General features: G+C 37.9%; 4 protein-coding genes across 5 annotated transcripts; 2 read left to right on the top strand and 2 right to left on the bottom strand.

Annotated features, from left to right (window-relative positions):
• Positions 1-3,217: 3,217 nt before the first annotated feature.
• Positions 3,218-11,813, bottom strand: CFAP410 (cilia and flagella associated protein 410). The gene is made up of 7 exons (XM_032225988.1): positions 11,600-11,813; positions 10,195-10,213; positions 8,806-8,852; positions 6,966-7,195; positions 5,779-5,953; positions 5,406-5,493; positions 3,218-3,927 (listed from the first exon to the last, which is right to left on the bottom strand). Exons 1-7 carry the CDS (start codon positions 11,782-11,784, stop codon positions 3,799-3,801), a joined length of 873 nt encoding a protein of 290 aa, XP_032081879.1. The 5' UTR covers positions 11,785-11,813; the 3' UTR covers positions 3,218-3,798.
• Positions 11,814-23,575: 11,762 nt separating this feature from the next.
• LOC116514283 (transient receptor potential cation channel subfamily M member 2-like) lies at positions 23,576-60,971 on the top strand. 2 transcript variants are annotated; one of them, XM_032225802.1, is made up of 31 exons: positions 23,576-23,773; positions 24,730-24,898; positions 26,179-26,359; positions 26,707-26,870; positions 28,909-29,089; positions 30,276-30,337; positions 31,838-32,038; positions 33,056-33,158; positions 34,283-34,404; positions 36,399-36,743; positions 38,014-38,151; positions 38,536-38,665; positions 39,513-39,658; positions 41,238-41,350; positions 42,607-42,820; positions 43,512-43,630; positions 44,269-44,401; positions 44,529-44,700; positions 45,448-45,631; positions 46,511-46,692; positions 48,973-49,105; positions 49,808-49,895; positions 50,464-50,551; positions 51,380-51,531; positions 54,036-54,112; positions 54,326-54,427; positions 55,318-55,404; positions 56,019-56,124; positions 57,951-58,052; positions 59,168-59,284; positions 60,512-60,971. In XM_032225802.1, the coding sequence occupies exons 2-31, from the start codon at positions 24,794-24,796 to the stop codon at positions 60,635-60,637; spliced, it is 4,173 nt and encodes a 1,390-aa protein (XP_032081693.1). In that variant the 5' UTR covers positions 23,576-23,773; positions 24,730-24,793; the 3' UTR covers positions 60,638-60,971. The 2 variants fall into 2 exon arrangements, with proteins under 2 accessions (XP_032081693.1, XP_032081694.1); XM_032225803.1 differs by lacking the exons at positions 23,576-23,773; positions 24,730-24,898; positions 26,179-26,359; ... (15 more) ...; positions 45,448-45,631; positions 46,511-46,692 and adding an exon at positions 46,710-46,811.
• A 13,782-nt stretch (positions 60,972-74,753) lies between these two features.
• On the top strand, positions 74,754-75,578 carry LRRC3 (leucine rich repeat containing 3). Its single transcript, XM_032224811.1, has one exon. It carries the CDS (start codon positions 74,793-74,795, stop codon positions 75,576-75,578), a length of 786 nt encoding a protein of 261 aa, XP_032080702.1. The 5' UTR covers positions 74,754-74,792.
• Positions 75,579-82,607: 7,029 nt separating this feature from the next.
• On the bottom strand, positions 82,608-111,366 carry TSPEAR (thrombospondin type laminin G domain and EAR repeats). The gene is made up of 12 exons (XM_032225653.1): positions 111,333-111,366; positions 109,420-109,640; positions 104,471-104,709; positions 103,363-103,453; positions 98,528-98,684; positions 95,574-95,705; positions 93,647-93,879; positions 90,371-90,557; positions 87,845-88,074; positions 85,116-85,303; positions 84,696-84,797; positions 82,608-82,761 (listed from the first exon to the last, which is right to left on the bottom strand). Exons 1-12 carry the CDS (start codon positions 111,364-111,366, stop codon positions 82,608-82,610), a joined length of 1,968 nt encoding a protein of 655 aa, XP_032081544.1.
• Positions 111,367-116,562: the final 5,196 nt, after the last annotated feature.

Here is a 116,562-nt window from a genome sequence, read left to right as displayed (position 1 = left end):
TTGTGTAAGAATAAGTAGCTCAAGACAAGGAAAGAATGTGCTGTGATAAAACAGCAAAACATCATAAATTTACCATAATTCCTAGATGATTAAACACTTTGGCAAAAACACTCTTAGCAGCTTTAGGACACAATGTGTGGAATACAAACTTCTCATGTTCTGAAACAACCTGAGTTTTCTACTGTCATCTAGATAGTTAACTACACCATTTCTGTCATATACCCTATTGCTATTACATTTTATTAGGATATGTTCCCAATATAGTCTGTTCTCATTGTTATCTTCAGAACACTACCATAAAATATGTCAAGGTGTGTTTTAGCCTAAAAGGTGGCAACTGGACTATGTTCACCCACCCACTGAATACTAACTGCAGCCTGGTCTTCCCCACTGGATATTTCAATCTAAATATGTCAGTCACACTGGTGCCTACATAGTTATTATTTTCTTAAGTGTCTGTGTATTGGGGCAATGTCTTTTTGAAAATGATAAAATCCTTTTAGACATGAATCATTCTATATTAAAAACTGCTCTTATTACTGATTTCCATGCTCTAACAGCTTTTCTAAAAGACAAGCTGCAGGTGTACAAGCTAAAGCCTTGTTAAGAATTTTGGCCTAATGAAGTTAAACATAAAAGATTAAAATAAGGAAAATATTGAAATTTTGTGATTTGAGAAACAATTGTGAATATTAAACTGTTTTCTTTATTGATGTGTGGCATATTTCATGTTTTTCCTTATTTCAATCTTTTATGTTTGACTTCATTAAACTTTTTTCACTGGAATATAATACCTTTGAGAATATAAGTTTCACCAACTATGTCTTAAATATAGGTAGATGACATATTGCCAAAAGTATTCACTCACCCATCCAAATAATCAGAATCAGGTGTTCCAATCACTTCCATGCCCACAGGTGTATAAAATCAAGTACCTAGGAATGTAGACTTTTTACAATCATTTGTGAAAGAATGGGTTGCTCTCAGGAGCTTAGTGAATTCCAGTGTGGAACTGTGATTAGATGCCACCTGTGCAACAAATCCAGTCGTGAAATTTCCTTGCTCCTAAATATTCCACAGACAAATGTCAGCTGTTTTATGAGAATGTGGAAGCGTTTGGGAACGACAGCAACTTAGCCACGAAGTGGTAGGCCATGTAAACTCGTCCCAACATCAGTGTGTGACCTCACGAATGCGCTTCTGGAAGAATGATCAAAAATTCCCATAAACACACTCCTAAACCTTGTGGACAGCCTTCCCAAAAGATTTGAAGCTGTTATAGCTGCAAAGGGTGGATCGACGTCATATTGAACCCTATGGATTAGGAATGGGATGTTGCTTACATTAAGTTCATATGCGAGTAAAGGCAGGTGAGCGAATACTTTTGGCAATATAGTGTATTTGGTGTCCACACGTCTTTGACAGTAAAATATTCTATGGTAGATATTGCAATATAACCAATTTTTACAAAATTATATGCTGTTTTCGCTTTATAGTTCAGTTCTCAAATGAAAGCAATTCCACTTTTCTGAAAAACATTGCAGTTGGTTGGTATCTGCCCAGTTTTTTCTACTAAACAATTCCTTGCTATCTATATGAGAATATTCAAATATAACAGATGTCTTTTTATTTAATACTTTTACAAATGCTATCTTCTCCACAACCTCTGAATTACTATTATTTTGATGAGCCATAGTTATTTACCACAGTTTGAGCAAAAATTCTGATTCCTATGTAAGTTTGAATAGAGATATTGCAATATAACCAATTTTTACAAGATTATATGCTTCCAGAACAAAGTGATGCACAGCGGTACTGGTCAGAGATAACTTTACAATAGTGGTGTCAAACTGGTGACCCATGGGCTAGATGCGGCACGCACAGGCCACACCCACCCAGGTCTGCGAATGGGGAAAACGTCAAGAAATGTGACATGACAGCAACGTGTCACCAGTTTGATACCCGTGGTTTACAATATGCAAGTGTTCATCCTAAAGTCCTGATCATAGGAAGCACTGGCTTTAAAGCATGTGCTAGAGAGGACATATACACACATTTAGTCATAACAAAACCAAAGGACTTAGCTTTTTTTTTTGCATACTTAAAACACTGGATGCCCAATTACTATTGAGGATTGAAACATCAGAATCTGAAAAACTGAACTTTTAGGTGTTACTAGAACATGGTATTTCCTATACATCACTCGGTCACTTAGCTTACAAATATTTTTGCCAGCAGTTTTAATCAAATAGGTGAAGCTGCTCAAAAAAACCCTGGGCACCATTTTCCCACCAACTTAATATTTTTAGACTGAAAAGTAAAATTTATTTTCATGTGTTGTAACATCACCCCATAAATGTTTTAACAGAAGCAAGAAATCCCAAGTTACAAATGGAACCTGTTGCAAACCAAGTTTTAGTAAGGGCCAGATAATCCTATACATCCTGAGATAAACACTGATCTGGATCAGTGTTCTATAAATAATCAGCAAAAAAGTACATAATTTTAAGCACAGTCAATAATCAAAACTATGTTCATATTATAGAAGGAATTTTTACTTATTTCATGGCATAGTGGGTCTCCTGCACTAGACATATTTTGACAGACTAGGGTGGCTAAAGGACCCACTATCTCAAATAATACTGAATTTTGCTCAGCAGAGTTTAATGCTGACAGTGGTGGTGTATCCTCTTCCCCTCCATGAAGCCTTTATTTTTTAGAAGGCTTTAGAAGACTTCATAGACTGAAACCTTCAAATTTATAAGATGTAAATGGAATGTAGGGACACAGTGGCTAAGACGCTGAGGTTGTCGATCAGAAAGGTTGGCAGTTCGGCGGTTCGAATCCCTAATGCCATGTAATGGAGTGAGCTCCCGTTACTTGTCCCAGCTTCCGCCAACCTAGCAGGTTGAAAGCATGTAAAAATGCAATTAGAAAAAATAGGAACCACCTTTGGTGGGAAGGTAAGAGTGATCCATGTGCCTTTGGTGTTTAGTCATGCCGGCCACATGTCCAGAGAGACTTCTTCAGACAGTGCTTTGTAACGAGATAAGCATCGCCCCCTAGAGTCAGGAACAGCTAACACTAATGTGCAAGGGGTACCTTTACCTTACCTTTAAGTGGAATGTAAGTGAAACTGAGTTGCAAGGGATATCCCCCCCCCCCCCCCAATAAATTTCAAGTTACTTAACGGAGGAGAAATGATGACAGCAAAGACTTGGCTTCTAGCTTTTAATTTAAACATTCAATGATTTTCTTTTTATGAATTTTAACTTATGAAATTCTGGTTTTGAGACCAGGATTGTCAAACACTATTTAATGGAGGAGGAAAAGGAAGAGTCATGAAGCTTAGACTTGCTCCAATATTGGGATATTAGGGAAGGCCACCAGGTCTAACCAAGTCAGATATATCACAGGTTTGGTCTTACAAAGGCATGGGTAAACACGTCTAGGCATGATTCTTCCAGCAGGAAGGTACTAGCAAGACATGAAGTACATCCTCTTCCAAATGATAAGTCCTTTTTTTGTCTACAAATAGACATAATCTATACTTGCTTATTTGGAATCTCTGCTGCCAATCATTGTGGAAGGTGGAATAATAGTTGTAAAATGCAGGCACATAAATTGTAGGTGAAAAAATTACTGTCAAACATGGTTCTAAGCACATGCAACACAAGATGTGCTTGTTTTGTTTTTCTGTACAAAATCATCCATTCTCATGGGAAGTCCAACAATATACAAAGGATCCTAGTAGAGCTAGTGAAATTTTGCTGATCCAGAAACAGTTCCTTGGATGTGCTATCGGTCCTCATGGAGTTCCTTTTTCTGCAAGGCTTGGAGTTTGTTTCCAACTGTTTGATGGATGACTTCTAAACCCTCTGAATCCAGCTCTTCTAGAAGTAACATGATGGCATTGAGGATATTATTCTGTTAATCAAGGCGACAAAAAACAAAATCAGAGCAGATCATAGAATTACTGTGCAGATGCTACCTAGTCCTCTTATTATTACTATGAGTAGTCTTTGACTTATGACCACAATTGAGCCCAACATGTCTGTTTCTAAAAGACAATTAAGTGAGTTTTGCTCCATTTTATGACCTTTCTTGCCATAGTTGTTAAGTGAATCACTGCACTTGTTAAGTTAGTAACATGGTTGCTAAGTCACTATGGCTTCCCAATTGACTTTGCTTATCAAAAGGTCAGAAAAGGACTCTGCAACCCATCATAAATATGAACCAGAGGCCAAGTAACCAAATGTTGATCACATGACCAGGGACGCTGGAACAGTCATGTGAAAAGCAGTTCATAAATCACTTTTTTCAGTACTGTTCTAATTTTAAATGGTCATTAAATGAATGCTTTTAAGTCGACGACTACCTGCACCTTACCGTTTTCCTCCAATCTGTTCTCACATATTCAAACAAATTATTCTAGGAATACAACTGAATTTCACAGAAGATAGATTTATCAATGGCACCATATAATTGGAACAAGTATGGCAAAAGAAAGCAAACTAGGTACCAACAGTAATAGAGTGCAATTCCAAAAAAAAATATTGAGTACCACTTGAACACCGTTATTGACATCATTACCATCAGTCAATTGCAAATGGCAAGTTTACTTGAAATGGCTTACATCCTGCCATAGTAACTTTTAACTCCATCAAACAACAACATCTCTATCCCATGTCTTTGGGAAGGACATGAAGGTGGATAAAAATACCCAAACCAGTCTAAACATCTGTCTGACTGTGCAATCAACCGTAATGAAGATTTTGTCCATTCCAATGGTATTCGTATGGTGCTCCAGATGCTTTGGGATTGTACCCAAGGCGCTCTATTACAACAGATACTATCTTTGCTTTCTTTTGTCACAATCACTCTACCTGTATTTGCAGATCCTTATATTTTGCTATTTTGTTCAGTTTTTTTCTCTTCTATTTGGCTGTCTCCAAGTACTGCTAGTTCACTGTCCGGATTTTTTTGACTTACTTATTGACAATTGTTAAATCTGGGATGTTATGTGGCAGGTACTTGTCTGTCCCAGAGCACTTCAGTTTCTTTGTTTTCTATGACTTCTTCTTTACTTCTATTACACCAGTTCTTGCTTGTAGGCAAGTGGTATTTCTTGCAGATATTCCATTGCACTACTGTTGTTACTTTGTCATGCCATTGGGTTTATAACGAGTTGTCTTGCAACAGCTAACTAGGTGGTCACTGTTTCTTCAGCCTCTTTGCAGAGACAGCATTAATTTTCTGTTGCTGTCTTCTCAATTCTTTCACTGTAACAATGCAGCTGAGCTAAGCTGATTATTACTTGAGTTTTTTATATGTTTAGTGCAAGACAAATACATCATATGATTCAAAATACAGATTTTTGGGACGGTGAAGACTCTTCTACTCACCCATCTTGGGCGGGTACCATCTACTTCTTTGGGTGAAAATGTATCTTTCGGAACAACAGGCTTCATACCAAGCTGCTTACGGATTTTACTGCACAGAAAGAATATAAGTAAAAGAATGACTTCATGCAAAGTTCTATTAACATGTAAGATGCAACGAACTATATTTAAAGAGGAACACATAGATGCTGCACAAAAAAATTACATGTTTCTGCATACTTAAAAATCATGGAATCCCTTCTCATATTTCAATTTATTGATTTACAAAAGTGAGTGTATTTTTCACTCCTGATTGAATCACATGTTGGACAAAGTATTCTTCATAAATTAAGTCCAGAAAATAAATGCTAACAACACATAACAGAACTCTCCTCACTTTGTCTCCTCAAGTTCAGTGCTGATGTTCATGAGTTCATTTTCTGTCGTACACTCTGTCGTGCTGGACTCAGTGTTAGAGTATTGGCAGCAGCTGTCTACATCTGTTGTAACTGGGGGTGCTGTTATCTCTTCTCCTTGTACTAGTGCATGTGACAGTTCTTCCTCTGTCACCACTATACAAATCAAACAAAAGCCAAAGAGGGAGCAGTATTACTTATTTGTTCTTACACTGTTCATAATCCATCCCACCCGAGAGAACTCTCAACAGTTTACAGCAATTTAAAAAAAAAAAAAGTATTCCAAGCAGATTCATCATAGCAATAGCACTTATATAGCACCTCATAGTGCTTTACAGCACTCTCTTGAGCCCCATCAGGGTCAAACTCCTGGCTGTAGGCAGAGTTAGCCTGCATTACTGCACTTTAACCACTGCATCCTCAGGGCTCTTCATATTAAATTGAAACTTATAGCATGTTTGATATAGTCCTATATATTATACTTGATGTATTTATTAGTACAAGAAGAAAGGCTCCTTTGATTATAAAACCTTTAGCTATATACCATTCTTCCAACATAATTAATTTTGTGAATTGATAACTATAGAAATTAACTGCTTTTTCATATTTGAAACTAAGAATATATTAAGAATGAATTTATCAAAAATACTTTTCCATTAATAAACGGGTCCCAAATTTTATAAAACTAGAGAAGTAATAAAGTATGAGGAGCCAGAATTTGTTGCCACTTTTTTTTAATTTTCTGAAGTTTAAATATGCATTTCAACAGCAAATATTTATTTACACAAAGCAAGAATAGAATGGACTTAATTATAAGTTAACTGAAAGAACATTAATATTCTTTTGAGCTGCATATAATGCAAGCTCCGTGGCGTTCATTTTGTCCTGCTCCAAAACTTCCCCACAGGAGACTGAAAAAAATTCATTTTCTCTGAGGGTTATAGACGGTAAGCTGGGGAGGGCTGCATACTGCTCAATGGTTGCCCATCAGGATATTAAAGGGATATCTAATTGTTCTTGGCAAGGAGTTGTTTTCATATGAAACAATAAATTAATACCCTCCCATCATTAGTTCAAAGAAATATTAATTCAAAGTTAAATCTCATTTTGACACACAATTCTTAAGTGTTTCACACACTACCACCAAGAAATGTGCTGCTATACACACTCTTATTGTCAAGCTTCTGGAGACTAGGAAGATTACGCAGAACTGTCATTCTGTAGCGATGGTGGTCAGAGCCACAGCAGGGATTCTCAGACATCCAGAGGATTCTCAGGCGGGGCAGTTTTTTCAAGTGGAACAGCTCATGGAGGTTTGAAATACAGTTTCTCCTGAGGTAAAGCTCAGTTAGCTTCTCACACTGGTTAAAAGGTTCCAGACTGTAGATATTATTTGCACTAGAGAAGAAAACAAGAGCAGCATTAACGACTACAATTCTTTGTACAACACCAAAATCTTGGGCAGGTGGATAAATGTGTGTTTGTGCCCTTTCTTATGGTTCCATATAACATCTGAAACCATGAACAAGAAGAGGACAAAGAAAAATAGCCAGATTATTACATTTACATTGTCTGTTACATTTTCAACATTTTGAAACCAGAATTATAGCATCAGACTGTACACACTGATATTCAAAATTGCTCATTTCCTAAGAGAATACAAGTCTTGAGTGCTATTATTACTGAACCTAGGAGTAGAGATTGGGTCAGTAACTAAAAATGCATTGAAAAAAGAAAAGTGAAAGAAGATAAATCTGGGATACAAAGTACAGAGCTATGATAATGTGCACTTATAGAGAGAGATCAGAGAGGGGTCAAAAATAAATTCCTGAAATGATATGTACATACACACATAGACAGCAAATATATATATATATATATATATATATATATATATATATATATATATATATATATATATATATATATATATATATATATATATATATATATATATATATATTTGTATCTGTGTTTTGTATTTTTGCTGATAAATAAATAAAGGGAGACTAGTATAGATCTATTTCAAGCTATTTAGCTCTCATCAGCTAGCCATACCCTTACTGGGATTTATTTATCAGCAAAAATACAACACAAATGTACAAAAGGCAACAGTAAAAATATTGGGTTTCTGTCGTGATGGACTCTTGTGACGAGCCGATTGACAGATATGGAAGCAGTTAGCTTCCTCCCATTTATAATAGATAAACAGGTAGGGTGTTCAAGAATGATTTGAATGATGGATTGTCAATTTGTACAGTTAATGAAATGAAAAATGAAGATCTGTAATTTCCTTCCTTGTGATCTGGTGTTATTAAATAAAAATAACAATAATTTGTTTGTTTGTTTGTTTGATTTATATGCCGCCCTTCTCCCAAAGGACTCAGGGTGGCGTACAACATTTAAAAAAAACACATATTACAAAAGTTAAAAAAAATAGATAGAATATCCAAAAAATAAACCCAAGTAAGATTAACAAAAACATTTAAAAATTCAATTAAAATTAACAATAATGAATCATTTATTTTATTTTGTTCGGGCCAGGCCGGCTTGCTGGAAAAGCCAACTTTTTAGGGTGCATTGTAAGGACCGGAGGTCGGGGATTATACAAAGCTCTGGGGCAGCTCATTCCAGAGGGAAGGTGCTCCCACAGAGAAGGCTCTCCCCCTGGGGGTCGCTTAAATTTAAAGCATAGAAAAGAGAGTATAGTATAGCTGGAGCGGTAGGTTAGGCACATAATGTAGAAACATGAGACTATACATGCATGATCCAAAAATGAAATAATACCACTGTATTAATTTTTACTGAACAATTATGTATAGATATTGCTAAAGAAGTTTGAAATTTTTGCTAAGCTTAAAAATGATACATAAAGGCACAATGATTTAAAAAGCACATTGCCTGAATGCTTAAGAGATAGTAAGGACTTCTTTTCAGGTTCCACGTTGAAAGAAAGACCACTGATTTTCCTTGGCTTTCATTTAGTCAGCCACCATTCTAATACACACCTGAATGTGACCACTTCAACATTAGGAAGCTGATGGCAGATTGATATCTAGATGATTAAAAAGAAAAGAAAACAAAATATTAGCAAAACTTCAGTCTTGCAAGGAGAAGGAACAAATATATGTAATTAATTGATTGATTAGAAATACTGTATTTAAGCATCTGTAACAAAAGCTCCATATTACAACATTCTTATGTCAATTGAGCCCAAAATGCACTGAATCTAAATATCTACAGAGATCAGTTGAATTTATAGTTTTTCTATTTCAAAGAAACCTACATTATTACTGAGTGCTATTTTCAAGAATTTCAAGAATAGTTATTCCTTAGAACAATGTTTCTCAACCTTGGTACCTTTAAGATGTGTGGACTTTAACTCCTAGAATTCCCCAATCAGCTGGGGACGGCTAAGGCCTTCTGGGAATTGAAGTCTATGCATCTTAAAGATGGTAATGTTAAGAAACTGCTCTCAAATATAAAAGCAGATTAAAAAAAAATCCTTGATATGCTAGGGCTTGAACCTGTTCCAAACAAACATACATTATGACTTGTGCTTTCCTGAATGACAGTTCAGATATATAGTGCAACTGAGAGTCCATTGAAACTCTCTGTCAATCAAGCAAGATAAATCACAGTGATATAACATCTCCAAATGATGAGTCAACCCCCTATATCTCTTCTCACAGGCAGTTTCAGCGTGAGGTATGTGTGGCTAAAGCTCAAAATTACACCACTGCCAGCTCCTCAGCCCTCTAATATCTACTTTTCCAAAGAGAAAGAGGCAAAGTACCAACCAATGAGTCTTTGCTTCTTCCCTGGATTTAGTCGTGGCACGACAAAACCGCGGTCCACTAAAGCGCGCCCGATTAAAACGCGTCGCTGACATCATCAACAGCGCAACAACAGCGACCGCAGAGAAAAAAGGGCGCTTTAAAAAGCACTTTGAAAGCAAGCCGATTCACGTTAAGGTAAGGGTTAGGGTTAGGTTAAGGGTTAGGGTTAGGTTTAGGGTTAGGTTAAGCGTTAGGGTTAGGTTTAGGGTTAGGTTAAGGGTTAGGATTAGGTTTAGCGTTAGGTTAAGGGTTAGGTTTAGGGTTAGGTTAAGGGTTAGGGTTAGGTTTCGGGGGGTTAGGTTTAGGTGTTAATTTTAGCTTTAGCGCTCACAGCGTGCTTTTTTCGTCGCGCTGTGATGACGTTAGGTACGCGGTTTCGTCGCGCGCGCTTTAGTCGACCGCAGTTTTGTGGTGGAACCGATTTAGTATCTTTTGATTTCAGTCAAGTCAGAAAATAGCTGACAACCATTTACAATCCCCTGCTGGGAACAGATTATGAGAGACAACCAACAATTATTTCCATTTCTTACATATTAGAAACTTAGAAATGGTACTTACATCTGAGATACGGGTTCCCCTGAAAAAGAAGAACACATTTAAAAGGCATGTATAAAATAGTATATTAACTACAGCAATATTCACACTATGCAAAGCCATATAGGAAAGAACAATTTGAGCCCTCTACAAATGCCCTTTGTGCTTTTAGTAAGCCTGTGAAAGGCAGCGTGGCCTACTTATGACCTGCTGTATACATTTTGTTGATTTCTCTTCAATATGCCTGTGCTCGTACGTGTACATATACTATTCCATGCAACTGGAAAGCCTTTGAAATTTATCTATTCTGTAAAAGAGTTTCTATCTATGTGCAAGTCAAACTATTTGTAACCACACTGTAGCTAAGCCAACAAGTGTGTGCATGATAATGGGAAAGAGCTATTACCCCACATTTATGGAAAGATGTTAAACAGAAACAGGATCTACAGACAACAGCTGTAACCACAGCAGAGCAGCCACTCTAGTCCTTATCCCCAGGAAACACATAATTTGAATGAATGAAAGCAGAAGTCTCTATTCTGACTGATTTTACAATGTCTTATGTAACAATTCGGAATCTACGATATTTCAGACAGAGGAAAACAAAACCGACAGGTGGGGATAAGTGAAGGATATTTCTGAATGATAACTTCAGAATATTTTTGAAAGGAAGTGAAAGAACTACTATTGTTGAGAAAAAGGAGGAAAAGAAAAATAAGAGATATAGTAATAAGCATGTATGTTATCTAATAAAAAAAAGTATTTGTTAGGGTGTTTGCAGCATGAATACTATTAGGAGACAACCCAGGAGCAAAACACAGCAGAGACTTATTTTGGGGGGCCAAAACTTTTCCTTGGATGGACCAAAGTCAAGTTTTACTATCTTTTTTTATGCCACACACTTGATCAGTGGATGCAAGGGAAAGAGAAGTGGTGAAGTGAAGGCTAGGAACTAAAAAGTAGTAAAGAGTAATGAAAAAAAAATGAATAAACAGATAATTAATTGTGATTTTTAATCCTGCAAAACACAAAATAAAAATACTGAATTGGGATATAATACCCATTTCAATTAATGTTTACACAGTGGCTTTAATCGTTACTGGGGCGGAACTCTTTCCCTTTTCAACCACTCTGGATTTAGAAATCAGAAGAGAGACTACAACGATCTCAGGAATTCACTTCTCGCTGGGCAAAGCCTTTATCATAATTCTGCAAGCTACACGTTTCTCATCACTAGACCTCTCGGTCGACTATCTCGACCTTTCGGTGGCCATTGCAAGACAACGAAGCAAACAAAAGCGAGGAGCAGAAGCTTTCCAAGTCCTCGCTGAAACTACAGCGACCAGCATCCCAGCCGCCACGGCCAATGGCGAGGAACGCCGAAAACTGCAGTTAATATAAAAGGCCGCCACCTCCTCCTCCTGCTCACCAGCAATTGAGCTTGCGGACCCCTGCAAGGCTCGTAGCTTTCGCTCGAGACAGAACCGCTTTACGAGTCAATTTCATGGTCTCCGCACAACCATCGGACTTCTCAGGTCTCTTGGCTAAGGTTGGCTTGGGAACTTCCGACGCGTTTCCCACAACGACTCCAGGCGCAGGCGCCATCATCTCCATCCCACTCCCCGCGGAGAGCGGCAGCCAGAGGCGGGACTTAACCATCTAACTCCCTCCCACTCGTCGTGGCCACGCCCTTTAACGACGGCGCACAAGCCTGAGCAATCACTGCAGGGGAAGGGTTAGTTGTAAGCGGTCTCCGGAGATGAAGCAGGCAGGCAGGGAGGGCTTATCCGCTGAACTGTTGCCCGTGATAGTTTCCCTACCTTACTTGGGCGTTATTTGCGTTTCACAATAATTGCACCGCCTGTACGTTAACCATGTTTGTCTCCTGCCCTTCGGGTTGGTGGATGGAACTCGCCCTTTTTCATTACTTAAAATACTTGCTCCCCCCCCCCTTACTTCTATTCAGCGTTTTTTCCCCTACATTTAAAAGTAGCATATCTGATTTCTCCCATTTGTACTTCATCTCCTTAACACTTCTGTCGTAGTCTGGGCCAAACAAATAAGAGGAAAGCCTGCTTGCAACAGTTAACTATGAATTGATGGAAGCATAAGTAGCAAAAAATGCTAAGCCTCATGCATAAATAAGATAAGTAAGAGTCTTTGAAGAATGACACAGGGATGAACTGCTCAACATCTAATTGATTATACATCATCAAATTATTTCTGATCCTTAGGAGCCTCGTGGATTTTTTCAAGACTCTCCATAATACCCCTAATCTGTTCTTTCATATTTCCTGATAGTGCTGAGTTGGGCTGTAACAACTCAGCACTATTTGCTGGCTATCCTCTTCTTTTCTTTCCTTCTACTTGTAGGAAGTTATCACCCAGCCCTCTCCCAGAAAAATAAAATATCCTAGGAAATATTGAAAAGGCAGAATATTTCTCTGGATGTGAAAAGAAAGAAACATGTTTTAAAAGACAGAATAGCTGCCTGCAGCTTCCTGCCCATCCCCCTTTGTCAATGAACCATTAAACCCTGAGCCAGTCCACTTTACATAATAAAGAGTTCTCTCCTTCAACTCCAGAGTGATGGGATTAAGGCATGATGATATTGACCCTTTTATAAAACCAGTTTGAGCATCTGTCATCTCTTCTGCCATCTAGGGCCCTAATCTTAGTTGTCTGATAGTAAGCATTATTTTGCTACCATGTGAAATTAAGACTATTGTACAATAGTTTACACATCCTGCTGAGACTCCTTTTTTCCATTGGAATGTATATTGACCTCTTCCAATTGATTGGCCACTATACTGTTCCCCAGATTATCTTGGTTAGAATCTTGTGTGGTTTTTCTTCTGTTGCTTACAATATTTTAACTAACTATCCCATCAATTCCTGTTGCTTTCCGACTTGGTAATAACCGGAGTACTGATCAAACACCACCTTGTAGTACTAGAGATTCTTGTAAGTAAACAATATCTTGTAAAGTATCTTAGATACTTAGATATGTTGATATATTTATTATATAGTTTCAACATACTAGTTCCATCTTCCTTTGATCTCTTTTAAAGCAGTTACTGTTAGCTGACATCCTTTAGCAAACGAATTTGAGGTTGGAATCCTCTGAGTTCAAAGATATTTTGAAAGACTGGACTTGTTTTTCCATGTTTCTTTATTTTTATTTTCAGTGTCTTTATACAGATGTTGTAATACTGGTTCTTGTCTCTTCTGTTAGTTCTTTGAAACTCTTTGTTAAGTTCCTAAGATTTTTGTCTTTCTTGGCTTTGACTTCTCTTTTTGGCAATTTTAATGGTTTGTTCTGACATCCAGTTTGCTTTCTTCTCTTTTTTCATTTTAGGCAGTCTTTTTATATTCATCTTTAACTCATTCTTTAAGTTCCTTCCATAATTCCTTTGATTCTCTGTCAATGAGGTTCAGAACTTCAAAGTGAGTCTTGATGTTCTCCTTGAGCATGTGTTCAGTAAGTGAAAACTTACTGGCTTTCTTATTCTTCTTAGCTTAACTTGGAGCTTGAACTCAGCAGTTACTGATCTGCTCCACAATCAGCACCTGGCCATGTCTTTGATGCTATCATTGAGCTCCACATCCTTTTATCAATAATATAGTCAGTTTGATTTTACATATGCTCCATCTGGTAATATCTATGAATAGAGACATCATTTTGATTGTTTGGATGCATTGTTAGCTGTGAAAAAATTGGAGTGACAGAAATTGATAAATTGTTCTCCTGTTCCCTTTTGCTTTCCTAAACCATACAATCCAACCTCTTTCCTTTTTCATGTTTTTAACTTTGAAAGTGGGGTATAGGGAAGGAGTTTCTTCCTCTGCTGCATGTCTCTACCCCTTTCTTCTTGCTTCCCTTACTTCCACACATACTAGAGAACATTGGCCCCAAGAGCACCCCATCACTGTCACAAGCATGGGTCCCTCTGAAGGTTGGCTACATACAGTTGTTGCTCTCTGGGAGGTCAAGAGAGAAAAATAGAGAAGGTGAAAGATCTGGACTTGCATAGGGAGTGTGGAGAGGTAGGCAGTAGAGCATGAATAGCTTGTCCATAGGCCAAGAATTGTATTTTTAGAATTAAAATAAGAAACAAGATGTGCTGTACAGCTCAGGATTGATCTTCACTAGCTGCTGGATCTTTACCCAAATTCCTTTTCCTTTGTCTTATCAGTCAGAGACAAGCAGTGAAAGTTTAAAAGTGAAAGGTAATAAAACCTCCCTAGAAAATCCAAAGGAGCCAGGAGCTGGTTGCACTTACAACAGGAATAGATAAGAAACCGATAAGAAATTGAACTGTCTCAACTGCAGTAACTATGAGAAAGGGGTCCTAGTAAACAACCACTTAAGTATGAGCAAGGACTGTCCTCCAGCTGCAATTGCCAAAAAAGCCAATGCAGTTCTAGGCTGCATCAACAGTATCAAGATTCATACTACACTGGTAAGCACGTTTGGAATACTGCGTTTAGTTTTGGTTATCACATGTTGAGACTCTAGAAAGAGTGCAGAGAAGAGGAACAAAGATTATTAGGAAACGGAAGGCGAAAGCATATAGCACTAGCACTTGGACATATACCGCTCCACAGTGCTAGATCCAGTGTTTTCTGGACAAAATGGCAGCCTTTAAGAACCTTGTTTTTCAAAGATGGGCAACTTTGTGTACTCAGCAAAAAATGGTTTTTATTTCGAAAGTTGTTCCTCAGTTGTTCCATGAGGTCAAAATATGAAAGGAAAATTGGACTACTTGAAAACAATGCAATGTGTAGAAGAACCCCCCAGAATATTCTTCCAAGTAATTTGCTGAGAATGCGAGGTGATTTGCTTTCTGTCACCATCAGGATGAAAAGCTCTCTGTTCTTTAAAGTGAAAGTCAACATGCCAGACTCTTGTTTGCCCAAAAGGTGCTTGTGGGAATAATGGAAAATGATAGGTTGCACTCAATCCTGTTTGCAGCTTTTAGTTTATATTTCATTCTTTGGATTATGTGCATATTCTAAGTTTTAAGGTTAAATTAAAGATTAGTTTTTACCAGTGGATAATATTCAGTATAGGTGTGCAATTTTTAGTTTAAGTCTTCCAAACAGTTTCAGCTGATTAAGTGGAATATCAGGTTACATCCTGACCTTAATATGTTAACCTTTGTGGCAAAGTTTTATAGAATTGAGCACATGGATAGGAAATACAGAAGAATACTAGACTCAAAATAATAATAGCACTTATATTGCTTTACAGCCCTCTCTAAGCAGTTTACATATGAGTCATCATATTGCCTCCAACAATCTGTGTCCTCATTTTACCAATCTCAAAAGGATGGAAGGCTGAGTCAACCTTGAGCCAGTGAGAAGCAAACTCCTGGAGTGAGCAGTGAGTTAGTTTGCAGAACTATATTCTAACCACTGCACTACCACAAAATGCTTGTGAAGTTAGCAGATAGAATAACTAATCCATATTTTGATGAGCAAACCAGACTTGGAAATTAGAAGTAGTGCTATGTAATACAACAAAACTGGAGCTTGTAAAAGGTTAGGGTTTTGGTGAATATCCTGAAAGTTTGGAAATCCAGAACATTCAGTTATCAGAAAATTTATAAATTCTATTAAGTGGAGAAGTGACACACATATACCACCTATAGTATGTATGTATAGGATGAATGCATATTTGCCTCTCTTTAATGTATTTAATATTTATGTGTAATGCTGGCCATATTTTCCTATACATAGCCATGGCTCCTCTGAAAGTCTGTATATATTCATATGATATATTCTATGTTTCCATTTTTCACAAAAGCAAGAATATTCATGTAATTGTATCCTCCACATTTTGCGCAAGATGCAGATTGCCAAATTAATACAGTACCATGAAGGAAGAGAAGATAATAATGCAATAATATTTTTCATTCTATTTCTTATTCTATTTTGTCACTGATTTGTTTAAAGATTACATTGTTAAAATGTGTATGCTATTGTAGTTATTCATATAGATGTTTCTTAACGTCATATTCTTAATGCATAATGTTGTAATGTCAATCTGGATCTTAAAAGAACTTGGTCACTCTTATCCCTCCCTTTTAATGAATCATTAATAAATAGTTTTAAAAATTAAAAGACTACTTTAATTAAATATTGTAAATACTGGGGGGGGAGAGGAGGGGAGTTACATTCTATCTTTTTTCAGTTATGACAGTTTTAATATTTGTTTAGGCAAACAAATTTTAAGATCACAAGATCAAACAATCTGACAAATATAACAATCTATGTCCACTCTAATGGATGGAGAGGGAGGGGAATGCTGGGAATGCTAAGAGTTTAGTCTTAAAGGAGCAATCTGTCTTTCTGCTTTTTATCCTGAGTCATTCCCTGCATATTTTCCAAACTAGTTTGTCTTTTTATACAGAAGTAGCTAACATTCATCCTATGTAGATTATTAGTCTATTTTTGCAATTTATCAAATACCAATTTAATATTAGTTGAAAAGGGAGAAAGCTTTGAGAATGCATTCAAATATGCGATAAAAATATTATCCCAGAAGATATTACATGCAAATCTGTTCCTGAGCATCTTTATAAATATTTAAGACATAATTTAATTTTATTATAATCATTCTGAAAAAAGCTACATTTGAACAACTTAAAGCAATTTGAATTTAGCCACCTTTTTTGTAATGTTCAATCAAAGAACAAAAGGATAATCTGCTTTCTCTATAAATCAAGGCAAACAAGAGTCATTTGCTATTTAGCCTAGGAAACTCAATTCACTTGACCTATCTATCCCAGGCTTCTGTGAATGACTAGGAGCAGCTTCTGCAGTGTGATTTGCTGGCAAAGTGCAGCCCTCTGGATTGCTGCCTCTTCCTCCTCCTCCTCTTAACTGCAGTCACTTCAGAAAAGCTCCCGTAGACTCCTGGCATTATTCAGCAATAAGGTGATGAGTTTACAGCATGAAACAAAAATGTGTCCTTCACAGCTGACTGGCAAGGAATATGTGAGTAAAATTGGGATTGGAAGGATGCTGTTGGACACATATTTACAGCCATCTGGGTTGTTTTCTGTTGTATATTCTAAGATAGTACCCTGAAGCATCAAAAAACCCGGGAATGTATGTCTCAGCCAGTCTAGTATAACTGACCCAGGCTGAACTGGCAGTGCAAAATTGCTTAGTAAGCGTTCTTTCTATACTGAGATAATTCTGCATTGCAAGGTCAGAAGAAATCCTTGTCACGGTTTAAGTAAAGCTTGCTGAGCATGTGCATATGCAAGTGGATCTATAAGCACATGCATTGAGTTATGCATTTGTATGGAATCAATAGTGCTCTTTATTTTCTCCTTTTAAGTTGTACATAAATGTGTGGATGTGTTCTGCGTTCAGTATAATGTATTCCTAAATGTGATGGTTTTGCAGCTTGTGTCTAAAGAGAATTGTGATCATAAGGTGCTCATTTGTGGTATATCCAGGACAAAAAAAAATCAGATTGGCTTCTGAGACATTGAACTAAGTTTTCCCGAAGCCATTCTGGAATAACTACAGGATCTTATAATAGTTCTGTAGCTTGGTACCAGAACATTTTTGTTTGTTTGGGTGCAGACCTTATTCCTAGCATCTAAATAAATTAAGGAAATAATCTTTTCTGTAACCCTGGAGAACCATTGGTATCTATGGGCTTGATAAATTAGTTAGCTTGCTTGGTCTGATGTTCTTTCCTTTATTTATGTATTAACATATTTCAAGCATCCAGCTAATCAGATAACTATTTGGGTAATTTCATTTTATGTCATTTTAACCAATGGTACACCTTAAACTACTCTAGTACATAACATTTGTATTGATTTGAAGGGCACATATTAGTTCCTGAACATCACTTAATGCTGTGTTTTCTTTTCTATATTATAATTTGAATATTTTATCTTATAGCCTGAATGAAACTTAATCCTTGAGGGAATGTCTTGTTGAAGCAAATGATGTAATGATATAGAGAAGATTCACCAAACTGATAGCAAAAGTTAAGATTAAATTAATTACTGAAGTATTTTTTTAAAGAAAACAATGCATACAAACATTTCTCTGTAGTTAGTGGAACGTGGAACAGAAGTGTCCACTTTCTGCTTCATTGATTTCAGTCAAAAATGGCACACATAACTTTTTCTGGGTTACCATACAATATAATCCATGTTCAAAGCACAACAATACGCAGCAATGCACAAATAGTTAAATATATTCACTATTTGGCTTCTTTTGATAACATTGTCCCATGTTATGGCTTCTTAAAAGATGCAGCATAAGCAAGACCAATTCTGTGTCCTGAAATCCAGTTTCATAGCTATTGTTAACATTACTATAACAATTGTTTTAAGTTATTAATTTAACTAGATATCCCTGGGAAAACTGCAATGTCTCAGCCATGATTACAGAAATACTTTACAAAATTCTTGAATACTTGGCATTTATTAATATAAATTAGCATAAATACTGAGACAACCATGCAAATGAAAATAAATCAGTGGATAGTATGTAGTTGGCTACAGGGTATTGACAATATTATACATAAAAGAAAATTTATATTAGTACAAGAGTACACACATGTTTATGACCAAAGAGGTGGCAACATCTGGTTGTCAGGGCCAAAGAATTAAGAAAAAAAATGTAGCTACTTCAGAGTAATTTCTTTTATTGTTCTTCACCTATGGACAGAATCTTGCCGGATTAAAGCAACTAATAGCATAACTACAGATATACTCTGAGAAAAATAAGGAGGGAGCCGTTTTAACCCTCTTTCTGGTAACTGAGTTCCACTGCCTTTTTGCTCTCTGGAAAGCAGCCACTCTCTCTTGGGAATCCAGACTACATTCCAGCACATGGTTGACCTTCTCTGGGTCCAGAAACTAAGCAGAGTCAACCTTATTTAATATTTGGATGAAGAATTCAAAAGAATGTAAAACCAGCAGTAAATTAGATTGGGAATTTTTTAAAAAAATAGAAGTAAACTTTGAAAAGCCATGCTCATCTTTCTACTAAGACAACAGCATAAGTATGTCCATTAAGGTACCAGAAGTTGAGCTGAATATGAAGGAAATTTGCCTTTTATATATTCATACAGTACCTAAAGTCACAACAATCCTAAAAGATTCATTTTAAATGATTTAAGGTATCCAGGTGGTCAAAAAACCCTATTGAAGAGCATATAGGGCAGGGTTCACAACTGAAGGGCATGTAGTATAATTGTTTAGAGGTGTATAATAGTCCTATAATTTGAAAGGTTTTTCCAAAATAGTTTATGCCAGCCTCCTATTTATTACCTATTACAGTGTCAAAATTTTGTAGACCTTGTACCGTAGTCCAACAAGTCTCACTTGCCTCATAAATCCTCTTTGGACCCTATAAGAGTACTTCAGTGCACCAGCATGTATGCTTGTTGGGAATGGTTCAGTAAAGTCTCTGACCTATATGCTCCTCTGTTGTTCCCTTTACTGGGACTCTTAAGATGATTCTTATCTACCCTATCCTGAAACATTTCCAGGAAGAGAGCACAATTTTAATTTGTCCACCCATTTACAATAATCACAGTAATTGTATTTAGCTGTTTAATGTTTCTGCTAGTTGTGTATGCCAGCCCAAATCCACTGGAGGTGAGTGATCAGTAAATTTAAACAGCAACAATAATAAACTGTCCTACAAAAAAAAAGATTAAATGAAGAATAGGAAAGAGACATGGCAAGGCAAAGAATTACATGGCCAGTACATTAAAAAAAACCACAGGCAAAGCGCTTAATAAGAACTGGAAATGGCTAAGAGCAGAAAAAGGACTGGGAGGGAGGGCTAATTCTAGCTCCATAAGGCCAAGCCTTAAAAACAAAGCCAGAATTGATGGAAAGGCAGCAATAGACAACAAACACTGGCTCTGCCAAGAAGTTGAAAAAACAGTGGACCACCTCGTTAGCTACTGCAAGACGGCCACCCAGGTTGACTACAAACAATGGCATGATAAAGTAGCAACAATGGTGAAATATGATAAGAAATACCCTTTGCCTACAAGCAAGAATTGTTAGGACCACAAAATAGACAAAATAATAGAAAATGAAGAAGTTAGTGTGCTGTGGGACTTTAGAATTCAGATGGACAAAAATTTGCCACACAAAACCTCAGACTTAACAATTGAAAGGAAAAAAAAGTCTGCATCTGCATAGTGGACCTGCAGTACCTGGAGACAACCAAATAGAATAAGTATAATCTTTATTGTCATTGTACTTAAATACAACAAAATTGGTTAGAAGAGGAAGAACTGGAAAAAATCAGAAAATATATAGACCTGCAAATAGAATGCATGTGGTAAAGAATAGATCCTTTTGCTAACATCCCAAAACAACTGGAGCACCACTTGAACACCAATGGCATTGACAAAATCACCATCAATTAATTGAAAACGGCTGATTTACTTGAAACAACTTATATCCTCTGACAATTTCCTTTAACACCATCAAGCATCCCAAATCCTTGTAGATTTAAAAAGTGCCAAGTCTAAACAATGGCTGACTATGCAATTAAGCACAGCTTGTATTTCATTTAATCAAATTTCACTTTTGGAATGTTCCTATCGTTTACTGACTATTACCCAACTCAAAAACCAAGGGTGTTTTGTCTGAGCAAAGGTTGTGCTCTGCTATTGTAGATCATTGCCAATGAGAACAAACAATATTGGAGTGAATGGCCTATTACTATGGAGTAATATTTCAAAGTTACATATTATTTTGACTGGTGTTTGACATGTTGCTATGCTAATTTTTAAATGCTGTTTCTCTGACACCTGCTTAATAGTCATTCCCTGCAGGGAGGGGGATGTATTTCTTGATGGAATATATTTTTGAAGTGAAATATTATATTTAGTAACTACTTGAAATAGTGTTTTAGTACCAACTGTTACGTTTTTTTAATTGTACTGAAAGTGTTTTTATCTTCTGTGAAAACCATGTCTATTGAATCCATGTTATACAAATGTCTTAGCTAAAAGAGGTTTAGTTGATCAATGTTTAAGAAAGAGGTATTTTACTGAAGTTACAAATGAACTACTTCTGGGTTTGAAACAAGCATGGACATCTGCAAAGAGAAGAGGGATGATGTTATCACACAGACATCTTGGCATCAATATTTGTACAAGATGTTGGAGTGTAAATATATAATAGTGGGTTTTATATAATCACATCCCCCTTGAGTGCTGCTTCAAGCACCTGCTTCATTTTGGCATCATTGTGACTTACTGCCGTCATTGTAAATAAACACGTGTTTCTATTTTCTTCATGGATTACAGTGTATGAGTTACTTTTCTAAGTCTATTGCCATTATGCAACTACCTTTGGATATCTACCTGGGTTTTCCATTTCAAGGAACTAATGACAGCCCTATCTACTATATGAAGATATCCTTTTAAAAAGAAGCTTTCAGAAAGAGGCTAGGCACAATTGGTATATTGCATATGTCAATCATTTAAATATCCACATGCTTACTCTCCTGATTGTATTGAATGAATTTAAGTAGTAGGGGAACGTAATAAAAAATTGAACATAATGCTTAATGAAACATGAGGACAACCTTAAAATTATACTTACTTTATGCTAGTCTATGATTGTAATAAAAAATTGATATGATGTTTAGTTTTCTGATAAATAAGGGTGCCAAATACATTCTATCTAAAAAAGATCTTGAGAAATATAAGGTGTTCAATGAATTCTTCTAATGACTTAAGCAGAGGATATTTATTCCTGTAGCTCAAAGTGGTTTCAAAACATACAGTATTTATGTACCCCAAATATTTGGAGTAACTCTTCAAGTTGACAGGCTTTCCTAATCAGAACATTAACAATCATTAATATATTTCCTGACACCACATGGCAATCTTTTTGGTGTAATTTGGAAGTTTATTCACACTGATCAGCTAGATAAGAATATACTGTAGAGTAGAATGAGGTCATATAAAATAGTTGCGTTAGTACCATCACTGGGTCATTTATTAGTATGCTAATGAATATGTAGCTTCAGTTTCAACTTTTTTCTTTTCTTCCACAAATTAATCATCTATTTTTAAAACACACACACGATGACTTTGAAGCTAGTAATTATTGTACTTTTATGACACTATGACTCTTTCTGGTCTTATAGACACTGACTATCCATTCAATCTAAATACAAACAGCATTAGTGACATATATATGTTGTTGTAATACAGAGTCGTCGTGGCATAGTGGTTAGAATGCAATACTGCAGGCTATTCTTGCTGACTACCAGCTGACTGCAATTTGGCAGTTCGAATCTCATCAGGCTCAAGATTGACTCAGCCTTCCAACCTTCTGAGGTTGGTAAAATGAGCACCCAGATTGTTGGGGGCAATATGCTGACTCTGTAAAAATCTCTGAGAGAGGGCTGTAAAGCACTATGAAGTGGTATATACAATAAGTCTAAGTGCTATTGCTATTGTAGTTTTTTATAGCAGAATCAGTTTGATCTAATGGTTAAGAATTAGAAGCCAGGAGTCTGTAAGTGGTAGTTCACCATTGGGCAAAGAAGCCATGCATGTGTCCTGTACTCTTGCAAGAAGGTGCTGGCAAACTACTTCCACAAATATGGCCAAAACTGCAGATTTATCCATATAATCACTAGGGGTCAAGGTTGACCTGACAGAACATTAAAAAACAGTATTCTCTTAACACAAAAAAATATGGCAAATATATCCCAAATTCTCAAGTAAAAAGATAAGGTCTTTGTGAGAGCTTCAATCAGGGGGACTTTAAAAAGAAAAGAAAAACGTGTCTTTTTGGTGTTTTATGAAATCTAGGCAGAATACAGCATTTGCAGTCCATGAAGTCTGAAATGGTAGTTTCAAGAATTTGTCTTCCAAATGTACTTGAACAACTTTGATAATTGATCTAACAAATGTAGCCATGGCTGGGCCTGGTCTGCGAATACCAATGGAGCTGAACAAGATCCACCATGATGAAGGCTACCCTCTTGACCTTGAGAGCTACCATGATATCACTCTGGTTTCCAACTTCAGAAGAAGCACCAGTCCTTCCAGTAGAAGCAAGCGCAGGGCTCACTTCTCTCCCAGCATAAATGAAAAGGCAAGTTTAAGAAAAAGGAAGAGCTAGATGATGGTTTGTTTTAGGGATGACCTACCATGGGTTAGAAATTATAAACGTAGATCAGAAAAGGATGGGAAAGAAAAAGAAAATAGGGGAGACATTCAAATTTGTTGTTGCCCCTAGAGTATAAAATGATATTGTACTTGGCCATATAAAGTTTATACCTTGTATGCTTGTTACTCTCCTTAGATGTGATAATCATTAATCTTTTAACAAATAATTGACCACATGTAATATTGAAATTGTTTTTCCTCAAAAAGCAGCACAAAAACCCTAATGTTTTATGCATAGAATATGATTTTGCTCTGGGAAAGAAATGATTTTATGCTTTCTAAGTAAGAACTGATCTTTTGCTCCCTGTTCTTTCCACAGGAAGATCTCCGCTTATGGATCCCTGAAAACATTCAAAAAAAAGAATGTGTTTATTTTATTGAAAGTTCACAGTTGTCAGATTCTGGGTAAGAAAACTACTCTGATTAACTTTATCACCAGGAAGACAACCAGAATTATCAGGGAGGTTTAGACTGAGTAAAGGCTGGAATGTTGGAACATTTTATCTTAGAAAGTTGTGATACTACAGACAATCCCAACAATATTTCATCAAGGGGAAAATTACCACAAAACACATAATTGGAGGCAGCTTTTGATATTTTAGATGTTGACAGAAAAGCTTATTGCTTCTTTTTACAAAGGAATGATGTTTATGAATTTAATTTCAGGGGAAAACATGATGAAGGATTACGCTAAACTATTTTCAGTCAAATGGAAATGATTAAAAGGCTAAGGAGCACTGGAATATTTTAGAAAAATCATCTAGTATTATTTTTAAAAGTGAGAAAGGAGGCTCTAATGTGTATAAACAAATAAAATTGATATGCCTAAAATATTCAAATAACACTTGAAATGCAAGTAAATAAACCTAGTATAGGCATATTGAGCCGTGCTGATGTTTACTTTTGTAATGATTGGGAATTTAGAGAATTCCAGTAATTAATCTTCAATAATCTGATGTTTTGAATGGCATCTTGCAGAATTCCGAACCAGCTTACCACTTGCTACTTTATTCTTGCTATCTAATTAAAATGGTTATAGCACATTGGATATTTCAAAATAATTGTTCATATACAATTTAAACGATCTATTTTGTGCTGATTCTGCTTGCAAATATTGCAGCTGTTAGCACACCTCAAAATATGTCGTGTTTGTCAAGATCTGTATTTGTAATGTGGGAATAGAGTGCTTGTATAACTATATTCAACATAAACACAGTATTATATGCAGCAGTGAATTCAGCTCAAGTTTATTTTAGTGACTGGAGTCTCCTTTATTCTAACTTCCATGTTTCTTTTGTGTGGTTTATGTCACTATAGTACTTTCAATATGTATTTTTTAAGTTACTTTTGCTTTTGTTCAGGAAAGTGGCATGTGAATGTGGTTATCTCAGGGAAGAGCACTTAGAAGAAGCCATAAAACCTGTCATGTTCCAAGGGAAGGAATGGGACCCCAGAAGACATGTCCAGGAAATGCCAACAGATGCCTTTGGGGACATTACTTTTACAGGCTTGGGGCAAAAAGTTGGGAAAGTAAGTTAACAGGTGATTGAAAGTGAACCTTCAAGGAAGGTAGTCCTTGGCCTGCCCTACGACCACAATTCAGCCCAACATTTCTGTTGCTAAGCAAGACATCTGTTAAGTGACTTTTGCCCCATTTTATGACCTTTCCTGCACAGTTGTTAAGTGAGTCACTGCAATAACAGGGTTGTTAAGTGAATCTGGCTTCACAATTGGCTTTGCTTGTCAAAGGTTTACAAAAGGTGATCACATGACCCCACATGACTCGGTTGCCAAGCGTCTGAATTTTGACCACATAACCATGGGTAACTTGCAATGGTTGTAAGGGTGAAAAATGGTCATAAGTCACTTTTTTCAGTGCCATTGTAACTTTGAATGGTCACTAAATGAACTGTTGTAAGTTGAGGACTACCTGTAGTTGGTTTTCTGAAATTGTATATACTGTTGAACTTTGTGTACTTATCAACTTTTCTGAAGTTATAAGACCAAACCACAGATATCTTGTATCATTTCTGGATTTATTACCTATAATTTAGGGCTATGGTATGTAGTGCTTCAGATTCATAGCATTCACATAGCATTCGCGTAGCATTCTTGACAATGCCTTAAAGCAGACCCATTTTGTTCCAGATTCATGCAGTTTCAGTGCAATCCTAGGAAAGAATGCCTTTGTTTTAAAGCAAGGGAGTCCAACCTTGTCAACTTTAAGAGCTGTAGACTTCAACTCCCAGAATTCCCCACCCAGCCATGCTTATGCTGGCTGGAGAATTCTAGGAGTTGAGTAGGTCAAGTTGCCAAGGTTGAACACCTTGTTTTAAAGGATTACTGAAATATATGTCCACACCAATGCTTCTTCCAATTCGCTGTTTTCCCTTAAATCTACAGTAGAACACTGCATATCCCAACTAGAATATCCTTGATTGTATCTTTAAATAGCTTGTTCTATAAACTCCCTGCCACCCCATTAGAATGAACTATCTTATCCTCATTTAGACCTGCTGAGAGAAATGGGAAAGTAGAAAGTAAAGAGGTACCTCTAATGGGCATACCAGACAAGATTTCTCTAGAAAGTTTTCAGAAGATTCCCTCTATTGTTTCCTATTGCATCAATATTCCTTATACACTGCAGTATCTGTTTGGGATATTGCATTGATTGACAAGATTCAAGTCATTTTGAATAAGAAATCCCACATAGCTCCGTTTGGGTCTTAGATGGTTCTGGACATGATTGCATCATGACCACTATCTGAAATGTTCATATATTCCTCCTATGTTTTATTTCTTTTTTGTAGTATGTGCGAGTCTCTTCCAGCACTTCTCCAAAAACACTTTACCAGTTGATTACACAGTACTGGAGGCTTGATATACCCAACCTCTTAATATCAGTGACAGGAGGAGCTAAAAACTTCAGCATGAAGATGAGACTGAAGAATATATTCCGTCAGGGACTTGCCAAAGTAGTACAAACAACAGGTAAAGCAATCACTGGCCAAAACTAATAGTGTATGGTGAAGTTTTATGTCCTTATCTAAACTATTGTAGCTTTCAGCCCAGATAGGATCCCAAAGCAATCTACGATAGTTAAAAGCACACAAAATACAACATTAATTAAAGTGGAAATCGGAAGCTAAGTTTAGATTTTTTTTAAAAAAATACACAGCGGAGGGTCGAAAATTGCTGACCTAACCTAAAACAACTTTGGCACAGATTCTGCTTTAAAAATAAATAAAATATTTTCTCATGGTCCAGAGAAAAAAAATAGAGAAATAAAGCATCTTGTCTGTTTTATACACTTAGTTGTTGGGATCTTTGTTCTACAGGTGCCTGGATCATCACAGGTGGTTCTCACACTGGTGTGATGAAGCAAGTAGGGGAAGCACTCCAGGATTTTATTATGAGCAGCACCTATAAAGGCGAGATTGTCGCTATTGGCATTGCATCTTGGGGGACAGTACACAACCGTAATAGCCTCATCTGCCGCACGGTGAGCCAAAAGGGTTTTCAGACCATGCTATTAGAAGAATTAATTCATAGTACAACTCCATATGAATTTATCTTGAAGAAAAGGGTCTTGTAAGTAGATTGAGATGAGATAAGACATGCAGTACAGTATCTCTTGTACAACTTTGTATTTCTTTATACTATTAAGGATGTGAAGAAAGACAATGGTGAGATACAAACAATGCTAGGCTCTGGGTTTCTATATCTTTGGTACCTAGGAACATTATCTATTTGAGTGTAGCTCAGTTAGCACTATAATAGTTTTACTTACTGTGTCCTATCACATATAAGAAGAGAACCTTATAGAGTTGGATGGCATTTTTATTTTTAATCTTGATAAAAAGCATTCTATTCCAGAAGGCAAAAAGTAAGAGCTATGAAACAAATTCGAAAAAATACTATTGTGATTCTTAGCATTTCATTTATTACGAATTTGATTATCTGCAGGCTGGATCTATTCTTCAGCTAATTTCTTCATATGTATAGAGATGATATGAACGTTTATGGAAGAAATAGTATTCACTTTTAATTGGGGTGATGTTCCCTTGCCTAAAGAGGGTATCTCTTCATCCAGCAGTGTTAGACAATTTCCATATGTTAAAGAAGCTGTTGTAGAAGATCGTTGGACAAGAAATACAAAGGATCTGTCAGGCATGAAAGACCATGAAGGTTCAATTAAATTGATTTATTGCTAAAAGCCTATGTACAAGAATCTTCTCAACTAACAGCACTTGCTTGGAATTACATAAGGGCCAATGGAACTCAAGAGGGTTTGGACTTAGTTCTCTTGTGGCTAAATAGGGATTCTAGTCTGATTCTATCCCTTGTCCTACAATATTGTAGATAAAGATGATTAGGTTGATTTCCTTCAGTCAAGGTTCAGGCACAAAATCAAAACTGCATCGGTCAGTCTTGTGGATGACTTCCAATCTCTCAGTACTATTTGATAACCTTTCACCATGCTCTTCTTCTGGGATCACCTGCACTATAGTTCCATTCCTTCCTTAGTTAGATCCTATGAGGTAGGAAAGTTTGATGACAGTAACTCCTGGCAATCAGGACTGGATTACTTCAAAGGACTGGATTACTACAAATTTAGGGCTGCATTTGAAGATTTCTTGGAATCTGCAATAGGTATAAAATGCACCAGCCAACATACTGGTAGGTGAGAGCCACCTCAACAGAATGACACCAATACTGCCAGTGTTATATTGGTTACCAGTACATTTCTAATACAATGTAAACAGCTAGTGATCATCTATCAAATCCTATGGTGGAGTTACCTAGGAATTGTCTCTTCCAAATGGAATCTCTCTCCTGTTTTTTAATCCCAAGAAGAAATGCTCTAGATCTTTCTCAGGAGATGATAGGAACAAGAGCCCAGAAGTAGTCTTTTCAGTATTGATCCTCTCCTTTTGAAACATTCAATCTCCAGAGATTTGACTATTCCCTTCAATAGTAGCATTTGGGAAAGCTACTAAGCCTTTATTTTTTCAACGAATCTTTGGAGACTAAATAATTACAGTTTCCGGTCAACTTTCAATTCCCTTGCAATCATTATGTTTTAAATATTTGATTTATATTTGTGATTCTGAGAAAGTTATACTTTAAAAAATCTCAGATTTTACTCTATATAAGCTGCACAGAGTTTGTGTAAAGTGCAAGGTGTAGCTTATATAAATAAATAAGGAACAAGGTTTTGCTTTTCTGAGTTATTTGAATGAAAATTTGTGTATGGAAATTCTAACTCAAGCAAATATAGAACCCCAGCTGGTGTAGCAAGTAAAGTGTTAGGTTGGCATCAGGAAAGCCTTGATGTCAGGTTGTCATCAGCCATTGATACTTTCTGGCTATCTTTAGGTCAGCCATTCATTCTCAGTAAAGAAAAACAGGGTGATTGTGGGAAAAAGTAGGAGGTGGGAATGGTATAACCCCGCTTTTACTGCTGGAAGATGGGATATAAATCTGCTAAATAAATATATAAATTTGTGTCGTATTTTTTCCAACCTGTTTATTTTTAGGGTAGCTTCCCTGCAGAATATATTTTGGATGAGGAAACTCAAGGAAGCCTTTCTTGCCTGGACAGCAATCATTCACACTTCATTCTGGTGGATGATGGAACACATGGGAAATATGGGGTGGAGATCCCTTTGAGGACCAAACTTGAGAAATACATTTCAGAGCAAACCAAGGTGAAAGAAGGTAATGGCAGCTTGTTGCTGGTAAAAATGTTATACACCAAGAACATTAAAATATTTTTGCATAGACTGTATTGCTGATCATGGCATCTGGATCAACTCCTAGTGATGAATTCTCCACTTAAATCTTGCTGATTTCAAATAAGAAATTTACGGTATGTACTCAAAAAATCTGGAATCCTAGGATGAATAACTAAATTTCTTTAACAAATAAAATTTAACACATCTGCAGGATATCAAGCTGGGAATGTTATAAGAGGGTATAATTAGGACAGTACAGACAATCCTTGACTTATTACCACAACTGAGACCAGAATTTTCATTGCTAATCAAGGCAGTTGTTAGAACTTCTTATGGTATGATTGTTAAGAGAATCATTGCAGTTGTTAAGTGAATCGCATGGTCATTAAGTGATCTGGCTTCCCCACTTTGCTTGTTGAAAGCTGGTTGGGATGGTTGCAAATGACTATCTCATGACTCAGGATCCTGCAACTGTTGTAAATATATGCTGGTTGCCAATTCCCCAAATTTTGATTACGTGACTGTAAGGATGCTGTCACATTTTACACATTAAGTGTAAAAACTGGTTGCAAGTCAAATTTTTCACTGCTGCTGGAACTTTGACTGGTCAATAAGTGAATGATTGTAAGTCAAGAACTATCTGTACTGCTATTGGAGATGTAGATTATAATATCTTCATACTGTGTCTCTTGTAATATGTAAGTTCTTCCATTTAGTTTCACAATCTGGAGAAGACTCACTAATTCTGATGCCAAATTATTAGGAACTTTATAGCTACGGAAATGTAATTAAATGATAAAAGGATCAATAATAAATAATTTGTCAATTTTATAAAATAAGTTGGGTTTCTGTTTTAAATGTTCATCTACTTACTATTTATGCTATTTTTTTTCTAAAAAAAAAAATAAAGGGACTGACTACTAGAGACAGACTAGAGAGCTACAACTCTCAGTGGGTTTATTTTTATGGTATTGCTATAAAATAACTAACGTGTTATTGTTTTCTAATCTATTTTTTTTAGAATCTTGTCACTAATTAGTTTCATAACTGCCAATCTGGATCAATATCTGCGTGCATCACAATATCCAGCTGAAATGAATACCGGGATAGGAGGAAGACACCCATATACATGGACAATTGACTGAGCCTTTTATTTTCTTTTTCCACAGGAGTTGCCATTAAAATACCTATTGTTTGTGTAGTGCTGGAGGGTGGACCTGGGACTCTTGATGTAAGTACTCTGTAGGCTGTCAGGGTAACTGGGTGGTTATGAAGGCAATAGGGGTGTTAGGAGTTCTTGCTACTTCCTAAGAAAGTGTATCACAGGGAGAAGATTCTAAGAGAAGGATAGTTAGGAGTTTTTTTTGTAGTATAAGGTTGAATGATGATAGTTGCTCAAGAGAAATGAAAGCAAGTTAAGATCCTGTTGAGTTTCTCAATGAGCTAAAAAGACAAGAGGAATCATTGTAGACAAGGGAAAAATGACAAGCCAGTCATGCTAATATTGGTGATTATAGAATCATAGAGCAGAAGGAGGGTCATTTAGCCACTCAACCCCATGACCCTGAACTGAATATAAATCCTAATTAAAATATTCTAGGCAGTTGTCTTTGCCTTGCCTCCGTATGAACATATCCAACAAAGAATGCCCACCATCTCTTTAATATTAGTTCAACTTTGTTAGAGAGAGTAAATTTTACCATAACATTACATTAAACATTAAATTAAAATGTAATGTTTTCCTATAATTTAATGTCTTTTATGTAATATTCATTTGTGGATTTGAAGAAAATGGTCAAATTTCAACCCTTATCTTCTCTTCAAAGCTAAGCATGCCCCATTCCTTCAGGTTCTCCTCATAGGAATTATTTGCTAACTATTATTTCCCATAATTTGAAACCTCTATGTTGACTGAAGTACTTTAAAGTTGAATTTGCCCTTTTTGCAGCCACATTACTATTGCCAGAAGTCTTTCACAAGCATTATTATCTATATATATTTATGCATTTGATTTTTTGATTAGTTAGTAGAAAAACTTGTTTCATTAAATTTCATCCTGCTATTTTCATCCCATTTCTGAATTAGAGTCAACACAATCATTTCAAACATTATTTGTTTTCTAGCTATTCCTCCCAGTTTGACTCATCTGCAAATCTTTATCCAAATAATTTAAAATGTTCAAGAATAGATTATAACTCTTCAATCATCACCTCCTTCCAGTTAGATGAGAAACCATTAACTAATTAATTATAATTCTTGAAATACGTTTTTTGACCCAGTTACTGAATGTATCTACATACAGTAATTATATTGCCTTCTAGTCCACATTGAACTATTAATAATATCATAGAGTATTTGGACCAATATTTTTCTAAAATTGATAAATATTACCAAGCATTCCATTATTGATACTTAGCTGTAATCAAAAGGTTGTCCAAACAAAACAATTAATTAATTAAGTTAACCTTGAAAATTTATTCCTGATAAATCTATAGTGTACAGGCTTGCTGGTGGCTGCAGCTTTATAAAAATATTTTTACCTTCCACTGAAATCTACATGGGTTGGGAGAGTTTTCTTTTTCACTAATTTAAATAAGCTGCAGATAATGAAAACAGCAAAAACTGTAGGTCATCCAGAAGGGTATGGACATTGGTACTGCCACTTAATTCAATAGCAATATGAAATTATGTGTCCTCAAATGCTGACTTACTCCAATTATTTTTTCTGCAGACAATCTATAATGCAATCAACAATGGCACACCATGTGTGATTGTGGAAGGCTCTGGTCGAGTAGCTGATGTCATTGCTCAAGTGTCTAATCTCCCCAGTCATGAAATAAGTATTTGCCTAATTCAGAAAAAATTGAGTATATTTTTCAAGGACAGCTATGAATTGTTCACAGAGAACAAGATTGTGGAATGGACTAAAAAGGTAAGTTTGACCATCCCAATCATTATTCAAATTTTGGTGATATTGTATCATAAGGAACTCGTGAACCACTTATTTATATTTGCATGATATAGAGGATATAAATTGGGAATACATAGCTCACACACCCCTTTATGGACGCTTTCAAGATGGCTGTTACCTTTCCATGATTCCTGAGGGAAAGCTTACTATATTATTATTACTGTATTTGATCAGAAATGAAATAGCATTGATCCTAGTTGATGTATTTGACAAAAGAGCCCTTTCATATGGTGGCACTGTGGAAGTAGGATAGAAGAAGGCAGTAATTGAAGCCTGCATTGATGTAGGTCTTAGATAAGGTTTCTACATGCAGCCTATCTAATAGGAGAAAGAAAGATGGAAAAGTGAGTTCTGGAAAAAGCAAGAGAGAATGGATAGCTCTTTCCCCTTCTGTGTCAGTCTCTGCTTTTCTTCAACCTCTTCCATTGTTTCCTAACAGAGCAGACTCCAGGCAATTACTGCTGCAGGAATATGGGCTTCCTTTCATAGGAGGCAAATATGTGGTCTGATTCAAATATCTTAAGTTGGCACAGCTCAAGTTGGCAGCAAATGTCTTGAGTTGGCACCAAATAGATAAATGGCATTTTGACCATAAACTCAGCTTGTCGGGCTCTTACCTTTTCTACACACTTATTGGTAGCTTTAGGTAACTGGTCTTCTGTCAGCCTTGTGTGCTCAGGATACACTAGTCTCCTATGAACAGAAATTGTGACTTTTTTCACTTTTATGTATGTATATGAAGTGTTTCAATACTTGAATTAACAAGTATGAAAGTATTCCTATTTCTTCAGTCCAGAAGAGGCTTTCATTATGTGTTAGGAAGAACAGAGAATCAGTTTCAGGGTTCAAAAAGAAAAACAAGGATGATTATTCTTATTTGAAAATATAAAGGTGAAAAAGTTGAAAATTATTTCTTGCATTAAATAAAATTGTGACAGATCAGTTTATTAGAATTGTATATTATTTTTTTCTTTTCAGATCCAGGATATTGTACGAAACAAGCAGCTCCTGACCATCTTCCGAGAAGGCAAGGATGGACAGCAAGATATTGATGTGGCCATTTTGCAAGCAATGCTCAAAGGTGAAAGCAGCAATTATTAAATTAAGTTACATAACCTGGGCTCATTTTGAAGAGAGAGTTGGACTTATTGGCCTAAATGCTCTTTTTCAATTCTATGGAAGCAGGATAAAATGGTCCATATTCCTCCCTATTACCATAAGCAGTGGTAAAACTGTTGCACAATATCACACTCTGAAGTGGTGACATTGCAAATAGAGGTTGAATAATAAAACCTAGAAAACTAAAAGGCGATTTAGCAGAAATGCCTAAATATTTTATTTGTTTGATAGCTTGTTAACTGTAATAGGCAGTCTGGGATTTTACAAATACATTGTTTGGACTATTATCTGGAAATTGAGTTATTACAATATGCCAGGTTGCCTAACCCTACTCCTTATTCTCATGGCTAATAGAGATTCGATTAGCAACTTTTTCAGAACAAAATTGTAAAATCCTCATTTATTTGATTGTACAAAATGTATAATTAAAAATACATTAGCATGAACACATGCTTTCTTAATAGCAGCATTAGATATACATTTATGGTAGAAAGTTTTTTTCTGCCTGGAACAAACTTTTGGAAATCAGTATTAGGTATTGTACATATGAGATAAATTTCCAGAACCATTGCCCGGAGGAGAAGCCTGATCCTGGAGCACATCTGTATTGCGAGACAAATATTTCTATTTTCCTAAAGTTTCCTGCTGAATTCTTGAATTATGTAAATAGAAGTGATGGAATGTAGTCTGCATTCCCAGGATGGAGGAAGGAGCAAGACTCAGCTCAAACAGTTTGTGTAAGAGAAATAAGGTGAAGATAGCTCCTCCCCAATAGTTCCCAGAATATATGCTTTTACATCAGGGCAGAGTCACTGTGGACCAGTCCTTTGCTGTTTCCAGGGAAGCTCTGAGGGCCAGATCTAATCACCCCACAGGGCAGATCCGGGCACCCGGGTCTTGATTTTGACATCCCTACTGTACATGGATGGTAGTTTAGTTTGTCAAGTATATGACTATAGGAGTGGAACAAAAAGAAATCTGCTTGGAAGAATCAAAACATGCCCTGGTTTTTGGAGCCTGGCAATAATCCAGTAAATAACACTGTGCTGCAATCCAAACCTTTTCTTGATTTTCCTTCTGTTGTAGCCTCACGGTCCCATGATCACGTTGGCCATGAAAACTGGGACTACCAGCTGAAGCTTGCAGTGGCATGGAACAGAGTGGATATTGCCAGGAGTGAGATTTTCACTGAAGATCATGAATGGAAGGTGGGGAAACGTCAGGTCATGCTAATAGTGAGCATGTCCTGTGCTACCTATGTAATTACAGGATGATATTAGAGGACCAAGCTTGGTTTGACAGCAAGCTTGTCAATTGAGACCTTCCTTGCACTGCAATCACTCTGTGTATCTTTGCTTCTCAGATCATGATCTGTAGTATATCGTCCTGATGGACAAATTTATATATACCGCATTTTTCGGAGTATAAGACATACTGGAGTATAAGACGCACTAAGGTTTTGAAGAGGCAAATTTTTAAAAATGTAGGTAGGTAGATAGAGGGATAGAGAGGGAGAGAAAGAGAGAGAAATACAGTAGGTAGGTAGGGAGAGGGTAGTTAGGTAGGTAGGTAGGTAGGTAGATGAAGGGGTAGAGAGAGAGAAAGAGAGAGAGAAATACAAGAGGGAGGGGGGAGGGAGAGAGTGCATGTAAGTAGGTAGGTAGGTAGGTAGGTAGGTAGGTAGGTAGAGGGATAGATAGAGAGAAATAGAAAGAGAGAGAGAGAAATACAGTAGATAAGTAGGGGGGGAGAGAGAGAGAGAGAGAGTAGGAAGGTAGGTAGATGTTTCCAGGTGTATTTATCCATGTGCTGGATAAGGAAATCACTGACAATATGCAGCACCTAAGACTTTGTTTCTGCTGGCACAGCACTTGAGCAATCTAATTCTCATCAATCACTCTAACTTAAGAGCTTTCCGAAAGGGGGGGGGAGTTTTTGCACTTTGCAAACCTCCCCAAAACGGCCCGTTTTTTGCAAAAACGGGCCTAGTTTTTTTTTTTTTTTTAAAGGCATGAATAGACTTGGGGGGGGATTGCAGAGTGCTCGGGGGGGCAAAAAAGAGCAAAAACGGCCCATTTTTTGTCAAAAAAATTGCATGCATAGCCCTATGGAGGCTTATAGAGTGCTGCTGTGGTCTGGGGGGGGGGGGCAAAAACCACCCCCTTTTTTGCTCATTTCTGCCCTCCCCAGCCCATAGGAGCTCTTTGAAAGCCTCCATAAGAATATGCAGGGCCATTTTGGTGAAGGAGACGGGAAGCAAAAAAATGCTGTATTCAAGATGCACCCATATTTTCAGCCTCTTTTTTGAGGAAAAAAAAAATGTGTCTTATATTCTGAAAAATACGGTAATATTAAGCTATAATTTGTTTGGTGAGAGGGGAATTTGTGAAATAAGGCTAATTTGAACTTATGGCTTGCTTCTGGTCAATGAATTCTGATTTATAATATCATGGTTTGTTCTATTTGAATCCACAATTTTGGTTTATTCTCCCCCTCCCTTCTAGATACTATGAGGAGGAAACAAACCAGAAATTGATGTAGCAACCTAAAGTCAATTGGCTCATTGGCAAGACTCTGATTACAATTTTTTAAACAAGCCATAGGAAAATCAGCCTTAGTTTAGCATCATATATAGATACAATCCCCTTATATCACCGATTTACCAAATTATTTACCGAACATTTCTTTTCCAGTCTTAGTACTAACATAATGCACACTTAATACTTGTGTAATATACACTGTATAATTGTCTATAATTAGTTACTTCTTGAAATAGGACACAGTTGCTGATGTTATAGATGTTGTCCTTAGATGTTGTCTTGGCCTTTATGTTTGTACATCAAACAAAAGACTTTTAAGAGAGTATTTTTGCTGTATACAAAAATACTATGCTCTGTCAGCACCAGTACAGCTTGTATATGAATGCATGTGGATGAGAAGTAAATGTGGGCTAAATGGTAATGAGAATAGCTGAATATTGGGTGGCCAATTCCATCCTCTTATCTTTTTTTTTCTTTTTGCTTTCTCTGCTGCAGGGATTGACTTATAGCTGCCATTATCAGATGCTGCCCTGAGTCATGCATGCATCCTCCCTTCCTTTGCACTTCTCTTTGTATTCTTTTCCCTTTTCTCCCTATAACGGGGAGAGCAATTTTACTTGTGTTGATATTGTCTCATTCTGGTTGTTTTCCTGGCTTAACAGCCTTTTGATCTACATCCAATGATGGCAGCTGCCCTCATAGCAAACAAGCCAGAGTTTGTGAAGCTGTTTTTCGAGCAAGGTATACAGTTGAAGGAATTTGTTACCTGGGATACTTTACTTTACCTCTATGAAAACATGGCAACCTCCAGTGTCTTCTATGGGAAGCTGCAGAAGGTGTTGCTGGAAGAGAAGGAGCGTATCGCCATTTCCAAAATGCCAAGGATGCAGTTGCATCATGTATCCCAGGTGCTGAGAGAACTGCTGGGAGATTTCACACAACAGCTGTATCCGAAGCTAAAGAACACTGAGAAACATCATCTTCCCATTCCTGTGCCCCAGAACAAGGTACCATGCATTTTTATGCTAGAAATCCTTTAAACCTTCCATGACTCTTGGGTTTCAACACAGAACTGTAGAGCAGTTCATTCTTCTACCACTCTGCTTTCATTTTCTTAATATATTTATTAAAAGTTTTAGAGAGAACATAAAAACGAATGCAAGCCAATAGAGAGGGAAAGAAGCAAAGGAAAGAAAAACAGGCAAAAGTGTGAACAAATAATCAACAAAAAGAAATAGAAAAGTTTCAAAGTTTAATAACACTTGTATACCACCCAATGCCGAAGGACTCCGGGTGGCTCACAATACAAATAAATCAAAAGGCATAGAAAAAAAAGAAAAGATAGACTTAAAAACACACCATGCACTCTATTCCAAATGGGGCTGGACCATATTTTGGGATCAACAGCCCCAGGCCTGCCGGAACAGCCTTTAGTGGCCTTATGGAAGGCCGAGAGAGTGGGAAGGGTCCGGATCTCTGCAGGGAGATCATTCCACAGGGCTGGAGCAGCTACAGAGAAAGACCTCTCCCAAGTAGTCGCCAACGGGCATTGGCATGGAATGTGTAAAAATAATGAGAAATCCCTAAGCAAAAGTGAGGAGTGTCTGTATTTCTACTAAATTACCATAGAATAGGAACTCATGAGAAAAAGAAGAAACAATGAAGGAAAGGAGAATGGAATTGAGTAGTCTAACTGCTGGAGCATTCTGCAACACTTGCTGTATTCATTTGCCCTATTCAGATTTCATTTGCTATATTCACGTCCATTGTCTACACTCCATCTACCCCCTGATTTATTCCAAGACTGAAAGCATAAAAGGCCTTGTGCTAAAACCCCTTTATTACAACTTTTTGATCTCTGTGAAACATCCTTGGAAGACTTAGGCATGGTGAGAATAGATTCACATTTTTCCTCCTGTTTTGTAGCATACAACAAATAGTATTTTTTTTTAAATGTGAGAGTTTGGGGAGTGGTGTCAAGCTGGTCACACCCATCCAGTTGGCCACACCCATCCGGTCAACCATGCCTGCCCGGCCCCTTTGCCCTCATGTGGTCCTCAATGAAATCAAGTTTGACACCCCTGTGCTAAGTTAACCATGTTTCTTTTTTTCCTGAGCTGCTGCCTCAGTCCTGCCCTTTTATTATTATGAGTGCTTTTTTTATATAGGTCTTTTGCTCTGTTACGTGACATGGATTGCCTTTCTGAGGATGCTATTTTCCTCCAGTAGGTGCAAGGAGATGTTATTTCCTTAAAGATGGTATTTCATTTCCCATAGGTGCAAGGGGTACATCTTCAAGCATTCTATAAACGTTCTGCTGCTCAGGCACCATTCAGCGTGGATCCTGTGCGAGATTTACTTATATGGGCAATTGTTCAAAACCGCAAGGAGTTGGCTGATATAATTTGGGCTCAGGTAAATTTTTCTACTTTCAAACCATCTCTACACAGGGCTGAATCCCAACTCTTTTGTCTTTGTGATAAAGCTGAAAATGTAGATTGGTGTGGTAAATGTAGCTTTGTAAATGTTTCCATTGAAAGTTCTTTTTCAGCATCGGTGATTACTGAAATTCATCTGTACATAAATGTAACTAGCAATTAGAAGAGTTTTAGTTTAGACACAGATTTACCCTTTCAGGGGAAATGTGTCATAGCCAGGATATAGAGCATTGAGAAGGACGATAGCACAATTCCCTGCAATCTGGGAATGTGCATTCTTTCTTCCCAAACTGTCAAAATTAATGCAATTTACTTGGAGCCAGAAATATTGTTTTTGTGCTAACTTGTCCTATTGCTTCAGAGTCGAGATTGTATTGCAGCAGCATTGGCCTGCAGCAATATGCTGAAGGAAATATCTAAGGAGGAAAACGACACTGACAGTAGTGAGGAAATGCTAACCCTGGCAGAGAAGTATGAGCACCGAGCTGTAGGTGAGTCTAGGCTGGTTTTGTTGAGGTATTGTTATTACATTGTTCAACCAGGCTTTATTCAATTCCTTACAGTTTTATTTGGGACAGCTATTCATACACAACTCTTTCAGCTTCAAGCAAACTATAATCAGTGCTATTCCAGCTCCATTAATGTGAACAGCAGCTGCTTTAATTCCAGATAGGACAATTGCCATAGAGTATTTCCGTACTGAACTAATATCATAGTATTTCCCTATTTTGCTTTCCAAAACCTCAAGCAGTAAACAATACCCAAACAAGGAACGATCAACTAAGGTAAACAACCAAACAGTAAATAACAGCCTAATCAAGGATGAAACCACCAAGGCCACTCCCAACACTGGCAGGAAAAACATCTAGAATATAAACGGAGAGCAAATCCCACTCCTTACTGCTTACTGATAATAGTTAGGCAATGAAAGGCCTGCAAAAAAACAGCGAAACTGAGAGAGCACCAAGGACTACAGTAATATTATCTGGGTTATCAGATAGGCTAATAAGGCTTATCCTGAAAATATAGTACTGGTTTTAATAATTATGCTTGTGGTGAAGAAAAATAAATGTTACTGACATAAATTATGGATGTCCTTTAATTTCTAGGATAAAGTTCATGAAATTATCTTTTATGATGAGATTGCCAACAAAATATAACTGTTACCTTTCTATTTCTCTTAGCCTTATCTATAAAAATCAGTTAGGTAGGCACAGGGAAATTTTTTATCTTTCAATATAAGTTACCTTGTAGGCTTTTGAAGCTAAAATGTCTCTGCTCTCCATGGAAAAAATTGGGGCAAAAATGAACTATTTCTCACCTTGCATGTTTTTCTAGGTGTCTTCACAGAATGTTGTCGGAAGGATGAAGAAAGAGCCCAAAATCTCCTGATCCGGGTCTCTGATGCCTGGGGAAAGACCACATGCCTTCAGTTGGCTTTGGAAGGCAAAAACATGAAGTTTGTTTCTCATGGGGGTGTTCAGGTGTGACTTACTTTCTTATACAAAGTACTTTTGTTTTTATTCCAAATCAAGGGAAACAAGCCATTGTATTTAATGTGGATCAGATCCTATTTCAACTGTTCTATTAAATACTGGGTACCACACATTGAGAAGAATTCAGATGAATTGAAGTAGCTTTAAAAAAAAAAAAGCAAGAAACATCAGAGGACTACAAGCTACATAATAGTGGAAAAGGTGGAAAAAAGTAAGAATATTTATGCTTAGGAAGACTGATGGAGGATATGATTGTACCTTTTTGAAAATAGGTTACCCAGAAGGTCAAAACTTTTTCTCTATTATACCAGAGTGCAGAATAATGGATTTTAAAAGAAAATAAATAAATAAGTCAGATTCCTACTGAATATTTTTTTTAAACGTGGATCTAAGTAGTTCTTACCAGCCTTATTTATTGCAAGTTGGACAATATGTAGCCCCCTATATATAACTTTTACTAAGGAATTATTGCATTGCTAAACAAACATCACCCACTATTTCTTTTTCAATTTGATTGCCTTCCTCTGTTATTCCTGCAGTGTTTTTCAACCTGGACAATGGAAGTGAACTTTAACTTCCAAAATTCATAGGCAGCTTGCTGGGGAATTCTGGAAGTTGAATTCAACCTATCTTCCAGGTTGAGAAACACTGTGCTGGAGGATGTACCTCTCTTAGATGGCAGCACTATGTATTTGTCTATGTATTTATATAGACACACACACAAACACACACACAAACACACACACACACAAACTTCTGTGGCTAAACCCTCAAGAATATCTTAAATAGAATATCTTAAATGAATATCTTAAATAGAATACTGGTGTTTTCTTTCCACAACTGCGTAAGTGCCTATGTTATTTGCTTCTGTAGCTTCATGGTACAAGATGTTCCATGCTTTGCACTACCGTACATAAACTCAATACCAGTGAGATGGCATTGGAGAACAAAGAATGATATAGAATTGTTGAGCAGGCAATTGAAGTTGAAGTGGGGATAGGGGAATGTTATATAACGGCATCACTGTTTCATAAGCAGTATTTCTATATCCAGATGATAGCATGACTCATTTCACACCTAAGAGACCTAGGTTACATTTTTGACACAATCAACTACATTTCTAAGTAGTAGCACTTTAAAAAAGACATCCAAGAAAAAAAAATTCTGGGGAAAAAAACTCTTAAAATTTTGGAAAAAACTGAAATGCAACTTTTACAAGAGAAAACATTGCTATTTTGGAAGCATATATTTCTAGTCAGAAACATGGAGTCAAGCTATCACCTAGTAGCGCATCATGCCTGGATTATATTTTTCTAGTTCTCTTGCGGTTTGGGGAGATTCCTTGCTTATATCTCAGCTCAGCATTTTGTATCATGCTTGGTTACACACATGGTGACCTCCTCTGTCCTGCTAGAACACAACCAATGTGTATTGCACAATTAGCTATCCATTACTTAGCCTCATCCTGGTGGCTTCAGTTCCTTGGTGAGTTGAGTCTCATTCTTCTCGGCAAACCGATTTCCCTATCTTGGATATCTAACTCTCAAAATGTCACTTCTCTTTTCAGGGCTTCCTAACCAGAGTTTGGTGGGGAAAGCTGAGTGTCGATAATGGGATATGTCAGGTCATCCTATGCATGCTGTTCTTCCCTCTGCTCTATACAGGCCTCATAACTTTCAGGTACTTGCAGAACTTGACTATACTGTTTTATGGCAGTACAGGGAGATTTATAGGACTTTGTACCTTCATCTCACCTTGCCACTATGCAAGATAAAAATACCACTAGGGCAAAATTCAGGTGTGGGCAATCGACTAATTACCCTACTCTTCTCTAAAAAGATGATTAACTTGTATGTTATCTAATATTTACATTTATCACCCTTATACCAGATCAGGGGCAATTTTCTCAATAATAGGAACTGGGTCTGTTGTGGAGGACTAGCCAATAGTTCCTGGCTGTGCTTTGCCCACTCGCCTGCAAGGTCACCCGTTGACCGAGACAGCGGTGGGTGGCTGAGCCCAGGCAGCAATGGCTGCCTCCGCTGCCTCCTCAGGCTGCTCCAGGCAAGAGATGAGTACTACATGGATGCAACGAAGCACTTTCTCTCCATGCCCTCTCATGGCCACCAGTTGACTGAAGGACCACGCAGTGACTGCACAGAGCCAGACTGGACTTAGCTTCTTCTCCCACCCACTTATTTACATTTGATTTCTAATATCCATTTGACCAAGCTGGAAAGGGACAGCCAAAGGGCCAGATGCTGCCCAGGGGCTGTAAAATGCCCAGATCTGTACTAGAGTAAAACACATCTTAGCTATTAGATGTGTTATTTTCCCCTCTGCAGCCATATTAGTAACATGTGTGAAGCTGTTTCAGTTATGTTTTTCTACAGTGTGTGTCTTTCATAAAAGAAGTCAGCCTCTTCATTTTCTAAATTGTTGAAATATATATATATATATATATATATATATATATATATATATATATATATATATATATAACAAATGGATGAATATTTCCTATTTTCTAGTAAAATGATCGAGCAATATACAAATTTATGTCCAACTTGAAACTAATAAAACACAGAATCAAATTCAGTTCATTAGTCAACAAAAGCATTTACCTGTATTTTTGCTACATCTAGATGTAGTTCCCATGATAACAAATGCTTTTAAGTATGCATAACATGGGGTATTCTTGCTATTCTAAAGTTGGCACAATTTTTTAAGCTGGATATAAGCATTGTCAGCAATTATCCAAGGTGAATCTTGACAGTGAGGGGCTGTGTCAAGATCATTGACAAAGAGTAAGACTGCCTATGTGGTATTTCTGTCATAACCATACAGTAGACATAGTGATATGTGGAAGAGGTATGCAAAAATGACTTCTTGCTGTAAGTACAGCCAGGCCAATCTGCCATTCTTTCCATTCACAGAAAAAAGAGGATCCAGCCAACTACTGGTTTAAACCGTTTCCGAGCTTTCTTCACTGCCCCTGTGGTCATCTTCCACCTCAACATCCTTTCCTACTTCAGTTTTCTCTGCCTATTTGCTTTTGTGTTGATGACAGATTTCCAGTCAACTCCATCCTGGCCAGAATATGTCGTCTATTTCTGGCTTTTCTCCTTAGTGTGTGAAGAGGCCCGTCAGGTATTATTGCACAAATCAATACAACATTGCTCTTTAGCTTCTAACTGTTACTTGACCTTGACCGCTTGGAGACATTGCATTACCATTTCCATCCTTATTGGGATAGAAATGTCAGGTGCAGGTAGCCAGATGTCACACAATGGATTCCTAGTAGAGACTATGAACTCTATAGAATAAAATACGGCTAACCATATCTGACAATTCCCAGTGAGGTTGAAACCAGTAATGTTGTGCTTGATAGTGCTCAATATAATTGAAAATACCTCAGAGGACATGCTCCATGTAAAAATAGGGAACTCATGTGAAATGCCTATACATGGAAGCATGACATATATAGTATTTGTATCTATCTTAAGGAAGGTGGCCTGTATATGTCATTTTGAGATATTGATTGTTCTATATGGTAGGAACGTTTTCTCTGTAAATGGGGGGAAAAACCTACCTAGCCATTTAAAGACAATGCATTCAATATCCTAATTCAAAATCAGATTAACCCATGGGCTGGTTTTAGTGCAATAAAAATTATGATTTAACAACTTCAGAAATCTTTTTTAGACGAGTGCATGAGATGGGAGAAGAGAGAGCACTCAAGCTTATTTTCTTTTCAATATGCTGTAGGGATCACAGTGTCTGAACCAACCCATGGTAAATCCTTTTCCCCTCCCCCCCTCTCTCTTCTTTCTTTCTTCAGCTTTTTTGTGATCCTGATGGGTTTGGCTTGGTCAAAATGGCTTCTTTATATTTCAGTGATTTCTGGAATAAACTGGATGCATGTGCCATTCTGATCTTTATAGTTGGATTGGTCTGTAGGTAAGTCCCTATGTATGGTTATCCTATTTTTCAAAGAAAAAATTGGTGGAAGGTGGGAGGATTGTTTCATTATGCTAATTACTATTTTTCAAAAATCTACCTGATATAATGTATAAAAGAAAAAGTAATCAAAATGCAAATAATTTCACCCAGTTTCTTTTGCTGCAAATGCCTTAAGATCAGATTTAGGTTTATATCACATTTTTTCAACCTGTGCCTTAGAATTCAAATCCTTTCATTTTAACTCTATATACGAGGACGTTTCATTTATATGCAATTCGCCTTTGTTAGCTCTTTGATCAGTTGGACAGAGAATTGTCCTGAATATATAGCCTTTCTGGCTAGTCTTTTCCTATAAGAGATTTACTATCCTGTTAATCCACAATTTCTCTGAGTCTTTTTCATATTTTGGTTAATATGCTAAGCATGCCATGAAATATTGCTGTAGAGGGAATGTATGCATAATCCTCTTTGTGTGAACGATTGTTTACCTTAAGAAAAAATATTACTTCATTCTGCAACCTTTGACAACAAAGATGTCCTTATAATTAAGACCAGGGATCTTTGGGAACCTCGCCCAATGTTACATTGGTAATACAATTAATATATGTATTTTTGTTTCTATCCTTTGCACTAAGATGGTTCCCAGCAACTTTGTACCCTGGAAGAATTGTACTATCCCTAGCTTTCATTATTTTCTGCCTGCGTCTATTGCACATATTCACAATCAGTAAAACTCTTGGACCCAAGATTATTATAGTGAAGAGAATGGTAAGTTGTAGTTTCTATTGATAAGACACCATGGAAACTTAAAAGTAATTTTTCATAATTCACTTTTTTTCCGATGACGATGCCTGATTCAAACACGTTCTTTCTGCTTTATTTGGTGGGTTTACAGATGAAGGATATCTTCTTTTTCCTCTTCCTCTTGGCTGTTTGGATTGTATCCTTTGGAGTAGCCAAACAAGCTATCCTAATCCACAACGAGAAACGGATAGACTGGATCTTCCGAGGTGTTTTTTACCATTCGTACTTGACATTATTTGGACAGATCCCCTCCTATGTTGATGGTATGGAGTAGAGAATTATTTTATACTCTGGACCACCAAGGTTCAGTTTGTTTGACTGTGATAATGACAAACTATTCATCACTAAACATCCCACCAATGACTGTCTCTGAGAAGTGTTTGTACAAATTTCATAGTGTGTAAAAATCAATAAAACTATGAATAAATGGCTGACTGGATAGATAATTGTGAAAGATGATGCCATACCAGATAAAGCTGCAGTACAAATAAAAACAATGCCATTTAGCTTGGCTTTATATGAGAGAAGTTTAACCAAATGAAACCCTCTCTTTTAATCCAGTTCTCGTCTGCTTAAATAACATATGAAGTATGTGCCTCATGATACGCTCTTCCTTTATCCCAAAATAATTACATTGCTGTGTTCCAGGGCTCATATTTTAGACTGGCTATAAATAGCAAGCCAAATAACCACAAGGTCCTGAGATAAGTTGTGACCCATCCCTGGCAGCATTTCAATAGCAGCACATCTTAATAGCTGTTCATGGTGTGTGCACATCTGAATCATGTCTCCTATTTAGCACTACCTTTTAAAAATCAGATCATAGAGAATTGAGTCATTCATCCCAAGCCTTTCTATTAAAAACTTTTTAAAAAGCCTTTATAATGATAAATGTCTGTTGTTTGTATGGCAATACAGTATGTTACTTATCATGCATCAGGGAATTAGATGACCTTTCTCAAATTGCTGTAACACCCAGTGCTTGTTGGCTTTGCTATGTTTTCTAACAGGAGTGAATTTCAACTTTGATCAATGCAGCCCAAATGGGACTGATCCATACAAGCCCAAATGTCCAGAGAGCAGTGAAGCCAACAAGAAGCCCATTTTTCCAGAGTGGCTGACAGTAATTTTGCTTTGCCTCTACCTACTCTTCACCAACATTCTCCTCCTCAATCTCCTCATTGCTATGTTCAAGTAAGTTCCATATTCTGGATTCTGTATTGGCTGCTCATCATAAAGTGCCCCGAGGCTCACAAGAAAAGAACATGAACATGTCTGCCCTCACATTGGTTATAACAACTATAAGCCAGTATAGAACAGAAACAGACTTTTAGTATAGAGCAGACTTTTAGCCATACAATTTGGGATGAACACCCTTTGGTGTGGGGTTGGGATAGGCTTTCGGGGGTTGGGGGAATTGCAGACTACAGGAACCAGGAGCACTATTCAGGTGACCCTGAGGACACAGATAAACCTCCAAATGCTTCAAGGACCCTCTAAAATGATGCAAATGACCAGCTGTCTGCAAGGAGTATAAATCCTTCCATTCTCCACTATCCTGTGAGAGCTGAAGAAGCTTAATTCGTAATTCGTAATTTAATAAGTTTATATGCTGCCCAATCCTAAGGACTCCGGGCAGTTTACAAATATGAGATAAAATAAAATAACAAATAGGGGAGAGAGACAAAAACAGTTTAAAAAGCACAACATACATTTGGCTTAACTTCTTAAGCTTCTTGGATAAGAAGCGAAATGCCTTCGAAAGAGAAAACAAGAAAGTCCAGTTGCCTTCTGAAAAAAGCACCTTTGGGACAACCATGACCTGGATGACTCAGAATCTCTACAGATTTATAGAACAGAAAGCAAGCCAAAAATACTTGGCTCAGAGGCAGATAAAGAGAGGCAGCTTTAATAAAGGAAGTAATAAACAGTTCTATAATATCCATTCTTCCACTTCCATAAATAGAGATGATGTTTCTGTACTGACCCTTAGATACAAGGGAGAGTGCTATTATGCTCTGTGTCTTTATGAGTTACGTAGAAGATTAAACTCAGTGCTTTTCTTCTTCCTAGTTACACATTCCAGCAGGTGCAGGAGCACACTGACCAGATCTGGAAATTTCAGCGTCATGACCTGATTGAAGAGTATAACAGCAGGCCACCAGCTCCGCCACCTTTTATCCTCCTAAACCACCTGCAGATATTTGTCAAGTGCGTGTTTCTTCAGAAGCCAACCACGCGGCACAAGCAGCTCAGTAAGGCCCTGATATTTTGAGCCAGGCTGTAACATTGTTCAGCTTCTGCCTGTCAACGCTTTATGCCAACTTGTAATTCATTAACAATGGAAACAAAGGAAAAAGGAGAATGGAAAGAGGTGATTTTTAGAATATGGAGCATTAAAAAAAAACCCATCAGAGCTTTTTGGATCAATTAGAGGTCTCGAAGCATACCAACATTCTGACTTAAGTCATTGGTACTTCTGTTTTTAAAATTGTATGGGCTTTTTTTGTCACTGTACTTTTCATTGTTGTAGTTGTTCTCAGCAGAAATGGAGGTTATCAGCCATTCATACAACAGAATCAAAGTTCTCCAATTTACTAAGTATGAACAGGAACATGAACATGAACATTTAATATTCAAGCAAATTTTCACTTTTTATTTTCATAATGAACTTTTAGATTTTTTATAACTTTTATTAAAAGGAGTGTTTTTATATTTTAATTGTTTAGTAAAAAATCTCAGATTTTGGTTTCAGCTACCACTGAACTACCAATCCTGCCACTTACAAATTTGTTTGGTAAATACAAGTTAAACAAGTATGGCGACAATGTGGACTTCCAGCTTATTCCTTATCTTATTCTGTTCTCTTTTTCTCCAAATTCAATTTTTATGACAGTTTCTTACTCATTGCAAAGGTGAAGACTTAAATAAACAAAACAAACAAATAAGGAACAAAAATGGAAATACCAACTGACCATAACCTGAGGTGATAAATGTAAATCCTGGGTTAATGTGAGATGTTAAAAAAAGGACACAATGGTAGCGCCCCATCACACATTTAGTGAACTGTCAGCTGACTATAAAACAGTGAACAAAGCAGATATGGAGTTTTGTTTTCCAAGGATCAAGAAATTAATATAAATGAACAGTGTGCGTAAACATTAAAGAGGAGCTAATTCTAGAAAGGCAATGGCAAACTCATTCTAGACAACAGTTATAGCAAAAATAATTAAAGCAGTATTTCTTAGAGTTGAACAGGAAGGAAGGAAGGAAGGAAGGAAGGAAGGAAGGAAGGAAGGAAGGCAGGCAGGCAGGCAGGCAGGCAGGCAGGCAGGCAGGCAGGCAGGCAGGCAGGCAGGCATCTTTAGTGAAACTTATTAAGAATACTATGAACAAACTAGCATTTAGAATTGTGCAGCATTTTGGGATCAAAGAAAAAAAGGTGTTTCAGAGCATGTAGCACCTCCTTTCAATTCTTTTTTTCCATGATTAGGTGGCTGCTGGTATAAAATTTCAGAAAAAATATCAGTATATTTAAGGAATTTGCACTACATTTCCGACTTCCAGTGTTATCTTTGGTACCTCCCATATTCTGAAACACCCTTTTGACTTTGAATCTGAAATGTTTCACTATCATATCAATCTCAGTGAAAGTTTGAGAGTATACTTGAAATCCTGCAACTGTGTTTGGTGAATTAATAGAGAAATACAAGGATATGTATGTATGTGTGTGTGTGTGTGTGTGTGTGTGTGTGTATGTATGTATGTATGTATGTATGTATGTATGTATGTATGTATTCACATAGATCAATTGCTCATATAAAGTCCAACAGTGCCTTTATGATGCTTAGCAGGCTGAAATCCAAATATTTGGGATATGTTATGTGAGCAGATTATGGGGTAGAAAAAACTATTCTTCATCAGACTGAGGAAAATAATAACATATAAAATAGATGATTCCTGGAAAAGATTCCTTGAATATTGGTGGACGAGCTACAAATTATTACTAAAGACAAGTTCCAAAAGCAATCATTTTTTGTGCAGTCACTAGAAGGCAAACAAAACGCAAACTAACTTTTTAATGCTCAGTAGGTAATGCCTATCTATTTTATTATGGAAAGCAGGAGCAGTTGAAAGGGAGAATAGGGAGGCTTAGAAATGGTGATACTGATCAGTGAATTCTGATAGATGAGAAGAAATAAAGTAAGATAATGAAGAGAAAGGAGCAAATCAATAAAGGTTGATTTTGAAAGGTAGAAAAAAAACTTTAACAAAAATTGCTATTCCACCAGCTATTCTTTGTTTCTTAAGTCCATTGTTACCAATGATTGAATTGGGTCATTACTGAGCAGTAGCCTCCACAGGATCTAACATAATTTAATCTAACGATATCCAATTTCATCCAAGCGGCAAAACAAGTGTCACACTGTCATGATGTGAGTCCTATCCCATTTGTACATGATTGTCCATCTGTGCTGTAACTGTCAATTTTCTAAGACAAGAACTCTATGTATTATATTTGATTTGGCCTGCAGAAAAGAAATTTGAGAAGAATGAGGAGGCAACTTTATTGTCCTGGGAGATGTACCTGAAGGAAAATTATTTGCAACTCCAGCAGTCTCAACAAAAGCACACCCCTGAGCAGAAGATCCAGCACATCACAGACAGGTGAAGACTGTCATTTCAATTTAAATAGTAATAACATCAGGTCAGCTCATGATCAAGATTGTGAAATATAATTCAGAAGAACGTGAAAGGTTTGAATAACCCTCCTAATGCATACCTTATTTTAGGCCACCTGATTACTCCAAACCAGTGGTGGGATTCAGCCAGTTTGCACCTATCCGGGAGAACCGGTTGTTAATTTTCTAAGCAGTTTGGAGAACCGTTTGTTGGAAGAAATCTCCTTTTGTTTTTCCCCACTTTACAGGGCTAATCCTGTAAGGAAGGCAGGAAGGAAAGATTCTGGTGTTGTTTCTAATCTCATCTTTATTGCCCTGCTTACAGAAACTGTCTCTCTGGTTAACCCTTATTCCATTGCAACAGCTAAGGCGAAGCGCCCATTGATGTGAATGACGTTGAGTTGGCCACGCCCACATGGTCACATGCTCACTGAGCCACGCCTACCCAGCTGCTCATTAGGGCAGAGAACCAGTTGTTAAATTATTTGAATCCCACCACTGCTCAAAACCCATTTTTCCCTAGTGTTCCTATTAGGATTCAATATACAAATTAGTAGGAAAAGATGCGCATATGTTCAGTAGTGGAAGAGCAGCCTAACTATTTGAATATAAGTCACTTTATTATGTCACATAATGTTTGAGGGTGTAATCACTCTTCTTCCTTGAAATACTAATCTTTTTTTTCCAGAGTGGATAAACTAACAGAAATGCTGGACCTTGATCAGGGGAAAATGATGAAGCTATTGGAACAAAGGATGTTGCACCTGGAAGAACAGGTAAAGCTGGCTTCTGAAGCTTCTTCCCAGCTCTTTTAGCTTAGCCTAGCTAGAGACAGTGGTGGGTTGCTTGCCCAAACTGGTAGTAAAAATATTTGCAACCCACCACTGGCTGGAGAATATTGAAAACTTATGCAAAGCATGGGCCCATCCCATCTGGACATAAGTCAGCTCTCTCAGCGAACTGAAAAGCATATAAGGCTGCATCATGTCAGCCATACTATAGTATTTAAAAGATAACACTGTGTGCTTTTGGAAGTCAAGGCATCTCTGAGAATCCCCATATTCTAGTGAAGCTTTTTTTAGTCATTAAATTCCCGGTGTCAGGAAATATGGTAGGTTGTTGATTAAGCTATATAATAAGCTATATTATACAAGCAGGCACATAGTTCAATATGGAGAACCAATTTTTAACAGTCTGCTGTAAAAAGATTATCACATGAACCAACACTATAAACACTTTAGAGTTCTTTCTTGGTTACCAGATGCACTTCCAACCTTATTTCTCAAAGGTCACTTTTTAATGAATAGAGTAATTAACACATGCAATGAATTGCTTCTTCCCTAGACATTCCAGTTTGCAAAAGCATTACAATGGATTGTTCAATCATTGTCTAACAGTGGGTTTGGTACAGAGGAAGATATTCCTGTTTTAGGTATGTTTCACTGCAAGCACATACTTCTGAGAACCATTTTTCATTAGATTTGTATTTTGGTATGCACATATGTATCACTTTTCATTTCATAAATAGGACCTTAATCTTTCTTTTCCACTTTATATTTTTTAAAAACCCAATAATGCACACATATGCTTTATAATGGAACTGTGGTGTCTTTTTATTTTACTTGCTGGAATTTGAATATAAAGTGTATCACAAGAAGTAAACAAAGTATTCTCACTATTCCAAGTTATATTTTGTTCTGCTCATTTGGCCTCATTTGAAGATGAATGTTGATTTTCTTCACTGATTCACATTATGTAATAATGGCTATATACCTCAACTATAGTGGCTTCAAGAGCAGAATTTTTCTCTAAGATAGCAGATGCCTCATTTGCTATATTACTTCCCACAATAAATATTCACTGTGCCATGTTGATCCTTACTGCACTGCTGAGTCATCTTTGCCTGAGAAATTGTCTGATATAATTAAGGTACTGGATTGCAATGAGGGAAATTTCAGGTTCAAGTCTTCACTCAACTATGAAGCTCATTGGGTGACTTTAGGGGGGGGGGAGGATGGTTTTGTCACTTTCACAAATACAGCTTCACATGCCTGCACATGTGTGCACTTGCCCACCACTACCATGGCCCAGTTCCGAATGGGCTGTACCTGACACTGGACCATGGACTGGGAGTTGGGGATCCCTAGTGTAAATCATTAATGCTTCTCAAGTGCAAATAGAATCTATCCCAAAATTATGGAAATGCAGAAAAATGTTGGATTGATTGATGATGCATAAAAGTACTGTGGATTTTTTTTAGTCCCTAGCAGGGCTGCTGAAACAAAGGAGCAGCAGGCAAAGGAAGTCTCAGAATATGTATTCACCCTGTCTCATGTGAGTTCTAGGAACCTCTTGTATCCCAAGTCTACTGCCATTCGTTTTCCTGTGCCAGATGAGAAGGTGCCATGGGAGGTAGGAATCTTAAGAGCTGGTTCTGTTATTTTGATAAATGCCAAATGGATCAAGCATATCAGGAATGTTTATTTAAATTATCCACTTACCAAACAAATCCAAATTCTGTGCTACGGATCTCCTATACTATAACAAGAATTCGACACAAATTCACCAGTCTACAATTCTGAGAATTCTGGAAGACTATAAACTAAATACCTATAGAATGTAATAAATTCAGTGGGATTTAGTAGGATCTGATCACCCTATTTTAAAGGCTTTAGCTCTGAACTCAGTTTATAGATAAGGTGACCAGATGTCCTGCTTTTGGCAGAACAGTCCTGATTTCTAACAATTTGTCCCGTGTCCTGCGGCGTTTTAAAAAACTCAGAGATTTTTGGAGAGAATGCATGATGCAGTCCTTTCCCCCGGCACCCCACTGATTAAAATGCTTTCTTTCGCCTGCATCAGAGCTCGGGCGGGCGAAAGAAAGCACTTCACCCCACTGATTAAAGTGCTTTCTTTCACCCGCATCAGAGCTTGGGCGGGTGAAAGAAAGTGCTTCACCCCACTGATTAAAGCGCTTTCTCTCGCCCGCCCGAGCTCTGATGTGATCCCATCTAATTCAAGAGATCTTAATCCATTAATTGGCCATTTTAATGGCGGATGGGATCCCTAATTTAGGGCAGCTGCCACGAAGAACAGGTAAACTTCAATTTAATAGCAATAGCAATAGCAGTTAGACTTATATACCGCTTCATAGGGCTTTCAGCCCTCTCTAAGCGGTTTACAGAGTCAGCATATTGCCCCCCAACAACAATCTGGGTCCTCATTTTACCCACCTCGGAAGGATGGAAGGCTGAGTCAACCTTGAGCCGGTGAGATTTGAACAGCCGAACTGCAGAACTGCAGTCAGCTGAAGTAGCCTGCAGTACTGCACTCTAACCACTGCGCCACCCACCGGGTTTCCCTCAAGTGGGAATTCTCGTCTTTGCCTGTCCTAATTCAGACACCTTCCTTTTCTTTTCGGATCACATTCTCTTCAGCCGATTAAGAGGCATGCTCGGAATCAAACCCAGCTCATGGCTGAGGAAAAAAAGCGCCGGTCATCCTCGCCAATTCCTCGTGGCCGCTGATCCCAGAATCACCAGATCAAAGCTCCCATCCGCAGCCCTGGGATCCTCTGCTTTAAGATCTCCCTCGCAAGCATCAGCAGCCCCGATGACAGCTAGGCACACTTCTTCTTCTTCTTCACACGCCCCCCTCCCCTCCATTCTTTTCGTCAGTTCCCACGCCCTGGAGGGTCTGCACAAGTTCCTTGCCTAGTTAAGCGTGCCTTGGATCCCAGCCTCGGGGCACGTTTCCATGGTTGGCGAAGCTCCTGCTCTCCCTGCAAAAGGCAGCCTCGTCACCGCCTCTCTGTATTTCCTTTGCCCACTGTCGGTTAAGAACAAAGCCCACAGTGGGGAAGCTGCTTGTTTGTCTGTCTGGGATTCTTTGGTGTGTGTGTGTGTGTGTGTGTGTGTGTGTGTGTGTGTGTATGGCGGACATACCGCCAGAGCGGCCAAAAGCCTCTTTCTTGAAAGCGCTGTCAAGAAAGAGGCTTTTGGACCAAATTTTTAATCAAGACACCCCCCCCCCTGTCAATGGTGTCCCGCTTTACTAATGTTAAAATCTGGTCACCTTATTTATAGATGGAGACATTATAAGGAGTTCAAATGCTGATAGAAAAATAATGGATAGTATCTGTTTATAGTGAGGAAATAATGCTTGCTGAAAGAAGTAAAAATGTTTGTGTAAAGAGTGTTCCTCTCCCCACACTTTGTTATTTGGAATTGAAAGTTGAATATGTTAGGAAAAATATAAAATTAATTGAACGAATTAGGAATGGAATGCTTTAGAAGTGGGTGTGATTAAAAAAAGAGATTGGGTCAAGAATTAATAGGGCTTGAATAAAAAAGTGAAGGACAAGTAGAAAAATATATAGAGGTAACTTGATCCTATAGCAAAAATGATTAAGGATTAAATTGCAACAGACTACAGTGTGAAGAATGGGAAGTTCAGAAGGAGCTAATGAGATTCTTTAAAAGGGAAAGATGTAAGTTGAGAAGCTTAAAGAACACAAGCAATATATGAACACTATATGGACATGGCTGAAGCAAGGCTAAAAAAAAGATATTGAAATGTGTAGCAAATGGTGTTGCCTTATGTAGATTTTGCTTCCTTTTGTTTCTTTTTCTTGTCTCATGCATATACATATAACTATTACTCATGCATGAGCAACCATATTTGTTTTATTGTAAGTATGCACATTTTCATCTTACACAAACACAAGAGCAACAAACACTACAACAATAGGGGAAAAATATGGTATCATATGATACCTGGACTGCTAGGCCTAAGGAAATTCAGAAAGAATTTCAGTTTTCACTTGGAATTCTCCAAAATACCTTGGACTTGAAATGAGAGTACATGTTGCTATGCAAAATTCTGAAGTCTAAAGTAGCCTTTTCCCCCCCTGGCAGACAGAGTTCGATATCTATAATCCGCCCTTCTATAGTTCTGAAACACAAGAGGATTTTACACCGAAGTTCCTGAGAGAGTAAGTGCTCTAATAGCTCCTTCCTATCACTAGCTTCCTCTCACTATTCCTGGATATTGTCTAGTTTTTTTTTATGGAGCTGCTGCTTCCTTTTGCTTCTATCACAAATATTCTACTGATTATTTTTTGTTACATTCAGGTCCTTTAGTTTAAAAGTTGCATTTTACTGGCCAAAGATGCTAAAAAGATAAAAGTTTTGCTCCTCTCTTCCAGCAATTTGGAGAACCTTCCAAGAATAAACTTCAACAGCCTGGATGGAGATATCAACAGGCAGAGTTTCCATGGCACTTACACTGTCAAGGATGGCCTGCCACTGTGAGTCTGATAACACAGAGGGAATCTTGGTTACTGTGTCCACTTTGTGTGGAAAATTAGTTAACATGGGAATTTAGAAGACAAACAGAGTCCCATCGTGAATGTTTATGCTTCAACTCTGATATCCCATTTCAAGTGCAGCTGTTATAGCAGATAACAAACAAGCCATTTGGAAGTATCTTATTCAGGAAATTGCTCTCCTTTTCAATTTCACAATAGTTTGATCAAGATCCAAAATATCTTGAGCAAAGTATTGAAAAGGAAGTTGAAAAGGAGCAATTTCCTGAATAAGAGACTTCCAAATGGCTTCTTTTGTTATGCACATTCCAGAACAAAACCAGAGTCAAATTATAGGTGTGGTACATTTTGTTCCAGCATTTAAAAGAAAGTCATATTACTTGCACCCAGACATTCTCCTCCTTTGGCTTGATAGGAGATCATAACAATAAGGCTAGTGAAATAATGAGGTGGTCTCAAACCAAAAGGCTCACAGCCACAGGTGCTGAACTTCACCTCTCAAGTTAAAAGAGCTGAAATCATAGCTTTGTGAAACACCTCCGATTCCTAAGAGACATAATCACTGTGATACTTCATTGGAAGGCAGCCTTTCTCTTTCAGCAGATAATCTAGAAATGGATTATTCTAGGGAAAGGCAGGCCAGTCCAATAATACTCATTTTGTTGGATGGTAGTCAATCCAAATGCCTTTTCCTCAGTAATTCGGTTTTTCTTCAAGTGTAAGTACAAGTGAGCCTTGGTTCAAACTAATAACTCCTTAGTTTATCATTCTCTGATCTCTCCTTGAACGTTTGTTTCCAGATGGGTGTTCCCAGGGGAAGAGCAGCATCCCAATGGCCCTTGCTCATAGCAGAACTATTGTTTCTCTTTCAGAAATCCCATGGGTAGGACAGGCCTTAGGGGCCAAGGAATCCTTAGGTTATTTGGACCCAATCATGCCCTTCATCCAGTTGTGACACGGTGAGGAACCTCTACGTCCTTTCTTTGTTTTTATTTTAATTCCTGTTTTATACTCATCCAGAGATTAGAAGCAGACATCTTCTTTCTGCAGATCAGTATTGTGAACTACATTCCTCTTTTCACCACACTTCTCAGCCTTAGGTGTTGACAGCAGCACCTTTGCAGCTTAAGTGTGGTATCCATGGCAACAGGAGAGGGGAAAAAATCCTTGGATGCTCATGATCTGATGTAGGCCATAAGAAGCTGAATGTAGTTTCAAAGGACTTTTTCTCACTATCAAAAAGCAGAACATTCATCTTAAGTTTTTAGTTTATGATTTATTGAATAAATATTTGAAGCTGAATAGGACGAGAGATACCGGAAAAGTCTATCACAATGATTTTTAATACTATGCAAAGGCCCATACCTTCTTTTTGGGGGGGGGGTGCATAATGAATATCTGACTGGTGTAACAGTTTGATTATATATTATAAATACAGTATATATTTAGATAATTACATTTGTATCCTGCTTCTCGTCCAGATAACAATCATAGCTCATTTTATTTTAGTATTATAGATTTCTTCATATACCTTAGATACAACAACAAACTATAACCTCTTTATTTTTTATAGTTGGCGGAGGAATGTTGATGGATCAATTTATAGAAAAAACTTGAAGAAAATGCTGGAGGTTCTAGTAGTCAAATTCCCTTTCTTGGATAATTGGGCCTTGCTTGGGGTAAGCATATACGAGGCAGTCTATTTTCAGTAAGATCTAAGTTGTCTAATTTAATAAAATCATGCCAATTGATAATATATACTGTTAAAACAACAAACCATATCTACTGATACTCCTTGACTTAAGGCTGTGATTGAGCCTAAAATTATGATCATGTAATGCTGGTAGTTAAGCAGATCATCCAATTTTACTTTCTCTGCAGTGGTCATTAAGCAAATATGGCAGTTCTAAAACAAATACTCTGGGCATTAAGCAAATCCATTGTCTGCAATGGGCATTTTTGTCTGAAAGCACAAGTCAATGTGTTTTCCTTCAAAAAAAAGTTGAAAATCATGATCACATGACCACAGGATGGTGCATAAATGTGGGACAGTTGCTAGGCATCCAAAATGCAACAATTTGACCAAGGGGAGTAGGGGTGGCCATCAGAATTTTGAATCCAGGTCATAAGTAGACCCATAGAGATCCATTGTAACTGTGAACAGTCGCTAAGTGACTAATCATAAGTTGAGGACTACGTATATGAAAAAAATAAAAGTATGACTGCCTTCTGAAATTTTCCATAATGAAAAATTGAGTTGGGTATATTTTTCATTAAGTGGATAAGAGTATGTTCTGTGCTGTAGACTGGGCTTGATTCCAATGAAGTGGCATGTTTCTAAAAATCTTACTTACTTACCTCTTTCAATTCAACCACATAGCCGCAATCATGCCAAAGAAAATTACAATGACAGGTTCATTCAATCTTCAGGCACTATGCCTCAAGAAACATCCTAATCTTTAAAGATTATGAAATATCAAATGAATCAAACTCACAGCATGCCTACCCAGACAAAACCAGTGGCTTGGGTGTAAACAATTGGAGAAAGGTATAAAAAGAGCTTTATAGGAAGCAACGACATCTTGAAATGCATGGAGAAGCCTACTCGGAATCAGTGCAGCTCACAGAATGCAATATGAGCCTACTGAGGGGCACCCCTAGCTTGCTGCAGCTGATTTTCTATGTAGAGTTCACTGCAGTAATTCATTCAGGAGGCAATCAATGCACGAGTGATCTTTAGTAATGCTTTCCAATCCAGGAAACCACACAATTGGTATAGAAGACAAATCTATGCCCAAAGCCCTTCTGACCATGGCTGCTATCCATTCGAGTAGCAGCCACATTTCCTGGAGGATCCCCATACTGTGTATCAATTCTGCCTTGGGCAAGGCAACCCTACAAAGAGCTACGGATTGTAAATCTCTGCATCTATGGTGCCTTAAAACCCAAATTGGTCCAATTTGCTTGGGTCAAGTTGAAGCGTGCTCTTCCCTCTTCAGGCCTCCACACTTCTAGCACCTCAACAGTATCATGAGAAACCCTGGAGATAAAAGTGCATAATTGAAATCCTTGATTTTAATACCTCAGCAAAGGATTCCAGAATTTTTATCTTGAGTTTCTAATACTGGATTTTAGCAGTTAGACTTAGACTTATATACTGCTTCATAGGGCTTTCAGCCCTTTCTAAGCGGTTTACAGAGTCAGCATATTGCCCCCACAGTCTGGGTCCTCATTTCACCCACCTCGGAAGGATGGAAGGCTGAGTCAACCTTGAGCCAGTGAGATTAGAACCGCTGAACTGCATTTTACTTTTCGCCAAGATGTTAGCTAAGGAATCAACTTACCGGCACCTCAGAGATTTATCATTTTATTAAGTTTATTAGAGTCGCCCATTACAAAAACTGCCAACTGAATGGAAATTTCTATTTTCTGTAGCATTATAGTTAATAGAATGTGTAAAGTGTTAGCTGCGTCTTACACTAAATAATGCTTTCATTCTTTCTAGGGCTCTCTTGAACCTGGGGAAGCATTGCCACAAAAAATAAAACAGGTCCTGAGACGAGAGTTCTGGCCGCAATTTCAGAAACTGCTGAATCAAGGAACAGAGGTATTTGGCCATCCAGCTGTGGCTTGATTAAAAACAGAGATGAGTCATATAGAATTGTTCACCACTTTTCCCAAAGGCATGACAGTAATAGAGAATGGCACTGGGGTTATATAGTGTATAAATGGGGACACAATATAGGATGAATCATGTTTTTTAAGACTACTTTATAACAATACAGAATGTTTGCATTTTGCAAATTTTTGCAGTATTTTGCAGTTTACCAAAGACAAAGCATGGGTCGTGCACATTATATTTATTGATATTAGGGAGAATGTATGTATGCAACTGATGTAACCATATTGTGTAAGGTTCCGAATATTTAGCAAAGTAGACTTTTTAATCTATTTTTCACATGCCTGTAATCAAACAATGATTTAACCAATATAGGAGAATGTATATAGATAGGATTTAGGTCTTTGTGCTAGCTTGGTTGCTTTTTTGTCAACTTTTCATTAACCAGGTTAGGTAACATTAGTGTGAAGGAGAGTGGAGTGGCTGGCTATTTAAATATAGTAGCTTGCTCTGCTGTTTTGTTGGGGATGTGTTTCTTCTTTGATAGTTCCCGGATTAGGGTATTATTTCTTCCCTGATCATTTATCTGGTATTGTTCTCAACTTATTTGTGTGTTGGCCGCTGGAGGACATACGGTCTGGACTGTTTCTTTCCTTCCTAGGTTTCTGATTGTCTTTTAAATAGTATATAAGCACTTTTGGATTTGCCTTGATATAAAATGTTAACAGTTCCCAGTTAAAATTGGGGTTGATTTTATCACTATAAAAACTCCTTAATCTCACAATACACATCAGAAACAGAAAAATTCCATCTATACTAGGGCATAAAGGTATTTTCTATACTAAGATAATAGTACCATCAACATCTTTTCCGGAAGATATGGTACTTTTTCAAAATTTACTACTATACACCTTTATGAGATTAATTCTTTAATAAGAAACTGCCCTATCCTATGATTGATACCAGCCTTTCTGTCTTCTCTCTGTCTCTGTCTGTCTGTCTGTCAGTCAGTCAGTTTTTCTGTCTCTATCTATCTATCTATCTATCATCTATCTATCTATCTATCTATCTATCTAATCTCCCTGAATCCTATCTTCTTCCAGATATATAAAGGGTACGTGGATGATCCAAGGAACACAGACAATGCTTGGATAGAGACTATGGCCATCAGTGTACATTTTGAAGATCAGAATGATGTCGAAATGAAGCGTCTGAATTCAGTACGTGTTACCAGATCACTTCTTACCATCATGCTATCCTCAAGATGCAGATTCTAAGATTCTGTGAACAAAAATCCAGGATGGTGGGCAGTGGTGGGTTTCAAAAATGGTTGGAACCTACTCTGTGGGTGTGGCCTCCTTTGTGGGAGTGGCTTGCCACCCATGTGACCAGATGGGAGTGGCTTGCCACCCATGTGACCGGATATGAAATTATGAATTAGTACTTAGGTCGGTCCAAGTAGCTATTTAGAAACTTTGGCATTGAAGCATGCAAGTCTTAAAGCTGTCAAGTTACAAGATCCTTGCCAGTGGTGGGTTTCAAAAATTTTTGGAACCTCTTCTGTAGGTGTGGCCTGCTTTCCGGGTCCACTGGTGGAACCTCTTCTAACCGGTTCGGTAGATTTGACGAACCTGTTCTACCAAATAGGTGCGAACTGGTAGGAACCCACCTCTGGTGGTGGGTACCCATGGAGATAGATGAAGGGTCCAAAGAAATTAAGGAAGTACTCTGAAATGAGAAAGATAAAATGATGGTACAGAAAGAAATGGACACAGAGAAGAGAGATTGTGCATTTGTGTATGTGTGTATGTGTGGACATATGTATGTATATGTGTATGAGATAGAGACATAGAGAATGGATCACAATTCCTGACAATGTAATAAGAGGAACATTCAGCAGTCTACTGTAGACACAATCATATACATATTGTATATTGCATTAAGCAAAGAGAAAAAGTGCAGATCCTAAAATGATTTTTATTCTCATCAATCTCAGATTAATAGATTTACTGAGGTTTTTGATGTAATCTACTCATGGCTCAGTGGCTAAGATGCTGAGCTTGTCGATCAGAAAGTTTGGTGGTTTGAATCCCTAGTGCTGTGTAATGGAGTGAGCTTCCATTACTTGTCCCAACTTCTGCCAACCTAGCAGTTCAAAAGCATGTAAATATGCAAGTAGAAAAATAGGGAGCACCTTTGGTGGGAAGGTAACAGCACTCCGTGCACCTTCACCGTTTAGCCACATGACTACGGAGACGTCTTCTGACAGCACTGGCTCTTCAGCTTTGAAACGGAAATGAGCACCACCCTCTAGAGTCAGGAACGAATAGCACATATGGGGGAACCTTTACCTTTATTTACTCATATCACATGTTTCCTTCTGGCTTTCATGAGGCTGTAGTGAAACTAATTGTAACCAAATTCCTGTCTGGGATTTCTTTCTCCAGTTTCTCCAGGGTGGTGACTTTGAAGTGATGGTGCGATGGCAGGTGGTGGACAAGAAGATCCCCCTTTATGTCAATCACAAAGAACTTCTGAGGAAAGCAACTATCCTTTTGGGAGCACATTTCTAATGGCCAAGAGCAACATTAAAATTTGCATTTGCATTTCATCCTCAGCTCTTTCTAACTGCAGTAATCCAACCAGTATCCTGCTGTTCAGTGAATCTCTTTAGGACATTTTTCCATTCCAGCTGAATTTAGAAATGAAACTCTTCTTGATTTGGCCAAAAATGTATGCTTGTTTGAACTGGAAAAAAGAAGGGTTAGAGCTTTCTTTCATTATACTGAAATCCTGAATAACCTTTCCAGAAATGCCACACATATTTCTGTGGATCATGTAGAAGTAATGGACATTAGTGGCCTCATAAATTTGTAAAATATATGTAATAAAGTGAATTGTAATTCATCTTGTAATACTATTTAATACTATTAATAGCAGGGGAATAAGCAATCTCTGCCTTCAAATTGCACACAGCATCACTTTTCATCCAAGAAGCAAAAGCGAATGTGGTAATATTCTTCAAATACTTGAAAGGAGGGCAGAAGGGCACAACTTCTCCATTATTGCATTATGCATACTAATAGACATAATTTACAGGACTTCAGTTGACTTTTAGAAAAAAAGATCCTAAAACAAAGAGTAGTTTTACAATGGAACTAATCACTAAGCTAATAGATTCTCCTTCACTAATTAAATGGGCCTAGTGGCCATGAGGGAGAGGAGGGTTTTAATTTGAACTATATCAGGCACTAAATTGGACTGGTTTTAAATGCCCCCTTTTGACTATATGATTCTTCTTGATATAGACGAATTTTTCCTGCAGAACCTTCTGGCTATTATACCAGAACAGTAAAAAGCAATTAAGCTCCTATATTCTTACACAAACTGTGTATTAACCATGTGGATATAAAAAGTTTGCTTTACGTTGGAAGTGCCATGATTGTAGTTATGTTTTGGTGATCTATCCATTTTTATATTAATCTAATAATAAGTGTCTAGCAGATTGTCTAGCAGGTTGTCCAAATAAAATCATTTATGTGAAGATTTGCTGAAAGAATGACAGATATGCAAAAACTGAGGTTTTAATATTTGTGTAGTTAGCTTCTAAATTAAAAAAAATTGTTACCCAAACATATATAGTTATTTTAATTATTTGAAAGCATTCATTATATTTTTATCACAAGGCAGAATATAACTACAGATATACAGAAAACTTCTAAAAGAGTAAATTAAAAACCTTGACAGACTTTTTATCTCTGTCCTGATTCATGAAGAATGTAGACCCTTAAAAGCCTCAAATCCTGAATTGAAGACAAGCATATATTTCCTGTTTTTTTTTCCTTCTGAAGAAAGGCACAAATAGTGCAATAATCTAGTTCAAAGAAAACCATCTTTAAAAATCTAGGCTCCAATTTAATGGGTTCTGTCTTAACTGTCACTTCAGCAGACAGTTGGCCATTATGCTCAATGTCCAAAGTCTCATTCAGTTTTCAGCTAGATGTGCATTGCCTTGAACTTCGTGACATCCTCTATCTCTGCCTGAAACTTTACAGCAAGCTACAGGTCACCTGATTCACAGTTTTGTGAGTTTGTGAGGATCTTCTGTGAATATCTCATGTCTTTCAGTCGTGGCCTAATATTTCTAGGCCTCCTGAATCTTCCCATCTTTTGAAAAGAATGGGGATATCCCATGTGTACAACTGACGTTGCTGTTGATGGACACTTGTTTATTTAAAGGCAAATTATGTATGCAAATACATCCACATATTCAAATTCATATGCACATAAAGTTCTTCAGCTGAAATAAATAAAATACATGACTGCACACATAATATAGAAAATGTTTCAACAATTTAAACAGTTTCTTAAAACATTTAGAAGCCTGCCCCCATTAAAAGCACAGTGCTGTACAGGGACATGCAGTCAGGGGAGGCAGGGGAGGCGGGGCCCCACCAGTGTCATGAGGAAAAGAAAAGAATTTTTAAAATAATTAAAAAGGCTAAGGTGGTTGCTGCCAGACTCCAGAGTCACAGTGACTCTGAATCTGCTTAGTGCTAACTGTAGGGGGAGGCAAGAGAACTATGGGCCTCCTTTGCATAAGGAATTTTTCGCCTTTTAACGCTTGCTCAGAGTTAAGCAAGGGTTAAAAGGTGAAAAATTCCTTATGCAAAGGAGGCACGTGATTCTCCCGCCTCCTGATCTGGGAGCAGCAAATCATGCCTTGGCAGCCTTGCCTAAGTAAGTTGCTTTTTTATGTAATTTTTTACATTTTCATCATGGCAAGTGGACAAGAGGCGAGTTGAAATCCACAGCTGGAAAAGGTATGTGGATCGGATGGAGGGAGGGGGGGATTCAAAATTATTGTAATTTAATTGTGGGGTTGGAGGAGGCGGGGGGTGAGGCGGTGGAGCGCGGCAGCGGCAGGGACATTCTCGATGCTGTGTCCAACAGGCCAGGCGTCTCACGTTTGTGTCCACCATAAACGCGAGATGCCTGGCCTGTTGGACACAGCAGTGGCAGGGGGAGGAATGGGCTGGGTGGGCTGGCCGTCTGGGAAGGGGGGAATCATGGCTGCTCAGGCCTCAGCGGCAGGGCTTTAAAGTGGCGGCAGTGCCCCGGTGGCAGGACTTTAAAGTCCCGGCGCCGTCCGCCATAGAGCGGGATCCAGTCCCGTTCTATGGCCGATGGCACCGGGACTTTAAAGCCCTGCCGCCGGGGCCCTGCCACCACTTTAAAGCCCTGCTGTCCGGGACAAGGCAAGGAAGACTTCCTCGGTCGGGCCCAAGAGGGATGTTGGGAAGAGCTACATGAGGTGGGCGGCCTCGGGGACCCTTGCGCTCAGGGCAGGAGCCCCCTCTAGCCCGCCCCGAAACTCCTGGAGCGAAGCAGAAGCCGGTCCACCTGGGGCTCCTGGGCTGCAGAAACGGGGCGGGGGGGTGATCCTGGCGGTACTGGCCACTACCTGCCTGACTCTTTCTCGCAGACGCTGCTGCGGCACGCATGCTGAACTGCGCCAGTGACAGTGCCATGGCGGCCCTGCTGGTGCTGCCTGGCCGGCCGGCGCCTTACTGTCTGCTCTCCAGGAGCCGGGACTCCTGCGTCGTCCGGTGGGACCTCTTCACCAGGGAAGCGCTGCACTGCTTCGCGCTGGATGCGGGGCCTGGTCCTCTTGCCGGACAGCTGCAGGGTGAGTCATGGCGCCCGAGGCGGCTCCCTGGGAACTCAACCAGGCGGGCCGGCTTCTGCTTCGCTCCAGGAGTTTTGGGGTGGGCTAGAGGGGGCTCCTGCCCTGAGTGCAAGCGCCTCCAAGACCAGCCGCCACATGTAGCTCTTCCCGACGTCCCTCTTGGGCCCGACCGAGGAAGTCTTCCTTGCCTTGTCCCGGGCAGCAGGGCTTTAAAGTGTTGGCAGGCCCCCGGTGGCAGGGCTTTAAAGTCCTGGCGCTGTCCACCATAGAACAGGACCTGGTCCTGCTCTATGGTGGACGGCGCCGGGACTTTAAAGCCCTGCCACTGGGGCCATGCCGCCACTTTAAAGCCCTGCCGCTGCCGGGGCTTTGGTGGGGCTTTCGTACTTGCCTCACCGGCCATGAAGCTCACCACACGTCACTGGTGCTGTACATCAGTCAAAATAACAGATTAATAAAATGGAGAGAAAAATCAAGTGACTCAATACTATTGTGAAATGAATCTCAGCTAACAAAAACTAATTGGGCCTAGAATTTTTTTTAAAATAGTTATCTTATGCCTCCCCCAAAAGCACACTTGATGACTTAAAAATGCAAAGTACCTCTTAAACCACTTGCTCAAAATTTGTTTATCTACCACCTTAAAAGCTGCTGGAATTAAAGATTTAGAGCAGTGGTTTCCCAACTGTTTTTTGGACATGACCCATCTAACCATCTCTAAAATCCTGATGCCCCCACCCCCTGGTGACATGTAATATTTACGATTCAAAAAGTGAACAACTACTCATGCAGAGGAAGCCTAAAAGGCCACTAACTTGGTTTAAACAAGGTTCCAAAGACCATGGCATCCATGAAAGAGAAAAATAAAAGAACGAAAGACAGTAGGAGGACTGAGGAACTTAAAAAATAATCGTATGAAGGGATATGAAAAAACAGCAAATAAAGTTTCAAAACATATAATAGAGAACTGAAATGCATAAACATAAAATAATTTTAAAGAAAGCTTTTTCTGACAGTCCAATGATCCTTAGTGGAAACACATCTGATTGGCTGGCAGTTACTCCATCCTTTCCCCCCTCCCCAATCTTTTTAGACCAGGCCCTAGAAAATGCACTTTTACAAAGACAACAATTGGTAAATGAAACACAGCTGTTTCATTTACCTATTTCATCACAAATATATAAGAACAATTAGCGGGCTTTCAAAAATTCAGTTAATAGCTCATTTTTGGATTGCCCCCATTAAAAATCAAATTGCCCCAATGTTGGGAATGACTGATTTAGAGGAATTGGCTAGTCACGGAAAGATTATGGGTCTTTCTTCTCTTCCCTCTAATTCAGATGACAGCTCCTTTTCTATAGTGTCTCAAAAATTGGGAAGGAGGCAATTGTAAAACTCCATTTCACCCTAATGCAAAAGCTATCTATTTCCAGAGGTTCTTGATTTGTTCATCAAATGTTCCTTCTCCCAGGACATATTGTTTTATTGTTACAAAGAACATAAGGAGCATATTCATACCTTGAAATGGTGCTGGTCTCATTCTTTATGGATGTTATCATTAATTCAATGCAGAATGTGCTAAATTAATTAGTGCCATAGAAGCTGCTTCTCTCTCCCGTGAATGTCATTTGCTGAAGTCTTTTTGCCTCTATTTTTTATTGGCAGTAGTATTGAATACTTATCCTTGATATTCATTATAGATGGGGTTTTGGAATATTTCTTAATTTAGGCCAATAATTCTAATGTCAACGGAATCTGAATTTATGCTTCATTTTGCTCTTCTCAATCAAAAAATTTGCTTCAGCAAGTGTTGATATATCAATGCCAGAAATGCCAATGATGTCACACTGTCATTTATAAAGATTGCAAAGACAGCTTTTCCTCAAAGGTTTCATTCTATTAATGAATGAAAGCAAAGCAGCTTGAACAGCAATTTGTGTTCCTAGTTCTATGTTTAAATATTCAAGAGAATGAAGAAAATAATCAGAGAAGGTCAGTGGTGGGTTCTGGATTCCGTTCCAACCAGTACGATTGGAACGGGCTTGGCAGCGTCCACATGGACGCTCGCAGTGCACACATGCGTCTTAATGCCTCTGCGAGCCTCCGCAATGCTCTAGCTGCTTAGCAGAGCATTGCACAGGGGCTGTATGCACCATGCGCAGAAGCGCCAAGCACTTAAAAGACCGGTAAGGCGCTCGGGCGGACAGGTGGGCCCACCGGAGCACCGTACCGGAATAGTATCCGGTGATCCATACCGGGGCGTACCGCCTGCAATCCACCACTGGAGAAGGTCCACCGAAAATATGAAAATATACTTATGATCAGAAAACAGTTCCCCCCAAATGTGAAAATTTATTTCAGCAGCGTATCCATTATTGAGCCATACTTGGCACGTATGACACATAAAAAATGCAGTGGGAAGAATTAAGCAATTCGCCATCTATTATATAGGTAATCCTGGGCCTATGACAGCAGTTAGGACTGGAATTTTTCACTAAGTAAAGTGATTGTAAAGCATGTTGTCACATGATCACATTGCTTAGTAACAGCTGTCATTAAGTGAGGCCCAGATTGTGTCATTAAGCAAGGATCTCACATGACCATGATTTCTGATTTTTTTGTCTACTTTCCACTTGACTGTTTATGGGAAGGCAGCAAGAAACATCAAAAATCACAATCACATTATTTTTCTTTTCTTTGACAGTGTGTGCATCACTATCATTACTATTTTTGTCCTTTGCTTTTATTTTGTTATTAATTAAAATCAATTTAAAAATGAATGTGGATCACTGTGAAGTCATAATCGTACATTTTACCTCTAGTACAAGTAATCTAAGGCAGTGTTTCCCAACCTTGGCAACTTGAAGATGTCTGGACTTCAACTCCCAGAATTCCCCAGCCAGCATTCGCTGGCTGGGGAATTCTAGGAGTTGAAGTCCGGACATCTTCAAGTTGCCAAGGTTGAGAAACACTGATCTAAGGAAACCAAGATTATTATTTTTCAGTTAAAGCTGCATTTTCACTTGCAGTTTGATTGAACCTAGCACAAATCATGAAGCTGTTCTCCCACATCTCTATAAAACTTATTTTTAGTAATAATTATGGTATGTATAGAAAAAGACCACACACTTTACAGCTAAACATGTATTTTTTATTTGCCCATGAACTGGATCTTGACCAAGAAGTGCTGTGCCTCAACAAATGAAATCAGTGCATTACCTGATTATTTTTGCAAATTGCTTCTTAAAATTGCAGCCTGCACAATATCTTTTCTTTCACTGCAGTGCTCAGGATGATAATTTTTAAAATACATAAACAGCTTCTAAAAGTCGTAGTGCTTTTCAAAGCAGAAATAAATAATAGTAAATAAATATTTTTCTTTACTTGTGTTTTTTTTCTTTCTGTAAATACACAATTTCTGGTCAGAATCAGATTTAGGAATAAGCTAAGCATGCTACAATTTAGGGGCCAGGAATCTAAAAGGGCCACTCCATTTTTATTTATTTATTATAATTTTATTATTTCTATGACAGTCTCCGTAAATGAAGTGCTCCTGTACAGATTCATAGCTGTTCAAAGACGATTCATCCTTAGGCCCTCATATGCTTGTTATGCTCAGAACAATCTCACTAAGTTCAATTGTTTCATAGTCTTTCTCTGTGTTAGCACTTGCCAAACAGCTTCCACGGCTTCCTGTAGCTAATGTCTACATCCAATCCTGACTCTGGATAAAACTTTCGGGTGACTCTTACTGTATCGTGATGGAGTGCAAGAGGTTCAAATCCACCCTCAACCCTGGAAGAGAACTTTAGACCAGTCATTCTCTCTCATCTGCTTAATAGAGTCGTAAATAGAGGTAACATTGGAAGCAGTGGTGGGTTTCAAAATTTTTTGGAACCTCTTCTGAAGGTGTGGCCTGCTTTCCGGGTCCACTGGTGGAACCTCTTCTTACCGGTCCGGTAGATTTGATGAACCGGTTCTACCGAATAGGTGCGAACTGGTAGGAACCCACCTCTGATTGGAAGGCACATTGGAAGGCCCACTATGTACTCTGAGAACTTCTGGAGAAAAGGCAGACTGCGAAATGAACAACAAGAACAGTATTTTCATTCTAACTTTACACATAACCTTGCTTTCAGTAGTAGTGTAAGAAAAACTATTGTATGAGCTACTTTCCTAAAGCCTCCATCTCATGTCACCCTAACCATAATGGAACATGCAAGGAAGATTGTTTTTATATGGTCCATCATTACAGCATTGCCTTAATATTATTTTCATTATTTTCAGGCAGCTTCAAGATCTTTTATTTGTTCCAGATTTCAACTATGTTTTCCTGCTTGTTTTTTGTTAAGGGCACACTCATTGGCTTCACAGATGATGTGGTCAATGCCATAAGGGATTATGCAGACTGTCCTGCTGAACAGTGTTTGTTTCTAATCTGAATAATTAGAAATACACGCATGCTTCTGTGGTAGGAAGTTTTATGCAGGAAAAGCAGATTTTCAATAAAGGAGTAATGTTCAATAAATAATGTTAGTTCTAAGTGCAGATATTATAGCTGATGTCCTGACACCTCTATGGCTTGAATTCATATGACATGCACTATATTGCCAAACGTATTCGCTCACCCATCCAAATAATCAGAATCAAGTGTTCCAATCACTTCCATGGCCACAGGTGTATAAAATCAAGTACCTAGGCATCCAGATTGTTTTTACCAACATTTGTGAAATAATGGGTTGCTCTCAGCAGCTCAGTGAATTCCAGCATGGAACTGTGTTAGGATGCCACCTGTGCAACAAATCCAGTTGTGAAATTTCCTCGCTCCTAAATATTCCACAGTCAACTGTCAGCTGTATTATAAGAACGTGGAAGTGTTTGGGAACGACAGCAACTCAGCCTTGAAGTGGTAGGCCACGTAAACTCGTCCAACATTAGTGTATGACCTCACAAATGCACTTCTGGAAGAATGGTCAAAAATTCCCATAAACACACTCCTAAACCTTGTGGACAGCCTTCCCAGAAGAGTTGAAGCTGTTATAGCTGCAAAGGGTTGACCGACATCACAGTGAACTCTATGGATTACGAATGGGATGTCACTTACAGTAAATTCATATGCGAGTAAAGGCAGGTGAGCGAATGCTTTTGGCAATATAGTGTATATGTTCTTTATTTGCATACTCTATATCAACAGAACAACAACGCTATTCTGACACAATGCTCTTCCTGCGTTTACACAATATGCTTGAGCTGGTTATTGAATTAACTAATTTATTGATGTGCAATTCATTGAAGGTTGGATTCGCATAATATGCTAAGCCATAAACAGATAAGCCAAGGTCAAAAGTAACCAAGCCTAACTTCTTATATGAATGCAGCTTATTCTGCAAACAGAAATATAGCGAAGGATATTGTACAAAGTAGACAACCACATTTTAGTATAGAATGCTGAGGGAAATCAGTTTGCATTGTTAGTTAATGTTCATTGAACACTGACAGATTTAGAGTGTACTGTTTAATAATTTATTTCACGTACAATTGATAGATATTTTTAACCACAAGGGCACTAACATTATGACATCATAACACAAGCTCCACTCTTTCATATTTACATTGTGACATCACATGCAAATAGTTAAAGAGTGAGATTTGCTTTGCAAATGGGGATTTCATCTCTCTGTCATATACACACTGCTCTAGGATTTTGTAAATTCCAGGAAAGAAACATTTCATATCCTCCACAGATATTACCACTCCAATGGAATAGCGCTCTCTCTCTCTCTCTCTCTCTCTCTTCCCTGAGTCCCCTCAGGGAAAAGGGCGGCCTACAAATATTAATAAAATCTCTAAAATCTCTCTCTCTCTCTCTCTCTCTCTCTCTCTCTCTGTGTGTGTGTGTGTGTGTGTGTGTGTGTGTGTGTGTGTTTTCAAATTAGGGTGGACTCCTGAAGACCATCTGGCCAGGTCCCTGGTGTTTTCTTGGCATGGTTTTGGAAATAGTTTGTCATTGCCTCCTGAGAAGCCAAGAGAGAATGACCCAGCTGGCTTTGTGCCTAAGATGGGATGAGAATTCACTGTTTCCAAGTTTCTAGCCTAGAACTTTTAACTACTACATCAAACCAATTCTTATGGAATTGCCTTATCACCCTCTAAACATATCCACCTGAATCTTTTCTTGTATTGTGTTCACACAGCATACTAAGACATGATGCCTTAATCATGATTAACTGGATAAATTACAATTTAAATTCCACCCATGCTAAACCATAAACTATGGTGTGCAAACCGCATTAAGTTTACTCATCAGGCAAAATCACAAAAGCCATTAACAGCAGTCCAATTGTTGGGCTAATAGTTCATAGTTTTGTTCCTATGAGAAACAAAGGCAAGGCAACCTTGGTGAGTTTTCAGCTAACAATCAATGACTTAAAGGTGCATGTAAGTAGTCAAGAGTCATTGTTTCTTTTCCCCAGCTCTAGCCCATGCAGACACAGTACTCCAGTTCACTACAGAATAGTTTAATAGTATAGATGACTAGGAGTATGTGGGGTCCATTAATACAATCTAAATCCAATAACAAGGTGGTCATATAAAGTTGATTACACACTGAATGAGACAATTTTTCCATGTGATTATTATAAAGGCCAAATGCAAATTATAGATTGCATCAACAGAAATATGATTTTTAAAAAACTGAAGTAATCAGTTCACTTTATTTTGCTTTGGGATACCCAATTTCAAGTACCAAGTTCAGTTCTACCCATAGCACTAAAGATCTATAGAAATTGAATCAGGTTTAGAGAAGGGCAACAGGAATAAAATAGGGAAATAGAATCCAATAATTGAAGGCATTGGGTTTGTTTAGAAAAAAGACAACTAAAGAGGATAGGGTAGCTCTCTGTATAAATGTATTAAATGATATCACATGTAAGATGGCAAAGACATGTCTCTATTTCAGAATGTGAGTCTTAGGAGGATGGATTTAAATTACAAGAAGATAAAATCTGTCTGAATGTAAGAAAAAACCTTCTTGCAGACAGAACAATTTGACAGCGGAATCTGTTATCTGGAAAAAAGCTGTGTTAAGCTGAGGCTAGATCAGGGGTGTCAAACTGGCGGCCCGCGGGCCAGATGCGTCAAAATCAGGCCATACCCACCCCACCTCCACAAAGGGGAAAAGTATTGTGAAATGTCACATGACGGCAGTGTGGCACGACAGGTTTAACACCTGTGGGCTAAATAGTTCTTTGGCTGCTGGGGTTTTTAACTCCTGCACTAAGCAGGCTGAACTAATACTATGATTTTATAAGGAACCTCCTAATAATGAATTACAGCAAATAACTGGTGCACATATATTGCAATGTGCAAACATGAATTTTCCTTTCACTATTAAAGATGCTCATAATAGTTTAAGAACATGCTGAAGTCTTGCTCTTTAAGATAAAAAAGAAGAGCACAAGGAAATATTATGACCTGGAGTTAATGCAAGAGAAATGTCATTCTGGCATAACAAAAAGCACCTTTAATAGTAAATACAAAGCTTTACATTTTGGCATGTGTGGAATAATGGAAAGCAACACTGAATGCCTATTTTCTGATCTAGTGAATATCAGCCACTGTGTTCCAAACATATAATATTGTAGTGTGTAATTCCCAAGCAAGCAATAGACTACTATGCTGCTTCCTATGTCTGTTAATATCTCCTTTATTACTGAACGGCCCCTTTAAAAATTCCAGGATGCTCAGCTAGGGTGGCAGTGACAAGCAGATGCGATCCAATTACAGTCAGCATTTGCCATGAATGGCTTTGTGTGCGACTGATGGGAGAAGGACGGCAGCAACAAGTGCTGTGTGCAGGCTGCAAGTTCTTCACTGCTGCTGCTCTGAACTGCACCCACATCCAGGCAAGGGTGTGGCAAGAGAAAGCAGAGCAAGAGCTCCTGAGCTTTGGATGAGGAAGAAACTTGGGATCCTCAGGTAAAAGGAGACTCAGCCGATCTCGGTTCAGGTACCATGGCCAAAAGGGAGGAGAGAAGGCAGCAATGATAGGGTAGATCAGTCATGGCATATTTGCATGATGGAATGGCTAAAGGTGACTATATGATTTTTTTTTCAATAGGCTCAATCCAAGAAGCCAATTTTTGGAGGGGAGGGGGCTCTTTTGCTTTGTAGCTAGGTAGGTGTCCAGCATCTGTGCTCTTATTTTTGACATCACAGTTGAAACTCTGGGAGGAAGATGTAGGTGGAGACTGCAGCTAGCTTTAGTGTCATATTTACATCCTGAAGCATATTAGGATTAGCAGCTTTGCCTGTTATGCTTAGAGCAGGGGATTGCCAACATTCAACATTATGACTCATGTACCTTTAATAGTTTGGGGGAAGACAGCAGATGTGCTGCTTGTCATGTCACAGTGCTTCAAGGGTCTGAAAATCTGCTTGCCTATCTTGTCTTCCCCAGCTCGCCTGAGGGCTGAAAGCTTCATTTTAGGCAATAGATTATGACAAGGTTGAAAAGGAGAAAGAAGCATTCTTAGAGAGGATTCCCTCCTACCGGAAAAATTTCCTCTATCACTACAACCAGCAAGATCCTAAAAGCCACAGCTGGTTGCATATAGGCAGAATCCATAAATCCAGATTTTCAAAAGCCAAATTGGTGGCTGTAGCTGATCCCCAAAACGGCCTATTTATATCATAGAATTCAAATGATTTTTCAATCCACCAATTTCCTCAGGGAACTCTAGGGATTGCAGTTTTGTGACCAGCTTACTAAAGATCTTTTACAAAATTTTCTGCATCCATTCCAGAAGAAGCCATCGCAGTTAAAATGGCATGGAACATATATAATTATGTGGTCCTTTTTATGTTTCTGGGGGCCCCACTTGGTGATGATGCTAATTGATTACTCTTGCTATCTTTGGCATATAATGACAGCTTTTTTAAATAATTACTTTCAGTCATGTGCACCATTTTATTTTGCCAATTTTCTTAACTGTAAAAATTATATCATCAACAGAAAAGGATTCAGGTTATAGATTCCTTTCCTAGGATCTGAAAACTTAAAAAAAAACGTAACAGTAAAACAATCCTAGTACTAAGAATGAAAGAAAGCAAATAAAGGATTTCTGATGAGTTTGTTTAGGGCAGAAAAATGCCAAAGAGAACAGATTCTTACCTTCTTTTGCCCATCTCTTTTCCTTGCTAAAACTACTCTACCGTGGTCTGAATGTCTCTATCTTCAGCAAGCAGATTCATTTCTGAGGTAGAATCTAAAACAGGGTACAGACAAACTGAATTCCTTTCCCAAGTGTCTCCATTTTAAAGTCAGAAAAACAAATGAAAACAGGATCCCCCAACTTAACTGTTTCTTTATAATGTTAATTGCTCCCCACTGAATGGGTTTTCCCCCCTGCAAGTCTCCTGACCTTAGTAAGTACAAACTTTTTTCCCAGTAGAGTGAACCCAAACTGAACAGGCTATTTTTTTCCTCCCCAGCAGTTGTGACAATTGTGCTATTAATTCAGCTAACATAGGTTGCAGAATATGGTTTAAATAAAAGGTCTATGTTGTAGTATACAGAAAATGTTTGTTTAAAAAATATATTTCTTTTTTTATTTTTATTTTTAAATTCTCTTCCCAAAGAGAAGAGACTTTGATGCAAATTCATGGGTGGAGAATCATATGCTGCTCTCACAGTTATTTAGTTAAAAATTAGTCTTGCAATTTTAGAATATAATTGAACTCCAAACAAACTCCTCAGATGGGCACTTTACTGCTGAAAGGTCAGAGATGCTGGGATTCCCCCTAGGCTGACCCAGTTGAGGGCAGATGGAATGAACAGGGCCCTGAAAGGTTCGTCACCCCTTTAGTCATCTGAGGTATTCCTACCCACCCACCCACCCCGCCCCCACACAAGCACACGCACACATATACTTAATCATTAGACTTAGGGTGAATCTGCTCTCCTTTCCCGTGCCTTATATAAGCTGCAAAGTTCTGGATGACCACCAGATGGCAAATAAATGAAGTTGTTTGTAACTTGTGTCATACTTAATGCAGGAGCCAAAATAAGGAACATAACACTTATTCTGTCTCCCTCATTCCTTTAAATAGCAATAGCACTTAGACTTATATATCGCTTTACAGTGCTTTTACAGCCATCTCTAAGTGGTTTACATAGTCAGCATATTGCCACCAACAATTTGGGCCCTTATTTTACCTACTTTGGAAGGATGAAAGGATAAAGCAGAACAAGGAGATTTAAAAAATCAACAAGCAGCAAGTGGCGAGAACCCGATGGGAGTAACCATGGAGTTCATTGTGAGTAGCTGTCACACCTAGCTTTATTTTTTTTACTACTGATCTGCAACTTCTCTAGTTTCGATTGCTTCTTTTAAATTCCAAGAGGGAATTATTTCCACTTGAATTTTTTTTTACAATGGGATAGGGCAAACTGGACTCCTTCACAGCGATAAAAACATGTTTCCAAAATGCAACAACATCAGCACTAACATTCTCCATCACCTTCAACAAGAGAATGATTGAAAAGGGGAGAGAGAAATGACCTCAAGGGTTTTGTCTTCAATTGTTTCTGTCCAGAGGGAGGGAGAAGGAGAGGGAGGGAGAGAGAGGAGAGGAGAGGGAGAGGGAGAGGGAAAGGGAAAGGGAGAGAGGGAGGGAGGGCGGGAAGGAGGGAGAAAGGAGAGAGAGAGAGAGAGAGAGAATTAGTTACCTATCAGGGCAGAAATTTGAAGTCACAGATATTTGAGTCATCAACATTTGTTTGGTCATGGATGTTAATTTTAATGTTTGTGTTGTAATTAGATGAAAATGTATTCATATTTCTACCCCTGTAGAGATTACTTTCCCATCTTTCTGTGCTCTGGAAAATGAGACGCTTGAATTGATTGCTGTGACACACCTGACCCCAAATCAACCCACCGAGAGTCTTGTGGGGCCTCTTAATTCAAAGGAGCGTGGGGAAAAAAAGAACTGATTTTCTTTGCCTTAGCAGCCATGCAGGATTCCCTATTACTGATTGGATGACCAGCATGTTTCTGGCAACTGAGACATCTTGGCCTGTGCTGTTCCTTTGCTCTCAAACTCTCTTCTGCCTCTTCTTTTGCACCCCTTCCTGTTGCTGTACATCCTGCCCTGAACAGTGTCAATGTACCAATTATTCAGGAGCAACTGCTGTTCTGTGTAGTGCGAGCAACTTGGAGGAAATTCCAACAGATATTCCCAAAGATACCATGTTTTTGAAGCTGGATGCAAATAAGATTACTGCAGTTCCCAACAGCACTTTCAGGCACCTGGCCCACTTGCAAGAAATAGATCTCTCCAAGAATGCCATTGAGAAGATTGATTCAGCGGCATTTAAGGGTGTGGCTGATGGCCTGCGGTTGCTGGATCTTTCTGGCAATCACATACAGAGAATCCCAAAGGAAGCCCTGATCAACTTGAATGCCATGATTCGCTTATCTAACAACCCTTGGCACTGTGAATGTACTTTGCAGGAAGTCTTGTGGGAAGTGAAACTGGACCCTGATTCAGTCAATGAGATCACCTGCCAAACATCTGTGCAAGAGGAATATGCTGGAAAGCCTCTGCTACACATCCTAGATTCAGGCATCAACTTTTGCAACATGCATCAGAAAACCACCGATGTTGCCATGTTTGTAACCATGTTCAGCTGGTTTACCTTGGTCATTAGCTATGTGGTATACTATGTCCGGCATAATCAAGAGGATACAAAGAAGCATCTGGAATACTTGAAGTCACTACCTAGCACAAGGGTTCCTAAAGAGACTATTAGCACAATTCTGTAGCCTGGCATGCTAACCTCCAGCTACACACAGCCTGTTTTCTAAAGAAGAAAATGTTGGATGAAAATATAGAAGGTTTACTTCCTGCTGATTCAGCCAGGACTTTTCTAGATTTTTTTTAAAAAAAGCAAAATGTTTCATAAAAGGTAAAAAAATATGTGTTGACATTATAAATATAGTAAAAATGCCTAAATTACATTTCCCTGTTCTCTAAGCTATTGTCACCAATACTGGACCCAACAGAAAATTTTTTTTAGAAAGGTCTTCTTGGCAAAGAATTTGAATGGCACACATGCTTTAGTTTGGCTCCCTAAAGTTCACAATCAAGATCTTATTCCAAGAGAGAAATCTAAATCAAATGGAGCAATATAATCCTGACCAATGTGCTCATGGTGCCAATGGAATATGTACACAGTTGACTTCTGCTTATTTAAAAAGCCAACACAGTTCTAGGCTGCATAAATAGAGGGATAGAATCAAGATCATGTGAAGTGTTAATACCACTTTATAATGCCTTGGTAAGGCCACACTTGGAATACTGCATTCAGTTTTGGTCGCCATGATGTAGAAAAGATGTGGAGATTCTAGAAAGAGTGCAGAAAAAAGCAACAAAGATGATTAGGGGACTGGAGACTAAAACATATGAAGAACGGTTGCAGGAACTGGGTATATTTAGCTTAAGAGAAAGAAGGACTAGGGGAGACATGATAACAGTGTTCGAATATCTCAGGGATTGCCACAAAGAAGAGGGAGTCAAACTATTCTCCAAGGCACCTGAGGGTAGTACAAGAAGCAATGGGTGGAAACTAATCAAGGAGAGAACTCAGGAGAAATTTCCTGACAGTTAGAACGATTAATCAGTGGAACAGCTTGCCTCCAGAAGTTGTGAATGCCCCAACACTGGAAGTCTTTAAGAAGATGTTGGATAGTCATCTGTCTGAAACGGTATAGGGTTTCCTGCCTAGGCAGGGGGTTGGACTAGAAGACCGCCAAAGTCCCTTCCAACTCTGCTATTGTATTGTATTGTATTTATTACTCTGAATGAAAAACCACTTTCTCCAAAGCTTACAGAAAATTCTATTGCCAAATTCATAGATTTTGCAAATGAGGACCCATACAGTTTGGTGTAATTTAATAGGTGACATGTATGTTTGCGTGTATGCTGCAAATCTAAAAAAGGATACATTTTATGCTGTATCTGGACTCACACTTCTTCATCCTCCTTCATTCTCCATCAGATTAATAATGTGTTTTTAATTCCAGAAACATCATGGTGCATGGAAAGGGGGGGGAATGAGCATATGTTATAAAAAAAATAATGTTGGATAGATTCCCTTTAGGAAGATGGGGCAGATACATAATGATGAAATTGTTTATTTCTACATTTGCTTACTCTGTATTGCAAATGGTGCTTCAAAAGCGCAGCTGGTCTGGGGATTAATAAATTTGAAAAGGGGAAAAATGAATAATAACTTTAATTTGAGAAAAACCTAGTCCTTGCATCTGATAACAGATTCTGACAACAGAAATCTTCAGACTAAGAAAAGATAATATAAGAATAAGCTAATAGAAAAAGTAAACAAGAAAGATATAAAGAGCACCTCATTGAGGGAGATGAGTAGTCTAGAAATATGAAATATAAGTGTAATATTAAATTGGGAACACTTATTTACATGATTTTAAGGTTCAAAATCTCTATTAAAAGTGATCCCTGTAAATTTAGCAGATTCTGTTTGAAAAACAGGTTGGATCAAACCTTTTCAGAATTTGGCAGATTTCAATAAAGCAAGGTCAGTACTGAAGAGAATCTACTGGTGGTAAATAAACTTGACAGCAACAGTACACAGGATTCACCCACTGCACTAGGCACAGAAATGTGCTAGACTTGCTGTTTGAAAACAGATTTGCAAATTAAGTCTTCATCTGCATGTTGTTAGGCATTTTAAGACTCTTGAGAACCTTTGATTGTATCTTTGACTCACTGCTATGCTGTTATAATGTGATAGCATCGCTTTCCATCGCTACTTTTGGGAAAATGTATGTTCTCATAGAAGAGAATATATATATACATATACATATATATAGCTCAGGGTTGAAATTTTGAGTCCTTGATGCTCTCTGAGCATGGCTGTTTGCTTGCTGACATTCCATTATCAACCTACGTAACATCAGTGCTGCATAGTCAGGTAATAAAACAACTACGTAAGTAAACAGTCATGTTAAGAGAGCTCCAAGGACTCCACAATGTTCCAGTTACTCAACATATATAGATTTCTACTGGAAGCATTTGTTTGAAATCTTTATAGCTATCCTGTAGGGTTGTGCAGTACTACAGCTTCATTCATGCAAAGGGAACTGGAACATGTGGGAGCACAAATGTGGCATCATCTTAAAACCTCAAGGCCTTTTTCTTAGATTGTGTGTGATCCTAGGAAAAGATGAAACTGCTGTAAGGTGTTGAACGGGATCACATTTTTAGTTCTGTGCATTCTTAACCCTTTGTGGTGATCACATCTGAAGGCCCATCATGTGACAGCTGGTTAATCAACACTTTGACAAATTTCAGTACACTGGGGCCCTTTTTTATTCTTATTACTAGTTTTATTCTACTGCTTATGTACCATTGCAATTTATTTGTTGTGCAGGATGTAAATGTTCTCTGGTAATATTTGAGTTATGGGGATATAATTCAGTCTGATGTTGAAACTTTTTCCTTCCTAACTCTCGGTGTAGAATGTGGTTACGACATCTCTCATAATGAGCATCACAGATTCCTGCACCATTTTGTGAACTTAAAAAAATACTAGTTGTGCATCCATCTGTTATGTAGTTTATTCCTGAAAAAGTCATCCAATGTCGCTTTTTTTCCTTTTAAACTGTTTAAAAAATCAAAAAGATTATCCTCTTCTTTTATTAAAAAGGTGCTATAAAAACATTAAAAATCAATATTTCTGCCTTCAAACTGACAATTTAATAAATATAACCCAGAAGGAAAAAGAAAGATGGAAGGAGCAAGGAGACAAGTTAAATTAAGTACTAATTCTTCACAAAGGACTCATAATTCCTACCTGCAGATCTTGTTACCAACAATTTTCCTGTGGGTTTAAAAATAATTATTGTGATTATAATTATCTATAGGAAGCATTTTTTCCCCAATAGAACATTTGCCTGCTTGCTACCAGCTGGTCTTGTAAATGAATAGATCCTTTTACTTTGGACTAAGAAACATGGCATCACCTACTACACCCAATTTTATTTAATGGGGCTATTATATCTGGTCCGTAAAAACCTGGAAAACCACCAGATGATAGCAAAAAGATATTCTTTGTTGCAATTTTGTGATATTCTGGATTTTTAAGTCAAGATAACATAGCTCTAAATTATCAGCAATGTTTTGTTTATTTGGCATAAGCTAAGGTTTAGTGTTAAAACATGAAGAGATTGGATGAAGCAAAGAATTCAACATTTGCAGTGGAAAATAAGGAACAGAACTATCATTTGCTCTGTGTAATCTTTTTTTTAATTAAGAAAAAGCTCTTTATTTTGCCTTGTATCCATATCAGTTATTCTATTTATCAGTAGCCAGAAACAAAATCCATTTTGGATTTTGCATGATTTTATATGGAAACATTTGCATGATTTTATATGGAAATTATACCTTGTGTAAAACGGCAAGTGCCCATTTCCATTTTGCTTGCCTTTTCCTTTTCTGCTCCATAGTGCAGATTTTCCAGGATTTTACCTGGATTGCAGCTTCATTATCTCTAGTCACATTGGCTGTTGAAAATATTTGGAATAAGTATGAAAAGTTGCTTTGGGCTGCATCCCTGCAGGTATCACTTGGATAACAATTAATCATTCAGTGTCTGCTCAAATTTACAATGGCACAAAAGGTGGATTTATGACTGCTCCTCTAAGTACTGACCTTTTCAGTCTCCCTGCAGTCATGTGATCAAGATCTGGGCACTTGATGCCCAGCTCATAATTATGATATCACAGAAATCCAAGGTTGACCATGATTTCCCACATTCTTTGCCAGCTTCCCACACACAAATTCAGTGGGGAAGCCATCAAGAGTACTCAAGTTGCTCCCTTTCCTGATCCTTTTTCACCCATCCAGGTTTTGTAGCATCTGCCCACCACATTCTCCCAGCCACCTGTGGCACCACCACATCTGCCTGTGCTCCACAGCATCTGCTTGCCTGGGACTCCTACTTCTTCCTCCATAATGACCACATGGTCCTGGGGTTGCAATGGCAAATAGGACTGCTAGGATTGCGATCCCTAAGTCACATGAAATCCATCATTTAGTGACAGTAATTCCACTTCAACAGATTGAGAAAGTACTAGATTCGTTTATACTACTGTGCTCATTTATATTATCAAGGGATTATGTATCAATTATTTCAAAGCAGAGCTGAGAAGGCTTCTTGGATGAGAAGCAAAATGTCTTCAAGGAAAAACAAGAAAGTCCAGTTGCCTCTTGAAAAAGCATCTTTGAGACAACCGCGAGCTGGATGACTGAGCTCTCCATAAATATTTTAAAGCATTACAAGGCATCTGTTGATAACACTGATGTAAACATACAATAAAATATGGAATCAAACATTGCTAAATGGCTTACAATTTGGCTTAATCGAAGAAGCAATCATGATGCTGAGGTAGCACAAGGGAGGACCTTTGACTATTACTTCGCAGGTGCAAAATACTGTATATATTGATTAAAAAATTGTTTTGGTCTACTACGAAGGTTGATAACACAGGACCTGCTGAAGGCAGAGCATTCATGATAGTTTTAGATGGTATCTGAGGATTAAAAAAATAAACCGTGTAATCTGTTTTTTAAAAGAGGGCAAAAAATATTTCACATTAGTAAGATCACCAGATCTCATGAGATGTTGGTATTCTGCATCGGATCTCTCAGGATTTAAGGCAGTGTTTCTCAACCTTGGCCACTTGAAGATGTCCGGACTTCAACTCCCAGAATTCCCCAGCCAGCATTTGCTGGCTGGGGAGTTGAAGTCCGGACATCTTCAAGTGGCCAAGGTTGAGAAACACTGATTTAAGGTTAAGCTTCATTTTTTCATTCAGTTTTGAATGCTGACTTTTGTGATATTTGATGATCCAGTGAGAACAAGTGATGATACCCAGCACTTCAAAAAGTTACTGAAACTAAGACATATTAATTGAATGGCAAATGGGATAGGGGAGGTGGGAGGTCTCCATGCATTTTAACCCTGCCACCATGTCTTTGTGTGGTAGTTTGGGCTGACAGAAAGGGACCGGCCTAGAGTTACCCACTAAGCCGTATCCTGAATTGGGGACTTAAGCCCATGTATTCATTTTCCAATTTCTGCATACTTTTTTCCAGAACCAAATATAACATTATCTCCCATTGCAGATGAAGGCAGACAGTCTAACCTAGGGAAATAGCAATAGGCAAAGCAGACTCCAAGGCAAACAGCAATCTACCTTACTCTGTATACTTATTTCCTGTTCCATCTAGTGTTTTTGGTTTAAACATATGCCCCACATCACATATATAAAATTCCATAATTTTACCATCCATTGTTTGAAGTAAATACAAGTATTGTAATGAATTCTAAAGTTTTCTCACTTTGCTTTACTTTTTATAAATGTCAAATTGAATCCAGACTGGATAACTCCAGTTCTTAAATTATGGGAGCCCAGACATTGTAGCTGTAGTTAAGATTTCATCTGAGACGAAGTTTGAATGCAAATAAGCTCTGACACAGCACCTCTGAGATGGTGCAAATCACTCTGTTTGTTTTATTAGGAACTGCTTTCAATACTGTAAATATTATCCCAATAATAAATAATTCCACCTCCATATATCCATTTAACAAATGTGACCACCGACAATTTACATATAATATTTTGTGAATGGACAATAATACATTTTAGCAGCAAACAGAAGCTTTTCTATTCACAAACTAACATGGGAAAATAAACTAAGAAAATTAGGGTCAACCAGGATTGGAGTTTATTGCAGAGATATCATAAATCCATATCAAAGTACTGGGCTTTCCTGATGTCCCCATGTGAAAAAGTTCAGAAGCATTATTTCCTACAGCTTTTAAACAATATTGGCTTTTCTTTCCTTGTAGCTATGCTGCAAAACTGGAGAATACAAACCTGGAAGACCCATAATAAATCCAAGACTTTTTGTAAAAACACAGTCCTTCTACAATAAGGAATATATGTCATGCAATCTAGGGTAGTCAGTAATAGAGGAGTAACTGAATTTTGAATTTTCTCACCAAGGCTCAGAATTTTTTCCCCTTGAAACCCTGAGATTCAAATCTGGAAATTGCTCATAAAAACAAAAACAAAAAAAAAGCAGCTGGGCTTTTGTGGTCTTATGAATCTCATATATTACAGATTTTCATATTTTAAAAAATCTCTAGCAATTTCTCCTAGGATCTACATCGAAATTATTTTTGTGACAATCAGTGTGTTGCTGGAATTGACTGACATACAATATATAAATACGTTGCATTGCTATACTCTTCCCATAATGTCACAGTAGTTGATATTCAGACAAGGAGTTGGAAGAGGTCAGTAAAAATTTGTATGCCCAAACATTTTCAGTAGAAGATAGATGCCAGATAGATGCCTTTTCTGAAGTCCACTGTCCTACTTCAGAAGCAATGAATGCCCAGATGTACCTAATGGTATGAATTGTATTGGTAGCTTTTTAGGGTAGGGATGATGTTTATAAATATAATGGGGGCAAGGTAGAATAAGTGAACCAAAGTTTCTGAATTCCCATATATCTTTGGCCAGCTCAAATGTACAGCCATGCAATTCAACTTAATAGCAGAAAGGATCTGTTAAAATCTAATTTTCAACAGCCGCCCACTCAGATATTTGAGAAGCACCAGAATAATATCTCTTTCTCATACTGGCTGTATTAATTGAACTATAGCAAATTTGATTATAGCTCTGAATAACTAAAACAATTCCTCCCACGTGCATGTTCTCTGCTTATAGCCAGAATCTCCATTCAGGTCAAAAAAATTTCAGCTTCAGCACCCTGGAGAGGGGTTCTTTTGCACTTGAATACATGAGGTAAGAACCGGCTGTAGTGTTGAAAGCTTCCCAATCCCTACAGCCAAATGTTGGAAGATGGTGAACTGCTACGAAACCTTCATATCCTTGCCATCTGCAGTGTAGACAAAATAGTTACTCAGTTTGCAATTTTCAATTCATAATATCCCATCCTTCCAATACTTCCAGTTTTTTTCTTACTTTGGAATTGAACTGGAGAAACATTCCTTTCATGTAAACTCAGATAACCTACAAATCAGTTTCCACAACCTGGCATTCCCCAGATGTACTGAGATGTACTCAGTTCCCAAATTCTGGAAAAAATGGTCCAATACCCAGGTGGCTAGGAACTTTAGGATATATTCTAAAAATCTGACTTCTAATATGTAATAGATCACAAATAGGCAACTTGGTGTTTTCCACATTATTATGACTACAATACTGATGGTGCTCTGGGTTTGGGCTGTACTGATTGCAGCTGACTGCCCAAAATGTCTAGAACAGGGGTATCAAACTTGCAGCGTCAGGTTGTTATTTTAGATTTTTTTAGATTTTATTTGTAATTTATAGGCCGCCCTTTTCCCTGAGGGGACTCAGGGCGGCTTACAATTCATGGGAGGGGGAGTGTAAGACAAAACATAAGACAATACGTGAATGAGAAAAAAAATAAAGCAATAAAACACAACTTTCATTCAACATTCGGGTGGGGGCGAATTAGAATCTTATCCCCAGGCCTGACGGGATAGCCAGATCTTAAGGGCTGTGCGGAAGGTCTGGACGGTGGTGAGGGTGCGAATCTCCATGGGGAGATTGTTCCAAAGGGTCGGAGCTGCTACCGAGAAGGCTCTCCTCCGCGTAGTCGCCAGTCGGCCCTGACTGGCGGATGGAGCTCGGAGGAGGCCTAATCTGTGCGATCTAATAGGTCGAAGGGAGGTAATCGGCAGGAGGCAGTCTCTCAAGTACAAGTATGATATGTCATCACGTGACATATCATAATTCCCCCCCTCTTTTGCTAAAATGGAGCTGAGTGTGGTCAGTGTGTGACACATCAGGCCCACAGACCATGCGTTTGAACACCCCTGGTCTAACATAATGACTATTCCTGATATACAGTAGATTTTTAGCATATCTACTAGCACTGTATTATTCATTCAAGATAGTTTTATTATCATACAAATAATTCAAATATGGAATTACTTAAACCAAATTTCCTTAGACTGAGCTCATCAGACTTAGATAACCAGCTGTTATTCTGTGAGATTCAAACCAGCTGTTATTCTATGGGCTTCAATTCCTAGTAGAGCAGTGGTTCTCAACCTGTAGGTCGGGACCCCTTTGGGGGTTGAACGACTGTTTCACAGGAGTCGCCTAAGATCATTGGAAAACACATATTTTCAATGGTCTTAGGAACCACAAATTTTATGGTTGGGGATCACCACAACATGAGGAATTGTATTAAAGAGTTGCGGCATTGGGAAGATTGAAAACCACTGTAGCAGAGGATTTAAAGGGGCACATAGGCAGTGTGGGTCAGCCCAATGTGGGGATTTTTTCCTTCTCTTCCTTCCCTTGAAGAGTTGGTTTAACCAAAGTAAGTGTTGGTTTTCTGATATGGATTCTACTGCACATTGATAATCTGGAAGACAGACCTGCACTGAACTACATGTGCAACACCCATCAGTTGCAGCACCCATCTTCCCACCTAAAATCTGTTGCAGAAGCCAACATAATGTGCGTATGTGTACACAGAAACAGAATGGAGAGCGTCAAATGTGACACTTATTTTTAAAAAGTGAAAAAAGAAAAAGTTTCAGGAACAGCTAAACACCAAATCTGTTCCAATAACCTACCATAGTTGTTTTAATCTGGATATTTGGTATTTAGCATCAAGAATAGAGGGTGACAGAACAATAATTTTCAGTATAGCCTTTCTTTGTATACAGATTAACATAATAATATGGATTCAATCATTTCTAATTTTTTTGTCCTTTTTAAAGGTTCCAATATGTGCAAATGACAAAACGGAGGCATTTTCTCTTTATTACTTACCTGTAAATAATACTGTTTACAGAGAAGGTCACACCATCATAGGAATTTGCAACAACCAAAAAGCGGTCTTCGCCCACTGAAAAGAATTCCCAGTCTAAAGCACTGTGACATGAACAAACCAAATAGGAAAATATTGCAAAAGTCAGAGAATCAGTGATGAACACTCCCTGTTTCCATTTATATTAATACCAGTAGGGGGGGGGGAGGCAACAGGTGCCACAATTTTCTGAAATCAGTATAATATTTTTTAAAGAAAGGAGATGTTAATGTTTCTATTATATATTTCTACTAGCAAGACCAATTTAAGACAATATTTAGATGTATTTTTAGAATATGAAAACAAATGTAAACATTCCTGGAACTATTTTTCTATTAAAAGAACCCCATGCTGATGTTTTGAGCACTACTCAAAAAAAGCACCTGTATGTAGGGATGTCCTGAAACTTCTCAAACAATTGTGCTGTGATGTTAAGCTCATAGATGGAAGAATTAATGGCAAAAGTGTTGATCGGTGGTACAGTGCTACTGTCATAACTATGGCTGTTTGCCACAGCAAGAAATACTCTGTTCTGGATGTAAAAGACTTCCCAGTCAGCAGCACCAAAAGTCTGGAAAAAGAGAGGGAGAAAAAGAGATTTTCAGTGAGTCACATCTGTAGAAGGACATACTTTAGAATCTGACCCAGTATGAGGAGAGGTCTAGAGGGTTTGCCTTTCTCTCCAAAAATCAATCTGGCATACTAGGCTAACTAACTATCAGCTTCAATTAACAGCTGGTACAAATCTGACATTTTTAATGGTAATCCCCATATTATTTGACTGTAAAGGGAACAGATGTCTTTTCTACAGGCTGTTTTTCTATTATTGAACAACTGTTGTTGTACTTGACCCATAAACTTAAATTTTGTGATAAGGAGCAAGCAACAAAAAAATGTTATTTGTAAAATATATAATAACATTTTTCAAATAATATGGGGATTACCATTAAAAATGTCAGATTTGTATGTGTGTGTGTGTGTGTGTGTGTATAGCAATAGCAGTTAGACTTATATACCGCTTCATAGGGCTTTCAGCCCTCTTTAAGCAGTTTACAGAGTCAGCATATCGCCCCCACAGTCTGGGTCCTCATTTCACCCACCTCGGAAGGATGGAAGGCTGAGTCAACCTTGAGCCGGTGAGATTAGAACCGCTGAACTGCAGATAACAGTCAGATGAAGTGGCCTGCCGTACTGCACCCTAACCACTGCACCACCTCAGCTCAAGTTTATATATATATAAACTCTTTCTAGCTTCTGGGTAAAACATTTCTTTCTTGGCCTGTGGCTTTTTTGACAATAAACTGCAATTGTTTTCCTTTTGGTATTTTTCAAAAGCTTCTCAGTCTCGTGCAGAACGTTGTGATTTCCTAAGCTCCCATCCAACTGGGGCTGACTCTATTTAACTTTTTTGAGATGAGGGAAGTTTGAATGGGTGCTAAATTCTGGTTAAGAATAGTTTCACTTAAATTAAACTTGATTCAGGGTGAATTCATCATATGTTATGAACATATTAATACATTTTTCTTCAAAAACATTATAAATGTGGTTTGCCAGCCTTTCTCCTTCACATCTGAATCATATCTGGATAATTTATTTTGTTTGAAATTTCCCATTTAATTCTATTCATGACAATTTATAATAAGATTCATGACAATCTATAATAAAAACAACTGTACAAATACAGTTAAAATCCAAGAAGTAGTTACAAAAATTAAATCTAACTGCAGTTATAATAATTGGACAGAACCTTATTAACCAATCCAATACACAATGTTTAATACCTGAAATAATAATGATGGCAAAAAGTATTAAGCACAACAGATTCTCTGGAAGAATAGAAGTTGTTTCATGGCATTGAGACTATAACTAGAAACAGTGGCCTAGACCTCCTCATATCATGGAAGTGGTAAACATCCAGTAGCCTGTCCTGGGAGATAGGATGGATCATTTCAGACTGGAACAGATCATTTTGCAAATATGAAATATAAGTAGGTCCAAAACAGCACTTGGAATTGTACTGGAAATTTATTGACAAGAACTACGGTATCCACATGTTATATATTTCAAGAGGCCAAGACCTACTGGTAAGCTATTTCACAATGGTTCCAAAGACAGCCCCAAACAGAATGCATTGCACTAATCTAAATACACATGAGTTATAATCACATATTTTTCACACTCCAGAACAAAGTAGAGCTGGCATACCAAACGAAAGACCATCCTGGTCTCAAGTCTGCATCTACCACCCAGAAGGAAATGTGAACTCATTTTGAGTGAACTTAGTTGCAGACCTACTCTCGCAAGAGTAGCACTTCCTCCCTCATCAGCACTTTTGGAGCTGACTGAGAATCATGATGGACTATCTCCAACTTGCTTTGATTCATTTTTAGCTTGTTCTGTTCATCCAACAGCTTCCAGACACTAGGAAAAGATTTCCACACAAGCACCAGCCTGGCCATCAACCTAAGAAGATCAGTGTAGTGGAAGAGGACAAAGTGGCAGGACAATTTTTCAAGCAATTAAAGTACACTTGCTCCTTTAAGTCACTTTTTCACCCACATAAACTTAGTTCATTCTATGTGCACATATCCTTACTGAAAGAATTATAATCACATGGTTTTCTGTATGCAACAGTATTTGATTCCAAATTGTCCTTTTATAGATATACTTATTCGTTCATTTAATTTATTAAACTACGGTAGTTACGAATTGTGATTCATATATAAAGGGCTTCCCTGATAGTCAGTATGTTTTAAAACATTGTCATATGAAAGAAAAATCATTTGAAAACAGAACAGAATAACCTTTAAAATAGATAGGTAAACAAACAATCTTTAAAAATGGAATATAAAAAAGCTAAAGAACAAAAATATTTTAATGGCCTATCTAAAGCTGAGCAAAGGTGGGGAATAATATCTGATTTCTTATGGAGGTGACATTGAACAGAACTTGTTAGAAGCAAATAGAAACAGCCTAAAGGGTAGAGCTCTTGTTCTATTTGTACAATCCACATTCCCCATCATGCATATTTATGTACAATGGATAAAAAATTAATGGTTTGATCAGAACTTTGCCTAAGCATTTAAAGAAGCTGGTTTTCCCATTATCTTACCAAGATTGACTGGAAAAGCTGGAAACCCCCATTGAGCCAAATGTAGATGTTAGAATAAATCTTGGTTGTTGTTCCATTGAATGTATTGGCTACCACCAGAAAGGAATAAGGACCAATGGTGAAAAATTCCCAGTCATAGGCTCCTGAGGTAGGAATAGTTTGATTGGCTTCAAAAAGCCTTCTTCTAGAGTTCCATCTATATATGACACTATTGATATTGTGGTTATCACCTAGAGAAGAGGAAGGAAAGGATAATATGAATGGATGTGATATAGAAACATGGTAAAACAGGAAGAGATGAAAATGCACAAACATAAGACTACCACTGATATTAGAGGTATTTATTACTACCTTCATTTTATTTGAGTTTTTGAAATTAATTTGATGAGGAAAGTCAATCCAGAACTTGGAAATGAAAAATAAAAAGAAGAAAATAATGATACATGTAATGAAAACAATGGTTTATTCTTAAATGAAAAGCCAGAATGTATTTTAGTTATTTTTCAGATTTTCTTCCATTTGCTCACAGGTTTAAATTAGCCAAGGATATCTGAGTTGTGACTTAATTAGAAACCATAAATTTAAATGTGTAAATGAACAATTAGATCGCTTCTCCAGAGCCAGTGGTGAAACAGAAGAAGGAAGAAGGGAAAAAGGAACCAGACAATTCTGAGTTTTGTGAGCATGATGTTAAAAAGAGCCGCGCAGTGATTCAAATGTAGTATTGTGGGTTAATTCTGCGATTGCCAGCAGTTTGATGCTCACCAGCTCAAGGTTGACTCAGCCTTACATTTTTCCGAAGTTGTTAAATTGAGGACCCAGATTGTTGGGAGCAATATGCTGGCTCTGTAAACAGCTTAGATAGGACTTTAAAAGCACTGTGAATCGGTATATAAGTCTAAGTGCTATTCTTAATTCAATCTATATAGAACAATGTGTTTCCAAGAGAAATACCATTGTGGACAACTTTGTAAACTAAATGCTAATTTAAAAATGGAAATGCTTTTTTTGTCTCCCAAGCATATAGTGGTTTGTAAGGAAAAAAAACATGAGTGACAGGGGGGAGAGAAAAAGTGGCATGCAAGGATTAGAGTTAAAACTTTTAAATCAGTTAAGCAAAAGATGATAATTATTTTCCCTAACTTATTTGTTTCTGTAAAAAATGATAGGAATAACAGCTAGTACCTGAATGATATGATACATTTTACTTTCATATCATCCTTACTTACTTCATAAAACTGAAATACTTTTTTTCTAGTGTAACACTTTCCATAGCTATATAATTTCTAAGTACATCAATCTTATTAGAAGACATTACAATTTTTTTTACATGATAATATTATCTCAGCAGACCACTTGGTGGCAGTACATTCTTATTTCAGAGATCAGATAGTTCCACAAACAAAATTTCTGTTTTGTTTCAATGGATTCTGCTTGTACTCCAAACAAATTTATTCCAAACAGATTAGACAAACTGATGGAGAGTAAAGCTGTCAATGAGTATGAATCATTTATATGTTGCCTCCAGAATCAGACACCATGTTTCTGAATGCTGCTTTATAAAGTAGGATTTTGTTTCCTTTTATTCAGTCGTGTCCAATTCTCAGAAACTGCCTAGACAAGTCTTGATATATTTTTTTGGCAAGGGTCTTCAGAAGTGATTTGCAATTGCCTCCTTCCTATGCTGAGAGAAAATGACTGGCCCAAGACCATCCAACTGGCTTCATACCCATAGCAAAACCATAGCATTTGTAGTCTGAATCTTAACTACTGTGCCAAAATAGCTCTTTGGTTAAGATAGAAATACATAAATATAGTAAAATCCTAACTTGCTACACTGTTTAGGGGATGTCCATTAAGTCTTAATGTTTGCTAAAACAACAACAAAAAGGTTATATTGTTTGCATCCATTTTCATCATCTGAATAATAATAGTATTATCAATATGAATCAATCCACTGTAGCATGAAGATCATTTTACTGAAGAGTATAGACCAGTGATGGCTTTTTGGTGATCCACCCCCCTGCACATGTGTGTATGCCCCCCGCATGTGTCCTACCCCTGCACATGTGCATATGACCCCCCTCATGTGCCCCATTTCCTGCGCATGCACACGTGATCCTGTCATGCACCCTGCCCTGCCACCCTGCACATGTGCGGCAAAGATACAAAAAACAGCTTGTTGGAGGGATGTGTGCGCACATGCGCAGCGGAGCTGAGCTGGGGCAATGGCTCACGTGCCTGCAGAGAAGGTTCTGTGTGCCACCTGTGGCATGTGTGCCATAGGTTCGCCCTCACAGGTATAGACTATAATTTACCACACCAGTCCATTTCCTACAGTCCATGTAGTTTGCCAGATGGTTGTTTTTTACAAGCCATTCAGACTGGTATGCCTGTCCGTGTAGTTATAAACTTTAAAGGCTCAAATCTTCTGCCAATAAAAATAGCAAAATTCCAATCATAAGAAGTGTCAATGAAAAAGAAAAGAAAATTTGCATAGGCAGATTAAGCATTATCATTCAATACCTTTTCTGTGATTAGCCACTGCAAGAAAGATCTCTCCATCAATGACAAATGCTTCCCAATCCCTAGCACTGTGAGTGGCAATCCTCTGGAACACAGTAAATTTCTCTTTTCTGTAGTTCCATTTATAAATTATAGAAAACTCCTGACCCCTTGGATTTTGATCAAGATTAGCCACTACAAGGAAGGGCTGAAAAGCAAACAGGCAACAGTTTAGACATTCATTTTGCATAGAACAATCACAAGCATAAAAAGTGTAGACTTAATTCTTAACATAATATGAATTTGCCTTGCAAACAATATAGCAAGAGATGCATTTAAGGCTATACATCATTTTTATCTGAATGGGGTTGACTCATTATTTCAATAAGATTCACTGGGTAACTGGATCAAATCAGGGATTCTCCAAAGTATGCCAACTCTGAATATGAATTCTCCAATTCTTTGTTAGCATCATAGATACAGTATTTGGAGAAACAGGGAAACAGACCAGCTGTATCTGTACACTGGTGTGAAATAAGCATGTAACCTTTATAGTTACAATTTAAATGGAACAGTTTCTGAACCAAATATATTTTGAGTGAAGGAACATGTGAAGACATAAACTATTTCATGAACTGTAAGATACACAATTTAATAAAATTTCTATAAAATAGAAAAAAAACCCAAAAAACTACCCAGGAAATATGGCTCAGCCATATGCATAGCCTATCCCCACCAATTTAAACCAGATCCACACCCCTCCCCATCAATGTTCCCTCTAATTTTTTTTTCAGTGTGTGCGGAAAGTATAGTGTTTGAGCGGCACATTTTCATGCCTGAGCACCTGAATTTTTTTTAGCTATAATTGACATCAGAGCAGATGTTGGGGAGGGTGGCAAGGAGGAAAAGTGTCCCCTCCCTCTCCCTCAGACCCCCAGGAAGGAAGGAAGGGGGAAGGAAAGGAAATGGGAAAGAAGAAAAGGAAAAGAAATGGGAAAGAAGAAAGGAAAGGATGAAGAAGGGAGGGAAAGGGAAGGGAAAAGAAAAAATGGAAAAGGAAACAAGGAAAGGAAAAGGAAAGGAAAAGAGAAAGGAAATGAAAAGAGAAAGAAAAAGGAAAAGAAATGGGAAAGAAGAAAGGAAAGGAAAAGAAAAGAGAAAGGAAAAGAAATGGAAAAGAAGTAAAGGAAAAGAGAAAGAAAATGGAAAAGAGAAAGGAAAGGAAAAAGGAAAGGAAATGTAAAAGAAGGAAAGAAAAAAGGAAAAGAAAAGAGAAAGGAAAGAAAAAGAGAAAGGAAAGGAAAAAGAAAAGGAAAAGGAAAGGAAGATAGAAGAAGGACAGAAAGGGAAAGGAAAGAGTGGAAAGGATTGGTAATGCTCAAAAATCAAGTCTCAAGATCCCGTGGACCCCTTTGGCTCAGGCAGTCCAATTCCATGCTGGTTTCCTCTCTCCCTGAAGCGAAGGGATCGCAGAAAGAGTGCCCAGTCCAGAACGGGGCTTGAGGCGACGCAATGCCTGAGAAACCCCAGATGTGCAGAGAAATGCAGGCTACAACCAGCGAATCACGTTTTCCCAGGAACCGACAAAGCCCCATAGAACCAATGGAATTCTCCCTTCTGCAGCTTCATCGGTCTCCAGGCAGAGTCTTCCTTGATTTCACCAATCACCAGATTAAGGCGAGAGATCGGTGCAGAGAGAGAAGGGAGTGAGGGGGGATATTTTCAGTCACATTTAAAGAAACACTGCGCTGCAGTTTGAAACGTATGCGCGATGTTTTCTTGTTATGTGTGCGGCCGCGCAGGTGCGCAGCTTAGAGGGAACATTGCCCCCCATATGTCATGTCTTAGTCCTGGCCACCAAAAGATTGTTCCTCCCTGTTCTTGATTTTCGCTGAAATCAGAATGGGTGCACCCACATTTTTTTTTTCCTGATTCCTTTTTATGAAAACTCCGCACTCAACAAAATAATAGTTTGTAAATTAAGCAGAACAGATTTTTCCAGCATCTATTGCTTCATTTTCTTTTTAATAATTGTAGGCTAGTCAGGTAATATTCTCAAAGTCCCTCGCAATAAAATAACAAACACAGATGGCAGTAAGGCAAGCCAAAGTAGGTAATGAGGCAATCAAAAAGAGGCAGTTTTAGAATATTCTTACAACTTGTCTATCCAATTGGGATTGTAGACACATTCGCCTTACTGAAAGATGAAAATGATGGAATGTGTATCCAACACATCTGCCAAACATTGGAGAAGTGGATACTCGAATACACATTAAAGGCATGGAGACTAAAACATATGAAGATTGGCTGCAGGATTTGGGTTTGGCTAGTCTAGAGAAAAGAAGGTCTAGGTGTGACATGATAGCAGTATTCCAGTATTTGAGGGACTGCCACAAAGAAGATGGGTCAACTTGTTTACCAAAGCATCTATAGGCAGGACAAGAAACAATGGATGGAAACTAATCAAGGAGAGAATCAACCAGGAACTAAGGAGAAACTCCCTAACAGTGAGGATAATTAGCCAGTGGAACAGCTTGCCTTCAGAAGTTGTAGGTGCTTCATCACTGGAGGTTTTTAAGAAGAAACTGGACAGTCACTTGTCTGAAATGGTATAGGGTCTCCTGCTTGAACAGGGGGTGCTTGGACTAGAAGACCTTCAAAGTTCCTTCCAGCTCTATTCTGATTTTCTTAGAAGAAAAAACTTATTTATTTGTATAGGTAATTCTCCAAACATTCATTTAGTGACAAGCAAAGTCAATGAGGTTAGCTGAATTCAATTAACAACTACATGATTCACTTAATATCCCTGGCAAAAAAGGTCATAAAATCAGGCATGACTCACTTAACAACTGCCTTGCTTAGCAAAAGAAATTCTGGTCTCAATTGTGGAAGTAAGTTGAGAACCACCTGTATATTTTTTTTAGACGTTGATGTTCATTTCTAGCCAAAAGCTCAGGGTCTCTTCAATTTAATCTCATAGTTGGTTTTTAAAAATAGGAGTTTTCTGAATAGGTCATAGATTTGTTTATGCTAACCAACCTTTAGAAGTGCTTATTTTTCAGTTCTTTCTACTGAACCAGTTGAGTACTACGCTGTTCTGAATATTAATTCTGAACATCTTCAGTAAGTTTCCCATAAAAAGTAAGGCTCCGATTTGTTGCAATTGTTTTCCATCGGAGAAAATGCAAGTCCTATTTTGTCTAGCTTTGGAAAAATTATTCAACAACAGTTTTGATTTGCTCAAATTAAATAAAAAATATTTTTTTAAAGTAAAAGAATACATAATTTACATAGTACCTTTTTTCCCACAGTGAAGAATTCCCAGGACTGAGCTTGGTAGGTGGGGAGATTTTGGTAAGGCACAAATTTTTCATCAATCCATTTGTAAATGGCTGATCCAGGAGGAGTGAAGCGATTAGCAGTAGCTACAAAAAGACCCACCATAGGGATGACAAATATCTCAATGCCCAAGGTTTCAGAATTTGTAGCTAATCTCTGGTATTCTTCCAAATAATCCAGTCTTTCTTCAACTAAAAAGTGACAGAGAATAAGGAAATCTATCGTCACTATCAAGGCAATGCTATAGAGATGGTGATCCAGCAGAATAACTATTACTGATATTTTCCCTCTCTTATTCTTCTTCTACTGTGCCTACAGTATATATGTATCTTGGCCTTTAATTCTCTTTCAAACTCATTCACTTATCCTGTCTTATCTTATTCAAACTTACTTGGTTATTACCTTTAAAGCCCTACATGGCTTAAGACCAGCCTATCTGCGAGACCGCCTACTGCCACATACCTCCCAACGGCCGATGAGATCCCACGGGGTGGGCCTCCTTCGGATGCCGTCAGCCAGACAGTGTTGGCTGGCGGGCCCCCGGAGGAGAGCCTTCTCTATGGTTGCTCTGACCCTGTGGAATCAGCTACCCTCAGAGGTCCGGACCTTACCCACTCTCATGGCCTTCAGAAAAGCCATTAAAACCTGGCTGTTCCAGCAGGCCTGGGGTTGTTGACCTTATTGTTAAGGTCCAGCCCCGATTAGAACATATGAGTGTTGTGAATTTTAAACTATTCTTTTATTTTGCTTTTCTTTTTTTCTTCTTTCGCTGTAAGCCGCCTTTGGGATTGGGAGGCCTATAAATTTAATTAATTAATTAATAATAATAATAATAATAATAATAATAATAATAATAATAATACTCTTTGCAAAGAAGCTGATGAAACTGTTGATCACATACTCAGCTGCTGTAAAAAATCATGCAGACTGATTATAAGTTGCAGCACAATTCAGTAGCACAAATGATCCATTGGAATTTGTGCAAAAATTATAATATTGAAACAGCAACAAACTGGTGGGAACATCAGCCTGAAAAAGTCACCGAGAATCAGATTGGCAAGATCTTGTGGGATTTCCGTATGCAAACGGACAAAATACTGGCGCATAATACATGAGACATCACACTGGTTGAGAAAAATAAGGTCACAATCATAGACATCGCGATACCAGGTGATAGCAGGGTCGCCGAGAAGGAACATGAAAAAATCGCAAAATACCAGGACTTAAAAATCGAAATTCAACAACTATGGCACAAACCAGCAGTGGTAATTCCAGTGGTAATTGGCACACTGGGTGCTATTCCAAAAGCACTGGAATTACATTTAAAACAGTTAAAAATTGACAAAATCACCATCAGTCAAATGCAAAAAGCTGCACTGCTTGGATCTGCACGCATATTATGAAAATATGTTACGACGTCCTAGGCCCTGGGGGGCCCCCGACTAGTAACCAATGCCAAATCCGGCAAAACAACTGGCCACTGTGATACAATTGTGTAATAATAATACTCAATCAAAATAAATATTTTGAACCATTCTACTCGCAGGTTCTTGCCCATTGTATAAATCTTATTGAAACTAGTTATGTTCCTCCTTGGCAAATGTATTTTCAGCAGAATTTCTTATTTCTTATTAATGCAATTTCTAAGCAGTTTAATTCAATGGGGGGGGGATTCTATTTTTCTATTTTACTCAGGGTGCAGGATAATTTCATTTCAATTTTCTCCATGTTGCTTACTGTTGGAATTGGAAATGTTAGTTTACATAATATAACAGACAAGGGAATTCAGTTTTAGGATTTCAAGGAAAATATTTACAGTCCATAAACTGGTATTATTAAAAGTTCAAAGCATCCATAGGTGAACAATATCCAAAAAGCATTTCACCTTCTAGCATGGAAATCCATTCATTCCCGGTGCAGAGATGTAGTCCCTTCTGAACAATGTTTAACCAGAATTGGCCACTTTCAGTCTTGGTGCAAGGAGGGCGGGAACCCAAAGTCAGTTTCATGTCTGCTTCTGAATACCAAAAAAAATCAAATGTGATCCGATCAAAAAAATTTCTGATTTTGTAAGAAATGTTATCAGTGTAGGTCTACCTACTACATACCATAAAACCAGAATATATCACAATATTGTTCACATTTAAATAGAAATATATTTTTCAGAGAACACTTGCTGTATTTCTACAAACAAATAAAATAACTCCAAATGCTCTGGAGATATATTTTAAAAAATTAAAATTAAATTTTATTCCCTTTTTATGGATCATCTGCATATTGGGCCAAACCTAGACTTGGCAATGTTTAGATAAGTATAAGTATAATCTTTATTGTCATTGTACTTAAATACAACGAAATTGGTTAGATAGACCTATTGATTTTAGAATATTTACTGGTACAGGTAACACAACATGTTTTTCTACTAACTACTACTACTACTACTACTAACTAACTAACTAACAACTACTAACCATTATTAAGAATCTATACAGATCTAAGATAATGGTTTTTTTCCCCTCCTGCTTTATTTGCTGCTGGCAATTATATTCCCTGATTTAACCAGTTACTTTAACTATTCTAGTTGTTCTAATAAATATCTACTTCAATAACACATATCTTTTGGTCTTCTGAGCTTTAGTAAGCAAAAAATTGTTTAACATTCAATTGTATATTTTTTTTAAAAAATAACAGAGAGAGGGGGGATGGAGAGGGAGAAAGAGGGGGAAAGAGTGCATATAGATTTCCCCACCAGAAGATGGAGGTTTCAAATTCTCCAAAGTGATAACTAATCTAATTCTTTCTGATGTATATATGTTAAAATAACTGATTTTGAGAATATTTGGATGACCTACCATTCATAATTCTACAATTCCCTTGGAACTAATGATGTTAATAAACGTTGTACTAAGTATAGTTTTTAAAGTCATGTTCTCTCAACATATAGAACTGCTAATCAATCAAACATAAGCTAACCTAAAATACTGTTTAAACTCAAGCTATATCCTACACAGCCAGAAAAGAAATTGCAGTCAACCATGTATATTATATCATAAACACAACCGATATGAATCTGGGTTTTAGTTCATTGATCCTCTTCTTTCTTCTATCCAGTCCTATTAAATTCATTCAGCATACTCCTATTTCAACAGGTGCTCTTCTAACGAAACCCCTACTCATTCTGACTTCCCAGATACAATTTTTGTGAACTAGTTTCTAGATGGGAATAGTTCCATATAGAAAAACAAATTGCACACTGTCATGTGGAATTGGCCTGTTTGTTTTGCTGCAATTACAAGGTTGGAGAAGCAGCACTGGCTTCCAAACCCAGGTTCTTGAAGCAAAATAAATACATCCATTTCACACATAATGATGTATTGATCTTCCCTTGCTTGGAAATTATCTCCATAATGAAAAAACAACATGTGCAAAATAGGCCTAGAATGTTAATTTTCAGTTTTCCAGCATTGCTTATGATTGCCAGTCCTCATGATAACAAGGCTGAACAAAAAACTAAGAGAAATTGTCTTAAATCAGAGATGCCAAGAAAAACAATAGCTGATGTTCTTAGCAATTATGATAAGGCATATAATTCTTTTGTTTCCTTTCTGGTTTCTGGCTTTCAACAAATACTCATTCAGATTTCCTTGCAACTATATACCTTTATGCGCACATACAGAGAATCCTCGTCTCATTATCCGATGTGCTTTAATGTTAATGTTTTATAAGCAATAGCAGCTAGTCTTCCTGGACAGTTATGTTTTGGGAGTGCAGTTCAACACATTGGATGTTATCCTAAGAACTCCCACAGGTACTCTTCTGATTCTCAAAGCACTTATTTGCTACATGAAATGAAGGGAGAAGGTGATCTGAGGATATAAATTTCTGATCTTAAGTGAATAATGGTCCTTCCACAAATCCTGCAATGCAGTCAATTTTCTGAAGTTCAGTTCAGGCTATATGGCACTGCAGATGGGAGGGATAGAAGGAATGAAAGGAAGAAACCAGCTAGATCAGAGATGGGGAATATTTCTCAATTTAAGTCAGCCATGGATTTCATGAATTTATGTGTCAGTAGGACCAGGGCATCTGTTTTAGGCTGGCATATGACATTGCAGGAAATACACAGGCTTTGTTCATAAAACATTAAACCTTATTGTGGTTTGCTGGTTTTGACTTCATATAGGCTTTGGCTTAACAGACTATTTGAACTCAGTCAGTTCTGAATTACTGTGGTTGAACAATCCATGTCTTAGTACACTAAATAACTTAAGCCTCTACCTGGAAATACTCTGGATCCCCCACTTTCACCTGTAATAGCTATGAGCTATTATGTATTTTTTACCACCCATAATTTTTCTCACAGTTCTGGGGAAAAGAGATTTAGGCACTGTGATAAAAGTAAAGCTGTGCTCAAGCCAAACTGAACACCTGAATGTTAATGTGGTGTAGTTTCCTTGGCAAAAAATGCAAAAGTGGTTTACCATTGCCTTTGCCTTTTTCTTGCTTACGCCAGGGGATTCTCGCAGTGGTGGCCCATGCAAGTACTAGCCAAGTATTGGCTCTTTTTAAATTTTTAAACATCATACCTGCTATTGAATACCTGCTATTAATATCTGTGCTGTACTTTCCGTAAGGATGACGTAGATTGTCAGCTGATTTAGAATGCAACAGTGATTTTAGTGGAGCTTTACTCCAGATATTAACCAACTTCTATCACTAATAAAAACCTTCGCTCTTTCCCGACAACTTGGTATAATTACATTGTTATTCTTGTACTTTGTAATTTTAAATACAAGCTGGAGAACAAACCACCTGAAAATTGTGTTTTATTTTACTAACCGTAAGGGTATTTCAGAAGCTCATTGCCCTCAGGTTTCACAGGCAGATCCTGCAGAATTTGGGGGATGGACAGCACTGCTAGATTAATATTCATGCCAGTGCACATCCTTGAAGTGGCATCAGAGCCTGGCAAGAGGACTAGCTGCCTTATCAAGCCCTGAAAAGAGAGGAAGAAAAACTATGGAATCAAATATCAAAAGCTCTTCTGGGGACAATAGTCGATGATTTTCCACAGAGGATAAGGAGGATAGAGTTTACATCAGCCTAGAAGTTACACCGCTGACCTTAAAGTCCAATCCCTATTTCCACACGTGTTAGACCATAAGAGAAAAATATTTTTGATGCATTAAGAGGCACTATCTTTCTATTGCTTCATGTGCTTGGAAACAGAGATCAGCTTCTCAAAACAAAATTCAAGGCTGGGCCAGAAAGCTGCATTGCTAAGTCTTTTATAAAAATCACATTGTATGTTTGCATTAGCCTTTGTTTGGGGCTGAGATCAAAGGACTTGCTTCTTGTCATTATGAGCAATGGGTCACCTACCAGCAATGCCACTCTGGATACCACGTAGGACAAACAAACCAGACTTTGGACAAAAGAATTAATGGAAAGAAAACATCAGGATTCAAAATAAGGACAAAGAAATAACAGAACAAAACAAGTTAAGGAAGATGCAACTTCCATAACCTCCAAACATTCTATTACCAATCTCAGAATAGCCATTTGGATATAAATAAATTACTGCAGCATAATTGAGCAAGAGACAAAGGAGCTTAAATATATAAACAGGTTTTAGGTTATCTAAGAATGTCTGAACAAACACAGTGGCTTTAACATATTACCATTGTTAGTTGCTAAGGCAATTTTAATCTGTCTCTCATCTGCATAATCATGCTTTTCCCCTTCAATTTTCCCCAATGGGCCCAATATATTTTATTTTGATTAAGCCCGTCCATGCATCTGGTGATGTGAGCTGCAGTTCACAAAAGCTTATACTTTACTGTATAATAACATGTGTTAGTCTCAAAGGCTGCTATAGACCTTTCAGGTTTATAGGTAATAGATAAACCAATAGATAATATAAGGGTGATAATTATTATCCTTTGAGGCTTAACTCAGAAACCACTGAGAGACTTATCCTGAACTAACATTGTATTAGCAAGACAGCACTTTCAGGGTTACATATTTATTCTGATACAGAATTGCTTGAACTGCTAACTGATTTCCCGCATTAGCTGAAGGCAGATGTTTTGGTCTCTTCCAACTAAATAATCCAGTATAAATTAAATTAACAAAAAGGTTTAGCTTCAGGGTCCCTGCCTCTTCAAGTAGAATCCAGAGCACCCTAACAATAGGTCAGATATGATGCTGGCTGCCCCCCATCAATTGTATACCCCTAGTCAGGAGTGATAGTTAAGAACCATAATGGTGCATTGGTTAGAATGCAGTATTTCTAGCTAATTCTACTGACTGACTGATTGTCACGCTCAAGGTTGACTCAACCTTCCATTCTTCCGAGGTCTGTAAAATGAGGACCCAGATTGTTGTGGGCAATATGCTGATTCCATAAACCACTCTTAGAGAGCTGTGAAGCACTGTGAAGCAGTACATAAGTCTAAATGCTATTACTTTAAGATTTTTGTTCATCTGGAAAATTATCAAAGAATTTACCGATATATAACCTGAACCATTTTAATATTTTTCTCTCAATAGAATTCTGTCAAAATTTTAGTCTCTTAGGTCTAATTTTGTAATTCTCTGTGGACTAGTGCTATGTTTCCGGCTGAAACATCCAGCAAATTTTGGCCTTGCTGTAATATTTTCTTCCAATCACTTCTAGTGATCACAAGTCAACGGACATAGTGAATCTATTTGCATATTCTCAGTATATTCAAGTTTGAGATGGCTTTTTGAAATCACAGCCTGAATTAATTTTTTCATTTAACAGGGCAAGATAAAAACAGTATAAATCACTTCAGTTACTTTTTTTTTCACATTCTGTTCATTCTACCCATTTTTACAGAAGTTTTATCTGATAACTATAGAGAACATTTCAATTAAAATGGTTTAAAAAGGAAATAAATGACCATTGAGCTAAACTGCAAAGCATTAGGAAGAAAAGGGGATTTTTTCAACAAGGAATTATTTGAAAAAAACAATATGGTTTTCTAAATGCAGAGGAATTTGGTTGTTTACAAAGTTGTTTTCTTCTGCTGTAGAATTTAATACAGACACTACTACAATATCCAATTTAGACTCCCGTAACAAGAAAAATCCAGTCCACTGCAGGATAATTTGCATCTTTAAAAATAAATTGGCTGCTGAAATAAATAAATAAAAATTGAATGAAAACAGAAGGGTATCTCCTTCCCCAATTGTGCATACACTTAGAGACCCCTGTTCCTTAATTTTTACCTTTCATCCACCCATTTGAATTCTCTCCCTCCCTCCCTCCCTCCCTCCCTCCCTCCCTCTCTCTCCCCGCCCCATGACAAATGGCTAGTCCTTGCCTCTTTCTCAGGGCTGAGAGAGAGTGACTGGCTCAAGGCTCATTCCTAAGGCAGGAGAAGAACTCAAAAACTCCCTGGCTTTTAACCACCATACCAGTGATGGTGAATGCGCTTATCTGGGGCACGCATGCTTGTCTGGGATACACATGCTCGTCTGGGGCACACACGCTCATCTGGGACACAATCCTGAAGAGGAGCTGCCCAGGGGGCAGGCACACACCAGGAAATTAACTTCTTGTTTCCGGGACACACATGCACGCTAGCCAGCTAATCTTCTGGTTACTGGCGCACATGCATGCGATACAATCAGCTGGCCAGTGTGCATGCTCACACTGGAAAATGGAAGACCAGCTCTTCCAGTTTCCAGCCCTGTCGCACGCACAAAGGCTAGCTGATCAACGTGCGTGCATGAGCACCAGAAACCCAGAAGAGGGATGGCCGATGCCACGCATGCCAGGAAACATGTCATAGGTTCACCATTACAGCATTATACCAAGCTGGCTTTCTTCTCAGAGTTCTAGTAAAAAGTAATTTAAACTCATAAGATTCTATTACCCAAATCCCAAAGCTGCTTTGTATATCACTACAGTTTAGAGCATTATGCACCAGTTTGTTACATTTATTGTTAACAAACTATTGTTATTGTTCTGTTAATTTAGGTAATAGTAATCGGTAAGGACAATGCTACCTTTCTGCATTGCTTTATTTGTGTCTTTTCTTTTCTATATATTGATGTCTCTTTTCCTCTATTCTTACACTTCCCCTGATGTCCTCTCACATTATGCCCTATCTTTTTTATAAAGAAGGGCCCAATTAATCTCTTGCTTACTTTAGCGGAATGCAAATAGCTATCATTTCATCACATGTCTTTGCCTAGCCCAGTGGCTCTCAACCTGTGGGTCAGGACCCCTTTGGGTGTTGAACGACCCTTTCACAGGGGATGCCTAAGAAAAACACATATTTTCGATGGTCTTAGGAATTGAGACACCAATTTTATGGTTGGGGGTCACCACAACATAAGGAACTGTATTAAAGGGTCGCGGCATTGGGAAGGTTGAGAACCACTGGCCTAGCCCCTCTTCAGAGCAATTCTTATGGTACTTATTATCCTTCCACCACCAGGTAAACATATTTTAATCTGCTGAACATATCTGAACATATCCAATACACTTTCCTCCTTCTATTTTGTCTATAAGGTGAATTGTGAGAAATAGTGAGATCAAGATCACCCATAGCTGAATTTTATGACTTTATGAGCCACCTGGGATTTTATTAAGCTTTGATAGGTTTTAAAGGAATAATAAAATATCTTAGGAAAACTAGTTCCACCATGTTTTATATCTCTGTTTCCTTCTAATCTGCATTGCTTTGACTTTTGGATAGCTTTAAGTGATATTTGCAGTGATGTTTCAGTATTTGGGTGACTCCCCATTGTTTTGTATGCTTATCAGCAAATGCCAACTTAACCATTTTTACACTATCCCCTCTAAATCCAAGCCTATCTTGGACCAAATAAGTTTAGAATAAGAAATAAGTTTATCTTTTGCTCAATCATCCTCCCATTGCTAATCAGAGAAGGTACTTATGTTATTTGTTGCAAAATCTGTTCAGAAGGTTTGTTGCTGACTCATCTGAAAAACAGGCAAAAAGGAAATCACCAGTAATCCCTAATAGAAGAGAAGCCCTTCTGTCTGAAGTATCTGCAATTTATTTGGAAACACGGAGGAAAGTTATAGTGTTCTTATATGACCACAGTTTCGGTTCTGAAAAGAATAGAGCTGTTCATTTGACCTTGTGCAGAATTTTGTCTAACCTGAGAGTTTTATGGTGTCTGAACACAGTGTTGGTTATTGCATAAATTTAAATACCTATAGATAATATGGAAGTAGGGAGAAGAAAAGATCAGCTTATTTGAATAAAAAATCCATACAAGAAAGCATGCGAAGGGACCTCAAGAATTGTACATAACACTTGAAAAAGAAAGACAAAGAATGGGGAGTGAGGTAGACTTTAAAAGCTTTACATGATAATTACGGCTAGTTGGAACCCTACATGGGAACTGCTCTGATTTGTGCACTGGATTTCATCCTGATTTCTATTTCCAATGGTATCCTGGGAACTATATTTTCATAGAGGGACTTTGAACACCTAACAATTCCATAGACTCTCATTGAACAGCAACTTTTGAAGAAGCTTAGACAGAAAAACATATGAAATTAAAATAAATTGATAGGGGGGAAATGCAGTCCAAATATAATAAGCAGAGGTAACCTAAGTACCTAGAATAATCTCTTCAGAACAATGAACATTATAAGTTGTACTTACTGTAAAGAAACCTTTTCTTCTTCTTCTATTTCCTATATAAAATCGAGTTCCTGTCATAGTCAAGAATGTTGGAAAAGCAGTATCTGCAATCCTAAAATAAGTGAAAAAGGAAGCTTAAGTGAATCAATGAATGCTAACTATGAAATCAAATGCAGAATGAGTGCATTCTGATTTAAAACTCATTTTGACTTAATTTTCTTGCATTAAGTTCAGTCTTCTCTCTTTCTGATTCTCTCTGCAATTCTTCCACATGAAATGTGCAGTTCATAATGCATTCATTTTTATATTTGCTTGTTCAAATATATATAATTTCATATAGAATGCATTTTGTGGTATTGTTATTGTTGCATGCACTTTGTTTACACTGTGTCTTTAAATATTTATCTTTTGAACTCACAAAATTGAGAAACCTATGATAATAACACAGCTAGTACAGTAATTCATATGCGTGTATGGGAACTGTCAGAAAATCTGCATTTAATTGCCAATCAAACTAAGTTTCTCCTCCTTAGAGGGCTTCCAGTTGTATAGGACTATTCTACAAAAGTGTCCATTCCTATTCAATGGCATATTATATTTTTAATGTCCCTACAATATTTTTTGTTTGCCATTTTTTGAAAATCCTGAGCTGACCAGACAATGACCAGACAAGTACATTAAGTATACTTAATGCACTTCACATAACATGATGCCTGTAATTCAGGGTATTAAGGATTAGGATTATTTGGGGGGGGGGATTCATCACTGTAGTACTCACATATTCATATAGATTTTTCCTTGCCTTAAAAATGTTCCTGCTATGAATGTAATTGATATGTGTACTCCTTGATTACTCTAACAGGATTATGACACCTATTTCTTACGTCTTTGGTTATCTACCATATTTGCAACTGTATTTTCTAGATGATAAAGGATTGGGATGCTTCTTTGGGATATATGGGGGGTTTGGGGGAAGAACATGTGATACTTAGGTGAGAAAATAGCTCTGCTGGAGAAATCAACATGAACCAAATGAACACCCAGCTGAGGTGTGCAAACCCCTTGCAGCCCTAACTCAGGGGAGGTGGTTAAGGTTAAATTACCCCTGAATTGTACGTGCTTCACGTACACATCTATGGGGATGCTGCAGTCCACAGTGAGAGAGAAGGAGGCTTGAGATACTGCCAATACAAGCGTATGCCACTGGTTGTCCGCCAAAAAGACATCCCGAAAAGTAATTTGTGTCTGCCAACCATTCAAAAGGTCTCTGCTCCAGAAGAGAAAGTGCAGTTTACTCTGTGAATATCGGAGTCCTAGTTGCAGCGTGTCACTGTTTTCATCCAAAACTGTGAAGATGTATTCATTTCTCTGAAAATATAGTTAATGAAATCAGTTAGTCTGGAAAGACAATATTTCCTTATAAGAGCTTTGGCATAGTTAGAATGCAGTAAAGCTGCATTGACTCAGAGGATTAAAAAAAATGTAACAATTATTGTGACATTTCTTAAACACTGTGCACATATGAAAGGCCCTGATGCAATTTACTGGAATTCCAGTTGTACATATGCCCTATATAATGACCATTTTTACTCCTTTTTATTCACATCAATCTTCCTAATAAATCATAATTTGGATGAAGAATATTGGAGCCTGAATTGACTTTTCTTGTTAGTTGACCTAGAAGGAAATGGGGTGTCCCTATGTACTACTGATAATTATAATGATCAAAGGTTTATACACATATCATTATGTACCCCAGTGACGTGCAGTGAGGTTTATGGCTGGTGAGGCACTGACACAATTTTTTTTAGACTTGTGGACTTCAACCCCCAGAATTCCACAGCCAGGCATGCTCAGTTCCGATTTAAAGCGACAGCATTTGTTTTTCTCCTTTGCAAAATAAGTTTCCTTCTTTCTTTTTCTTTTTCTTCCCCGTTCCCCTCCTTCCTCCCTCTCTCCCTCCATACACACACACACACAAATTTGGATTGGAGGGAGTCAGGTAGACCACAGGAGGAGGCAGGAAGCCAGTCAAAGAGCCATACTGGAGCACACACACTTTCCCCCAGCCCCGGAAGGATCCAGCCCAGCTTCACTGATTACAGGTTTGAAAAGACAACGTGGGTCTGCCTGCAATCAAACTACACTTGGGGAGGGAGAGCACTTCCCTCCAGCCTTTGCCCAAAGCCCTGCACCAGGAGGATGAAGTTTTAATTCCTCCCCCTCCCTCCCACCCACATGTACCTTTTCCAGCTGTTTCAGAGAGGATTTCAACTCTGCTCTTGCCTGTCATCATGAAAAGAAAAAAATGTAAAAGGAAAAAGGCAAGAGCTGAGGTCAGGCTAAGCTAGTTGCTGCCAGAGTCACCATGGATGACTCTGCTTAACTGTTTAAAAAAGCCTCTAAAAAAGTGCCCTCTACAGGAGGAGGCAGGAGAATGACGTGCCTCATCTACGTCAGGAATTTTTTGGCTTTTAACCCTTGCTTAACTCTGCTCAGGTGATCATAAAATGCCTAAAGTCAGACTCGATGAAGCACGTCGTTCTCCTGCCTCCTCCTGTAGAGGCTTTTTTAAACAGTTAAGCACTAAGCAGAGTCCTCCACGGTGACTCTGGCAGCAACTAGTTCAGCCTGACCTCACCTCTTGCCTTTTTCCTTTTACATCTTTTTTTCTTTTCATGACAGTGGTGAGGCTCGGCCTCCCCTGCCTCCTCTGACTGCACGTCACTGATGTACCCTCACTTAATATCCTCTCTCTGGAGACTTTCTGGTATAATACAAAATAGTGTCTCGATAATGTGGGAATATATTATAATAATTAAAAAATACATAGGATCAAGGCTGAGGATCTATTGAGAGCATGATCAGCACCAGAATCAAACTCACAACATCCTTCCACTGTTTAATCTACCGTATTTTTCGGAGTATAAGACGCACCAGAGTGTAAGATGCACAAAGGTTTTGAAGAGGAAATTTTTTTAAAAAAAGATAGGTAGGTAGATAAAGGGATAGAGAGAGAGAGAGAGAGAGAAATAGAGAGAGTGTGTGTAGGTAGGTAGGTAGGTAGAGGGCTAGAGAAAAATACAGTAGATGGGTAGTGAGAGATAGAGAGTAGTTAGCTAGATAGGTAGGTAGATAAAGGAATAGGGAGAGAGTATGTGTGTGTAGGTATGTATGTAGGTAGGTAGGTAGGTAGAGGGATAGAGAGAGAGAGAAATAGAGAGAGAGAGAGAGAAATACAGTAGACAGGTAGGTGTTTTTGCTGGCACAGCACTTGATCAATCATCAGTTAAAGAGCTTTCCAAAAGGAAAAAAAAGTTTTTGCACTCTGCAAACCTCCCAAAAATGGCCCGTTTTTCATGAAAACGGGCCCATTTTTTTTTCAAAAAAAGGCATGAATAGCCCGGGGGGGCTTGAAGGGTGCTCCAGGGGGTGGGGGGTCAAAAATGAGCAAAAAGGGGGCCGTTTTTGGTTCAAAAAATTGCATGCATAGCCTTATGGAGGCTTATAGAGTGTTGCGGGGAGGGGGGGCAAAAATGGCCTGCTTTTTGCTCATTTCTGCCCTCCCCAGCCCCCATGAGTTCTCTGAAAGCTTCCATAAGGGTATGCATGGCCATTTTGGTGAAGGGGTGGGGCTTCAGGAGGCAAAAATGCTGTATTCAGTGTATAAGATGCACCCAGATTTTCAGCCTCTTTTTTGAGGAAAAAAGATGCATCTTATACTCTGAAAAATACGGGTAATTCTGTTCTCCATTAAGTTTAATTTCTGATAACTGATCAATTTCTTACCATCCCTGGACTGGAGTAAATAAAAGCTCATTTGTTATGAATACTTCCAGGTGTATAAATATGTAGCAATCATTCTAGTACCTTAAAAGACACTTCTGATATAATTTATTCATTGACTTTTACCCTATTGTGACAGTAAGTAAATATAGTATCCTCTGCTTTTATCACTACAAAGTGACTAATAAGCCAGGGTAAAGATAGTTCAGGAGGAGCCAATCGAGGCAAAACAAACTGGCTTTTCAAGGCATACATATGTTTACAAATGAATTAAAACCCTCTTTAGAAATTTTTCATTCTTCCATAAACATTCTTTCATCATTTCATCAGTATGTATTAGTCTCTCTTGTAATATAGTACAATACTATTGTGTTTATTCACACACAGACTCCAGAAGGCACTTCTAAAGTTTTTGAAAGACTGCAAAAAGAACATAATTTGCCAAATAGATGAATGATAATACATTCTGTTAAAACATGTAATAGACCATTTGTTTCAACCAGATGTATCGGATGCCTCAAAAATTCCTATAGTTTTGAACACATTAGTAAAAAAAAATATTTTAGAGTTAAGGCAACTGTGACATTTTATCAATAGTTTAGAGACAGTTGTTAAGACATCAGGCTAGAAAACAAGAAAATATGAGTTCAAATCCTGCCTTAGCCATGAAAGGCAGCTAGGTGACCTTGGCCAGTTAGTCACTTTCAGCTCAACCAACTTCACAAGGTTGTTGTGGGGAAAATAGGAGGAAGGTGTGTTGGCCTTGAATGGCCAGAACTAACAGTATTTCAAGTGGATCTAACAAGGACAGAGCAGAATGGAACTACTACTTTCCATGGTCTAGATTTGATGTTCCTGTTAATGCACCTGATTTTTTTTTTTTTAAAAAATGTTTTTAGTACTGTTGGCTCATGGTTAATATGGAGTCAAATAGAACCAGATACTTTTTATGGGTGCTGCTGCAAAGCCAGATTCTCTCCTATGCAATATTTGTGTCTTTCATTTTTTCCTACCAAGGTGTACAATAGTACATTTCTCCCTGTTAAATATAATCCTATTTATTTCAGCCCATTGCTTATGTTGGTCTAGAGCTTTTTGAATCTTCTGTGTCTCCTCCAAAGGGTTAGCTCCACTCTGTCAGCTATATATCAGCCAAACATGTGATAATAATCCAGGTCATTGTTAAAATGTTGAACATCGGAAGGATCAGGACGAAGCCCTGTGGCCTTCCACTCCATTCTTTCTTTCAAGGTGAAGTAGAGTTTTTAGTGAGCACAGGGTGAGTGTAGTCATTCAGCCAGTAGTGGGTCTATCTCTATTTTTTTTGTTTTAGAACAATAGCAATACAAAATCGGTTTGTTTACTTAATCTACTTTAGTTAGACAATTTGGAAGCCAATAAGATTCCAAATTGAATTTATGAATACATTTATATCTCTCCTATTCTGTTAACCCCTCAACTTAGATCATATGAGCCTTCTCTTCACATTTTCATTTTCACCTCAAGATGGACTAAAAATAACACCACTATCCAACATCACAACAAACTCGAAACCAAGAACAGATGTGGATCCAGGTCTCTCAGTATACCTACATTATACTAAATCAGTATTCTTAACCTTAACAACTTTAAGATGTGTGCACCAACTTCAACCTGGGGGATTCTTAAAGTTGTTACAGTTGGGAAACACTGAACTAGAGTAACAATCTACTGCATTCTGCTTTCCCTTCTTTTGTGACTCCTGTTATTCCTAAATAAATCCAAGGGTTTACTTAGATATAAGGCTCATTGACTCAGTTGGGGTTCATGTATAAATAAAGATTAATTTGGGATTAATCCTTAATTAATTTTGCTTCCTGTAGTTTCACAGCCCATAAAAGAAAAATCACTTTCAAACCTCAGGATGTTCTCCAAGTTCTGTGTTCTCAAAGAGATGCAATTTTTTAAAATCAAGTTCAATCAATAAACACATATAACTTGTCATCTATGACTAATGTGTATCTCTGCCTAAAGCCCTGAAAATTAAATTTTACAGGCTGCGGCATAATTTTGAGTTAATAATACACAGGTACTATCAAGCATTTGAGTCTACTTTCATCCAAGGAAACATGCTTAAAGGTGATCTTGTCACTTATTATGACATCCTTAACTACCTGAGAGATTTTGTGAAGCTTGCTAAATTAATGAGATTATAACATCCAGAATTATAAACCAAATACACCAGTGCTACAGTAATCTTAATTTTGAAGAAACAAAAATTCTGCTCTTGGATAAAATCTACCGCATGCTTACCCTGAATTGCTTGTGGGAAGTTTTTATAGTAAATACAATGGAGAATTCCTCTGGGAATAAGTCACAGTAAATGAAAATCCGTGATGCTGGAAAATTGAGGAAGCGAGGGTTTGTTGCAGAAAGCTGGAAGCCACGTGCTCCTTGGATTTGGATCATTCGTATTCCACTTTTCACCCAGTTCAGGGGAACCACTTCAGAGAGAAGATCCAAGGGGCGTAAGTCTATGCCAAAGAAAGCACCAAGTTAAATGACTGAAATTAGGGGAAGACAATGGGTTATTAAAAGAAAGCAACAAAATATCTTCTAGATGAATCAAATAGTGGGAAGCTATCAGCAAGGAGGAGACAAAAATGTCCAAGTTGTCTTAGCAAAGATAAGTGAAATGTAATTAGAAGGGGCACAAGGTTGAAATCTTACTCTCCCCCCTTTGTTATGCTGGCTGGCTGGCTGGCTGGCTGGATGGATGGATGGATTGCTGATGTGAATACAGGCATGCTGTATTGAACAAAATAGGGATGTTTCCTAATTTGAGAATACATCACAACTTTGAGGCATTTTTTATTTGGCAACTTTAGCCTCATCCTTGCACAAAGCATTACGCCTAAGATATGATATTGCAAAATACTTCCTAATTTCGGAACATCCCTAAAGCATTATTTTGGAGAAACAAATATATCAATATATGGAGCAATTGAACATGACCCGACAAATGTGTGAACGTCAATAGCACGCCAACAAAACCGCGGCGCTAAAACCGCGATGTCAAAAGCGTGCCGACAACAGTGCACCGACAACAGCGCGCCGACAGAAGCACGATTTCAGTTAAGGTAAGGTTTAGGGTTAGGTTTAGGGTTAGGGTTAGGGTTAGGGTTAGGATTAGGTTTAGGTTTAGGTTTAGGTTTAGGGTTAGGTTTAGGGTTAGGTTTAGGGTTAGGTTTAGGGTTAGGTTTAGGGTTAGGGTTACAGCACGCTTCTGTCGGCGCACTTCAGCGCTCATTCGTCGGCGCGGTTTTGTCGGCGCGGTTTTGTCACCGTGGTTTAGTCAGGCGCGCTTTTGTCATTCGCGCATTTGTGGTGGAACCGCAATTGAACACTTGCTGTTGGTTACATTTATTAATAGATTGACTAAAATAATTTCTGAAATGGAAGCATTGGTTCTCTTATTATTATATTGTAGAGTAGAATTATTTATTTATTTGCTTTCAGCTCTTATGTACCACTCCAGTCTAGCAGGACTCTTATATTTCTTTCTTTGGTAAAAGAACTAAAAGACTAATAAAATAATTAACTAGATTGGGAAATAACAACAAATGTTACTAAGAAAGAAACTCAGGCCACTAAAAATGAAAACATTCCAACACAACCCACAATGAGGGTTATATTTTATCCCTTTGCAGAGCTTTCTTTAAAAGATGGGCTTTAACCTGTCTGATCTTGGGCTTACCTCTTTATTGCTATGGCTGTATAGATTTTGGTCAATACATGCAAATATTTCCAAATGTTATACCAAATAATTCCCAAACTTTATTCATAGAATAAAGCAAATCTGATGAAGATTCATATGGGGAGGAGGAGAGAGGATGCTAAATAGGCTTACAGTTACATTAAAGTCACATTGACAAAAAACATCTGGAGAGTGCAGACAACATGTGAAGTTCATCTGCAGTGTTTCCAACAAATCCTGCACAAAACATACTAGGAGGTCTTCCAGACAAAGGAACAGTCCTGGTACACATGCAAGTTGATCACATGACTACACAATCCAGGAGTGGTGTTGATGCTTTGGTATCTTCTTTTGCCAGCACTGTTGTATCCAGGGGGCAGAAAAATACTAGTTCATGGCAGCAAATGCCACCTCAAAAATTATTTGAAGGAACAGCCTGTGCTCTCACTGGAGGAGTTTTTAAATTTACCTTCAGAGAGTCCATCAGAGCAGCCTGTGGACATACTGTATTTAGGTAAAGGACCACAAATGGAAAAGTTATGGCATTGCTAGCATTAGGAGTTCTGAAGTCAACAGAAGTGCTCATCCTAAAATATGGGGAAACATTAACATTTAATTCTCCATTATTTTTGTGAAGAGAGGAAAGTGGTGTGTGTTTAGACATCAGCCACAATGGTTGTAGAGCTGAAATTTGTATATGATCTGAAGAGAAACCAGAATATTGTAAAACATTCAGATATTGCTTGGCAAGCAAACATTGGTTGACTGAGAATTTTTGGTTTGAAACCATTGTCCAAAAAACGCTAATGATTTCTGGATAGGTTTTGACAATTTAGTCCTCCTAAATCCATCCAAAAATAGTACATCTTTATGTTATATTCTGTGTCATTCAATACAAGGATATTGTAAGATTCTCAGTCGTATTTCAATACCATTTTTTGGGGTCTAACCATTGGTAAAATAAATCCCATATCTTATAAAATTGTTTATCTTCTTGTTCTCTAATTTCAAATGTCAATTTACTCATTTCAGCATATTCCATTATTTTATGAATAACTTCCTCCTGCGTTGGTATTTTCTCATTTTTCCAGTTTTTAGCAAATACAATTTTAGCTGCTGTTAACACATTTACAATCAAATAACACTGGTCTCTTTCTATGTCACTGGGAATCAGGAAAATCACTGTTCCTTCCCATCATATATTGTAGAGACAAGCCTGCAACCATAAACGTATGAGAACTTTTAATTGAAACACCGAATCTGGATGCAAGTGATCTTGTCCCATGAGTTCATATATACTAGGATTTCTCAAACCTGAGTAGATTACCAAAAATTGGGTATCTATTGCCCAATCACAACAGAGGCATTAAATCTATTGCCCAATCACAACAGAGGCATTAAAATAAGGACTTACTAATAAGCAGTTTTGGGTAATAAAGGAAAAAGTTGGGAAAGCAGTGATATATACAATACCTCAGTAGAAATTTGTCTTCTGTTTTTTGTACTTATTTATTATTTTCAGATTTGCAGTTTTGATTTCTATAACAAATGGAAAGAAGACCTATCTAGAGCAAATTGGGATTATTCTTTGCTCTTTTGCATTTTGAAAATTGCAGGTCATGTTGATAGTTGGAATAAATGAGAGAGATTGGGCTGTGTAAAAGCAGAGGTCAGGGCCATGTTGAAATGGAATCTATGATATGTATTCACTTGCTGCCACTCCTTCTAGAATAGCTTGAAGGAAATCAGTTGTACAGTTGTAAAGATAGGGATTCAGTGAAATGCTATATGCTATATATAAATGTTATGCTAAGTGAACAACTAAGGCAGAGGTGATATACTGGAGAACCGGTAGTGGAAATTTTGAGTAGTTCAGAGAACCGGTAAATACCATCTCTGACTGTCCCCACCCCATCTATTCTCTGCTTCCCGAGTCCCAGCTGATCGGGAGGAAATGGGGAGTTTGCAGTATCCTTCCCCTGCCACGGCCACCAAGCCACACCACAGCCATCAAGCCATGCCCACAGAACCGATATTAAACATTTTTGAATCCCACCACTGAACTAAGCCTTACATTACCATGGTTCTTATTATCTGGAAAGCTTGACCAGAAAGCTGCCACTATCCATTTTGTTTTGCAGTCAAACTGATTCACTTGGAAACTTGTTCTGTATCTCAAGGACTTTGAACAGAAGAAAACCAACTGCTATGGTTCTTAAACAAATTTTCATACAAAATCTATGATTTTGCACTGCAGGTTTAGTACTAGTTCTCATTCTTATAAAGGAAAGTAATGTCTTTGATTTTGATTGCTTTTATTTCATGGATTGTTTGAGCACATGGTGTAGAACAGCCTTATGTGAATGGAAGGCACTTTTCATGTGTAAAAGAAATTTTTCATATTTTTATAAGTACTTTACAATTTTGACTTCTGGGAATGGTAATTTCTCTTAATCACTCTAACTAGAAAGCCTCAAATCTATATAAGACAGGAGATTGGAAAAGGTTGAAATAAATCATTTAAAATAGGTCCATGCAAAGCATTCAAAAGCATGTTAGCATTAGTGTTATGCATTACTAAATAAAGTTATGCATTAGTTATGCATGCACCCAGACTCATAGTCTACCGTTCCAAAGGACATGATTGCTTTACCATTTAAAAGAGAACATTTCAAGAGTTAAAGGAGTCATATCCTTTGGAACTGTAGGCTATGTGTCTGGGTGCATGCATAATTCCAGCACAAGTGTTGCCTGTGCATGCACAAACACATGTGAACTTTCCTGTGAAACAATCATATAAACATTCCAAGGAACCAACAGCTTTAACATATCTAGAAATATGTTAACACACTGTAAGAAGCACTGTTTTAATACAAATATAATAAGTCATCCTCAGAATAACACTTAACTATATCCTCAAGATTATAGTGCTCATTGCACTAGGAAAGTGAAAGAACCCCTGCCCTTCCCATTTGTATGACTTTCCTAGCCATGATCTTTGAAAACAAAGATAATTTGTGTTGAGTGTATTGAGAGAATTATGGTCTAAATCCAAAACTTCTGAAGGGGAAAAACATAAACATTTAAATTAGCTAAATAAAATCATTTTGTGCTGGAAAATTGGTTTCATTGTTCTTGGTCCTGGGCATTAAGTTCCTTCCTAACCAACCAAAGCATTCAGTTCTCCATGAAAACAATAACTGTGGTAGGTTATCTCAAAGACTTTGCCCACCACTGTTGTCTGTGGCTTTAAGACTGAAGCAGCTCTTACTCATAATGATGTAAAATAAAAGGCAAAGCAATCTTTTTCAGTGTACCTCCCATATTACAGGATTATGCAGAATTTCATGAACTATTACAGAAGTATAGCTGAGATATCTGAGAGAAAGTTTGGCAGTCTGTGCTGTTAAATTCTGTCTAGGACCCTCTTTCACTTTTAACAGAGGATGCTAACTTTGTATAGATCAAGGGAATGCTTGGGGCAGCATTTTCAAAAGTTCTCAACTTACGGAAGAGTCAAAATCTTTTTGCAAAGCAAATGACATTGTGTCTCCAAAAGTGGCTTTCCTGAATATTAGATATGATAAAGTGAGAACTGGGTAAAACTGCCTTGCAGCATACTTTTTAAAAAAACCTGTGGACATATCATATTCCATGTGTAAAAGCTTATATACTCTTCCTCATAACAGTTTCTATCTCAACTCCTGTTTAAACATGATTCAGAATTCATTGTATTGCTATGCATCAGTGTTTCTGAACCCCAGCAACTGTATGGATTTTAATTCCCAGAATTCCCCAGGCAGAGGGAATGCTGGCTGAGGAATTCTGAAAGTTGAAATCTATACATCTTTAAATTATCGAGGTTGAGAAGTACTGCTGGACCTGGGGCTTGCCCAATAGGGCTTCTTATGCTAAAACAAAGGAACAGTGAGGAGGATCATTCGAATCCATACAGTATGGTCTCCAACTAGTGCAGCCTTCCCCAAAACAGATACCTTGAGATGTGTGAGACCACAATTTGCATTATCCTCAGCCAGTTCCATGATAGCTGTGGAAGGAAGTCATAACCCAGCATATAAAATCATAAGATCACAAAACCGGAAAGATCAAGTCCAATGCTCTGCTCAGATTAAACCATCCCTATTAGTTTGTTGTGAGCCTACACATAAGAATATCTTCTAAAGAGATACTCCTTATCTGCCCTTGCTAATTGGTTCTACCGTCAAACTACTTTTGCTGATGTTCGGCCAAAATCTGTTTTCCTTAAGGCTGTTGGTTGGTGGCTGGATGTTTAGTACTTTAGAACAATAGAAAGTAGGTCTTGACTTTCTTCTTAGCAATGCCCTCTAAGTGCTTGCAAAAAGCTGTCATATTTCTTCTAAGATGTATTGTTTTCAAGGTTATCCAGTTCCCTTGGTCTCTCTACTGCATATAACACAGTTTCCAGATCTGCTCATCAAGTTGGTCTTCTCTGTACTTATTCCAGGTTTTTTTTTTGTATCGTTCTTAAATGGTGGTGCCAAAACTGGTCCATTATTTGAGGTCATATCTGACTACTAAAGAATAATGTAGAATGATTGTTCTCTGGTTTTAGCTAATCCCTTCAGTTTTGTATCATCTGTGACTATTACAAGCATTACTGCTAGATCCAGCCAAGCCATTGATGAAAATATTGAAGAGTATCAGGCCAAGCACCTATAGAATCTCATTTAATACATAATTTAAAGAGAAAATAAGCTACAAGTGAGTATCCTTTGAGTACCATTTTCAAGTTATCTGTAAATCCACCTAATAGGTATGACACATAGTATCTAAGGCTTGCTTGGAACTCACAATGTCTGAGTTTGTAGCCTGATATTTAATCACCAATCAAATAGGCTCTACTACCACATGCTTAACCAGCTTGATTCTTGCTATGTTGACTTCAAAATACAGTATATATCAGGAGAACACCCATTTGGGAAAGGCTAAAATAGGAAGTTCCAGTCATGCTATCTTGCCTGTTAGGTCAGTCTGTTCATAAATGTTATTTACTTCTGTTCTAGGTTCTTTCTGTGTGTTTGAGCAACCAATGCAAATTTATACTGCTTAGCTTCCAACTTTTTATTTTTTTTATTAACCACGAATCAGTTAAAACATGTAATTTGCTTGTTTTGATCCAGCAATCACCTGTTGCTGATTTTTCTGTGCAAATGGTGAAGTAGCACATAATTCCATTCATTATTGTAAAATTCTTTATTCTTACTAAGATATATTTCCGTAGCTGCTTCTTTGTTTGCCTTCAACTCACAGCCACAAGGGAAGTAACACAGAAATTCTGCATTACACATTTTAAGAGAGTAAAGTTTTCGTCCTCTCTATTCCTTAATCTATTATCATATTTTGGATTATGTTTATCCACCTTTTTTTTAAGCAAATCACAAATTTATTAACATCCAAATTAAAGACACTTGGATTCTAAAATATCTGAGTTTCCATATGAACTGTATGAAAATGTATTCAAAAAGCACATGAGCAAAGGAGAGGATGTGCTAATCAATCACATCACTTGTGTAAGCATTCAGGAAACATTAAGCTACATTTGTGTAATACAAAGCTGTTTCATTTTAATCTCACTGGTCTGCTGATATACAACCAATCATTCCAGTGGACATCTGTAGAGGGAGATTGAGACACTCAATTGGTGTGCTAAAGGAATT

Source organism: Thamnophis elegans, chromosome 10 (assembly GCF_009769535.1).
Source record: "Thamnophis elegans isolate rThaEle1 chromosome 10, rThaEle1.pri, whole genome shotgun sequence".
In the NCBI taxonomy this organism is placed as follows: Eukaryota; Metazoa; Chordata; class Lepidosauria; order Squamata; family Colubridae; genus Thamnophis; species Thamnophis elegans.
The sequence above is the reverse complement of the archived record's forward strand: the minus strand, read 5'-3'. Positions and strand labels throughout refer to the sequence as shown.

Coding starts and splice junctions, on each gene's coding strand:
- CFAP410 (XM_032225988.1), bottom strand. CDS start 11,784: ATGGAGATGATGGCGCCTGCGCCTGGAGTCGTTGTGGGAAACGCGTCG. Junction 7,196..8,805: donor GTTGAAGTGGTCACATTCAG/GTGTGTATTAGA, acceptor TTTCTTCTCTAG/TGCAAATAATATCTACAGTC. Junction 3,928..5,405: donor ATGGTACCCGCCCAAGATGG/GTGAGTAGAAGA, acceptor CTTGATTAACAG/AATAATATCCTCAATGCCAT.
- LOC116514283 (XM_032225802.1), top strand. CDS start 24,794: ATGTTCCAAGGGAAGGAATGGGACCCCAGAAGACATGTCCAGGAAATG. Junction 36,744..38,013: donor TTCCTGTGCCCCAGAACAAG/GTACCATGCATT, acceptor CATTTCCCATAG/GTGCAAGGGGTACATCTTCA. Junction 39,659..41,237: donor TTTCTCATGGGGGTGTTCAG/GTGTGACTTACT, acceptor TTCTCTTTTCAG/GGCTTCCTAACCAGAGTTTG.
- TSPEAR (XM_032225653.1), bottom strand. CDS start 111,366: ATGTCCACAGGCTGCTCTGATGGACTCTCTGAAG. Junction 98,685..103,362: donor GAAGAAAAGGTTTCTTTACA/GTAAGTACAACT, acceptor CTCTCTTTTCAG/GGCTTGATAAGGCAGCTAGT. Junction 90,558..93,646: donor TCTTCACTGTGGGAAAAAAG/GTACTATGTAAA, acceptor TTTGCTTTTCAG/CCCTTCCTTGTAGTGGCTAA.
- LRRC3 (XM_032224811.1), top strand. CDS start 74,793: ATGACCAGCATGTTTCTGGCAACTGAGACATCTTGGCCTGTGCTGTTC.